The sequence below is a fragment of the Magnolia sinica genome, chromosome 4 (assembly GCF_029962835.1).
Source record: "Magnolia sinica isolate HGM2019 chromosome 4, MsV1, whole genome shotgun sequence".
NCBI classification, from domain to species: domain Eukaryota; kingdom Viridiplantae; phylum Streptophyta; class Magnoliopsida; order Magnoliales; family Magnoliaceae; genus Magnolia; species Magnolia sinica.
In genome coordinates, this window is record NC_080576.1 from 93,800,850 (window position 1) to 93,945,028 (window position 144,179).

The 144,179-nt window shown below is 40.7% G+C and overlaps 1 protein-coding gene across 2 annotated transcripts; it reads left to right on the forward strand.

Annotated features, from left to right (window-relative positions):
• The first annotated feature begins 32,570 nt into the window (after positions 1-32,570).
• On the forward strand, positions 32,571-108,135 carry LOC131243395 (uncharacterized). Of its 2 annotated transcripts, XM_058242731.1 has the most exons (15): positions 32,571-33,069; positions 34,604-34,685; positions 48,506-49,003; positions 62,777-62,945; positions 63,107-63,259; positions 77,458-77,555; positions 77,754-77,845; positions 90,679-90,749; positions 90,848-90,983; positions 91,669-91,728; positions 91,823-91,905; positions 91,991-92,067; positions 107,380-107,450; positions 107,531-107,588; positions 107,671-108,135. In XM_058242731.1, the coding sequence occupies exons 1-15, from the start codon at positions 32,846-32,848 to the stop codon at positions 107,791-107,793; spliced, it is 1,995 nt and encodes a 664-aa protein (XP_058098714.1). In that variant the 5' UTR covers positions 32,571-32,845; the 3' UTR covers positions 107,794-108,135. The 2 variants fall into 2 exon arrangements, with proteins under 2 accessions (XP_058098714.1, XP_058098716.1); XM_058242733.1 differs by lacking the exon at positions 34,604-34,685 and having other exon boundaries at positions 32,887-33,069.
• Positions 108,136-144,179: the final 36,044 nt, after the last annotated feature.

The window sequence follows — 144,179 nt, forward strand, 5'->3', positions numbered from 1 at the left end:
TGGGCCCCAAATTAGTGATTTATTGGTTGATCTGTCCGTTGGACCACTTTCAGAATGATCTAAGGGCTGAATTTCGACATGTACGGTTAATTTAAGGTCCTTAGGCTAGATATTAAGTTTCGATCCAAACGAATGGTGGGAACCGTGTGATCTTGCATTCAGGACGATTTTCAGGCTCATTTAACTTCAATCACTAAGTTTTGGCATGTGAATTCTTCGATCTCGGTTCCCTAAGATCCGTCCCTTGCCTTGGTGATTTGTGAGCATCAAATCCATCCTTTTAACACCTTTTTCAGTCCAAGCTCTTAAATTCACCTTGCAATAAAAACATGATTAAAATGGAACGTTATGCATTATCATGTATGTAAAACCAAGTAATACTAGGGTCTAATATGCAATATTTGACCCTCAGTAGTATGCTTCTCCATTGGTGTGACAATTTCTCAATCATGAAATGCTTACCAATTTGGTTAGTGATTAAGGTGGATTAGGCCATTTTTAAGATTACACATTCAAATTTAAGATGCCTAACATCTCCATAAGCATGGCACATAGGAAAAGCTCATGGTCTACTTCTAGAAGTAGACGAATCCGTTTGTATTATTGGAGGGGTAGAGGCAAATATATGACTATCAAGTTCAAATCCTCTATTGTTCCCAAAAGACTTACCTATATTAGATTTACCAATTCGTTCATTTTTTTGGGTAACCTTAGTTTTCCCCTTATAAGTAAACATTATTCCAAAGCTCCTTCAATCTCACTCTGGGCAGTTAAGCTTGTAAGGATAAACTCACTTTGATACCAATTGAAATCGCGTGAGGTGGTGCGCCCGCAAGCTATATGTGCGGAAGTTTGATGGAGCTAAGGAATGAATGACTATGTCCTAGAGATGGGAGAATATGACCACCTAAAAATTATGCTAATTAAAACACAATTAAACGAAGAAAATTTAACGGTAAGGCTTCCAAGCCAGTAGTGGGTCCAATCATATAGACTACAATACATATGTCAGTTCAAGCAATTAGTCTATAATTGATAATGTACTTGTGTGTACTTTATAAGTTAGGTGTCTAGCATATAATTTCATTCCAGCATTTATGTGATTTAACTAATCAAACATATAAGTACAAATTAAACATATACGCAATTCATAATCGCAAACACAAGCATATATAGTGGTTCAATTTTCCTACTCCACTCTTAGGGGACGCACTCTCTTTAAGTGTATCGGTATTCACTATTGGAGGTTTTTAACAAGTTCACTTCTAACTTCTATGGTTGTACATAAGGACTTAGGTCCTATAAAAGAACCTAACGTACATGTTCACTCCCCAAGTGCAAGGTTGTGATGTAGTAATAAACTCGGTAAGACTGAGGTCGAATCCCAAGGGACTGATGCCTGTACGTTATCTGAAACTAAGTAGAAGTAAAACTAGACTAAGATGAAGTCTAAATTAACTGTAAATTGAGGAATAATGATGAAATAATTATTTAAAATCTAAAGAATTCAGAGGTAGGAAACTAGGGATTCAGAGGATCCACTTGTAGAGATCAGGGAGATCTTATGCCTGCATCAAAAACTCAACTGGACTTAGAGGGAGATCTTATGCCTACATTAAGAATCATGGAAATTAAACTGAACTTCCTTTGATCTAGTTTTCAATAGATGAAAGGTATATGAATTAGAATGGATTCCATTACCAAACCATGCCTAGGAGACAAGGTAAACCACAGAATTAAACTAATTACCAACCAATCATTGATGTATGAAGGTTAGGAAGGGTACCGTCATCCAATATGCCCAGGAGACGATGGTGAACAATAGGGCTTCCTGACGTCATAAACATAAAAAGGAAAGGAACATGCTCAAAGCTATCGCAGACCTATTGTAATTTTAGTCACAACAGACCATTAAAAACTAAAAACATTCCCTTAATCAACTAAAATCAACATCAATTCAATCCAAATAAAAGGCAAAAGCAAAGCTAACAACCCAATCATGCTACAAGCTTCACCTCGTAGCCCTAGCTAAGAGGTTCAGCCCAACATAATTAGGCTACCCTTAAAAGAAAGAAAAAATAAAACAGAAAAATAAAAGACACTACTTGGTGCTATGATGCCTCCATGACTGCCCGTCCTCGTCCCCGTCCAGGATGATCCCCCACTGCGCCTCTCTCTCTCCCTCTTTATAGCAGCACAGATGGTGGCTGGGTCGGTGGAGTGTGTAACAAGCAACTCTCTTTATGCAGGAATTTTCTTACGCACTACCTTCTTGTGTGATGATTGGCAAACCCATAATCAATGCTCTGGAATAAAAATCCACTCCGTTCACTGGATTATACTCGAAAAACCAATTGAAAATGGCTAGGTTTTTTATTAGATTCGGTGTGGCCCACATCATTTTCTGCTCTGCCGTCCGTCCTATGTTTGGACAGATAGGAACCCATTTTTGCTGTCGCATCTTATTTCGTCACCTAGGCTTGGGAAAGATAAACCACGTGAGTCACATGGACGGTCTGGATAAGTGATCAGACTGATGGGCAGGGCCCACTGTAAAAACCCATTGCATAGCACGTCCGTCACTGGACGTTTCGCATGCCTGTATTTGGACGGTTTGCAAAAAATAGGTGGAGCCCACTTCTGATGGCATTTTCGAAGATCTACTCTGCTCATCATTTTCTTAATAAAGTATAAGTCTATGGGTCAAAGTATAAAGTAGATCCAAACTCTAGGTGGGTCACACCATCAACCTATGATGAGTCAATACCGAAGCAAACCTCTAGCTTACGTGCATGCATATAGAGTTTTGGTTATTTACAAATTTGCTACTCTCCCTTTTAAAAACGTCTATCGTTCGTTTCTCCCTACTGTACCATCCAAAAGAAGTAAAATTTGACAGATATCCACCGTTTTTCATGCTCTTTCCATTGGTTCAGTTTGGGTCCTGATCTCCCAAGGATGTCCAAGATGCTTTCTTAATGGTTATTGTCTGATCTTATCCATCGGGTCACTTACACACTGATCCAAGGGCTGAATTTTGACGTGTACGGTTAATTTGTGGTCCCTTGGCCATGTATGAAGTTTCGAGCCGAACGGATGGTGGGAACCCCATGATCTTGCATTCCGGCTGACTTTCAGGCCCGTTTAACGTGAATGGCTTGATTTTCTCGGATCCCTGGCACGTAAATTCTTCAGTCTATCCCCTGTAGTCTCGTCCATTGCCTTGGTAATTCCTGAGCGTTAAATTCATGCTTTTAACATCCTTTTCGGTCCAGGCTCGTAAATACACCTTGCACCAAAAACAAGATTAAAGCAGGGCGTTAAGCATTATCATGTACGTAAAATCAGGTAATAATTAAGGTCTAACATGCAATATTTGACCCTCAACACTAGGTTCTCTCTAGGTTACTCCTCCCGATCGAATTCCGGTGACCCGGATTCTGTTATCGGGTTTGCACACAACCTTGAGTCATATCCCGTTATTCAGAGTCAGCTTGACCCGAGACTTGTACCCGTGCGACTGCGCCGTCGCCGGTGTTCCGATGCTACGTCACGCGCGCCAAGGCGATACCCAGGCAAGAAGTTGTGGGCCCGCGTTCAGTTTGAGAAAAATACCGCACGTTGCAATTCCAAGAGAATCTATCAAATCCATCACATCAATCCATCAATCAATCAAAGTACAACCCATCACTCCATCCCATCCCCAAGTACAACTACCCTCCCCAAAAGTCACCAAGTACCTTACCTCTCATGTCACTCCACCATCCCCTCTCTCTCTCTCTCTCTCATTCTCCATGAAAAAAAAGGGTCCAAGCAAGAGAGCCTCTCATGGAGAGAAGTCATGTGTGGCCCACCTTCCAACCTCTCATCTCCACCATCAAAGCCTCATCTCAACCGTTGGATCACGTTCTTTGGAGCTATAGAACACGTTGATGGAAGAAATGACGAAGAGATCTTGAGGTGGGTGTTTATCCGTCAATTTTTTAAGTTTGATGGCCCACTTATGGTGGGACCCATCCTGATGTATGCATTATAATGAGGGGCCCATAGTGGTAGGGTCCCTCCACCATCCGATCTCTCTCTCTCTCTCTTGATGTGTGGCCCACCAATGATGCATGTGTTTCACCCATGTTGTGGGGCCAACCGTGATGTTTCTGTTGATCCACACCATCCATTGGTAGGGACGGTGGGTCCCGCGCCAGCAGCACCTGGCTGCAAAGACGCCAGCAAGTTCTATGCCCACCACGATGTATGTGGAATAACATCCACACTGTCCACCTAGTGGAGAGGCCTCCTAGAAGTAGGCCTGATGGGCCAGGTGCACTAGACCTGCTGTTTAGCAGCAGGCGCTAGTGGAAGGGAAGACACAGATACTAGCTTGCTCCTTAGCTGGCGGGCCACACTCACGTGGCACCTTGATTTTTGTGCTTTAAATCTACACCGTCCATCCAGTTTTTTTTAGGTCATTTTTGGGCTAGATAGCCCCAATGGCCAGCAACCCTCTATGCTGCATTGTTTAACCCACCCTGTCTAGCCGTTTTAGGTGGAAAGAAGGGATTGGCCCACCTCCTAGGTGGCCCATATCTATGGGCCCCACCAAACTGTCCAACGTCTGGACGTGGCACCCACCTAATGCATGTACTGCATTCAGACCGTCCAGCCATTTTGGGATGGCAGGTGGGACCCACGTGATGTACATGTGGAGCCCCTCCTGATGCAAGTGTTGCCTCCACCGTCCAGAGGCAGGGACGGTGGGACCTTAAATGTATATGGGTTTTATCCCCACCATCTAGCAGGTTGGGACGGTGAGACCCTCTTGCTGACGTCCTGCAGCCCAGCACATGGGAGCCACCATGATACACGTGTCTCATCCCTGCCATCCACGTGGACATGGGGCCCATGTAATGTATATCTAAACCGTCTATCTGTGGGCCCCACCACCTACTTAGTTGCTGTCTAACGTCAGCAGTTCTGTGGTTCCACATGGGGTAGGTGTTATACATACACCATACATCCGTGCTGGACGCACCTGTTATATGTGTGCCATCCACCACCATCCAGCAAGGGATGGTGGGGCCCTGATTAGATGAATGTGCTTTGTCCACACGTCCAGCATCTGGACGGTGGACTACCTTGATATTTGTGTTATCATCCACATTGTCAGTCCATCATAAAGGACCCCACCATGATGCAATATCCATGCCCTAGACGGCCTGGACGTTGCTGTGCTCTTAAATGGGTATACATATTATTATAATAATAATATAATATATGTGTATTATATATGTGGTGGGTCCCATGTGTGGGACCCACGTTGTTGTGTGTGTGTGTGTGTGTGTGTGTGTGTGTGTGTGTATATACATGTATAGTGTAAATATGTGGTGAGCCCCATGTGGGACCTACGTTGATGTATTTTTATCTGCATCGTCCGTCTAGACGGTGTTTGTGAAACCCAACATGATGTATGTAACATCCAGGCTGTCCGTCCATCCTCTTGGACTGGTGGGCCACACGTGTGGACCCACCTTTAATGTATGTGTATCATCTCTGCCGTCCATCTGAACGGCAGGTCCCACGCAGTCGTCCAGCTACTGTATCAGCGGCAATAAGTTCTGTAGGCCCTACCTTGATATATGTGTTTTGTAGCCACACCGTCCAGATCTCGACCATGCGGTGTGAGATGGCCGTAATGTTTGGCTCTAATCCACACTGTTCAGCACTTTGGACGGTAGGGCCCACCTCATGTATGTAACGTATATCCAGTCCATTGATTTCAGCTGGACATGGGACTCCCACCACATGGCGTATGTGTTTCCTGCCATGCCGTCCATCTGATTTCCGAATGGGTGGGGGCCCACCTAGATGTATTCACATCGTCCATTCACGTGGCCCCCACATGATGTACGTGTTTTATCTAAGTTGTCCATTGATGGGCCCATTTGAAATGAGCAGGGCCCAACCCATTAAGATGTATTTGGGGCCATTTGGAAGGGCCCGATGTGATACGAGGCCCTTGCATAAGGCGCAATATGATGTGTTTGAGGCCCATTCGTTAAGACCCAATTTGATGTATTTTGTGGCCCATTAGTGCGGCCCATTGATGAAGCCCATATGATGTGTATGAGGCCTATGTGTAGGGCCCACCTTTGATGTATATTAAGCCCATGTGTAGGGCCCACCTATTGAGTTTTTGAAGCCCATGGGTTGTGGCCCATTGTGATGTATTCGAGGCCCATGGGCAAGGCCATAGTAATGTGTTTATGGCCCATATAATGAGGCCCATCGAGATGTATTTCTAACCCATGTATTGCGGCCCAACTGACATATATGGGGCCCATGTGTTGTGGCCCAATGTGATGTATTTGAGGCCATGAGGCCACTATGTGTTTAAGCCTATGTGGGCTACTCCTTGGGAGCAATGTTAGTTGAATGTCCACATTGATGGGCAATGATTGTTGGATGTCCACATTGTGACCTTCCCTTAGGCATTTTTAGGCCTATTCTCACCGATTGTCGTGACCGATTGTCAATTTCGATTGTCGTGACCGATTGTCAATTTTGATTGTCATGATCGATTTTACCGATTCTGATTATCAATTGATTCCGATTGTCATGATCGATTGCCGATTCTGATTATCGATTGATTCCGATTGTCATGACCGATTGCCGATTCCGATCGACGTGACCGATTTACCGATTCTGATTATTGATTGATTCCGATTGTCATGATCGATTGCCGATTCTGATCGACGTGACTGATTTACCGATTCTGATTATCGATTGATTCTGATTGTCAATTTCGATTGTCGTGACCGATTTTGCCGATTCTGATTATCGATTCATTCCGATTGTCAATTTCGATTATCGTGACCGATTTTGCCGATTCTAATTATCGATTGATTCCGATTGTCATGACCGATTGTCGATTTCGATCGACGTGATCGATTTACCGATTCTGATTACGATTGATTCCGATTGTCGATTTCGATTGACGTGATCGATTTGTCAATTCTGATTCTGATTGATTCTGATTGTCATGACCAATTTATCGATTCTGATTATCGATTGATTCCGATTGTCATGACTGATTGCCGATTCCGATCGACATGACCGATTTACCGATTCTGATTATTGATTAATTCCGATTGTCGATTTCAATTGACATAACTGATTTGTCGATTCTAATTATCAATTGATTCTGATTGTCGTGACCGATTACGATTCCGATCGACGTGACCGATTTACCGATTCTGATTATTAATTGATTCCGATTGTCGTGACCGATTGACGATTTCGATTGACGTGACCGATTTGTCGATTCTGATTTGTCGAGGCCGATTGTATACGTCGATTCTGATTGGTCGAGGCCGATTGTATACGCCGATTCCAATTTATCGAGGCTGATTGTATACGCCGATTCCGATTTGTGTGATGAGGCCCATTGTGATGCATTTGAGGACCAGGCGATGGAGCCCATTGTGATGTATGTTGAGGCCCATTGTGATGCATTTGAGGGCCAAGCGATAGAGCCCATTGTGATGTATGTTAGGCCCATTGTGATGTGTATTAAGCTCTTAAGTGAGGCCCATGGTGTTATATATCAGGCCCTTTGTGAGGCCATGGGTCTACTATATGTTAGGCTCTATGTGGGCCACTCCTTGGGGGTAATGTTGGTTAAATGTCCACATTGTTGAGGACGATTATCGATGCCAATTGTTGATGTCAGTTATTGATACCGATTATGAGTGTGTGGCAGCATAGCATCACAATACATGCCCATACGCATCATCTGCATGTTTGTTATGAGATGTGGTTGACCATTGCATATGACATTAGACATGTTGTTATGAGACTACCTGATAGACGGAGATTGTTTCACATGAGTACACGGTATGCGCAGGATTGATGCATGACTGGATCGTATGACTCATGCATCTTGCATTGTGTGTTGTGATTACTATACACCCTAGCGATATCGGGGCCGTAGCCTCCACAGGCATATCATGGATGGCCAGATGGGACACTGAAAATCTTTGGTTATAGCATATGGGCGCCATAGATATCCCTGGGTGAAAGTTCCTAAACCCTCTTGGTTCCAGAGGTTGCTCCAACGTCTAGACCGAGTGGATGCATGAGCGCATGAGGGCCGTATACCGATAGGCCACGTCTCCCACTGTGTCGTGGTCGGTTGGAAGGGGGTACCGCCTTACCCACCCGAGAGGAGGGGGCAATGCTAGGCTGAGTCTGACCAGCTCGAGGAATGGGTTCGCTATCGACGAGTCGAGCCCGATATTGGCAGGGGGATAGTGAGGTCTCTTCCATTCACCTTATTGTATGCGATGGGGCGGCAACCTGGTTTGGAGTGTAATAGACCCCGGTGATTTCCCAGAGAGTAACCGTAATGATATGTAGACTTATTGAGCAAGAATTGTATATTCATTCATTCATTCATTCACTATCCACTCAGGCTAGTGGTGCGTAACTACTTGTTACATGTACCTTCGCATGGCGAGGATTTCGGTTGGGCGCGCGACTAACCTGAGATCAGGAGTCTACTACATTGAGTCTGGCCATCCAAATTTAGGTATGGGACTGATTTGGATAGAAGTCCCTGGTGGTGGACCCCATAGCCTGCGATACTACGTACTATCATCCCGACTTCACACTCCAGCATGGTCATTTCATTCGCACCGCATACCACATTGCATACGCAGTACTTAGCATTTTAAGTTGCTATGTTTCTGCATTATACGGCCTAGATACGACTGATGGTATTCGTGGACTCATCAGGATTTGTATATTGCATTGCATCGGCGGCATCTGATATTTGACTTGTTGTCTCAGCATTGCATAGTTGATCTACATTCCTTCATCAGTAAATGATATTGTTTTTATTATATTTCTGCGTCGCATAGCCTGGATAAGACTGATGGTATTTATGGGCCTATCAGTATGTTTTCGTATTACTCTTATTTCGTATGATTTATGATCTTGCTAGTGTTTCTGATATTGTATGATTATGCGCTTATCAGTATTTTCGCTTACTCTGATTACTCTGATATTGCTTACTTGACACTTACCTTATGCACACACTTTCACCTCCTTCTAAGCTTTTCATAAACTTATGCACGATAGATGCGTGCAGGTGGTGTTAGGTTGCAACAGCATTGAGCCTGAAGTGTGCAGCGGTCTTCTTGAGCTTTGATTTATTTTATATATGTATTTCTCTTTCAGTATTGTACTCAAACGATTATATTAGTGAATATGTGATGATGATGTTGCCTTTGTGATTTGGGTAATCTTGTGGTTATGCTCATTACGAGATAAATGTACATTAGAAAATCCTCCTTGTAGGATCCCAGGATCGGAATCTAGCATATATACGCTGGGAGCCGAAAATGGGGTACTACGGAGGCTGTCAGCACCGGATTCGGTGATCGAAAATTTTGTGAGCCCGGTTTCCAAGTTTGGGGCGTGACAGAAGTTGGTATCAGAGCATAACGTACACTCCTGCCAGAGGCTCCTGCAAGAGACTTTAGTTAGTTTTCTATCGACTAACCAACAACCTTGTCTTAGTCCGAGGACCTACGTTTTCTTGCTTCAAATGCTCTCACAAAGACTAACACGTACTTATCTGTGTCCAGTGAATTCGGCCCTACATAATAGCATAAGTCATATATAAGAACCTATCGAGTTTGGATTACAAATTCTTACCCTAAATCATACACAAGGAAAGAGACTATGGACTCATATATGACACTTACTTGTCAGATTGAGCCCATTTGACACGTCGTGCTTGAGTTTCTTTTTCAACGCTCTCCTATGATTGAATCCATTCCTCAATTGCTCCCCCGATCGTTGATGCTGACACTTGCCAGTGCTTCAGCTCCAAGATCAAACACCTTTCATGAGATGCCTCATTGAGTTAACAAAGGTGATGGGAGGTTGGTAGAATCTCCTACAAGTAATGAGATTGTTGAAATCCTAGGGGATTCACCTAGAAGGTCTTCTAGAATATTTAAACAAAGGATATGCCAATAAAGTTGGGTCTAATCTCTAGAAAATAGTAGAGTTCAAGTTCATCTTCTTACTGGAGGTTGAAATCCTCATTAGATTGTTAAAGCTCATGAAGATGACTTGAAACTCTTGGGATAAGAGGTCTAGGATATGTGATATCAATGTGGAATCACCTAGTCTTTTATTGCACAAAAAACACTTTAAAATGTCCAAGGTTCATATGCCCTTTATAAAGGAACAAAGTTCCAACGGTGAAAAAGGGGCAGAAAACGGTCGGTTCGATCGATTGATCCGAGTCTTTCCATTGATCGAATGATGTATCGATCGATCACTATAATTCTAGCATTTTTCTAAAGCTTACTAGACAATTTGGGCCATGTTCGATTGATCAATCGGACGATTGCTTGAGGATCGCTCAATGGCACCTACGAGTATATTATTTTTAGGCAGTTTGATTTAATAACAGCGCGGGACCTCTATAGCCTATCTAAGAATGTTCAAATGGGGCTTCTAAGGTTAATGGATGATTTTTTTTAAAGGTTTACCTACTAAGTCATGATCATCTAAAGGTACAAGTTTGTTTTGGTCAAGTTCAGGGTCATCAAGGCACCTCATATTTGTTCTTCATTTCCTTGGTGCTCTAGTCTTCATGTGTCTTCAATCTTCAACTTCAAAGGGCTCAACCAACTCCCTGACATACAAACGCACATGATTAACAAACAAAGTGCACAAACAAGTGCACTAACAACTAATCTATACCAAATTCCATAATTCTTGGGATAAAAAAAATAAATAAATAAAATTTAAAAAAAAAACATTTATTTGAATGTTCTAATGGTCAAAGTTTGCCCCACAAAACCTTTAAAGTTGTGGTTGAATAATTTTGTCCATGGCTATGATTTACATCAATGTAACACTTATCAAATGGATCAAACCAAAAGAAAAATAGAAAAGCTTCCTCAATAAGCTCTAATACCACTTGATTACCCACTTGAATAAGCTATTAAAATTGACAACTCAATATCAACATATAAACATTGTAGAAAAAAAACAGAGAAAAGAAAAAAGTCATGGATGCATTCTTTAACTTGTTTATATCTATGATAACAAGTCATGAGTATGTGTGTATGTGTGATTATAAAAATAAATAATAAATAAAAATAAAACCTAAGACACGTATACCTAGACACGTATCACATCAACCATATCTTCCAATCCAACTTAAAGAATGACTCACTCTCATATGCATAAGATGCAAAACCAAAAACTAAGTGGACTATTTTTGTCTATGTAATGGACTTTGAAAAGTTCTACTTATTAATGAATTCTAACATAAAGGTCGGTCTCTCTTTTATAAAAATAGGTTAATTCTCTAGAGTATTTATGAAAATTAGGATTAAGTACATGGTTGTAATGTGCTAGTTTTTAAAAGAAGACATTCTATATATTTGTGTGTGTGACGTATCCATCTTATAATTAAGAATAATAAGTTGCAATATCATGATCACTAATATTAAAGGCTTATTATGTTTCACTAAGTAAAGGTTAAGGTCTTCTTAACAAGTTATTTATGCACAATATTCTCTTTAGTTGTATATTTTATTTTGAAATAAGTGTGAGATTCTTAGCATATTTTAAAATTAAATAGTCTTATTTTAAAAGAAACTTTATTTTTGATTTTGGTTTTTTCAAGTAAAAGTTTAGTTCCACATGGGTGAAAAATAAGGCCTATATAAGGTCCCTCTTTTCATAGCCTTAAGAGATATATGTTGCGAATGCAATAAGCCCTAACATGACTTGTCTGATGTGGAAGCAACCTCAAACGGAATCATACAACTTAATAGCGAAAGAAAAATTCAAGCAATCACAAAGAACACATGAGTTTTACGTGGAAAAACCCTTGCAGGAAAAAACCATGGCACCAAGTGACAAACAATCCATTATGAAAAAAATGTTATAAGAGATGGAACAACTTACAGATGATAAACCTTAGTTTCTCTCTAAAAAAACCTATAAAAGTATGCTAAGCTCCTTTCATTCTGCCTTAATTGAGAAATTAGAAGTCTATTTATACACTTTCATATGAAATTATAAACAAAAACCCACACTTACACATTCCACTTAGTCGCACCTTCGGTCGACCAAGACATCAATAGAGTCTCTCGATCAACCGAAGCCAATCTCAATCGACCAGGAACATCACAACATGCTTCAGTTGACCTAAGAATTCCTCGATTAACCGAACAACACTGCACCAAATTAAATGCACTCTATCAACAATTTCCACTATGGCTTTAGTCCTCCAACTCCATTGTTCCAAGTTACTATCACCATCCCTAAATTTCTTCGTAGTAGATCCATTTTCGTCTCTTCTCATGCATACTCCATCTTCATTCCTTCTTTACCAAGCCTAAAAAAGTCAAGCAAAACCTAAACTTCTCTGCAAGAACCACCTTCGTAAGCATATCCATCAAATTTTCATTGGTGTGAATCTTCTCAAGAGTAATATGTTGAGGGTCAAATATTGCATATCAGACCCTAGTTATTACCTAATTTTACGAACATGATACTGTTTAACGCCCTGCTTTAATCATGTTTGTGATGCAAGGTGTATTTAGGAGCTTGGACTGCAAAAGGGTACTAAAAGCATGAACTTAATGCTTTGAAGTCACCAAGGCAAGGGAAGGACCCTAGGGGACCAAGATCGAAGGATTTACATGCTATAGATCCAAGAAAATCACGTGATCAACGATGAAGAGGCATGGAAATTGTTTAGAATGCAAGATCACAAGGTTTTCACCATGTTTTTAGCTTGATACTTCGTACATGATCTGAGGACACTAAATTAACCGTACACATAAAATTTCAGTCATTGGATCACTGTGGTAGTGGCCTAACGGACAGATCAGCCACCAAAATCCTGATTTGGAGCCCACTTGATATTTATATATATTAAATTTTGGTCTCAACCCCTTAAATGAAGTTTCAAAGAGTATGTATGGAGCAGATTTCTCAATAACATCATGATGGACCCCACATGGGGATGTGTGTGTACATAACACACCTTCACGCGCGCCGCATTAGACCGAGAGTCCGGTCAACACAAGCTGACCCGACTCCACTCTCTCTCCTCTGCACAAGAATGGACAGCGTCCTTCACTCTCCGTCCATTTTTTCAGTTGTGAGGCCCACTCATCATCCAAATCAACGATCTGGACCGTCCACTCGTCCCTTGGAGCAGCCACAACCCACTACTAGGTGACGGAATTCTAGAGAACAACAGAGATGGATTTTTAACTGTTTAAACGAAGGACGGACGGCTGACTGGAAACTCTGTGGGCCACACCGAACTCGGACCAAGAACATACTTTATTGGGCCAAAATTTCGATGCCAATCCAATAGACGAAGTGGATTTCCTCTCCAACAACAAATGTGGACCCCTCCATCAGCCAGCGCAAGCTGCCCTGCATACGCAGGCTCTGGTTACGCAGTCGGAGAGATCCAACTTTTTCAGGGTGTTTGATGACCATAAACATGACTGGATGCACAATCCAGACTATTCAGAAGATCCAGCAGGGGGCCACGACTCCAACCATGAAGTCGGACTCCAAGGACAGACCGTCCACTGTCCTCAAACTTAGGCCGAACGCAAGTGATTTGCGGTTTTCACTGCGTAACGTGCGTACGTGTTACGCACAATTTCTTTCCAGCAGCAAGGTCAGTTCTCCACCGACAACTCTCCACCGTCTTCCAGACTTATAAAAGAAAGAGAAGAGAGAGAACAAAAGATCTTATCCAGAGGGGCTGTCGTGAAGGCTTAGACATGGAGTGGAGCACATCTTCCTTCTTCTTCTTCCTTTGGTTCCTGAAGCTTGTAGCGTGATTAGGATGGTTGCTTTGCTTTGATTCATGTTTATTAAACTCTCCTGATTCTAGTTTGATTATGAAGGAATGTTTTTAGTTTTAATGGTTTATTGTGACTCAAATCACAATAGATCTGTGTAGCTTGAGATATTCTCTTTTCATGTATTGAGATTATGAACTTGGGAACCCTGTTGTTCACCATCGTCTCATGAGCATGGTTAGGTGATGAAACCCTTCCTAACTCTCACAATTCTCTCATAATTGGCTGTAAGATTGGTAAATTGTTTTGTTTATCATAGCCTCCTGGGCATGGTTAGGTGACGGAATCACTTTCAAATCTTTACCACTCTTATCTATTGATTATTAGATTCATGAGAAGTTTAGAGATCTAACAAATCTCTTCTTACCAATTGGATAGGATAGGACTCTGATTCCAATTGTGTCCTTGAATTAATACAAGGTAACTTTCGAATTGTTACAAGTGGATCCCTGGCACCCTAGTTTCCTTCCTCTGAATTCTCTAAGTTTTAGATAAATATTTCATCATTATTCCCTCAATTATATTCGATTTAGATTTCATCTTAATCTAGTTCTAGTTGATCTACTTAGTTCAGACTATGTACAGGTTTCGGTCCCTGTGGATTCAACCTCGGTTTCACCGAGTCTATTACTACATCACAGCCCTATACTTAGGATGTGAACTTAACACTGCCTTCCTCTAGCATCTTTTGAATAAAATGATGACGGACATTAATGTGTTTAGTCATGGAATGGTACACCGAGTTCTTTACCAGATTGATCTTGCTTTCACTCTCAAATGCATAAGCACAACTTCCTGTTGAAGCTCCAACTCATTCATCATTCCTTTTAACTAAACAACTTCCTCGAATGTTTCCATCACTACCATATATTCCGCTTCAGTTGTAAAAAGAGCAACCACATATTGAAGCTTTGACATCCAACTGAGCGCTCCATCCACTAACACAAATGAATAACCAAAAGTTGAGCTTCTATTGTCCACATTCCCACCATAATCCACATCTACGTAGCCTACAAGTGTCTCTTCAGATTTTTCAAATATCAAGACGTAGTCCGTCATACCTTGTATGTGACGAAGTAGCCATTTCACTACCTCTCAATGTTACTTGCTGAGGTTTGACATATATCTACTCACAGCACCCACTATATATGAAATATCTAATCTAGTACAAACTATAACATATATAAGATCCTAACCGCATTAGAGTAGGGCACATGAGACATACCACTTTTCTTCATCTGACGTAGGACATTGTTCTGAAGAAAGGTGAAAGTGAGTAGTGTCAGGTGTGCTAACCAATTAAGCATTTTCAAGTCTAAACTTGACCAATACCTTCTCAAAATACTCTTCCTAAGATAACCATAGTCTCTTCATTTCTGTCTCTGTGTAAGTCAATGTCGAGAATCTTTTTCGTGACTCCCAGATCTTTTATCTCAAATGTTGTAGATAATTGAGCCTTCAATATATTGATTTCAGACATGTTATAGTTAGCAATAAGCATATAATCAATGTACAATACCAAAATAATGAATTCTCCATCACTCAGTGATCTAAAGTGGACATAATAATTGAACTCACTTCTGATAAACCGATAACTTAATACAAAATAATATTAAACCTTTTGTACCACTGCCTAGGTGACTATTTCAGACCGTACGACGACCTCTTCAATCTGCAAACCTTATTCTATGTTCCTTGCACCTCAAACCCTTCAAGTTGCTTCATGTAAATCTACTCTTCTAGTTCCCCATGTGAAAAAGCAGTATTTACATCCAACCATTCCAATTCTAAATTATATTGGGCAATTAACGTCAATATAAATCTGATAGATACTTACTTTATCATATGCACGAGTATCTCACCAAATTCGATGCCTTCTTTCTAAGCATAGCCTTGCACAACCAATCTTGCCTTATACCTATCCAGTTTCTTTTAAAAAATTCACTTACACTTGATCACTTTCCTCTAACGGGTAGATCCGCCAGCTCTCACATTTCATTCTTGTATAAAGAATTCATCTTATCATGCATTACTGCCATCCACTTCTCAGCATTCATGTCATTTAATGTTTCCCATAAAGAAGGACGAATACCCCTCATCCATAATGTAAGACCCATATCCTAACCCGTATCATTCCGTAGGCTTCCGCATCCCTCCTGGTCGAATTCCGGCGACCCGCGATCTATTATCGGCGTTTGCGTGCGATCCAGGTCGTATCTCGCATTCCATTTATCCATTCCAATATAAACAATTGATTTTTCTATTTTCTTGTGCTCATCCTTCTGGAACAAGGAACCCTTATCAAACTTAATGTTCTGGTTAAATATGATATTGTGCAAAATTCGGTTGTATAGTTTGTATCCTTTCACCCCCATCACCATATCATAGCCGACAAAAGTACACTTTTTCACCCTTTGGTCTAACTTATCTCTCTCAACTGATGGTACATGAGAGTAAGCATCATAACATAAAATCCGCAGCCCTAAGTAATCAACTTCCCGAACGCTCCTTGCTTCCTTTAGGATTTTACAATCAATTGGTGTATACGGAGATCGATTCATTAAATAATAAGTCGTGTTTACGACCTCAGCCCAAAGCTCTTTTCCCAACCAAGCATTACTCAATATACTTTAAGCTCTTTGTGAAAGAATCTGATTCATACGTTTAGCTACACAATTCTACTCTAGTTTATGCCTCACAATCCCCTCATCTTTGCAATACTGATTAAGCTATATCCTTAGAATTTTCACCTTTTGCCTTATCTGTTTTTTAACCATTGACTTCCACATCTTGAAATTGGCAAAATTATCGAATTTATGTTTCATAAAATAAACTCACGCCTTTCTGGAGAAATCGTCAATGAATGTGGCAAAGAATAATGACCCTCCTCTAAAAACAACGCCGGCGACTCCCTACACATGTAAATGTATATAATCAATCCGACATTTACCAACATGTTTCCCAGTTTAAAAACTCAACCTTGATTATTTTTTATATATGGAATCCTCATGTATATTTAAATAAAAATGTTAAAACTAACAATTAAACCACAATCAAGTATCATTCATACCACGCTCACTTATGTGACCTAGGGGCGCATGCCACAAACATGCTGACATGGATTCTGCTATAGACAGTGCAGCTCCACCCAATATAGTATTCCCGATTAACCTATAAAGGTTTCCACTCCACTGTGCCTTAATAAAAGTGAGTGCTCCTTTTGAAACTTTCAGGACACCTTTGTAGCTGGAATTTTTGCATATGAGTGCTTCAAGAGCTTATAGAGATATCAAATTCTTCTTTAGGTCTGAAATGTACCTCATATCAATTAGAGTATGCTCCACCCTATCATACATTATAATGCAAACTGAATTAATTCCGAACATCGTACATGTATGATCATTGCCCATAAAAATCATGCCACCATCATACTCATTGGATGTGGTGAACCAACTTCGATGAGGACATGTGGTATGATGCCCTCGTATCCAAAATCCACTTATTACACAAGTGTCTAACCTTAGACACGAATAATACGTCGTGAACACTCGTCCCCTCATCGGATTCCGTTGAATTGACCTCCTTTGGAGAATCATTTGATTTATCCTCCTTACAGGTTTTGGGATTTGTACAATTCTTTTTCATGTCTCATCTTATCATAATTCCAATACTTTGACTTCCCTTTACCCTTCAATTTAGACCTTGATTGCGACTTCCCATTCTCTCGCTCAGATGATCTTCTCTGAGCAACCAGCGCACCCGTAGAGGTACCTTCCCCTCTATTATTCGTTCTCAACTACTTTGATTGAAGGGTTGAGATAATGATATCAACGTCTAAGGTATCCTTACCATAGTAAAGAGTATCAACCAGATATTCGTAGGACTTCGGGAGATATGTCAGTAAAATTAGGATTTTGTCTTCTTCATCGATCCTCACCTCCACACTTGTCAACTTGCAAATTAGCTTGTTGAAAACATTAATGTGCTCAGAGAAATCCGACCTTTTCGTCATCTTCGAATTGCAAAGTTGTCTCTTTAAACATATATGATTGGAGAGAGACTTCATCATGTACATGTTCTTCAACTTCGCCCATAGGCCTGCGGTAGTCGTCTCATTGATGATATTGTAAATGACTTCTTCGACAAAGCACAATTGAATTGTGCTAATTGCCATCTACTCGAGTTCACACCAATTATTTTCTTTCATTGATTTATGACGTTTCATTTTTCCAAGGAGTGTATATTATAACTTTTGTTAAATTAGGAGGGCTTTCATTTTCAACATCTACAATTCAAAATTGTTTTTACCTATGAACTTCTATCTCAAATTTCACATTCGATCCCCTCAATGCTATGTCTCTGATTCAATCTAAAAACCCAACGTTAGCTTTCATGCCACTTTGTTGGGAACACAACAAGCCCTAACACGATTTTCCTGTCGTGGAAGCAACTTTAGATGGAATCATACAACGCAATACGGAAAGAAAAATTCAAGCAACCATAAAGAGCACACAAATTTTATATAGAAAAGCTCTTGCGGAAAAAAAATCATAGCACCAAGTGACAATAATCCACTATAAATAGAAAGTCACAAGAGATGGAACAATTTACATATGAAAAACCTTAGCTTCTCTTTCAAAAACCATTAAAAATATGCAAAAGCTCCTTTTTTTTTTTTTATTCTGCCCTAATTACGTAATTAGAAGCTTATTTATACACACTTTCATACGAAATTAGAAACAAAAACCCATACTTATGTATTCCGCTCGATCACCTTCAGTCGACCAAGACATCAATAGAGTTTCTCAGTCAACCGAAGTAGATCTCGGTTAACCGGGATCATCACAACATGCTTTGATCGACTCAAGAATTCTTCAATTAACTGAATAGCATTGCACATATTAAAAGCACTCTATTAACAACATATACACTGTTTGCTAGCCCATAAACACGTACAAGCTCAGCCTAAAGTCCGCTGACCTAAAAACCAATTAACAGATCATGTGCACAAGCCGGCTCGACAGGTTTGAGCCGGTCTTTAGGTTTAGTTTTGCATGAATTTTCATTGTTTTTTTTATATTTTTGTCAGTTGAACGTACCATTCCAAATATTGTCCACTTTTTTTGCTCTCTCTCTATTAGTTTTCGCCGTCCTGACCTTGACCAAATCGTTCTCTATTAGTTTTCGCCGTCCTGCCCTGCTTGGACAGACTCGGTCCAAAAAAGGCCTCCGTGGGGTTACTATGATGTATAGATTTTATCCATGCCGTTCATCCAATTTTTAGAGCATTTTAGGGCATCAGCATAGAAAATGAGACAGATCCAAGGATCAAGTGGACCACACAGTGGGGATTGAACGCTTGCCATTAAAAACTCCCAAGTGTGGATTGAACGCTTACCCTTAAAAACTTCATGGGAGTCAAAGAAGTATTGATCAAGCTGATATTTGTTTTTTCCTTCGCCAGGTCTATGTGACCTTATGAACAGGTTGGATCGAAAATAGACATAATGGTGCCCCATTCCTGGACCGAGTTGGCCCAGGTGGGACGCGGATGGGGTACTACCGCATGTTGTCCCAAACTCGGAACAGGCTGAAGCTCTGAGGATCCCACTGTCATTTATGGATTTATCCATATCGTCCATCCATTTTTCTATATAACTTTCCATTATTAACCTAAAAATGAGACAGATCCAAGACTCAAGTGGACCACACAGTAGGAATTAAACTCCTACCATTAAATACTTCTTCAGGGCTAAGGAAGTTTTGAATCAAGCCGATATTTGTGTCTTGTCTTCATCTAGGTCCACGTGACCTTATGAACAGGTTGGATGGCAAATAGACATCATACCAAGCCTTAAAAAGATTTCAATAGTAGACATGTGATATGGTTCACCTGAGCCTTGGATCTACCTCGTTTTGGGCTTGTAACCTAAAATGATATGGAAAAATAGGTGGACGGGGTAGATAAATACATACATCACAGTGGGCCACTTAGAGCTCCAGCCTTTTCTGGAAAAGGAGCGACCCAGCTAATGCACCAGCCCAGATGCTCTAATCTGTCTTCATCTTCCTCTCAGATTCGACGTGCGGATGTAAATACCTTATTTAAATAATATTGTACACATATCAACAATTCAAATTAAACGGATTAATGCATGGAAGTCACTTTCAGTAGGTCGCCGTCCCAAAATTAGAATGGTTGAGCAATCCTAACCTCTACTTTTTGGCCTTGACCATTATATAATTTTTATTTTTGGTTTATGATAGGTTGTTTAATTTGAATTAGACATATGCCAAGTAAACAATTTCTCGTTAATTTAATTGCCATGCATCGGATCAGATCCAGTCAGTCTAAGTGACACCAAGTTCATTCAGGCCGTGACTGTGGGGCCTACCTTAAGCTGCGTTGTATATTCACACCATTTATCCATTTTGCCAGTTCATCCTAGGGCATGGTCCTAAGAATGAAGCATATCTAAATCTCAGATGGACTATACCATATAAAACATTGATGATTAAATGCCCACTGTTTAAAACTTCTTCTAAGTCTGGAAAGATTAAATGACCACAAAAGTTTTGCATCAAGCTGATATTTGTGTTTTCCCTTCATCGAGGTTTGTGTGACTTTATTAACAAGTTGGATGGCTAATAAACATTATGTTGGGCATTATAAGTTTTTAACAGTGCGTGTTCTATCAGCATCATTTGGAGTGGTATTGTCCAATGGCGATTTAGATATGCTTCATTTTTGGACTCATCAATGAGCTAGCAAAACGGTTGAAAGAAGTGGTTATTCAACATCAGTGTGACTTGGAACCAGTGACGTGGGTGGGACCTAATAGTAGCGCCCACCTCAATATATTTGCCAGCTAAATCATATACAAATTTTAGGTAAATAGCACTATGAAAAACAATGGCTATGGACTATTAAAGACCTCTTATAGGCCACAAAAGTTTTGGGAACAAAAGCTATGGACCAAGTTGAAATTTGTGTTTTTTTTTTTTTTTTTTTTTTTTTGTACCTAGGTCCATGTGACCTTATAGAAAAATATTACAATGGAATCTGTGAAGTTTTTAATGATAAGCATTCAACTACCACTCCTTATGGTATGGTCCAACTGAAATTTGTATTTACTTTATTTTTAAAACCATGCCCTAAAATAAGTTGGCATAATAGATAAATAACATACATATATAATGCATATATTGAGGTGGACCCTACCGTCTAGGTTCCACCCACATAGCTGTTTCTCAAGTACCAGCCAAGTCGCCTCATACAACACACGCACACCAAGGTGGCCCTACATATGCAACAGGTTAATAAACAAGTGAATAACGTTTTACCCGAATGTGAATAACTTTAGAATTTGCATATTCTACAAGGACTTGTAGTGGAACCGGCCTCCGGAGACCCGGTTATAAAATGGACCAACTTTATTGACATTGCCCGGGATTCCGAGGCAATAAGCCTGATCCAGACAAAGGTGAAAAGCCTAAAGGAGAGACTTAACTCGGATTGCAGGAAATAAATTCCGACCGAAACTTACATAGTCATGAGCCATAAGCAAAACACATGAGACACATGAAGTTGACTCGGATAACGAGGCAGCAACGTCTAAAGAGATCAATGAAGGTCCACAACATACAAGCCACCTGACCGACCATAAAACCGATCCATATTAAGTCGGTTACAGAGTCGACTATCGGATTAAAAGAAGGTATCCGCATGAATCGGTTCCCTCTCATCCGACAGAAGGTATATTGTTCTCCCCTTACGACTAGCCGAGACTCACTCATTCTTAGAGTCAGTCAGGGCCGAGACAAGCAAGGAAGAATCGGTGTGAATAGAAATACCGTCTCGAAAATCTTGTGGAAGGATTCCCAACTCCGAGAATCTCGGGATCAGGCAGAATCCATAAACAGATTACAACTAAATCGTATCCCCGAGATATGCGGAAGAGAATCCTTGCATGCCGGGACCCTCCCATTCCTATAAAAACAGAAACCTCCAAGCTTAAAGGTACGCAGAAAACTCTTCTCAAAAACCCTTCTCATAGTCCTATCGCTGACTTAGCATTAGAGGGTTCCCGGCTCTAGCCAGGATCTCCTTTGCCTCTTCCTTGTGCAGGTGTTAGGACAGGGGAAGGCGCACCAGTTTTTTCCATCAACAAATTGGCATCGTCTATGGGAAATGATACAAAAAGTCATTTTCCAGTCTCTATCTAGTAGCGTCAAACAAGTGTTAATGGCGAGAACTAGAAGAATTGTTCAAGAGGAGCCGAATGAGGTCGCTGTCACTGGACCTCTTGCAACCGAAGGACCACCGGGTACGAACGGGGCTCGGGGAGCTTAGAATCGACCCGACAACCGACATAGTTTCGCAACTCGTCTGGCAACCTCTGCCATGACCAAGAATACCCAGCCGAACCGATGCAATGGACGGTTGGACAGGGAAGTCCAGGAACTTAGAACCGATATAAACCTCATGAAGCAAATGTTGGAACAAATCCATCGGCAACAAGTTTTGCCTCATCCTGATATCGGTTGGGCGAATGTCCGGCAACAGTTCGCCGACCCCCAGCCTGTCGCTCTGCAATCTACCCCTCAGCAAAGTCGGCACCATGGCCCGGCCGAGCCAGTACCCGCTCATTCCGTGACTGCCCAGCTGCTTGATAACGATCTTCGACATGAAATAGATCGAAGAAGACGTAACAGGCCTCAGGTTGAGGGGACTGCAGAAAGTGACGAGCCTTGAAAAGCTTGCCTCTAAGACTTTAGGAGGGAAGTACGAGAAGAGATTGCAGACATAAAACAAGGTCATGATGCACACCAGACAAGGCCCGAGGCAAAAGCATCTCCGTTCATAGAAAAAATAATGCAAGCTCAGTTGCCTGAACGATTCTGTCTCCTGCGGATTATACCCTTCATCGGTAAGACTGATCCGACCGAGCACATTGAATCCTTCATAACATATATGTAACTGCATGACGCCTTAGATGTCGTGATATGCCGAGCCTTCTTTCTTACTCTGGTCGACGTAGCTCGACTTTGGTTCAAACAGTTAAAATCGAAGTCCATCAGCTCATTCATGGAACTCGGTGACACCTTCCTCACTAATTTCATTGGTGGGAAAAAGAAACTGAATCCGCCTGCGCATCTAAACAACATAGTTCAGAAGGAGAGATAACTACTAAAAGATTTTATTAAGCGTTTCAACTTTGAGTCGCTTTAAGTTCGGAAGCATTCAGACGAAATAGCCCTTAACTCGATCATGCAAGGCGTTAGGGACAAGCCGTTCTTAGCGTCCCTGGACAAAAATCCGCTCCTGACTTTGGCTAAATTCATGGCCCGGTCGGATAAAGTATACAGATGCCAAGGAAACCCGAATCATGTGTGAAGCTGCCCAGAATGCAAAAATCTTGACCAAAGAGTCAGCAAAAAATGAAGTTGACTCGGCCGGTGGAAAGAAGCATAAGGAAGATCGGGCACGTGATGAGCGTAGGTCGGGTAAGCGACCCGATCACAAGTTTTCGACATACACTCCACTCAATAAACCACAAGAGCAGGTGTTGTTGGAAATTAAGTGTGAAGGATTCGTCAATTGACTGAATAAACTCCGAGGCAATCCGAACCGACGGAGTAAGGATAAATATTGTCATTACCATCGCGATCATGACTACAATACAAGTGATTGTTATCACTTAAAAGAAAAAATCGAGAGGCTCATCCGAAAAGGCTAACTCAGAGAGCACGTCGAGAGAACTGAGACAACAGACAAACGTTAGGGTAATAACCGACCCACTGAGAAAATTCAAACAATTATAGGTGGTCCCCAAGGTGGGGGTGACTCAAACAATGCTCGAAAAAATCATGTCAGGAACATCAGTCGACCCAAGTCCGAAATCCTGATCCTGTCTTGGCCCCCGAAGGATAAGAAAAGGGAGAGATATTGCATATCCTTCACCGATGAAACGCCCGAGGCATCTATCATCCGCACGATGATGCATTGGTCATCACGCTAACTATAGCAAACCGAAAGGTATTCCGCATTCTCGTCAATACAGGGTCGTCTGTAGATGTATTGTTCACTCAAGCATTTGAAAAAATGTGAATCAAACGATCAGCTTTGCGGCCGGTTCACACCCCATTGATCGGCTTGTCGGGAGGACGAACACTTCTTGAAGGAGTCATTCCGTTGCCTCTCACTGCCGGGAGCCCTCCCCATCAAGCAATAGTAATGGTCGACTTTCTAATAGTCGATCAAGCGTCAGTTTACAATATGATACTCGGCCGACCCTCTCTGTGTCTTTTCCAAGTTGTAGTGTCAACTTATCACCTTTCCATAAAATTCCTGACCGAGTCGGGAGTAGGAATCATTAAAGGCGACTAACAAGATGCAAGACGTTGCTATGCCCCAGCCGTAAAAGCTCTAGCCGAGGTATCCACGATTAAATCACTGGATCCTCGTACCGAGACCCACGAGCGAGGACAACCGGTAGAGGACCTTATCCTGGTGCCTTTGGTCGAGACAGACGAGTCCAAAACAGTGCAGATTGGCTCATCTATGTAGTCTCCTTTGAAAGACAAATTGATAGCTCTACTCCGACGATACGCTGATGTATTCGCATGTAGCCATGAAGACATGCCAGGAATTAATCCTTCAGTGATGACTCACTGACTCAACATTGATCTGACCTACAGGTCGATCCAATAGAAGAGATGTCTCTTCGGCCCTGAAAGGTACGCTATCATTAAAGAAGAGGTCAGTAAGCTCCTCAAAGTCAAATTTATAGAGGAGATATACTATCAAGAATGGGTAGCTAATGTCGTACCTGTGAAAAAAGCTAATGGAAAGTGGCGAGTCTGTATTGACTTTACCGACCTAAACAAAGCCTGCCCAAAGGATGGCTTCCCTCTTCTGAGAATCGATCAACTGGTAGATAGCACGACAGGGCATGAACTCCTTAGCTTTATGGATACTTATTATGTATACAATCAAATTGTAATGCATCAATCTGATAAATCTAAGACTACATTTGTCACTGACAAAAGACTTTATTGTTACCGTGTGATGCCATTTGGTTTAAAGAACGTTGGAGTAACCTATTAGCGATTAGTGAACAAAATGTTTGCTTGGCAGATCGGCCGAATCATGGAAGTATATATTGATGACATACTTGTTAAGAGTATACATGCGGCCGATCATATAGCCGATCTAGAATAGATGTTCTTAATTCTTCGCGAGTTCCAAATGAAGTTGAATCCAAGCAAGTGTGTCTTTGACGTAAGCTCGGGAAAGTTCCTCGGATTCCTTATCTGTCAACGAGGGATCGAGGTAAACCCAGAGAAAATCAAAGCACAGCTAGACATGGAGGCCCTGAGAACGATCAAAGATGTACAAAGGTTAATCGGACGGGTAGCCACACTCAACTATTTTCTCTTCCGAGCTATCGACAAATGCCTCCCATTCTTCAAACAGTTGAAAGGACGACAAACGTTAGATTGGACGGAAGAGTGCGAAGTAGCGTTTCAGCAATTGAAATCTTATCTTGGATCCCCACCTCTCTTGTCAAAACTCGAGCCAGGAGAAACTTTGCTACTATACCTGGCCGTATCCGTCACAGCTATTAGCTCGACTTTAATATGTGAACACGAAGGAAAGCAACTGCCGGTCTATTACGTCGGTAAAGCATTGTTACCAGTAGAGACAAGATACCCACCTTTGGAGAAGGTGGCCTTGGTCTTAGTCGTCTTCTCGCAACGACTTCGGCCGTACTTTCAAGCTCACACGATCACCGTTATGACTGACCTCCCATTACGCTAGATCCTTCAGAAATCAGAAGCGTCCGGCTGACTAACAAAGTGGGCGATCGAGCTCAGTGAATTTGACATTCAATACAAGTCGAGAATAGCTATAAAGGGACAGGCTGTAGCCGACTTCATAGCCGAAGTGACACCACCGGTCAATCTACCTACCGAGCTTAGAGATGAATCAATTAATGAATTGACGGCTACTTCTTCCGAGTCCTTACCTGACCCAAAGCCCTGGAAGCTGTATGTCGATGGCTCTTCCAACTCTAAGGCAAGCGGAGCAGGAGTCGTCTTAGAAACTCCTGATCAAGCCTATGTGCAGTATGCCTTAAGATTTGGATTTCAAGCATCGAACAATGTAGTAGAATATGAAGCCTTGTTGCTCGGCCTTCGACTCACAGCTAGTCTGGGCGTGAGTCATTTCAACGTCTTCAGTGATTCGCAATTAGTCGTCAATTAGGTTACCAGTGTGCATCAGACATGAAAAGAGCAGTTGAAAGTGTACATGAAAAAAGCCAAAGAGCTGATTGAAGGCTTTCAGCTATGTATTGTCACTTGGATATCTCGAATAGAAAATGCTAAAGCTGACCTTTTGACAAAACTTACCTCTGTCGACGAGGACGACATACCCAGGTCCGTCCTGATCGAGTACGTTGCTAAACCGAGTGTCGATGATCCGGTTAGCTCGACCGTACATATAATCGATCTGGAACCTACCTGGCTCGATTGGATCTTCACATATCTCGGCAGTGGAGAGTTGCCCGAGGATCATGCCGAGGCCCGACGACTGAAGATCCGAGCATCTCGTTATACCATACTCAATGAAATATTGTATAAAAAAGGATTTTTCGCTCCCTTTCTACGATGCCTAAATCCCAATGAGGCTGATTATGCATTGCGGGAGATCCACGAGGGTATTTGCGGAAACCACTCAGGAGGACGATCACTAGCACACAAGGTCCTACGTCAAGGATATTATTGGCTGACCATTCAGCACGACGGATGCAAACATGTTTAGAGCTGCGATAAATGCCAGCGATTCACGGCTATTCCAAGACAACCTCCTGAAGAACTGACTCCCATGGCCGGCCCTTGGCCATTCGCGCGGTGGGGAATCGACATCATCGGATCGTTCCCTTTAGGAAAAGGCCAAACTAAGTTTTTCGTTGTAGCGGTGGACTATTTCACAAAGTGGGCCGAGGCCGAGCCAATGGCAAAGATAACCGAATGAAAGATCACAGACTTTGTCTGGAAAAACATCATCTGCCAATTCGAAATACCTCGGATCATTATATCGGATAACGAAAAACAGTTCGATAACAGGCAGTATCGAGAAATGTGTGACAATCTCGGAATTAGGAATGTCTATTCATCCCCCCATCATCCTCAGACAAATGGACAGGTTGAGGCAGTCAATAAAATCATAAAACAACATCTCTGAACCAAGCTCGACCGAGCTAAAGGAGCATGGGCCGAGGAGCTTCCTAAAATATTATGGGCATACCGAACCACCGCTCGAACTGCCACGGGAGAGACTCCCTTCTCCCTCACGTATGGATCGGAGGCTGTCACCCCGGTCAAGATAGGACTGCCTTCAACCTGGGTCAACTCGTTCAATAAGCAAGATAATGAAGAACTCTTGGCGCTCGAACTCGATCTCGTAGAAGAACAGAGGGAAAGAGATTGGCTGCTAATGATGGCTCGGCAGCAGCAAATAACTAGGTTCTACAACGCCCGAGTCAAGGTCAGACGTTTTTTAGTTGGGGACATGGTCCTCTGAAAAACTTTCTTAAACACAAAAGAAGTTAGTGCAGGCACACTGGGACCCAATTGGAAAGGACCCTATGTCGTCTCAAGGACCATCCAACTTGGGATGTATTGATTGGAAGACCTAACGGGGTAATTACTACCTCATCTTTGGAATGCTGAGCATCTGAAAATCTACTATCCTTAAGTCGGCCGATTGTAGCGTTTGGGAAAAATAAAAAAAAAGTGAAGAATGAAAAACATATAAACTAAGTCAAGTGAATAAGAAAAAATCAAATATATTCATTCATCGGTGTAAGTGTTGCATCAGATTACATTTGACCATACTTTGGCATTACATAGAAGGAATAAACAGAAATAAAGGCAAAAACAGTTTGCCGCGACATGCAAAATCCTCTCTCGACTGCAGATGCTCTCGAGCTCGCCTTGAAGCCTGGTGTGCTTAAAGTGCTTGAAAGTTGGTGTGCTTGAAGTGCTTGACACCATACTAGCCCCAAGGTTCATCAGAGCTAACACAGGAGCTGGCTCGGATTCAGCTACTGTCGCTGCTCAGAGCAACCTCTGATGTCGCCTCAGGTGTAGTCTCGGGCTCGACCTCGATACTAGCCGCCGAGTCTGCAAACTTAGCAGCCTCAGCCTACAGATCCTCAGCTCCAGCGGCATCATCATCGAATCCCGAGAGATCAAGGTCGGGAAAGGATTGCTTCATCACTCGTATACTTCGGCGTACCCTTCCTGATACAAGCGATCCCTCTCGTCCGAAAACTCTCGGGACTTAAGAAAAGCCTTTATGACTTGATCCTTGGCCTAGTCTTTGGCCTGCTCAATGGCTGCCCCGGCCTTAGCTTTGACCCGAGTCAGCCTCTCATTGCAAGAGACATGAGCCTGACGGATTCGTTGACTCTCCTCCTGAGCCTCTTTCAATAGCGAGGCTACATGGGCACGCTCGGCCTTGGCATCATCGGTGGCCTTCCTGGCAAGCCCCAAGTTGCCCGATAGCAAGCCAACCCGTGCCATGGTAGCTTTGAGCTGTGCCTCCAATTCCACAACCCGCTTCTCAGCGTCGGCAAGATCCAAGCTACTCCTAAGCACACAAGGGGCGAACTGCAAAAGGAAAACTCAAGGTCAGAACTAAGTCGCCGAGATAAGGGCAGGGTTCAAGAAAAAGCACGAGATCAAAGACGTTACCTCAAGCAGCACCTTCGTCACATGAGCGAGAGTCCGCCTCGAGAGGGAGTTGCAGAGGCCAGGAAAGTCTTTCTTGCCCCCATAAGAGATGGCCCGAGGGACCATGTCCGTCGTGGCCCGCTGGAAGGGTGAAAACTCCTGTTGAGTCATCTCCCCTCCAAAGGTCTCTCCTCTCTACTCCAAGACCTGCTTTACGATGGGTCCTGGCTCAGGAGTCACCTGAGCCTTGGCAGCTGTCGCGTCTGTCTCCTCTGCCCTTTCTTCCGGGTCAGAGAGTACGACCACTGTCGGGATGACCACAGCGGCTGGCCCCTTGGCCTTTGGAGCCGCCTTTAGCTTCTTCGAAGGCCGAGTCTCCAACAGAAGTGCCAACCTCGGAGGGGCCTTCATTTTGGAAGCAGGTTTTAGTAGGGGATGAGCCTCAGCCATCTCTGCAGCAGTAGAGGCATAGAATTAGACAAAATTCAAGGAAATGAATTAAGATTACAGAAAGTACCTGTCACAGTTGAGTCCAAACCCGAGAGAAGAAGGCGCTCGAGCTAAAGAAGAACCTTCCAAGACCAAACTATCGGACTTAACGCCCTCAAATCCTTGATCCGAGCTAGAGTGTCGGCTTCTAGCTTCGGCCTTTTCTTGGGGATATCTGCAAAACGCATTCGGTCAAACTCAAAAGTATCATAGCAAAGAATGACAAAGAAAGGACACACCGAGTCACCTGCTTCGGAGAACGCCTGAGGAACGCGAGGCTCGAAGAGCCCTGACTCAGCAGTCTCCCAGTGACCACATGCCCAGAGCCATCTCTCTCTCCAATGCTTGTTGGAGTTAGGAGGGTCGATTATCAAAGGATCGCCCTTGTTCCGGCAAGTGCATAAAAAGCACCAACCGGGTTGTTGAGGGTTTGGCCGTACTTAATACAGGAAGAGAAACTCGTCAATGGTCAGTGGGGGTTGTTCTGTCTCAGCCCACAACACTGAGCACCTGAACAAGTTCCTCCACCCATTCAGAACTATCTGCCTGGGAGCGATTTGGAGTCGGGAAGAAAATCCTGAGCAATGGGTTGAAGGGGCAGACACAAGCCGCACTGCAGAGCGACTTGAAAAATCGTAACCATCCCAACAGGAGGATGGTCGGGCAACTCATTCGACAGAGGAAGATGAAAGATGACCGAGTCCGAGACATAATACCTGACTCTAATCTTATCCAAGTCCGCCTCAGTTAAGACCGAAGGGACCGGACTCCTTTGCTCGTCTCTAGCCTCCCCTTCCTCGGTGACCTCCCCTTCCTCGGCAGCCGATTTAACAACTTATGCCGACCTCCTAGTGGGAACCGACCCAGTGGTTCCCTCAATCTCCTCATCCTCCTCCCCCATGTCGTCTCCAGGAGGATTAGGTCTCCTAGAGGCTGTCACCAGTGACATACCTCCATAAGGACCTACCGAAGCAGGACGCTCCGCTGAAGTCTTAGATACTCTCTTAGAGTACTGGAAAGCTTCATTGGCACCGATCGCCATCTCTGTCAGTAGTGAGAGCGATTCTAAGACATTTCAAAAATGTCCCGCTTCGCCCTCATCACCGGAGGCTCCTTCCCGGGGGATCTGAGAACCTCGCATTACTGTGAAATTTAAAAATAAAGGGGAGGGAGAGAGTTAAAACTCACCGGAGAGGCGAAAAGTATGCGAACGTCGATGCAAAAATGAAAACAAAGATGGAAATGGTGGAGAAAATAGGAACATGGAAAACAGGATTGGGAGAGGAGAGAGCAAACGCACGAAAAAAGGGAAAGGGCGTCCCGCTCCTCCTTTTATAGTTGTGCCACGTGGCAGTGACATTTAATGAGGAGTCAAATCGAAGACTGTTTCGAATCCCCCTCCTGACACGTGGCGCACGCCGACTGACGAAAGAACCGTACTTGCCACGCATCCAGCGCTTACAAGCCGGAAAGGCGCTCCGACGGTTGCTCACACGTGCGGCCTCGGGTAACGAATTGATGCCTGTTGAGGATGACGTAAGGAGCATTAAATGTCCGATCATAACATCGGTCTCCGGTTCAAGCCGATCCAAAACTCTACTCCTTAGCGTTTATGCAGTCAACGCAAGGAGTAAGGGGGCTCACTGTTGGGGAAAAATATGACAAGTCTGGAGACCTGGTTATGGAATGGACCAACTCTATTGACACTGCCCGGGATTCCGAGGCAATAAGCCTGACCGAGGCAAGAGAATCAAATGCCTCCTGGAGAGACTTAGCTCGGAAGGTGAGGAACGAACTCCAACCGAGGTCTACAAAGTCATGAGTCTTAGGCAAAATACATAAGACACATAAAGTTGACTCGGATAACGAGACAATAATGTCTAAAGGGACCGATTAAGGCCCAAACGCTAGAAGTACTCTCCTAACTGACCATAAAACCGCCTCATATTAAGTCGGTTACAACGTCAGCTATCAGATTAAGAAAGGATATCGGTTATAGACCGACTCTATTTCATCCGACAGAAGGCGAAAAGCCCCATCCTTACAGCCAGCCGAGACTCGTTTATTACCAAAGTCGGTTAAGGCCGAGCCGAGCAACGAAAAAACGGTGTAAACACAAATACCGTCTCGAAAATGTGTGAAAGGATTCTCGGCTCTGAAGATCTCAGGATCGGGCAAAATCCATAAACAGATTACAACTAAATCAAATATCCGAGATGCTCAGAAGAGAATCCCTACACAACGGGACCCTCCCATTCCTATAAGAATAGGAAATCTCTACGGTAAAAGGTACGCAGAAAACTCTCTCAAAAACCCTTCTCTTGCACAGTCTTATCGCTGACTTTAGCATTAGAGGTTCCCCAGCTTGAGCTAGGGTCTCTCTTGTCTCCTTTTTGTGCAGGTGGTAGGACGTGGGAAGAGGACACAACAGTTTTTTGCATCAACAAATTGGCGTCGTCTGATCCTAAAAGTAAACCCAAAATGAGGCATATCCAAGGCTCAAGTACACCTCAGAATGGGTATTAAACTCCCTCCAGTAAAACTTCTTAGCAGCTTTAGGAGTTTTGAATCAAGTTGATATTTATATTTTTCCTTCATCCAATTTATGTTAACTTATGAATCAGTTGGATGGCAACTAAACATCATAATGAGCCCTAAAAAAGTTGGCTTATGGATAAATTGAATGGTAAATAAATATCATGGTGAGCCCTAGAAAGGTTTTAATACCGGACATGGTTATTGCTACTGCTCCCTACAGTGTACCACACTTAAGCATTGGATCTACCTGATTTTTGAGTTTATACCCTAACATAATAGCCAAATGGATGGAAAGTTGGGATAAACCAATACATCACGGTGGTCCCCTCAGAGACCCAACCTGTTTGGAGCTGAGAGAAGCAGGGGTAGCAGCCAATCCGCGCCCCTTGACCGAATCAGCTCCCTGCGTATCATCCATCACAATCCGGGGGCGGATTAGGTGAGACCCCGGATCCACCAAGGTGGGTGAGGCCCCTGACTGTGGGCTACAAAAGCTTCCGATCAAGATGATATTGTGTGCTCTCTTCATCCAGATGTTTGTGACCTTATTAAGAGGTTGGATGGAAAATAAACATCCCGATGGAATCCATGAGGTTTTTAACGGTGAGGATTCAATCAAGACTGTTTCCTTATGGTATGGTCCACGCAATAATTGAATCATCTTCATTTTTGGGATAATATATTAAAATGAGCTTTCAAAATGGTTGGACGGTGTGGATTTAACGCACATACATCACTGTTAGCCCCACAGTCAAGTGTCTCACCCCAATGTAGATCCGGGGTCTCACGTAATCCGCTCCCCACACTCCGCCACCGTACCGAACTTTCTCTTGAAAATCTGGGGCCTGGTACACGGCGGGGCCCACCCAATGGCTGTTATAACAAGTCAGGAACCGTCAGCCCTCCTCCCATCCTCTCTCATTCATCAACTCAAATCCCAATTCCAAAGTCTTTCACATTAAAAAAAATAATAAAAGAAGAAGAAATTTCAATCTCGACTGCTTTCCAGATTTCTAGCAAGGGAAGACGTTTTCTCCAATCCAGCTTGTGAAGAACAAACACAAATTCTCGCCATCTTCAGAGCAGATAGAACGTCCGTAGGCGCTTCTTCTCCTCACCTACTGCTGCTTCTTCTTTAGTGGCAGCGTGGAATGAAAATTGGCACACTGTCGCCCACACACAGATATGCAGCGGGAGCACTTTTCGCTCTCGCCCTTCGCCAAGCCCAAATCCACCAGTTCCGACCGTTCGGTTCCTCATCTCTCCTATCTCACGGAGACAGCGGCAATGAAGCCTTCAGCAAAGAGGATTCCGTACCTGAAGAATCCCAGCTATGGACTCATCCAAGCCACTGCCTTCTTCGTCCTGTTTTCCGGTCTCCTTCTAATCCTTCGTCATCTTCTCCAAAAGTTCAATTTTTTTATTTTTTTATTTTTCTATAATGGCGCTTGAATAATTCGGTTCTTGAAATTAGGGCACGTGGTTTTAGTGCGTAGTTTGGTTAACGTGGAGTTATATGATACTCAGGTAGCGTATGATGCTTGATACACTGGCACTCAGAAATTGTAGCGTTCACGCTAGGTAGCTAATAAAAATAGCTTATAGCCTACGCTACGTGATAATTTGCAGATGCTACACGCTCCATAAACTATGCTACACACTAAATAGCTCCCATTACAAGTTATTTTTAATCGCAATATTAAAATCAATTAATATTTTCATTGATTTGTTACATTTTTCTAATTTTTTAATCTTTTCAATGCTTTTAGTGAAATCATATACTAGCAGTATTAAATCAATTTCGTTGCTCGTTCTTTACCTTTATACTTAATCATTGCCCTCTCCTATTACTTTGGGTTGCGTTTGGTTGCACAAAATATCATGAAATTTTGTTAAATTTCATTATTAATCGGTCTAATTTGGTGCAGAAATCATGAAATTGGTGCAGCCAAGTGCAACCTTAATTAAAAATCTAGAATTTATGCTACCTGCTATGTAGCTTTCGCCTCACGCTTCAGAGGGGTGAATGTTACGCTACACTATTTGCTATTTAAAACACTGGTTGAAATAAGATCATTGGATAGTTTTCAGTTTTAACCGTCTAATAGCTGTCCACAAATCTGACGGAGATAATCAAATTAGTGCAATTTATGGTTCATGATACATCCAAAATGGAGCTCTAAAAGGGCAAGAGGAAGGCCCATACGGACGTGGGTGGAGGCAGTAAGAAAAGACTTAATGACCTATGGTGTAACCGAAGTTATGGCCCTTGATCGCGTGTAATGGTGGAAAAGGATTCATGTATCCGACCCCAATTAGTTGGGAAAAGGCTCAGATGATGACGATGATGATACATCTAAAATGGGAACCATAATTTGAGCAATTCAATTTGACTTGCTTGCATGCCAGGCATGCAATTTCTCAGTAATTTCAAGTGCCTGTGTTTTGAAGTTTTTCTCTTGGTAAGCTGATCCTGGGTAAGATGTTAATGCACGCTCGTTCATCGAGTGGGCATTTGAGAACGTTCATTGGGTGGATTTTATGGGACCTATGGCTCACATGCGTCAACATGTTGCGTCTGAAATAAAATCTGCTCATCAGGTGGGCCCTGCTGTGTCTGGCCAGAAAATTTGATCGGTCCATTCATCATGTGGGCCATGTGGTGGATAAATGCAATGCAGGATTGAATCTGATTGGTCTGAGGTCCACAATGAATGCACATGTGACCTTCCAAATGAGTGGATGTACATGGTGGGACCCCCATGACAAGCGGCTTGGATCTCTCACATGTGAGCCACATCGGGATGTGATGAGTCACGGTTCCCTCAGCATCCAAATCAATTGGTTAAGACATTTTTTTGTCACATTTTTCTTCTATGATGTACCAAATACCAATCATCAACTTGCAGGTTCCTAGAGATAGATCCTAAAGCATGGTCCGGACTCGAGGAAACTGCAATATCATCACCGGCTAAGCATCACATTGGAGCTGTATGCCTTCTTTTTTCTACATATTTAGTTTCATGTCTTTGAGTCACCCTACTATCAAAGAAAAAACATTGTTGATATGATTCACTTTTGTTAATACTTAATATGATTTACTTCTTATTGAATCCTTCAATCTATGCTGAGGAGCAGTTTTGAGTTTTGGTTGGTAAGCAACTTTTGAAATACGGGATAGAGAAAACAAGATGTAATCTCTTTCAATGGATTCCACAATTGCCAAAAATAATTCCATACACAAAAGCAGAGAATAATGCATTATAGGGGCTGCCCTTTCATCTCTGACACAACTTTTCCTAAACGTATATTTATAACTATGTATACTACTCTAAGACCCAACTTTTTAATTGTAAAAAACTGCTCCCAACTAGCAAACTAAGATTTCATAAAATTCTTAAATAAATGTAAAACTTCTCTATGGCCAAAGGTCTTCTAGATCTTCTCCAGCAACCAATCTAATTTATAAGCAAACTAAAACAATCACCATCACCGTGTCTTCATCCCAACTTTTTATGGCCAGCTTTATGAATCCTGATTGCTTTACCACTAGACATCAACCCTAATCCTTTAATTGGGCTTGGGAGCGGTTGGCACATTGTTATTGGAGATGTCTCATAAACCAACAAAAAACATTCCTTGGTTGAGAAACATAGCTAGTTGAGATAACTAAGGTAAATTGCTAACCAGCTAATTTGGAAACTTGCTTTAACTTGACTTCAAATATAGAAGCTAACTTAAACCATTCGAAACATCTAAAATTCCAAGGTAGAGCCCAACGTGTAAACCTTTGCTAAACCATGGAAATCATTCATACACCATATTACTACTGCTATTTGGGTTATACCCAAAACCATTTATAAACCATACTATTGGTTCAATTTGGGCTCTACTGGTGCAACCTAGTCATCGAGTCAATGAGATCATGACATCCGAATTGCAAAGAAATGGACAAGAGTGCACCCACAAGAATATTTGAGTAGAGAGGGAGAAATAACTTTATTGATATCAAACTTCTTCTCATAAAATAGTTAGGAAAACATATACCTTGGAAAAATTGGAATGGCTACCTCCTATACCACTCCCCTTTCTATAGACCCTAAAGACAATCTCTATGTATCTTTAATGAAAATAATCCAACTATTATATTTATTTCAAATCAATTTAATCTACTTAAGATAGCAACAGGCCTAATAATAATAAAAACAAATCTAAGAAATAACTCTCCAAATCTTCATTCACATCTTTAAATTAGCTTCCATATCTTTCACAAAGTAGTTCTTGATATTTAGGCCCTAAATCTATCAACAAACCATCTAAAATTAGTACATTCCCCAGTGGAGAGAACTTCACTTCGATGAGTTGGATGCCTCATACACGTAGTAGATGTTCGGTTCTAATTTTTTCAATTCGTTGCTCATGATCTATGTGCATTTAGGATAAGACTTGTTCTTCCATTCCAAAGTATTGCTTGTATTGGATCCATCAAGTGTTAGTAGTCTTCATGCGCAACCAAGGTACCGCTGTTACCGTTAGTGTTTGAAATATCAGTATTGCATTACGTATCGCACCCTTGGGATACGGATACGTGTCGGTTATAGCATGGGATATATCGATTGTATCGCGTAATCTATCGATGTTGTTGGAAACATAGGGAAATATTGGGAAATTGGTTAAATTTTTTAACAGAACTTCAATGATTGTTAAAAAGACATCAATACACACTTATAAATTAAAACATTACAAAAAACAAGTGCACATAATAGGTTTTCTTTGTATGGGGTCCTAATCTATGCGTTGTCTAATTGAATTAATACAAGTATATTTGAAGTCTATTCATATAATTTATAAATTTAAGAAGACGTGCGGAAACATAAGCAATACATTCAAAAGCATAAGAAGAATTACTAGATCAGGACATACATGTTTGATTTTATATTTGGACACAAAAATTGCAACCGATTTATGAGAAATTGAAAATTTTTGATTTTTTTCTTCAATTTTCCGCAACTCGGCCCATGATGCAGGGACATGTGATGACCTAATCCTAGATGCATGTATAATTAGGTTGAAGATATTCAAATAAATAAATTAATCAACTAACCATTTTTAATCAAAGGGATTAGGCAAATCTCAACACAAAGATGAGATTATTTAGTCAAGATCATGCCCATCAGCATAAAATTACGTAAATAGTAAAAATGGAGGACCTAGGGATATGAGGATATCTTAGATCTAGCATAAGTTAGTCCACGGTCAAGTTTGGATCTAATTCTCCGGACTAGCCATTCTTCTTTTCCGTTCAAACTAAAAGGGGATATCTAGAGAGGAACGAAATGGATGAAGAAGGGAAGGTTTGAGATGAAGAAAGTATGGATCCTTTATTATCCAAAAAAAAAGAAGACGGATGATTCTTTTCCTGCACCTCGAAGATTTAAAAAGAAGGAAACCTGAAACCGGGATGGAATCCTCAACACCCAAGGGCCAATCCTAAAACCCTAATCTCTTGATAAAAGAGGGAACAAACAAAACATACGAACTCTTATTCATGCAATGATATAAAATAAGGTTTCTCATAGTGTATATATAAGTCATGAAAAAGTAAAAGTGCACTAAAGCCTCTAAAAACAAGGAAATAACAAAAAGACGAAAAATAAAAAAATACGATAAAGCCCCTGAAACAAGGAAAAAGAACAAAAAAATGCTTAAAACTAAAACACCCATGCAACAGGGTGTGAAATCCGACCCATGGTGTGAAATTTGACCCATGGTGTGAAATTCGACTCATGGGCCTGCGGTCAGGGTGCGTTCATGCTGCTCCTGCACTCATCGCGTGTCAGAAAATGGGTTCGATGGACCCAATATCCATCCACATCAACTCCTCTCTGGTACTCTGTTGGCGATGCCTCCTCCTTTGGTACACTCTAAAGGGTGCACCACTGATGTCCGCATCAGCCCATCTCCTCTAAATCTCGAAATCGAAGTTCCCAATTTGTAACAATTTGACACTGATTTAACATGATTTATAGAAAAAGAAAAGGATTGAAAATCGAAAATACTCACCGGATTGAACATGTGAGATATATCCCACTACTTGTGCGTTTTGTATTGCACAGGTGGGATACAAGATATATCGTGGGATATATTGGTTGATATCGTTGATACTTAAAACACCGGCTACCGTTACGATATGGGCTATAACAATCATAATGTTTTTTTTTTTATTTTTAATTTTTTAATTTTTAATTTTTATTTAAACTCCCATTTTCATCCATTAAATAGTATTTAAGTACTTGGAAAGTCTGTTTTAAATTGTCAAATAGCAAATATTTATTTAACAAAATCTAATTATGAGTTATTAAATAGTAAGATGAATACAAATTTGCAATTTTAGGTATAGTCCCTAGGGACCCTTTAATGAACCGTTACGAGCCTGTTATGGGTCTTCTTTTTTTTTTCCTTTCCCGTAACGGCCATTACGACCCAGTAATGTGTAATGGTAATTGTTACGTAATGACCATTGCAACTATTACGTAACTGTTTTGGGATACCTTATGCACAACACTTGTTCAACTTTCTTCTTCATTTCTTCGGGAGTTGATTATCCATATCGATAATGACTTTATCTTGCACTTCAAATACCTCGCCATGGTACTTGAACAAATCTGACACTAGAAGTTAGTGAGGCATTTTCATTTAACTTCCTCTTGACTCACAACATTGACCAATCTTCTTAGACTTGAGCTCGTTGTAAGTTCCACTCCGAAACCTTTCTTTGTGGAGATAAGCCATAACTAAGTCACGTTCTTTATATATCTTCTCCCATTGATGTTCATTCGTAGCTTCTCAATACCTAGGGTTGCTCTCTTCTGTCTTCTTTTCATCTAAGCTTTTAAGTCTTGAATATGCTTGGTGAAAGCATCCACATCTCCACTCACTTGATCTTGTACTATTAATGGTATTAAGTCAAGTATATGATGTGGACTTCTTTCATTTATGATCTCAAAAGGAGATTTTCTAGTGGTACGATTTAGTGAGCTGTTGTAGGTTAAGTCATCTTAGGATAGAGCTAAGTCCCATTGAGATAAATTATCGCCTATGATACTTAAGAGGTTATCAAGGCTCCTGTTGACTACCTCGGTTTAGCCATCTGTTTGACGATGATATGTACTGGAGAATTGAAGTTTTGTCTCTAACTGCTTCCATAAAGTGTCATAGAAGTGCCCCACAAACTTTGGATCATAGTTCGAAGTTACTGTTTTTTGTATCCTATGAAGTTGCACAATTTCCATGAAGAATATGTTGGTGATATGCGTATCTTTTATCATCCTTTTACATGACATGAAGTGAGCCATCTTTGAAAGATGGTTTATCACAACGAAAATTGTATCTGCTCCCCTTTGAGTCTTATGAACACCCAAGGTGCGACTAGAATGGGAAGTAGCATATATAGGCTAGCGTTTTCACATGACCTTTGGAGACTTAACGTTGACGGCATTGTGTTACAAACCGTTTAAAGTCATGGCACATATGGGGCAAATTGTATTTTTCTTCTACCATGGCCAATGTTTTATCTCTTTCAAAGCGTTCATCGACCTCCTCCGTGTATTTCATAGAGGATCTTCTCCTGAAATGATTCTTCGGGAATGCATAAGTGAGACCCTTGAATAAATATCCATTGTGTGAGTTGAATTCACACTTCTAATCTTGGTCATCCACATATCTATCGAGCACTTTGCTAAAATGGAGTCCTTGTATGGTTCTTTTAATGCCTCGTAACCATTGTTTTGAACATCGGTATCGGTGGGCGTATCAGCCGGGCTAAAAAATGATATGATATGACGTCGCATATCGGTATCAAACCCGTATCGACCCATATCAGACATAATTTTTTCTAGTAAAAAAAAAAAAACAGAAAAATATTTTTTAAAAAAGGGAAAAATGAGATATGCAAGAATTTATCATTTTTTTTGTTTGTGTTGTATTCAATGGTGTATTGGACCATTCTTTGGTGAGAATGTTGTATGTCGGGTTGGAAAAAGAAAAGAATAAATAAATATGAAAATTTAGAAAATTCGAGCATAAGTAGGGAAAAATAAAAATAAAAATAAAAAATCACCAAAATGAGAAGAAATCTATAGATCTATAGTATTAGGAGGGTATACATGCATCATTACACCATTTGATTGAAAAATTAATAAATAAATCTGGAAATTTCAAAACATTCGAGCATAAATCGGAAAAAATTTAAAAAAATCTCCAAATCTAGAAGAAATATGTAAATATATAGTATTAGAAGGGTATTCATGCATCACTATACCATTTGATTGAAAAAAAAAAAGTAAATCTGAAAATTTCAGAAAATTCAATAGAAAGATTAAAAAAAAAATCTCCAAATTGAGAAGAAATCAATAGATCTATAGTATTAGAAGGGTATTCATGCATCATTACACTATTTGATTGAAAAAAGAAAAAATATAAATATATTTGAAACTTTCAGAAAATTTTAGCATAAGTAGGAAAAAATAAAAAAATAAAAAATCCACAAATCAAGAAGAGATTAATAGAGATCTATAGTATTAGAAGAGTATTCATTCATCATTACACCATTTGATTGAAAAAAGAAATAGATCTGAAATTTTCTGAAAGTTACAATAAATAGGAAAAAAAATCCCCAAATCGAGAAGAAATCAAGCCTGATTCCTTCGATTTGTGTTTATACTATAATTTTGACTCGATTTCACAAATAATAGATGAAAAAAATGGGTATTTTACCTTTTTTTTGGATTTTCTCCAAACCGGGTACTACTGCTTCAATCTGTAGATTCAATCTAAAAAACCAAGTTTTGATCTTCAAAACTTACCGTCTACTACTGCTTCAATCATAGATTCGATCTAAAAAAATCGAGTTTTGATGTTCAAAACTTACGTAGATCCGGTTGAAAATGGGTTTCAAACAATCCTTGAGATGACCGAAACCACAAAAATGGATTGGGTGATGCTCCTTTCATAGAGGAGCCATGGTTTGATAGAAGTAGAGAGGAAAGGGTAAAATTGAAAATAGTGGGCCGGTTGGTGCATTTTAAGCCCGTATTGGTCCGATCGATACAGTACACCATATCAGATCTGATATGGCCCTATACAGGCCAATACGGGTCTTTTTTTTTTTTTTTTTTTTTTTTGGTATTGGGCCAATATGGCCCCATATTGCATATCGTCTCATACCGATACGGATATGATACAATTGCTTTGGTTAATACGATACTGTCCTGATATTCAGATCTATGCTCATAATCCATGATCTTCTCGAGAAGTGTTTCTCATAGAACCACCCTCATATGCAAAGCATCTGCCGCTTTGTTTTGACTTCTAGCTTTGTGATGCAGTCACGTAAAAGGAAAATATATTCTTGTAGAAAAGCCATCCATTTTGCATGATGAGCACTCAAACTTCTTTTGGAAGTTGAGATATTTTAACGACTCATGGTCCAAGTAGAGAACGAATTTTTGATGAATAATGTGATGCCTCCAATGTCATAGTGCCTGGACCACCACATAGAACTCGAGATCATACGTGGAATAGTTTTTTGGTGCATTATTAAGCTTCTCGTTAAAGAAAGTGATTGGCTTTTCTTCCTGACTCAACACCACGCCAAGGTTAACGCTTGAAATTGGCTTTCCGCTTCAAAGACTTTATTGAAGTTCGGAAGTGCAAGGATCGAAGCCTCTGTCATCTCTTTTTTATGGTATTGAAGCTTCGATTCACCGATTCAGTCGAACTTGCCTCCGTGCATGTAGTGGGTAACAAATATGTAATTGTACAGAAATTTCATATAAATCTTTGGTAAAATATTGCAAAGCCGTGGAAAGAACTGACCTCTTAAAGGCTTTATGGTGTGGGGCCACTTCTCAATGGCCTTAATTTTATCTTGGTCAACTTTGATCCCTTTTGTAGACACAATATACCCTAAAAAACACAATAATAACAACAAGGAATGGGCATTTTTTCAAGTTAACAAAAAGTGACTCCCTTCATAGTATATCAAATATTCGTTGTTAATGATCAAGGTGAACAGATGAATCAAGACAAAAAATATGGATATTATAAAACTAAATAACTAAGAAGTTCCCGATGAAGGGGCATAGTAACTCTCTCATTAGCCTCCTGAAAGTGCATGATACATTTGAAAGGTTGAATTGCATGACGAGCCACTCGTGCAACCATCTCGAGTCTTAAATGTGATCTTCCACTCGTTCTTAGGCCAGATACATATTTGAGGATATTTGCTCTATTGGTTGATGTGAGAGAAACCCTTGCTTCATGCAACATGTCCAACATATCGTCTAAGTGAGGAATAGGAAACCAATACTCAATAATAATCATGTTAATTGCACGACTGTCCACACACATCCTCCAAGATCCATCCTTCTTAGGAGTTAATAATGCAGGAACAACACATGATGCCATATTTTCCCAAATTAAACTCTTATGTAGCAACTTAGTACCCTGTCGGTGGAGCTCGGTATGTTCGGATGGACTCATTCGGTATTGTGTAAAATTCAGTAGAATAAAATTCGGCACTAAATCAATTTGGCAATGAATGTTCCTCATAAAAGGAAGTCTAGTCGGGAGTTCTTCAGGCACCAAGTCCTCATATTCATGAATGAGTTCTTTTATGAGAGGTGGAACATTTGATTGTTTTGTGTCTTATTTAGCAATCAAGACATAAATTATGACAATCTCCTTGATTTCATCTTCTTTTTTTTTTCTTTTTTTTTTTTTTTAAAATTACACTGAGCAATTTCTGACCCTTGTCTTTATTGGATTTGGGTGTTGGAAGATGTTTCATTGGTGCAATGTGATAATAACACCATCATTGATGAAGGAATAGGTGTTAGCCTAGGTTAAATGCACCATATCTCAGTCCCACCTACAGTCTCCGTAATAAAATGTTGCATGCATCCATGGAGACCACATCATACCACACCTCATCCTTGCGCTTAGATCTAATAGAGAAGGAAACTAAGCACTTGGACAATTTTGTTTTTTTTTTTTTTTGGTTTTTTTGGTTTTTTTTTTTTTTTTTTTTCCTTTTTTAACCAACGAATCTAGTATGGGCGTGGATACTTATGTTCTTTGAGGTTTAATTTATCCACAATTTTTTGTGAGACAATGTTCTTACCAAGATACCTATCGTCGAAACCATTACCTTTATGGGCCGTTATGGCCCTTGCAACGACTTTATAACGTTGAAAATTTTAAAAAAAAAATTCCAAAAAATCCCAATTACCAAATATGTAAATTTTATTTATATATATATTTTTTTTCTAGTTTTGAACATGTTTGTGATAGTGTGATGGTCCATTCTTTGGTAAGAGTGTTGTTTCGGATTATTTGATGATTTTATTAACCGGATAGGTTTAGATTGACTACAAAATTTCAATATTTAACTTTTTAAATATCTACATTAATGATTCAATGTAAATAATATCATAATGAGCATGAATGCAATGATGCAACAATCATATATTCATATTTATATATGCATGTTATCGCAAAGGCACAAAGATTCAAATAATCGTTAGACGTTAAAGGCTTACAACCTAAAAGACAAACATAAATAAATAAAAAATACCATTTGGCAATTGTGGTACCACCAGAAAGAAAATCATGCTGGCTGCGGTTGCTCAACCTCCACGTCGTTGTCATCAAACTGTAGTTGTGGAATGGATGTCACTTATCCATGATAACTAGAGCCAGAGGGAAAGATCATGTCAATGAAATCTAAGGATGACTGATCACAATCGTCATTGCGATTGGGCATGTGCTATGTCAAACCCAAGCAAGAATATCCACTAGTGCTTGATGTAAACCCATAGTTATAGCCATTACCATAGTCATACTTGTACTGCCCCTAGTATTGTTCATACTGCTAAGAGTGAGACTGCAATGACGAATTACTTGAATTTGGACGTCTATATCTCTCATATTGACCTGCTCCATAGGGATCATATTCAGGACTTGTACAACGAGGAAGTACCTTAGCAGGCTCCCCTTGTTACCCATTGTCATATCCAATATCCATATCTATATCCATAGGCTGTCAGATGTTTTGTGATCCATCTCCTCCAGTGCCACTGGTGCGAGCGTCCCCATGATGCTCCTCCCTTGGTTGGTCGTATCATGAATTGCTACACTCATAAGTCTAGCCTTGTATACTTCGTTGATGCTCATTGGCTTTGAACTTTGTAGGTGGTTGTACCACTGTGCTAAGCAACACTAGAAGTAGGACTAACAGGTGCATCATCATCATCATGATCGCTGTCATCATCATTTGTCTCAGTTTCGCTACTACTACTCTTTCATTGGGTAAAATCTTCCATAACCCTCTCTGGCTCCAAGACAACTGCACGACTCGCTTACTAGCATGCACGTAACATTGCATTGTGCACCTCGACTTCGTCATTGTTCTCTTTTACCCTTTTCTTCCTTTGTTCCAACCAAGGTTGAAGTGGGTCCTCTTCATCGTAAATATTGTCTAAGTTTATTGAACAAAAGCTGCCTTCTTCAATCAGGTTTGCCACATGCTTTGCATTCCGTAATTTCAACTTCTTGTAATGCATGTTGATGAGCTGATCCAATGTCTAAGCTTGCAAACTATTCCTTTGCTTCAAATGAATAGGTGCAGAACAACTCTATTTCCTCTCACAGCCAGAGGAAGTTGTCTGCCGCAAAACTATTGTTTTGAGAGTTTTGCACTTTCTACAAAATGAAGCCACCTATCAACTATATTAAAAAAGCTTATTTTATATACATAATGGTAATCTGTCAAATGCACAACTTTACATCACTAACAAAAGAATTTCTTTAATTACGTAATTGTAAAAAAGTATCCATATCTTACCTAGAGATGTCTGAAAGATTGCCCTCTGTGTAAATGCATCGGAGGGAAGCTACCCATGTGAAGTCTATATATTTTCAACTGTGGACAATGCAACAAAACATTTATAGTGTTTTAAGCATTGAAATGACAAAATTAAATATCAATAATTAATTATCTTTAAAAAAAGACCAATAATTAAAGACTTGTACTTTGTTTGATGCCTCTGTTTGCAAACCTAAGTCAGGCTCTAATCTCTTTAGCACATTGTTCAGCTTGACATGAACCTCTTCATCCTCATCAAATGATGTAGCATATTGGTATCTTTGAATTTAAATTATTCTATATTGTAATAATGAAAATAAAGACTTTAATGATTACATCATAAAAACAACTTGTTAATAACCAATAACAACAAATGCAATAATGAACGTGCATGTGACATTACTACAATGAGTGGTTCCATCACCTTGAAATTTTTTTCGGACTTTCTTCTAGTAATTGTTGTCTCTTAAGGTTTGTACAACCCAACCGATGTCTTCTGCAGATGTTTTGTGTTGAGCCACTCCTAAGAAGCAAACATCTTGCTCAACTCTTTCCAATCAAGGTATTCCATAACAGTAATGATGGCTGTAATCGCCACCTCAATTACCTTTACAATATGAGCCGTAATGGTTGTTACGACCTTTTTTATTTTTATTTTTTGAAAAAAAAAAAATCTATTTTGGCCCCATTACGGCCTGTTACAGGCTATTTTGAGACCGATACGGTAACATTGGCCATTTTGGCCTCATAAAAAATTGATATTTATCTGTTTACTGTGACATTTCTAACTGGTTGAAAGTTGGTAAGAAAATGGTTAAAATGTGAAAAATTGGGGAAATCAACCAAATAGACCCTAATTGAACACAAATAAGACCATTTGTTGGATAGGGCCCCTTCACGTAGAAAATTGAAATACATCAAACAAATGAAAAATGAAAAAGTGACGGTCAACCCTTTTCTGGATTTTTCCAAAATGGTCCACTCCTCTTCAATTCATTGGATCTTGTGGAAATCTTGTTTCTGATCTCCAAAATAGACATATATTTACTCAAAAATAGTTTTCTAAGCTCCCTCTATCCTTTAAATGAAGAAAATAAGGAGAAAGGAGGATAAAATGGGAGAAAATATCCTTTTTATTTGAATTGGCCTGTGACCGATACACTTGGGCGTATCGGTGTGATACGGGGTGAATCGTACCAGTAAGGCCATCAATATCTGAGAAGCCATATCACCTCGAGTATCGACTTCGGTCCATAGTCTCCAAGACGTCCGCATTGGCCAATCTGAAAGCAAATTTTCTCAACTTTGTTTAGGTCATTACCTTAAGTATCAGAATCAACAAATGATCCCAATTGTTCCATTTGTGGTCATCACTGGTCAACTAAAAGGAAAATTGTCAACTCAATTGCAACAACAAATATCCACTAATCACAGGTTATTATTGTCCAATCACTATGATTGCTTGTTAGGCCCCATCTACAATGATTCCATGATTTGGATGTCTTGGATTAATGCATGTTCGTGTAACATGTACAATGGTTATATGCATGAGGTGGATGGTCATAATCTTCTAGAGGATCAATGTTTCTCTCTATGGACAAGAGGCACTCCATGTGGTGTCAGCGGTCAACAATTGACATATTTAAGCTTGCGAAAGAGAGAAAAATGTTGTTACTCTGGCAGAATATGACCAACCATATGTATGCGCACAAACTTCATAGACGTCTCACCCATATACATCGATCCAAACTGTCCATATTATGTGACTCACTGCAGATAAGATTCCCCAAAATCTGATTGCTTAACAATCCTATCCTCTATTAATCTTGTGTGTTGAATTTGAACCTTTGGCACTTTCTCTTTTGAAATATCCATTAGTGACTCCTTTGGTCGCAGGCTCTTTTTGTTTCGGCCTGTTAGTTTTCTAATCCTGTTTCTCTTTAATATATTTTTCTTTTTGTTGTCCATAAAAGCATCCATTAGTGAGCCCCAAATGGACAATAAGGATCATCCATTCACTTCTAGTTTTGGAATATTCCTTGAAGTGGATTTAAAGAAGAAAGTAACAAGACAACATAGACAAAGAACCAAGTATCCATCTGGGGAAACTTCAACAGCGTATGCCTGAAGCAATTCCCAAACGGACACACCATATGCAGCCACATGGCAGGAGCTGCAAAAGGAATAGTGTGCATTCCCTGCTTATGTCTGGCCTTATGCATAGTTATGCGTGCATGGCTGATTTTTAAGTTAAGGTGTCCAAATAGCATGGGCTTTGGACATCTTTCATGCAGGGATTAGGTTACGGTTTAAAGAGTGCTTTGTTTCTTCACTAGATGTTTTTAGTCAGTGTTTAAAGTGCTGCAATTTACTTATCTGTGGCCAAAGTTTGAAAGCAGTTTTAGATTCTTTTTAAGATTAGCAGGGAGTTCATGTAGGGTTGTTTCTTTTCATCTGTATGGGTTAGCTCAGAAGAAACATTGCTGTGTTTTGTTTCGAGGGGTGAAGGCCTGAAATGATTTGGGTATTTGGAGGGTGGAAACCCTATTTCAATGGATAGACTTCCATACTTCTGTTTACATTTCTGCACAGATCTGGCATGTTTGTAAAGTTGCTTGATTGTTGAATCTCAGAATTAACTGTTGGATCTTGTGTAAATGCTGCATTTTGCTTGGAATGTTAGAGATTGAAGATCAAGGTTTGGTATTGCTTATCAAAGCTAATGGAGAGATTTTGTGTGCTGGAATCTTAATTTTAACTGCAGAATTTTCCTTCATTTGTGGCTTTATTATTGAAAGGGGCCCTACCTTACAACCATTTAGATTTATGTTGCATGTGAATCGTGATCAGGTTCATCAAAGCTCTCATTGTCTCCCATCACCTTCCACAATGAAACGTGCTCTTTAGATAGTTTGATTGAAGTACTTGCGTGCCATATTGAGTGTCTTTTTGCATGCATATGGGCAGTCACACTCCGTGAGCCTACCAAATGTGTCTTTTCCTTTTGTTTCTAAAAATCCACCAAGACTTGGTTGAGTCTTGATGATGACCAGTTGCCATTTTTTATGCAGATATTTGACAATATCAACTTCTAAAGCTGTATGCCCTGTACCTAATGTCTCTGTACAAGTCAATCTTTTATTTGTTTATTATTACACACACACACACACACACACACACACACATATAAGAATAAAAATGTAAATGAGGGAGGGAGGGAAATGAAAAACAGAACAGAAATTAAAGAAAAAAGGTGGTAGTCCGACCGAGTTCAGCTCTATGGGTGGGTTGAGCCCAACTCTGCACTGCCTCATTATCCTTCCACAGTTGAGAGCAGGATGTTGTTGTTGCTCTGTGAAGCCAGCCTGACCAGTGCTCTCCACTGTAGGAACCAAAATACAAAAGAAATTATCAAATTCTTTCTCTATTTTCTGATTTGTGCCAATATTTTATCTGATTGTAATCACATGGAGGTGGTGGTAGCTGTGGCGATAAAGAGCTGGTCCTAGATAATTAGGAGTTTACACCACATTAGGCAAAAACTGGTTTGAATTGTTTACAGCAGATCATGTTCCACTACCAGTTACTTCTAGCAAAAGCCCACATTTTACCTTAGTTTACTATATTTATGTCATCAGCTAATCATTATTGCTATCTTCATGCTTAATTTGTCTCTGGGTTCTCCATTTTCTCCAATGATTAGTAAAATATAGTTCTTAGAATTGTAGTCTGCGAATTGCCTTGCCAAAGATGGAAACTTTCATATTTATGAAAGTTACCATTGATTTCCTGTAACTCATAAGTGTGCTACATGTACATTAATTCCCTTTTCATTCAATGGGTATCTCCATTTTCTGTATCAATTAATTTATTCATGATATCTCAGTTTTTGAGTATACTCTCGGAAGACAACAATGGCACCACTTCAGAAAGAGATGAACAGGAGCTTGCGGTGATGAAAGCCGTCGATTCTATGACAATGAGCTTGCAAGATAGTGCTGTTTCACCTGCGACAGTGAGGGAGAAACACTATGAGTATGAACGTGAATGCCGCGAGAAAACATCTACCAGCAAGATGCAGTTTCCTGAAGTGGCAGATGCCCCGCCTGAAACGTTGAACCCGACAAATTCTAAGACGATGTCTGACACAAATGAGGCACTGAATGAGCCTGTCAGAAGTTCTGATGATGAATCCATGGTAGAGGGAATATTGGTCAAATATCAGCGGAAAGTGATGATTTTGTTTGAGCTTCTTTCTGCCTGTGTAGCGGACACACCTGCAGATGAGAAGAAACATTCTAAAGTGAGAAAGGGCTATGATGCTCGACATCGTGTCGCTCTACGGTTGTTGGCAACATGGTTTGATGTCAAGTGGATACAAATGGTATGTCTACTCAAACTAGTCAGTTAAGTGAGATATGGCCTATCATATACAATTTCAGTGCTCATGTATTACTTTATGGAATCCTACACATTCTTTTCTGACAGTAGTCTACTGGCATTAGACCATTTTTTGTGATACAAAAAGAAAAGCAATTTATTCTGTAAGAGAAGTGCTGGGGCAATTGGAACAAGGAGATACTGAAAGATGCGATTTGTGGAGCATGTGCCAATATGGACCTCGACCATTCATTTTTTTTTTCTCCCATTATTATCATTTTTTCAGCATGCGTAGGCCTGTTACTCAGGCTGCATTCATCGGGTGGTCACACATGCAGAATAAAACTTGACAGTTGGAAGAAAGATGACCAGCAGTCTATATTCAACCCCCACATGTGGCCCTCCTGATGTGCAGATCCTCTTGATTTTCGGGCTAGAGCATGTTCATGGTGGCCACCACCTCACAAGTCGTGCAGATCCATACACGTGAGCCTCAGTGGAACTTGTACAGAGAATTACCTCTTCAATCTTTCCTTGCATTTATAGTATTGGCAATTCTCATTTTGTTGTATCTTATTACACCTACCTTTTATAAGACTTGTAACTGTTTGCCACTGAAAACATTCGTGTAAATCCTTGCATCCAGTTTTCCGATCGGTTCCTCTTGTTCAGATTTGATTCCAGCCTCGTTGGGTTTAGCTTGTTACTATGACAATGTGCATTAGTTTTCCTTCTCATTTTATATACCCGACAGTGCTTTAGGGCATGTCACTTGTGTTTATCTTATTCAAATTGGTTTGTTCTCGAACATACATGAAACTTATACCATGTGACCTTTCAAAAAATAAAAAATAAGACCAATAGCGACTGACCATCTTGTCAATCCTTCTTAATCGAGCTACTGGTCATCTCATTGGCATCCTCAAGACAATGGAACTATAGTTGCACGAAGCAGGAAGTGAAGCGGACAACAAATTTGAGTGTGGGAGTGGGGAAGCTTTTCTTTCAAAATGGAAACAGGTTCAAATAGGTAGGAAGCGGGGGTGAGAGCTAATGTCCAAAGAGGGGATTCAAAGCAGGAGCTACACCTAGTTAGAAGGATCCTGCAACTAAGAATGGAACACAAAGCTCCCAAGTTAGCAACTAACAGTATAATTAATTTAATCTCAAGAATACACAACCCACGCCTCCAAGGCCCTTGAAATTTTTTCATAGCCCACTCTAAAGGATCAATTGCAAGTGACATGCTTGTCAATCCCTATACAGCGAGGTCATTGTCCACGTCATTGGCATCCCTCAAGACAATGGAACACAAAGCTAAAAAATTAGTAGTTAGTAAGTCTTAAGAATAACATTTCTAGCCTCTTAGGCCTTGACAATTTTTCTATGGCTCACTAAGTGTTGTTGTGAGCATCTTGTTCAATAATTAACTTTCTAGAATAAGAGTAGCAAATGTTTAACCCCTCTCTTTGGGTTTCCATTGCGTTTGACCCAACCTCTCCGCAAGGCTTGGAGAAAGCCACCAATACCTCCCCAATTTCATTTCTCAAAGTGTTTCCCGCCCCATAGGGACTTGGGTTTCCCAGGGAGCACCCACTAAACTTGAGCTTTATGACACTAGACATGGGTGCTACACTTGGCCTAATCACTCTTTTCTAACCCTCCACAGATCCTAACCTTCCAAGCGGTGACCATGGAATTGATCCTTCTTTTGATCATATCGATTGACACTACTTCATTATTGAACATCCTTCCATTCCTTATAAAATGCCCGCTTATTTGCGTAAGGCAACCATCATCGAGATAATCTTGGTTGAAATGAGCTAGGTGACTTTTTGGTTGTTCCATGATATGGACCGTTCAAAAAAGGATCATATATTTTAGGCAAGAATTCTTGTTCATTCTCATTATTGTATAATATGGTCCTTTTGAGCACATCTGGAGTAAGAGTTCTCTTGGCTAGGTCTTTTATTTGATTTATGAACTCATTGCTCAAGTTGTGCCTTTTTTGTTCATTGGTATAAACCCAATGATTATACAGTTCCTCCGGGGATAATAGTTTTTATGTCGTACACAAAGACATCATTCTTTGTATCATTTCCCAGAAAGTCAAAAACACCCATTAGTCAACCCAAAAAGGTAAAGATAAAAAAAAAACCTCGATATGGCTCTGGCCACACTAGTGGAGAAACATGTATGTAGTCACCTCATGAAAAGACATAAAAAGCACATGCTAGGGAGCTCCAGTTGACACTTCCTAACCCTAAGATTCTCGAGGGTAAGAATTTACTAGTCGTGGCAACCCAGGCACTGACAAAGGCTTGAACTCTAGTTGGTATAGGAGCTTCTCATATTTGTGTGTGGTGTTCAAAGTTACGGTATTACACTATCCATCACTCCCTTGCGAAATGGAAATATCGTGGGAAACTTCAAGAAATATCCCATATACCATGTACTACATTGTAGTTCGTGGGAACATTTGGGGAAATTTTAGGCAATAGTGGATTTTTTTAACAGAAACTTCAAGTGACATTAAAAGATTTACGAGGTATTTGTAACGATTTTCGCTTTCTCCCATCTAGATTCCTCATAACCCCTTCCAAACTCTTCCAACCTTTCTCTTTCATCGTCCCCACATCAAACCCAACTTTGGAACCCAAAACAATACCCCTACCAAACCCACACATGCGACCGTATGGCCACACGTGTGAGCCCGTAGGGCTAGCTGTACGGTCCCCCTTCATCCTTTTTATTTCCTTCTCTTTTCCCATAAAAATCCTCTCCATTCCCCCATCCAAACCCAAACCCTAATTCCTGATTCCGAAAATCCCCAATTTCAAAAAAATTTCCAAACCTAATTTCAAGTTTTCCCCAATTTCCCTAAACCCTAGCCTTACCCACACCCAAATCTAGATAGCCCTAGGTAGTTTTAGATTTTCCCTTTTAAGTCACTATAATCCCTATGCTATTTGGATGTTCCTACATCCATTAGATCCTAATTTCATGTATTTAATGTCATGCAGGATTAATGCTTGTTAATTTAGGTTTGAACTTTTCATAACTTTTTCTTGGAATCATGGAATGTGAGATGGTATTTAGCATGCTTGTGTTTATATATATATAAATTATTTAAATTAATTTGCTGATTGATCTCTCACATTATTTGAGTTCATGCATTGGTCCTACATCAAATTTGGTATTAGAGCCAATAGGTTTAGCATGGGATTTTTGTGTTGCACTTAGGTTAGAGTCACATCTAGGGTAGAGCTTACATCTAGGGTTATTAGAGCATACATTGCATATAGAATTTAGGGTCATATTACTGATTTTTGTTCCTAGTGTGGAGTGTCCCATTGCTGAATTTTCGGCTAGCGTTTTCCACTAATACCATTGCTGAATTTTCAGTGTAGTAATCTCATGTTGTTACCTTGCTGAATTTTCAGATTACACTCTTGCTAAATTTTCAGTTTGGTACTCTTAGATTACTGTCTTGCTGAATTTTCAACGTAGTATTTGATGTTGACAGCTTGCTGAATTTTTATGTTAGTGTTTCTAGTGTGTCCAGTTTGGTCTCTAGGTTGTTTTCTCTTTGTCATTACATTGCGCTAGGATCTAAGTTTACCTTTTTGAGTTCCCTTGTGTATGCCCACTTGTTCTGGGCGTGGTTTTGGTCTACATCCCACTATGAATCTAGTGCAGATTGCAAAGGCCCTTAACGCTATCAACCACCGTTTGACGGCCATTGAAGCACACAATAGAACCATCGCTACTCAATTGACCGCGATCAATGCATGCGTCAATCAGCTTGAGGCCTCCCTTCAGGTGAACCCCGACACTAGGGAAGATGTTCAATCTCAAGCTAGAGATCAAGTTGATAGGCGAGGGCGTGGTCGTGGCCAAGGCGCTGGCTGTAGCCGAGCACAAGTGCAACCACAATGTGAGGAACATCATGACCATCATGACCCTGACGCGCAAGCCATGAAGGGTGTGAAAGTTGAGACTCCTAGTTTTGATGGTTGTTTGGACCCCAAAGCATTCCTTGATTGGGTGACAGACATGGACCGCTATTTTGAGTGGTATGATATGTCTAATGCCCGTCGAGTGAGATTTGCTAAGATGAAGCTGGTGGGCCAGGCTATACTTTTTTGGACTAACATGGAGCATAAAATTGAGAGGAGTGGAGAACTCCCAGTTGTGCACTCGGCTGAGATGAAATAGGTCCTTGAAGAAAAGTATCTCCCTCTCTCTTACTGCCAGAGGCTCTTAGACCAGTGGCATGCCTTGCATTAAGGATCCATGACTGTGTCAGATTATATCACCAAGTTTGAGGAATACATGATGTGATGTGACTTTGAGGAGGACCCGATCATTCGACTGTTCAGATTTAGGATTGGCCTCCGATTCGAGATCCAACGAGAACTATTCTTGTGATGTTGGCACTTTGGAGCACATGTACCAAGTGGTGCGAGACATTGAATACTATCTCAAATCACCAGTTGGGAGGGGTTTTGACTCTCGAGATTCAAGTGTTAAGAATTATCCTCAAGGGACTAAGTTTGACGTGGAAAGTCAATCCAAGCCTCAAGTGTCAAACAACCATTTACTCTAAAAGCTTAAGCTTGCAGAGTGTGGTGTATCAATGTATACAAAGGGACTTTATCACTCCCCCCCACGTGCGGGGTGGGAACTCCGCACGGGAACATACTGACAAGGGTGGAGGGACACTCACACCATAAATAGGCCGGGCTTGATTTCCTGGTCCTTGGGCCGGACTTGATTTTCCTGACCCCACGTGGGATAATAATATATTAGCGAGGTATATTTGTTGCTCTCGAAATTTGAACATAGGACCTTCCGCTCTGATAACATGTCAAACAACGATTTACTCTAAAAGCTTAAGGTTTTAGAGTACATGGTTGTTTGACACCAAGTTGGTTCCCAATCCAACCCTAGAGATGTTAAAGGAATAGGGATAGCAAGTGCTAACTCTAGGGGAGGTGAACCAACGCGATGCTTCAATTGCCATGGATTTGGTCACTTTGCGCATCAGTGTCCCTTGAAAGAGAGGAACAAGGCCCTAATGATTGGCGAAGGTGAGGAAGAGGGAGATGAACATGGCGATTATGAAGAAGTCTATCGGCCCAATATCACTGGTGCTAGTGATGAGGAAGTAGAGGAAGAAGAGACCACACCACTTGCAGTAGTCAGGTGCGCCTTCACCAATGCTAAGGAGACTGATGACTGGCATCGGACTACGTTTTTTTACACCTATGCAAAATGTGGAGAGAAGAATTGCAAGGTGATGGTCGATCGTGGTAGTTGTACAAATGTGGTCTCCACTAGCACTTTATCCCGTTTGGGTTTTGAAACCCGAACTGCACCCTCAGCCCTTTAGAGTTTCATGGGTTGACGCATCTTCCATGCCTGTTACCTAGCGATGTCTTGTGCCTATTCATTTTGGATCATATTCTGATTCGTTGTGGTGTGACGTTTTGCCTATGGATGTTGGACACATCGTTTTAGGGCAACCTTGGTTATTTGACTGTGATGTAACAATATATGACCGCTCAAATGTTTGTTCATATATGCATCAGGGCAAGAAGATCACTCTAGTTCCTCTTCCACTAAAAAGCAATGTAGAGAAGATAGCCGAGGGGAAGTCGAATACGAGGAGATCCTAACCCAAGTCGCTCCATGTTATCAACGCCAAGGAGTTCAAGAGAGAGGCTAAGGTGGATTCGATGGTGTATGCCTTAGTGGCTAGAGAAGTTACACCCGAGGTTAGTGTAGAGGGACCTCCTGAGGTGATTCCGATTCTGGATGAGTTTCACGATATATTCCCAGAGGACTTACCAGATGAGCTTCCACCCATGGGGGATATCTAGCATGCCATTGATCTTGTCCCTGAGGCGACTACCAAACCTTCCTCATTATCGAATGAACCCTACGGAGCATGCAGAGTTGAAGAAGCAGGTTGATGAGCTCCTTAGGAAGGATTTCATTTAAGAGAGTTTGAGTCTGTGTGTTGTGCTAGCGCTTCTCATGCCTAAGAAATACGGCACGTGGCGCACGTGTTTGGACAATAGAGCCACCAATAAGATCACGGTTAAGTACCTGTTTCCTATATTGCGTCTTGATGATATGTTAGACATGATGGCGGGTGCCACCATCTTTTTGAAGATTGACCTCTAGAGTGGATATCACCAAATACGTGTACGCCTAAAAGATGAATGGAAGACAACCTTCAAGACGAAGGATGGGCTATACGAGTGGCTAGTCATGCCCTTTGACTTGACTAATGCCCTGAGCACATTTATGAGGGTGATGGCCCAGGTATTGAGACCCTTTATGGGTAAGTTCCTTATGGTGTATTTCGATGACATTCTTATCTATATCACATCAAAGGAACGGCATCTCCACCATTTGAAGCATGTTTGCGAGGTCCTTAGAACTGAAAAGCTTTATGCCAACCTTAAGAAGTGCACATTCGTATCAAAGAGCATTATCTTCTTAGGGTTCATAATATCATCTGAGGTCATGAGAGCGGACCTCGAGAAGATTAGGCCCATAGCCCTCTAATGAACCGCTTATAGAAAGTTGCTAAGTCATCACTGATTGCATAAAGAAAGGGGAGTTTGTATGGACTAAAGCTGCCTCTAGAGCATTTAAGGAGATTAAGGGCAAGATGACCGAAGCTTTCGTCATGTGCCTTACAAACTTTTCTAAAGTCTTTGAAGTTGCGTGTGATCAGTGTTCAAGTTGTCGGTATCACTACAAGTTTCGCTGGCCAGAGATAAAGATATAATATCGTTATCGCCGATAATATCGCCGATAACTAGAAATGCAGGGAAAAAGGGGGAAACATGGAGAAAATGGTGGAATTTTTTAGTGAAACTTCATGACATGTCTAACTACACATATTTACATATTTAGAAATGAAAAAATTACAAAAAGAATGCATTAAATGAGAAGTTTCCATTTAATGGGGGCCAAAAGGCACGCGTTGTCGTAAGAAATCACTCAAATAATAACCAAAATGAGTTTATGTAATACAAATGTAAGCTTATAATAATTAAGACATGCAAAAGTAAATGCATTTAAAAAAAATACACATTTATGGCCACATTTCATCCCTACATAGAATGACAAGGTGACTCGTAATCATTGTTCAGATCTTATGGCCGTTGAGAGTAGTACTGTGGCCCACTATGAATGTGCGCGGGTTATCCACGCTGGCCATCCATTTTTTCAGCTCATTTTAATAGTTGTTTCGAAATTTGAAGCATGTCCAAAGCTCAAGTGGACCACACCACATGAAACATTGGTAATAATGATTTTCAGAGTTGAAACCTTGGTAGGGCCTACAGTGATGTTTATTTGTCATCTAACCTGTCCATAAGGTCACAAAGACATGGATGAAGGAAAAACACAAATAATATATTGATCCAGATTTTCTTAGGCCTCATAGAATTTTAGACGTTATAATTTCAATTCACACTGTTTCCATGGTGAGGTCCACTTGAGATTTGGATATAATTAGTTTTTGGGCTAAAGCCCTCAAATTATTTGTTAAAATGGATGGACGGAGTGGTAAAATATGTAAATCATGGTGGACCCCACATAATTTACTCAGTACGCAAACACATGTACTCGAGTTGGTAGGGACGCGGCTCAGGTACGACAGGTTGAGCGGCAAGACTTACCACCGTAGTGACGTGTAGCTGTTATCTGGCCCACCATGGTTTATGTTTCGTATCCACACCGTCCAACCATTGGAAGATATCATTTTAACGTAATAGATAAAGAATGAGTCAGATCCAAATCTCTAATGAACCATACCACATGAAAACAATAATGATTGGATATCCACCGTTAAAATCCTCCTATGGCCCACTGTACTATTTATTTGATATTCAATCTGTATGATTACGTCATACAGACCTAGATGAGGGCAAAAATCAAATATTAGCTTGATCCAATACTTTTATAGGTCCCAAAAGGTTTTTAATGGTCTACATTATTCCTGTAATGTGGTCCACTTGGGATTGGGATATGCCTCATTTTTTATCTCATACTCTAAAATTGTCTCGAAAAATAGATGGACGGTAAGGATACAATACATACATCATGGTGGGGCCTACAGAACGTTATGGTGGCCCAACGAATTGTTTAATGGTGAAAATCATTATCTCCGCTGCTATTTGTGGTGTGGTCCACATGATCTTTGGATATGATTCATTTTCTGGATAATGCCCTAAAATAATCTCTAAAAATAGATGAATGGTGTAGATATAATAAATACATCACTGTGGGGCCCACGTAACTTTAATCTCCTTTGAACCGTTCGTACAACTCGGAGCTCGAGGAGCGTTAGTGCTCGTCTGCGCACGCCACGTACCTATAGCAGCTATACAGCTACTGTGTGTACACCACCCATTCCACTTCCCTTTTTTTGATAAACCGACCCCCGACCATGGCGATTTTAAAGCTCCCAAAAATCTCTCCCCAAATTTCGATTTTTTTTTTCAAATCCCAAATCAAATCCCCGTAAGCCTAGGTAGAATCCAGTTTCCTTTCAAAGCTATTCCATTCGAAGGAAAAAGGGGATTTTAGGTTTTTCGTTCTTCTGAAAGATCCGGCGCTGTTGACCACGTGAGTAAAAAGGTAAGAGAGCTTCTTCTTCTTCTTCTTCTTCTTCTTCTTTTTCTATATTTTTTTCCGAATAAGAGGGTCGTCGCCTAATGTCGCCGAAAACACGGCATTTGTTTTGCCTATTTTATCGAAATCTATAGGGGAGTTGGCTGATTTGGCCAGTGATCCGAAAATATCGCCGATAATATCGAAAATATCGGCGACATCTAGAAGAGAAACGAAATATTGGGGTTTCAGTATCGCAGGTCTGGTGACACCGATAATATCGGCGATATTATCGATTTCTCGCCGATAACTCAAAACACTGCGTGTGATACATCATGCATCTGGGGTAGGTATAGGTGGAGTGCTTGGTCAGGAAAGGCACCTCTTTTCTTATTTTGGTGAGAAGCTGAATAAGGAAAAGCAACGATATTTTACTTATTACAGAGAGTTCTATGCGGTCGTTCAATCCTTGCATCATTGGCTTCATTATCTATTACTGCAAGAATTTGTCTTGTTTACTGACCATGAGGCCTCATGTTACCTCAATTCCCAAAAGAAACTAAACCCTTGGCATGCTAAATGGGTCCATTTTCTTCAGGAATATTCTTTCGTTCTTAAATATAAGGTCGGGGTCGAGAGCAAACCTGTTGATGCCCTTAGTCGTCGTGTGACACTACTCTAGAGTATGAGTGTGGAAGTGACTGGGTTTGAGCGGCTGAGAGAAGAGTATCCTACATGCCCAAACTTTGGTGAGCTGTACCTGCTATTATGAGATGGTCAATTGAGCGACAATCGCGAGTTTGTCATCATCAATGAGTTACTATTTAAAGGCGACAGACTCTGTATTCCTTGTACTTCCCTCCGTGATTTCATAGTTTGGGAACCTAATGCAGGAGGGGTGGCTGGTCATTTGGGGAGGGACAAGACCATTGTCCTTGTGGAGGATAGGTTCTATTGGTCAAGTCTCAAACGAGATGTAACCAAGATAGTTGGGTAGTGTAGGACTTGTCAACTCGCGAAGCAGATAAAGCAAAATACAAGATTGTATACGCCTTTGCCAGTGCCCCATACTCCATGGCAGGAAATCAGTATGGATTTCATGTTGGGTTTACCAAAGACTATCAAGAAACATGATTACATATTTGTGGTTGTGGACCGTTTTTTCAAAATGGCTCATTTCATTCTGTGCTCAAAAATGTTGGATGCCTCCAATTTTTTTAAACTTTTCTTTGGGGAGGTAGTGTGTTTACATGGTCTACCAAAGACCATAGTGTCTTATCGTGATGTACGTTTTATGAGCTATTTTTGGAAGATACTATGGCACATGATGGGGGCAAGGCTTCAATTTTCATCTGCTTATCATCCTCAAATAGACGGTCAGATTGAGATCGTCAATAGGAGTCTTGGAAATCTGCTTAGATGCCTTGTGGGAGATCATGTCAGAACTTGGGGTACTGTTTTGCCTATAGTCGAGTTAGCGTATAATAGTTCCATTAATAGGTCCATGGGCATGATTTCATTTGAGGTTGTGTATGGCTACAAACCTAGGAAACCCGTAGATCTCATACTTACGTTTGTGTCCCATCGGCCATCTGAGCCAGAACATGAGTTTGCACGTCACATTCATGAGTTGCATAGTGAGATCAACGAGTGGATTAACTTAAGTAATGAAAAATATAAAGCAGTTGTTGATTCTCATGGCAGATTTCAGGAATTACAGGTAAGAGAACATGGGGTTGTTAAGAAATTGCAAGCGCGTAGTGCAGGATCATACAAAAGACTGCATAAATTGGGTCCCAATGTGTATGTAGTAGACGTTCCACCTACCATGGGAATTAGCTCTACTTTTAATGTGGAAGATCTAGTACGATACAAGGGTCCTACTGCTTCACCTTCTGATCCATTTTCAGACCCTCCCACAGACCATAATCCAATCCCTAACCTATGACCTATACCTAATCCATTATCCCAGCCTTTGCCACCCTTACCCTCCTTGCCTGCTCGAAGTGAACAAGTTGAAGATATACTAGATGCGCAAGCGATTTCCACTCGCCATGGGGGATTTAAGAAATTCCTTGTCAAGTGGAAGAACAAGCTGGTTTCAGATAGCACATGGATTACAGAGGCAGAGTTGCAGACTCTGGATCTGGACATCCTCGAGCGTTATAGGAGTTTTAGTCCACCAAAGGTGAACTCTTCTCAGTCGAGGAGAGTTGATGAGGACATCACATCACGTACGCCTTTGCGCACGTATTAGAGGAGGCAGCCCTAGTTTTTCTGTGGCTAAGAGAGTATCCGTGTCGAAGACCCCATAGTGTATGTACGAGCGAGCATCTGTAAGACCCCACACTTGGAAGATGCATATGGGTTGCTTTAAGGAGTGATTTGGACTATTGGATTTGAGGGACGAGACGATCGGACCGTTGGATCGCATGGATTACATGATCGGGCCCTTGATCGTGGACCATTCTTGTCACCAAAGGACATATATGTTTTAGGATCTAGTTTTATGTTTGATTTATGCTTTGGATACCTTATGAGTGGTTTTATATGTTTTTTTCTTAGACTAGGGTTATTTTAGTTAAAAGACATAAAACAGGGACTAGTTTGTAATTTTATAAAGTTCTTGAGACTATATAGGGGGAGGGTGTAACCTCTCTAATGATGTTTTTTCTCATTAAAAAAAGAAGAAAAATCTTTCTTTTCTCTAATCTTCATGAGATGTGAAGAAGTCTTCCATGTGATTTGGAAGAAAGATTGGTGCGAGGCCGATCTTCCATTAACGAGAGCATGATGTTCTCATCTACCCATTTTGAGTTTCTTCTTTACAAGGTACTTGTAACAATTTTTTCTTTCTCCCATCCAGATTCCTCATAACCCCTTCCAAACTCTTCTAGTCTTTCTCCTTCATCGTCCCCGCATTAAACCCAACTTTGGGACCCAACACCCTCCCCTAACAAACCCACACGTGCGACTGTACGACCACACATGTGAGCCCGTAGGGCTGGCCGTATGGTCCCCCTTCATCCGTTTTGTTTCCTTCTCTTTTCCCATCAAAACCCTCTCCATTCCCCCATCCAAACCCAAACCCTAATTCCCGATTCCAAAAATCCCCAGTTTCAACAAATTTTCCAAACCCTAATTCCCAAATTCCTTTCATTCATCTCAAATCCCTAGCCACCAGTCATCCAAAACACTAATTCCCCTCTATTTAAAATCTAAATAACCAATCCCTTTATCCAATTTACCCAATTTAATCTTAATTTCAAGTTTTCCTGAATTTCCCTAAACCCTAGCCTTACCCACACCCAAATCTTGATCGCCTTGGGTAGTTTTAGATTTTTCCTTTTGAGTTAGGATAATCCCTATGCTATTTGGATGTTCCTACATCCATTAGGGCGTGTTTGGTCGGGCACTGGATATGGGATATCCGTCGATTTTATGCGGTTATCCAGACTCATCTATCCCACCAGCTATTTGGCCAGTATCTGTATGGGCGATGGCGCCGCCCTCGTAAACGCTGCGTGGGATTTTGATCGGATTCGGTGAATCCGTCCCACCATTTTCTCCATTCCCTCCATCGGTTTAAGAAATAAATAGGAAAAAAAAAAACAAAAAGAAAAAAGAAAAAAAGATATACACTGCTATACCCCACACCTCATCTGAGTTCCTGTGACCGTTCACCACCATTGAAAAAATGGCAATGCCGCTTCCACCGTACACTATCATAGTTGTACACTCCATCAACAATGTGCCCCACAACCTTGACGGTCTGGATGTCCATACAAGAATTAACTTGGACGAGTCAGTGTCACTCTTAGATGGTGATAAACTATCATGGGAATCTAACCAGATTCAAAGATGGTAAAAATCTACAACGACCAGACACCCCAAAAACAAAGGAAGATCACAACGGCTCATCCAGCAAGTAGATGGACGGCATGGATGAGACATAAACATCATGGTGGGGCCCACATAGCGGATGAAATGCACGAGCGTTGGATACGGCAGAGGTCTACTCCAAACACGCCCGGCTGCAAATCCACGGTCTACACCGAATCCTACCGCCATCCCAAACACGCACTCCGTCATCCTGGAATTTGATCCATCCCATGGGTTTAGACGACATCCACCGATACCACCATCATTACCTTAAATTCCATTCCATCCCTCCAAATCCCATGGGATCGGTCTGGCCAAACACGCCCCAAGATCCTAGTTTCATGTATTTAATGTCATGCAGGATGTATGCTTGTTAATTTAGGTATGAACTTTTCATAACTTTTTCTTGGTATCATGGAATGTGAGATGGTGTTTATCATGCTTGTGATTTTTTTAATTATTTAAATTAATTTTCTAATTGATCTCTCACATTATTTGAGTTCATGCATTGGTCCTGCATGAGTGTTTCTTTTGGATGTCTCTTGAACTAGTCTTTTTAATTTGTTTGTTTGTTTGTTTTTTCCCCACTGCCTTTTCTTGTGTTCTTTTCCTATTATTGGATACCATAATTCACTGTCTTTTCTTCTTGTGGTTATGTAATGTTGTAAGGGATCATTATCTGTTTGTAGTGATTTGGTATGTTATCCACATCAATAAGATTTTACTGCTCATTGTTGATGCACATTCAATGCAGTATGGGATTTATTACTGGAGTTTCCCAACTAAAATTGCCAAAACTTAACAGTTGTATATCCTTTTCTATCATTGGATGCAATATGCAGTGGACACCTTGATCCGATTATGTGATATTGTAAGGAATCAGTATCATCTAACTGCTTATTGTTGGAAGTGGGAATGCATCAGATGCAGTCGCGGATTTATTACAGAAAATTCCCAAACTAAAATTACAGATCTGTAAGTGGGGAAATTAGCTTAAGTTGGAGAATACCCTCATCTCTTTCCATTTAATTTTGTGAACTTCTGGTGGTTTCCAGTAATTCCTATGCACTAGGGCGGTGTCTCTCAAAAAGTAACACTGAAGTCTATGTCACCAGAATTTTAATCTGGTCAACATTTACCATCAGACACAAGATGTTTGTGTCATGGGATTTCAAGAGCTTGACATTCAAATTCAAAAACCCATTCTTTTGGAATTCATAGTCGTGGCCAATGGAATGCTAATTGAAAACTCCTGCAGGAAGCTATGGAGGTAATGGTTGCTTGCTCTGCAATGGCTGCACTAAAGGAGGCAGAGGCACATGCAGAACAAAACGAATCACCAAAAAGCAAATGGTCCAAATGGAAACGTGGTGGTATCATTGGTGCTGCTGCATTGACCGGAGGAACTTTGATGGCCATTACTGGCGGTACTCTATCCTTGATATGTGTGTGTGTGTGTGCGCGCACGCGCGCGTGTGTGCAAACAGTGTGTGCAAACACTTAGGAATCAGGTTTTGCATCTCTGAAGCAAACTTCTGTTGACATGAGAATTCTAAATCTTTTATTTTACATTTTTCTTTCTTTGTAGGGCTAGCTGCTCCAGCAATTGCTGCAGGATTTAGTGCTTTAGCACCTACCTTAGGAACCCTTATTCCTGTGATTGGAGCAAGTGGGTTTGCTGCAGCAGCAACTGCTGCTGGATCTGTTGCTGGTTCTGTGGCTGTTGCTGCATCCTTTGGAGGTGAAGAAATTCTTTAGATTCGTTTATTTCCTTTTTGTGCTGACTTGACAGTTTCAACAAACTTATTGAACCCAATTTATGCACCATCTAGTGACAACATTAACGTCCGATGCTAAGGGCTGTGAAGTGACACTTCATCCACAAATTTTTGAACTCTTGCTTCATTGCCTGGATCCTGCTTTTGCTGCTGCCATCAAAATTTGATTTTATATTTTGGATACTCATTTCCTTTATCTTGATTTATGTTTTTACCTTTCTTTTTCTTTTTTTTCTTTTTTCTTTTTTTCTTTTTTTTTTTTTTTTTAAATGAAAACCATTGTTTTTTTTTTTAATAAAAAAAATATTATTTTTCTTGTTATGACATCACCTTTTTTGCCCCTTAGCTTGTGGAGACTAAGGGTTCTCCTTGTGAATGATTTCTCTCGTAGCCCTCTCCATTGATCATGGTGTCTTAAATTTTATTAGAACATTATATATTTTCTAATTTATCAAAAATTGCACCGACTAGGAAACACCAAAGCTCTAGATAAGTTTACTCGTATGAGTCAATGCAGAATCTAGCCAAGTCAAATAAGACGACGAAAAGTGTTACAAAATTGGATCTAGTATTAGATGTGTGTGTGTGTGTGCGTGCGCGCTTGCGTTTGGGGGGGTGAACTATTCATTCATTCATACAACTAGGAGCATGCCATGGTGCAAGAATTATGCTGATCCGATGATCCTAACTCCTTGAATAGAGCCAATTTGTTACAACCATCCATTGTTTACGAGCCATAAATCACATGGTTAGAATAATCAAATTGGAGTGTTACTTTAGAACCATAAGAAATACAAAGTGGGATCTATCTACTAGATGTTTCAAGATGATGATTGGATCTATTTTGTTTCTCCGGACAATCTTGACTTTGCATTTTCATGATGTTGATTGGAAGCTTAGGATCACTTGATGGCATGACTTTTGCACCATGTCTTGCTCCTAGTTGTATGAATGGATGAATGGTTCAAATCGATGATAGGTCATGCCATTTGCCCTTTAAAAGGTTAGGGGACATTGCTAACGTCCGCATGAAGGTGGGGATGTTAGCAAAACCCATGTATATATTTTATTAATGCCATTTTGATCACATGTGTGGACCCCACGGGTCATGCATGTTGTCAAGTGGACCATATTTTGTGTCACATTCGAGTGAGTTTTTTTTCTAGGTCTGAATATGTGTTTTGGGCCCATGGAATATGGTATTTGTAAATAACTTTTAGTGTGAAGGGTATACTTGTAATTTCTCCTTAAGTGAAGCCCTATCTTAACAAAATAAAGGGTGAGAGGGGGTGGGAGCAGCTGGCTGCCTTATTCTCATTCTGTTTCGGTTTTCTCTTTTCTCCTTTTTACTCCTTTTTCACACGATTCACAACTTGGTATCAGAGCATCTTTGATCTGGCTACGCCCTTTTTTTCTTTTTCCTTCTCCTCGTGGTGAAACCCTAACGTACTTGGGGCTACCCTTTGGTGTGGCGTGTAATCATGTTCTATGAAGGTGTGTAAGGTCCACCTTTATATTTGACCATTGAGATCGGCCAAAGTGGATCGTCGATCATATACTATGTGGTTTACGGTCAGATTCGAAGGCAAAGGTTAGATTTGAAGGCTAAAGTTATGTGTGACGATTGTTGATGGCCACAAGGCCCACAACTGAAAGACGAGTAGTGAAGTGAGTCGTGTCCAGATTGATTGTGCTCGTGGGTATGTTTATTCTCAAGGTTGTGTGTGGTAAGATTGAGCTAAGAGTTCTCCCTTTGTGTGTTCAAGTTCCTTTTTTGTTGAATATGGATACCAAAAGTGAGATGAAAATAATATTTTGTTTCCATCTGAATGGATGACTTCACAAATCACATTGAAAAAACTTAACGGAGCAAATTAACTACGGTGGGCCACATCCATAGAAGTTTTCCTTACAGGGAAGAGAGTTAAAATATTTGACCTCTCCCATACCTGCAGAAACCTTACCAGAGTATGAAGATTATGTAGTAAAAGATGCCCAAATTAGAGCATTGTTATGGAATAGCATGGAACCATATATCAGTGTGAATGTAATCCTTTTCAAGACAACTAAAGAAGCATGGGAAAACTTCAGGGACATGTATTCGGGTGAAAAGAACTTAACCCGTATTTATGAATTGCTTCAGAATATTTTCTCCTTCCAACAAGGAGAAAAAGAGTGTAGGAGAATATTAGTTTACCTTGTGAGGCATGTGGGGGGAATTAAATGTGTATCAACCTTTGTTGATGCATTATGAAAGCATGAGACGACAAAGGGAGGAGTTTTGTGTTGCTAAATTCCTCTTTGGCCTTCGTCATGAATTTGAGCCTGTATGAGCTCAGATCCTTGGAGTTAGTGTGATTCCATCCATCACGGAGGCATTTGCCAGAGTTCAGCACACCACCAATATAAATGTACATGGTTCATCCTCATCCAATTAGTCTGCATTCATCTCTATATTTGGTAAAGGTGTGTGTGTGTGTTGGGGGGGGGGGGGGGGGGTGTGATGGGTTGTTCAATTTGGTGGTAGAGATTCAAGGGGAGGTCGTGTTGGAGGTAGGTAGTACATTGGGTGGTCATGGAGCTGATTTTGATGTGGCTTTAGTTGTGGAAATCAACATTGGACACATTGTGGTCCCAACGATCACATAGTCGATGCATATTGGGATCCTGTTGGAAAACTAACTTGGGGGAATCAGGTCCACCCATTTGATGATGGTTGCAAGGGATACATCTCCAAATCTATCACCACCTATACTTAGCTGAATACCTTATGTGACACAGTTATCCTATCCAAGGAAGAGTATGCCAAGCTAGATCTCTCTACCCATGCCTCATCCCCCATAACAACACTAACTTAGTTGGGTATAGCTTATCTTACCTCTTCTAATAGTGCTTCTTGGGTCATTGATTCTTGTGCATCCGATCACATGACTAGTAAGCATAATGTGGTCTCAGTTCATTCAATCTTCACCTGTTTCTTGCATATTTTAGATGATGGAACCTCCACTCGTGTATCTGGGGTGGGTACTGTTCGTCCTACCCATCCCTCTCATCATTATCAATATTGTATATACCTAAGTTTCCTTGAAGTTTATTGTCGGTATGTAAATTAACCAGATTTCTTAATTATTTTGTCAAATTATGTCCTTCCTATTCTAAATTTCAAGATCTAAGGTTGGGGAGGATGATTGGTGGAGGACATGAAGTGAATGGGCTCTATTACCTCTATTGATCTCGGAGAAGAAGAAAGAAAGAATGGAAAAAAGGAGAAGAGAGGAAGAAAGAGGAAAACATGCTCAAAATAGCCACACACGCCCCACCTTTTGTTTTATTCTACTAGGGCTTTCAATTAAGAGGTGAAATTACAAGATACCCTCATTACAATAAGCACACTACCAAAGAGAAAAAGACAACCCCAATGCATAAAGACTAAACCCAATTAAGATGACTACACGTGTGATCATGTCACACGTGTGACCATTTTAACACTTCCCCTCAAGCTGGAGCATATATATGATAAATGCCCAACTTGATAAAGAATATCTAAATGAGCTCGACTTAAAGCCTTTGTGAACACGTCAGCAATTTGGTCTTCAAATTTAATAAATGGGGTTGATATTTCCTTGTTCGTGACTTCCTCTCTGATTAAGTGACAGTCCACTTCAATATGCTTGGTCTGCTCATGATAAACTGGATTATTAGCGATATGTGATGTAGCTTGGTTATCACAATATAGATTCATGGGAGTATTAACTACAAAACCTAACTCACACATCAACATCTTCAACGATACAAGTTCACACATGGTATGAGCCATAACCCTATACTTTGCTTCTACATTAGAACGAGCAATGACTTGTCGCTTCTGGCTTCTCCAGGTAACAAGATTACCTCCTAAGGTGTCCATTTCGCTTGTAGAGAATTCCACGGCCTAGGGCACTCTTCAAATATTTAAGTATGCGGAACATAGCTTCCATATGAGATACATGAGGGGCTTGCGTAAGCCAACTAACTACACTGACTGGATTAGTAATATCCGGTTGTGTAATGGTTAAATAAATCAATTTACCAACCAACTGATGATATTTGCATAGATAATCAAACATGTCTCCTTCATTTGTATTTAACTTAGAGTTTGTGTCCATGGGAGTTGTAATCGGCTTAGTCCCCAGTAAATCTGTCTCTTCTAACAAGTCCATAACATATTTCCTTCATGATAAATTAATCCCCAATTGTGAACGAGCTACTTCAATACCCAAAAAGTATCGAAGGTAGCCTAAATCCTTTGTACAGAAGTGTTACTGCAAGAATGCCTTCAACTCAGATATACCTTTACCATCATTTCCAGTAATGATGATGTTGTCCGCGTAAACAACAAGAACCAAAGTCCTGGTCTCACTTTGCCTAACAAAGGCTAATTGATCAGCCCGACTGCGTTTCATCCCAAACTGCATTATCACGTTATTGAACTTGTCAAACCACGTGCGTGGAGACTGCTTTAACCCATAAATTGATTTTCTTAGCCGACAGACTTTATCAGACTCCCCTTTAGCAACAAAGCCCAGCTGTTGGTTCATGTACACTTCTTCAAGTAAATTACCATGAAGAAACATGTTCTTTACATCCAAATGATATAGGAGCCAATCCAAATTTGCAGCAATAGAAATCACCACACGAATTGAATGAAGCTTGGCCACTTGGGAGAAGGTTTCAGAGTAGTCAACTCCAAATGTCTAAGTATACCCTTTTGTTACCAACCAAGCCTTTAAACAATCCACAGTGCCATCAGACTTGTACTTCACTATATACACCCTACCGCACATTTCCCTGTAGGTAACTTAGCTAAAGTCCAAGTTCGATTTTGATGAATCACATCCATTTCTTCTTCCATGGCTCTTTTCCACCCATCAGTATGAAGAGCCTCCTGAAACGATTGAGGGATAGACATAGATGACAAGGACAAAGCAAACTGTCGAAATCAATGTGATAGACCATTCAAGGAAACAAAATTGGAAATGGGATATAGAGTACAAGATCGTATACCCTTTCGAATAGCAGTAGGTTGATCTGCTTCATTAAGCAAGTCTAGTGGAGACTGCATACAAGGATCTTCAGACGTATTGATAGAACTGGCAGATGACACATTACTAGCCACTTTAGTACTTCTCTTGGAATGTCTTCGTTACCATCGGAAAGGTGATAGAGTTTTTGGAGAATTGCAATGCCTTCCCATTATATGAGAAGTATGGAGTATTTTCAAAGAATGTGGCATCCATGGACACATATTGTCTACGAGTGATTGAATTATAGCATTTGTAGCCACGCTGAATATTTAAGCACCCCAGAAACACACACTTTACAACTTTGGGTTCAAACTTACCTGAGACATGATTAAATTGATGTACAAAACATGCACACCCAAAAATTTTAAGATGTTGAGAAAAAAAGGATGCTGGAGATATAAGACAGAAAAAGGAGTTTTAGCTCCTAATACTGACGAGGGCATTCGATTTATAAGATAACATGCAGCTAAAAGAGCATCATGCCGAAAACTTTTTGGAACCTTCATGTCTAATAATAATGTCCTGGCCACTTCGAGCAAATGACGGTTTTTACCCTCAGTAACTCCATTTTACTGTGGTGTGTGTGCATAGGTCGCTTGATGAATGGTGCCATGAGATAAGAGATACGGGTGAAAAGGGTTTGATCTGTACTCCTTGGCATTATCTAATCTTAGAACAAATACTTTAGCATCAAATTGAGTTTGGATTTGAGCTTGAAATTCTTTAAAACACATTAACACCTTAGAACGATCTTTCATCAAATAGAACCATGTTATTCTAGAGCAATCATCTGCAAAGATGACAAAATATTTGAAGTCAGATAAACTAGAAATATGAATGGGTCCCCAAACATCTTAGTGTATCAAATAAAATGGTTTATCACTAACTTTATCTTCACGGAAAAGAAAAGACACTCTGCGATGCTTGTTGAACTCATAAGCTTCACATTCGAACTTAGACACATAGGACAGACAGGACAAGACTCTTCAAATTAGGTAAGGATGGGTGCCTGATCCTGCAATGCAATTGATGAGGAGAGATGTTAGTTTACAATGCAGCTCCAGCTACAGTTGTTCCACTCTTGAGATAGTATGGTCCATTAGATTCATGCCCTTCACCCATTATCCTCCCCGTCTTTAGATCCTGAAAATTACAATAAGAAGGATAAAATTTGACAGAGTAATTTAAGGATTTGGTTAGTTTACTTGCACATAAGAAACTCAACGAAAGCTTCAGAATATACCAGACCAAAGACAAGGAGAGATCTGATGTAGGACACACAATGCCTTCACCAAATACACTGGTTGAAGTGCCATCAGCCAGGGTGACAGACAAAATAGATGAAGACTAGACTAACTTGGACAACAAATTGCGCTTACTGGTCATATAATCGGAAGCACCATAATCAATAATCCATGGAGTATACTCAGAAGATGTAAGACAAGATGTACCGGACTAAGCAAGGGTAATGGTGGAGGAAAAGGCACGAGTAGAATGATTTTTCAAAAGCTTGGCATTATCTTCCTTGGACATAGTGACCATGTCACCTGAAGTATTCGGCTCAGCAGGAGTGGCAAGATTGGATGCATAGCCTTCTGAACCACCCTCCAGTGAGTTGACTTAATTAGCCCAGACAGATTCCCATGTAAATTCCAACATGAATCAACATTATGACTGTTGAGGCTACAATGAGCTTAGTGATGATTACCACGACCACGACCACCTCCAAATCTATCGTCTCGACCATGGCCACCTCGAATTCCCCCATCACTTCTGCCCGCTGCAGAGATAAAAGCTGAACGATAATGATGAAGTGGAATTTTGGGTAGACATGTCGATTGTCCTCTGAACTCTGACGAACGCTTCTGTCGGTGAGGGAATTTCACTTCCTCCAAGAATCTAGGACCTCATAGGCTCAAACTCAGGTCAAAAGCCAAAGATAAATTTGGCAACACGAAATTCCTCCCTTTGCCTATGCATAACCTTAAGATTTGTGGACAATGGTTGGTATACATTCAACTCTTCCCACATGCTGCGTAGTACAAAATAATATTCTATCACACTTCTATCTCCCCGCTGAAATGTGAATATATTATGTAGGAGTTCATAAATACAAATTAAGTTTTTCTCATTAGAATAGATCTCCTTCAAGGTGTCCTAGACATCTTTAACAGTCCTTGGGAAGATTACATTGGCACTAACACGTGCTTCCATGCTATTCTACAACAATGCCATAATTTGGGCATCCTTTGCCACCCAATCATCATAATTTGTCGGCGCAAAATTTTTTTTTTGCCAAAAAAATGAAAAATATGGATTAAATCCGGAATATTCTAAGCATTCCAAATATGCATTTATTTATAAATTGGAACATGTTTATGGTGGTGTAACGGTCCACTCTTTAGTGAGAAGTTGTATCTCCTGATGAATTTATGAACTAGATAACCTGAATTTGACTACAAAATTCATATATTTAATTTTCTAACTATCTACTATCAATGATAGATATATTAGAATGAATGTAATATGAAAATATCTTACATTTAGGTGTTTGCAATTATTTTTGAGGGCCAAAATTCATGCGTAAATAGAAAAAAATATAAAATGGCACCCCAAATATGTAAAATGCATATTAACATGTTCTACTATGATTAATACATCGTATGGCATCATTAAAACAGCAAAAGAATCATTAAAAAATGATTTTTCGAATTTTCAAAAAAAAGGGCCGAAATAAATGCGTAAATAGAAAAAAATATTAAAAAAATATAAAATGGCACCCCAAATATGTAAAATGCACATTAACATGTTCTACTATGATTAACACATCATATGGCATCATTAAAACAGCAAAAGAATCATTAAAAAATGATTTTTCGAATTTTCAAAAAAAGGGCCGAAATAAATGCGTAAATAGAAAAAAATATAAAAAAAAATAAAATGGCACCCCAAATCTGTAAAATGCATATTAACATGTTCTACTATGATTAACACATCATATGGCATCATTAAAACAGCAAAAGAATCATTAAAAATGATTTTTCGAATTTTCAAAAAAGGGCCAAAATAAATGCGTAAATAGAAAAAAATATATAAAATATATAAAATGGAACCCCAAATCTGTAAAATGCACATTAACATGTTCTACTATGATTAACACATCATATGACATCATTAAAACAGCAAAAGAATCATTTAAAAATGGTTTTTCGAATTTTCAAAAAAGGGCCAAAATAAATGCGTAAATAGAAAAAAATATTAAAAAATTATAAAATGGCACCCCAAATCTGTAAAATGCACATTAACATGTTCTACTATGATTAATACATCAAATGGCATGATTAAAACAGCAAAACAACCATTAAAAACTGATTTTTCGAATTTTAAAAAAAGGGGCCAAAATTCATGCGTAAATAGAAAAAAATATTAAAAAATTATTAAATGGCACCCCAAATCTGTAAAATGCACATTAACATGTTCTACTATGATTAACACATCATATGACATGATTAAAACAGCAAAATATATTAAAAAAAGTATAAATACCTATTTTTGACGAATTTCTGAAAAATGACCCACCGAGCTTTGATTCAAAAAAATCTATAATATTATGTGTTTTTTTATCAAATACCTAGATAAGGTTGGTCGAAATTAGTAGTAGAAGGAGTTAGAAACAGTTTGGAAGCAAGAAGTTTCAAAAAAACAGCAAAAACAAGGCTTAAAAAAAAAAAAGTTACCGTTTCGGGCCCGTTACGGGCCCGTTACGCCTCATAACGGCCCGTTACGCCCGTATCAGTCCCGTAACGGCCCGTTAGGAGTTCATAAATACAAATTAAGTTTTTCTCATTAGAACAGATCTCCTTCAAGGTGTCCTAGACATCTTTAACAGTCCTTGGGAAGATTACATTGGCACTAACACGTGCTTCCATGCTATTCTACAACAATGCCATAATTTGGGCATCCTTTGCCACCCAATCATCATAATTTGTCGCAGTGATATTAGGTTTAGGCGATGTCAAATATTTAATTTTTCTCATTCCAGTTAGAAAAACTTCTACAGATCTGGTCCATTGAAGATAATTCGTGCCATTTAGTTTCGTTGATGTTATTTGGAGAGGCAACAAATCCGATGATGATAAAATACTACTCTTAGAATCATTCTTGGAATCCATCTAAATAACAACAAATAATCTTTCTTGAACACAAATCCTCCAACAAATTGACCTACTAAATAAATACCTACTCCCGAGCTTCAACTTGTCTCGATCAACACAATAAAGGAGGACTTCATCGAACTTCTGAATATTTAGTCTTCAAATCTGATTTCATGCTTCAAAACTGACCTTAGATTGCATGCTAGATGAAATATGGCCCACTTTGTCCCATCACGCGGGTAGAATGCAAAAGCAGGCCTTACACCTCTTCGTTAAAATATGTTTTCACCACCCATCACGTGGGGGTACAACAACCGGAAGAAATTAGGTTAGATCAGCCCCAAACACATTAGGGTTTCTCACCAGAGAGAATGAAAAATAAATAAAAAAGAAGTGAGATAAAGAAGAGAGAGATCATGAAGAAAAATGGATCAATGTTGCTCTGATATCAAGTTGATCTTGAAGAAGAAAGAAAGAATGGAAAAAGGAGAAGAGATGAAGAAAGAGGAAAACGTGAGAGAGAATGAGGAGCTCAAAACAGCCCCGCACACCCCACCTCTTGTTTTATTCTACTAGGGCTTTCACTTAAGAGGTGAAATTATGAGAATACCCTCGTTACAAGAAGCCCACTACCAAAGAGCAAAAGGCCCATGTACACACAACCCCAATGCATAAAGACTAAACCCAATCAAGTTGACTACACGTGTGATAATGTCACATGTATCCACACGTGTGATCATGTCACGTGTGACCATTCTAACAACCTCGATAGTGGAATAGCTAGAGCTGGAGTTGCATTCCGGGCTGATGTCTCTCCTCATTAGTGGATTACAGACTTTCAATCTTTCTTGAATAGTTCAAAGAGTCTTGTCCCTTCATTTTCTCATGTGTCTAGGATAGAGTGTGCGGTTTGTGAATTAAGCAAGCATCAAAGAGTGTCCTTCTTCCCTCGTGAGGATAAAGTGAGTGATAAACCGTTCTGCTTGATACATTCTAATATTTGTGGTCTAGTTCATTTATCTAGTTTATCAGATTTTAAATATTTTGTTATCTTTGTAGATGATCTCTTTAGAATGACATGGTTATATTTGATGAAAGATCATATTGAGGTGCTTAATTGTTTTAAGGAATTTCAAATGCTAATACAAACTCAATTTTATGCTAAAGCGTGTATTCAAGGTAAGATAATGCTAGAGAATATGTATCACATGATTTTGACTCTTATTATTCCATGTCATTATTTATCAAACTTCATTTACTCAGACACCTCAACAAAATGGAGTCATGGAACAAGAAATTGCCATTCTTGAAGTTGCTAGAGCATTATTGGTAAATATGAAGGATCCAAAATTTTTTAGGAGTGATGCAATTCTAACTGCATGTTATTTAATAAATCAGATACCTTCATCAATTTTAAGTGAAAAATCTCATTTCTCCATCCTATATCCTCAACACCAAACTTTGTCAATTCCTCCCAAAGTATTTGGGTGTGCGCGCTTTGTACATCAATTTGATCATTGTCTAACAAATTTGAACCAAAAGTTGTGAAGTGTATTTTTCTTGAGTATCCTTGTATTAAGATGGGTTACAGATGTTATAATCTAGTTACCTGTAGACGTTATGTCAGTCGATGTTACTTTATTTGAGCATACTCAATATTTCTTTGCGTGGGGAGGATATTGAAGTTTGAAGAGTCTACCACTCTTCCCATTGTGACAAATATAACCTCATTCATGGAGAAGGCTTTTGTACAACGTGTGGATCTACCTCTGCAGGTGTACTCTAAACATTCCAAGAGAGGAGATTAAGTGCATACAAATGTGTCCTCTGTCAATCCTCTTACTTCGTCCGAAGATCATTCCCTTAAGTCGTAACCAATTTAAAAAACTGAAGATAATTTGCCCACTGCTCTTCTTAAAGGTATTTGTTCTTGCACACAACATCCAATATCTAATTTTATTTCCGTTGATGGCTTATTACCTTTATTTTTGAAGCTTGCTTTGCCCTTGTCGTCCATGTCTGTTCCTCATTCTCCCTAGGAGGCTCTCAACATTGATGAGTGGAAATGAGCTATGGAGGAAGAGATGGCTGCACTTCATCAAATTCACACATACACATTAGTTTAGCTACCTACAGGGAAATGTGCAATTGGATGCAGATGTGTATATATAGTTAAGTATAATCCAGATAGCTAGCTAGATCATTTAAAGGCTTGGCTAGTTGCAAAAAGGTATATTCAGACCTTAGGAGTTGATTACTTAGACACCATCTCTCCTGTGGCCAAACTTCATTCTCTGCATGTTATAATCTTGATTGTTGTGAATCTAGATTGGCCATTGTTTCAACTCGATATCATGAATGCTTCCTTCATGGAGACCTTGTTGAAAAAGTTTATATGGAGAAACTGCCTGGCTTTGTTGATCAGGGGGAGTTTGACAAAGCATGCACTTGGAGAAATCAATTTATGGTCTAAAACATCTCCTCGAGCTTGGTTCGATTAGTTTAATAAAACTGTGCTTGAGTTTGGGATGAAACATAGCCATGCTGACCATTTTGTCTTAATTTGACAAAGTCAAGCAAATGTTGTTGTGTTGGTTGCGCACGTGGATGATAACATTTTTAATGGTAGTGACAGTACATGTGTCATTGAGAGAAGATTGATTGGCAATCGCATAGAAGACAGTCGAGTTGTGGCTTCAAGACAAGGTTTGCTAGATAGTTCAAGGAGATCGAGAGGGAGGTTCATTAGCTTCCAGCAGGCCCGTTCCTGGAAGAGGGTGGTTCAAGAGAAGATTTATATTCAAGATTGGGGTAGGGGCTTAGAGCAAGGAGATCAAGTGTATCCTTCAAGGAGGTGGTAGCCTCCAAGGCTACTAGGGCTCAACAAAAGGGGGGATCAAAAGGCGACAAGGTAATCTTGGCACAGTCAGGTGGTGATGGCTAGTTACGGGAGGACAATAGTGGTGGATCGGTGATTAGGATCCAACCTGAGGTGATAATTAACTCATGGAAGGCTTTGCAGTGGAGTGTGATGGTAGTTGTGATGTTTGCAATCTCGACGGAAGGGGTAGTGAAGTGGATAAGAGATTCCGGTGGTCTTAGTGATGTTCTGAATAGTGTTAAGCTGTTGTTGGGTTGGAGGTTGGCTCTCTCTTAGCTCGCAAGTGAAGGTGGAGAAAGTATTGGGGGCGAGGTGGGAGCTCTTAGATGGTTCGGTGGCAGGGCTCTTCATATGGTCGAGGTGGTCTCATTAGGGTGGGAGGAGTTGTGGTATGAGGTGAGGAGCTTGTAGATCAAGCTGTGATACTTAAAGAGTCATTCCTCATGGTGAGGGGTTATATCGGCAACGTGCTGGCAGTTGATCCGGCCACTTCTAGCAGGGTGGAGGTGAGATTGGCCTGATTCGAGCAAGGAATAGGCTGGCTAATCAGGTAGTGAGGATCTTGATCACTATTGGGTACTAGAAACTCGTTCTCTCTGTTAGAAAGGAAGGTATCAAGCCAACTATAGATGGAGATAGATCTAGAAGGGTGGCGGCCATGGAGGATGCTAGCAGAGACGGGCAGAGAGGCGAGGGGTAAGCCTAGGTGCTCACACAGAGTAGTGGTAGGGGAGGAGTTGACATGGCACTCATCCGACACTCAAGGGAGGACAAATGGCATGTTGGGAGGGGCTGAGTGGTTGATGGTGGCTTACGTAGTGGAGGCAATTGACGGACGAGAGAGAGAGGGGGGTGTTCTTTTAGCCAGTGTTCTCATGTGTAGTCGCATAATCGATTATCCAATCGCGAACTCTGTTCAATTTTGTCATTTTCGAAAAAACCCAATTTTTCCTATAAAAAGATGCTTGATGGATGATGGTTCGTATTACTTCCAATTCCAAAATAGTACATAGTTTTCTGAACAATCAAAATTGTTCTAGTTAACAGAATTAACAGATGTGTTTACGTGGGTTAAAAAATCTGTCTTTTGTTTAACCTGTTACAAAACTTTTCCTGCATCCAAACGGCCCATACCTTTCTCTTTTGTGGTGTAAGCTAGAATATAAAACACCATCCAAGTCAGCTATGGGCTCAACCCTAATAGTTGCGTTCGTGTTCCAACAGTCTTGATTATATTCTTGATGTCGTACATGCGTAATGCAATATGACGTGTAGAGAATGAACATATTAAAAAAAAGATATGTTTTGGCTGTCTTCAGCCCTGTCTCTTAGGCTTCCTCCACTAGCAGGTGCTTCAAGAAAACTCCATATTCTAGTGTGGATGGCAGGCAAGCCTATATTTCTAGGTTTCAGTAGGAATACTTACAAGTGTTGTTTTTATCTACTATTATCTAACTATAATCACGTTATTAATGACTGGACATGAAGCTTATAAATGAAGCAACAAAAGCTACAAAAGTTTCTTCTAATTGGGTTCGTCAAAATTTGAAACTTTTGTGTTCTTATCTAGTGTGTGAGAGCTCTTGGACAACTCACCTAATTGCATTCTTTCTTAATCAAATCTATGGGATCTTATTAAAAAAATAGTTTTTTTGAAAAAAATTCAAAACTTTTGGGGCCTGTTTGGTTGTTGGGGAATTCATTCCTTTGTTTTTATATTTCTTGGGGAATGTTGTAGTTGGCCTAAAATTTCCTGGGGAATGATTAATTATTTTTGGTTGATAACACCAGGTGTCCTGGGGAAACCTGGTAAGAGTCTTAACATTCTTTGTGAATTCTGTAGGTTTTCCATTCCCGATTTTTAGCTGGTGCAAGTTTTTTGAGGAAAAAGTTGGGGAATGGAATTTCTGGGGAATGTAATAACCAGCAAAAGCGTGAACCAAACTTTTTTTTTTTTGGGTAAAAAACAGGGAATTACTAAGCTGAGAAATATAAAACCAGCAACCAAACACCCCCTTGGGATCCATGTTTCAATTGGGTACTCATGTTTTGCATGTTGACAGCTGCTGGAGCGGGACTTACAGGAACTAAAGTGGCTAGGAGAATTGGTGATGTTGATGAATTTGAATTCATTCCTGTTGGAGAAAATCATAACCAAGGCGTGAGTTGTCTTCTCTTTGCCATTCTGTGTGGCATTCCAAAGGAGCCTCTTTGTTTTTATGCAGTGAGCAGTATGGTTACGTATCAAGAAGGCGCCAATTCCATGGGCCAAGATATCTGTACACAGTGCAGCAGCTTCTGTTAAGTTTTCTGAATTGTTACCTCTATTGTCAAAAACTCTCTTGATTTTGCTTTTCAGCGCCTAGCCGTTGGCATCGTGGTCTCTGGATTGGTGTTCGAGGTAGAAGATTTTTTTAGGCCTTGGGAAGAACAAAACAATAACCTAGAGAGGTACACCTCACCATAATTTCACTTCTATTAATGTTGCAAGTTTGGAAAGCCAGTGTTTGTTTCTCCTTCACCCACCTTATATGAGTTGTTCGTATTTACTCATTGGCAGCATTTAGCAGAGATAAGGCGTTGAATATTTATATATGTGTTGGGGTTTTTTTTTTTTCCCTTTTCTATTGTTTTCTTTCTTCTTTATGACATGCTTGTCTTTTTCTATGTTTCTATCCTCTTTTCTCCTTTTACCCCCCTGTTTCAAGCCTCTTCAGAACCAGTCAGCTAGTGAGACTCAGTTTTTTCTCTGGTTTGAGTCTATGGGTTATCATAACTGGTAAACAGAGTACTTTTAGCTGGGATAACTTTCTATACTAAGCACAATTTGTCATGTCTGAATTTCCACTCGAAGTGTTAAAAAGCTACAATTCTTGAAAATTTGTCTTTCTGAAACAGATCACAAGCTTGTAGGACCCAAGCATATGATGGGCATAGGACAAAGCCAGGTGGCATCGGCAAGCTGAGCAATCTTCTCACCATTATTCAGTTATTTGATGTGTGCAAGATCGAATTCAGAACCTAGATCAGGCTCAGAAATAGAATCTCAGTTTCTACTCCAAAAGAAAATATGAAATCAGGCAAAACAATTGCATGGAAATGCTCCAGTTGCATCGGTTTACTTGGACAGTCTGATCGATTAATCTAAACACACACACACACACACACACACACACACACACACACACACACACACTAATAATGCACTAATTTACTTCGTGGGGGATGTTAGAATGTCCCCAACCTGTTAAATGGCATACAGGGTGACCTATCGTTGATCTAATCCATTTATTTTCATAAAACTAGGAGCAAGCCATGGCGCAAGAATCACTCCGATCGGATGATTCTAACCTTTGAATGGGGCCAATTTATTACAACCTTCCATTGTTTACAAGCCATAAATCAGAAGATCAAATCAGAGGGTTACTTTAGAATCATAAGAAATACGAAGTGGGATCTATGTATTAGATGTGTCAAGCAATGTTTTAAATATCGATGATATCAGCTGATATATCCCACGATATATCTTGTATCCCACCTGTGCGATACGAAACGCACCGGTAGTGATCTTTTTTTTTTTTTTTAAATTTTTTTTTTTTATTGAAATTATGTTAAATCAGTGTCAAATGGTTATAAATTCATTGGTTCTTCATGTTTACCATTTTTATTTTTTTTTTGAAAATTTCCTTCAATAAGCTATCAATTGAGACTAATTTCTAAGTATTTAGGAGTATTTGATGAAATGATCATCACATACACTCTAATTTCGAAATTTGAGTGTAGGCAGTCCAATTTGGGAAAATTTTGGGAAATTTTGACTATTTCCCAATTTCTCTCAAATTGCTTGCAATGTTGCACTCCGAACATGAAATCAAGCATGTGTGAGGGCTGATCTATTGATTTGTTAAGTTATTGTCATTTTTTGGAAAATAAAAATTAATAAAATATTATTATTTTTTCAATATTTCCCTTCAACTAGCTGTCAATTGAGACTAATTTCGAAGTATTTAGGAGTATGATGAAACGACCATCATATACACTCTAAATGTTATGCATTCAATTTGAATATAGTTGTATCAGTTCAGCCAGACAACACATAGCTTAGAACCCTATACAAAGAAACCTATTACATGCACTTCTTTTTTGAGATGCTATGATTTAAAAGTGTGTATTAAGGTCTTTTTTAGCAATCCCTGAAGTTTCATTGAAAAATTCAACCATTTCCCCAATGTTTCCCCATGTTTCCAAAAAGTGTGATAAATTACCCGATACAAACGATATATCCCGTGCGATAACCAATATGTATCTGTATCTAGAGTTGGGCATCGGACCAAGTCGGATCGGATTGGGTCCAAGTCGATTCGGTTTGAAATCTGCATGGGTTGACCCAAACTCGATCCGATCTGAGATCGAGTCCGGGACATTTGACTCGAACCGATCCGATGCACGGTTGGCCTGACCTGAACCGAGTTCGACTCGGTCGGGGAAACCAAGTCGGATCGGGTTGGGTACGGTTCAAATCGGGTTGGGTCTGTGGGTCAAACTATGAGGTATGTGTTATATCCAAACCGTCCATCCATTTGGAGAGTTCATCTTAAGGCTTGAGTCGAAAAATAGGACAGATCTAAAGATTAGTTTGACCACACTGCAAAAAACAGTGGGGGATTGAACGTTTACCATTGAAACCCTTTTGGAGATCACAGAAGTTTCGGATTAATATGAAATTTGTTACAGAAGTTTCGGATTAATATGAAATTTGTTTTCCTCTTCATCCATGTATTTTTGACCTTATTAACAGATTAGATGGAAAATAAAAGTTATGGTGGGCCCTACGAATTTTTGAACGGTGAAAATCATTATCCTCGTTGCTATTTTCGGTGTGGTCCATTTGAGCTTTAGATATGATTCATTTTTTTTCTCAAATGCTCTAAAATGATCACGAAAAATGGATAAACGGTATGGATATAATAAATATATCATTGTGGGGCTCATGTAATTTTGATCTCATTTGAGCCGTTCGTACAACTCAGAGCTCAAGGCACGTCTCCACTCATCTTTGCACGACACGTATCTACACCAGCTGTAAGCTGCTGTGTTGACGTGCACAGCACGAAATCGCTCAGCGTGGTACCGAGTAACTCAGTATGCTCTTATTGTACTGAGTAAACTCTGTTGGGGCCCACCGTGAATGCATGTGGTTTATCCATGCCGTCCATTCGTTTTTCCAGATCATTTTAGTGGTTGAACCCAAAATTGATGCATATCCAAAGCTCAAGTGGACCATACCACAGGAAAAAGTAGAAGTATTGATTTCCATTGTTGAAAATTTTATTAGGCCCAATGATGTTTATTTGTCATCCAACCTGTTCATAAGACTAGAAAGACAGGGTTGAAGGGAAAAAAACAAATATCAGCTTGATCTAAAACTTCTTTGGCCCCCAATAATTTTTCAACAGTAGATGTTCAATTCACATTGTTTCCGGTGGTGTGCTCCACTTGAGGATTGGATACACTCCATTTTTGGGATAAAGCCCTAAACTTATTTGTTAAAAGAGATGGACGGATTGGATAAATTGCATGAATGACAATTGGGCCCACTGAGTTCACTCAGTACGTGTAATCCGCTTCGGTGTTACACCAGCCAATCTGCTTCTGAGTTTCAATGACCGGTACACCTGCCCAACGCAACCTCATCAATGCGCCACCCACTGTTGGTTCGTATATTCATGGTACTGGGCTTGCGTGACTTGCACTCACTTGTTGCGACCTATGCTATCATAGGTTTGCACGGATAGGGCGTGACTTGCACTAACTTGGTGACTATATGTGATAAAAATATTCATAAGAATCACTTCGGATCGGATTGGATCGGATCCATTCGGTTCGGATCGATTCAGATTGACCTCGATCTGATGAACGGTCAAATCTGACTGATCCAACTCGAACCACATCGATCCAGGCCTTCGGTTTGGTTCGGATCAGGTCAGATCCGCTGGATCGGGTCGGTTTGTGCCCAGCTCTATCTGTATCCCAAAGATGCGAAACGTAACACGATACTGATATTTCGAACATTGGTGTCAAGATGATGATTGGACTTATTTTGTTTCTCCGGTCCAACTTGATTGTCCATTTTCATGTTATTGCTTGGAAGCTTAGGACCACCTGATTGGCATGACTTTTGCCCCATGGCATGGTCCTAGTTTTATGATTGAATGAACGGTTCAGATTTGCAATAGGTCACCTTATGTGCCATTTATAAGGTTTGGGTATGTTGCTATGTCCTCATGAAGGTGGGGACAAGCAAAATCCTATTTTTAAAATGAATCTTTTTAATAAGTTTTAAATTAAAAATAATGTTATCAAAAGAACAAGGGGAGAACCAACCACACTCAAATTGTAATTTTAAAGGGTGAAAACGAAAGAAATTCAGATTTCCCCAATTTCTTCTGTTTTCTACCTTCAAAATCTATATTTCTTGCTTGAAATCCATGTTGGTCCATAAAATGGATGCATAGATATTGATTTGCACTTGTTTTCCTCAGCTGTTTAAAAAATATAAATTTAGACGACTAAAATAAAAAGTTCTTACCTATTGGCTCCAGCTAGATTTCACCCTTTAAACGATAGAGATGGATGGTAGATGTTCAATTCACACTGTTTCCGGTGGTGTGCTCCACTTGAGGATTGGATACACTCCATTTTTGGGATAAAGCCCTAAACTTATCTGTTAAAAGAGATGGACGGACTAGATAAATTGCATGAATGACAATTGGGCCCACTGAGTTTACTCAGTACGTGTAATCCGCTTCGAAGTTTCAATGATCGGTACACCTGCCCAATGCAACCTCATCAATGCGCCACCCATTGCCGGTTCGTATATTCATGGTACTGGGCTTGCGTGACTTGCACTCACCCGTTGTGACCTATGCTATCATAGGTTTGCACGGATAGGGCGTGACTTGCACTAACTTAGTGACTATATGTGATAAAAATATTCATAAGAATCACTCTGGATCAGATCGGATCCATTCAGTTCGGATTGACCACGATCCGAACTCGATCCGATGAACGGTCGGATCTGACTGATCCAACTCGAACCGCACCGATCCAGGCCTTCGGTTTGGTTTGAATCAGGTCAGATCCGCCGGATTGGGTCGGTTTGTCCCCAGCTCTATCTGTATCCCAAAGATGCGAAACGTAACACGATACTGATATTTCGAACATTGGTGTCAAGATGATGATTGGACTTATTTTGTTTCTCCGGTCCAACTTGACTGTCCATTTTCATGTTATTGATTGGAAGCTTAGGACCACCCGATTGGCATGACTTTTGCACCATGGCATGGTCCTAGTTTTATGATTGAATGAACGGTTCAGATTGGCAATAGGTCACCTTGTGTGCCATTTATAAGGTTTGGGTATGTTCCGATGTCCTCATGAAGGTGGGGACAAGCAAAATCCTATTTTTAAAATGAATCTTTTTAATTAGTTTTAAATTAAAAATAATGTTATCAAAAGAACAAGGGGAGAACCAACCACACTCAAATTGTAATTTTAAAGGGTGAAAACGAAAGAAATTCAGATTTCCCCAATTTCTTCTGTTTTCCACCTTCAAAATCTATATTTCTTGCTTGAAATCCATGTTGGTCCATAAAATGGATGCATAGATATTGATTTGCACTTGTTTTCCTCCATAGCTGTTTAAAACATATAAATTTAGATGACTAAAATAAAAAGTTCTTACCTATTGGCTCCAGCCAGATTTCACCCTTTAAACGGTAGAGATGGACGGTAGATGTTCAATTCACACTGTTTCCGGTGGTGTGCTCCACTTGAGGATTGGATACACTCCATTTTTGGGATAAAGCCCTAAACTTATCTGTTAAAAGAGATGGACGGACTAGATAAATTGCATGAATGACAATTGTGCCCACTGAGTTTACTCAGTACGTGTAATCCGCTTCGGTGTTACACCAGCCAATCCGCTTTGGAGTTTCAATGACCGGTACACTTGCCCAACGCAACCTCATCAATGCGCCACCCACTGCCGGTTCGTATATTCATGGTACTGGGCTTGCGTGACTTGCAGTCTCCTGTTGCGACCTATGCTATCATAGGTTTGCACGGATAGGGCGTGACTTGCACTAACTTAGTGACTATATGTGATAAAAATATTCATAAGAATCACTCTGGATCAGATCGGATCCATTCAGTTCGGATTGACCACGATCCGAACTCGATCCGATGAACGGTCGGATCTGACTGATCCAACTCGAACCGCACCGATCCAGGCCTTCGGTTTGGTTCAGATCAGGTCAGATCCGCCGGATCGGGTCGGTTTGTCCCCAACACTATCTGTATCCCAAAGATGCGAAACGTAACACGATACCGATATTTCTAACATTGGTGTTAAGATGATGATTGGACTTATTTTGTTTCTCCGGTCCAACTTGACTGTCCATTTTCATGTTATTGATTGGAAGCTTAGGACCACCCGATTGGCATGACTTTTGCACCATGGCATGGTCCTAGTTTTATGATTGAATGAACGGTTCAGATTGGCAATAGGTCACCTTGTGTCCCATTTATAAGGTTTGGGTATGTTGCTATGTGCTCATGAAGGTGGGGACAAGCAAAATCCTATTTTTAAAATGAATCTTTTTAATTAGTTTTAAATTAAAAATAATGTTATCAAAAGAACAAGGGGAGAACTAACCACACTCAAATTGTAATTTTAAAGGGTGAAAACGAAAGAAATTCAGATTTCCCCAATTTCTTCTGTTTTCCACCTTCAAAATCTATATTTCTTGCTTGAAATCCATGTTGGTCCATAAAATGGATGCATAGATATTGATTTGCACTTGTTTTCCTCCATAGCTGTTTAAAACATATAAATTTAGATGACTAAAATAAAAAGTTCTTACCTATTGGCTCCAGCCAGATTTCACCCTTTAAACGGTAGAGATGGACGGTAGATGTTCAATTCACACTGTTTCCGGTGGTGTGCTCCACTTGAGGATTGGATACACTCCATTTTTGGGATAAAGCCCTAAACTTATCTGTTAAAAGAGATGGACGGACTAGATAAATTGCATGAATGACAATTGTGCCCACTGAGTTTACTCAGTACGTGTAATCCGCTTCGGTGTTACACCAGCCAATCCGCTTTGGAGTTTCAATGACCGGTACACCTGCCCAACGCAACCTCATCAATGCGCCACCCACTGCCGGTTCGTATATTCATGGTACTGGGCTTGCGTGACTTGCAGTCTCCTGTTGCGACCTATGCTATCATAGGTTTGCACGGATAGGGCGTGACTTGCACTAACTTAGTGACTATATGTGATAAAAATATTCATAAGAATCACTCTGGATCAGATCGGATCCATTCAGTTCGGATTGACCACGATCCAAACTCGATCCGATGAACGGTCGGATCTGACTGATCCAACTCGAACCGCACCGATCCAGGCCTTCGGTTTGGTTCAGATCAGGTCAGATCCGCCGGATCGGGTCGGTTTGTCCCCAACACTATCTGTATCCCAAAGATGCGAAACGTAACACGATACCGATATTTCTAACATTGGTGTTAAGATGATGATTGGACTTATTTTGTTTCTCCGGTCCAACTTGACTGTCCATTTTCATGTTATTGATTGGAAGCTTAGGACCACCCGATTGGCATGACTTTTGCACCATGGCATGGTCCTAGTTTTATGATTGAATGAACGGTTCAGATTGGCAATAGGTCACCTTGTGTCCCATTTATAAGGTTTGGGTATGTTGCTATGTGCTCATGAAGGTGGGGACAAGCAAAATCCTATTTTTAAAATGAATCTTTTTAATTAGTTTTAAATTAAAAATAATGTTATCAAAAGAACAAGGGGAGAACCAACCACACTCAAATTGTAATTTTAAAGGGTGAAAACGAAAGAAATTCAGATTTCCCCAATTTCTTCTGTTTTCCACCTTCAAAATCTATATTTCTTGCTTGAAATCCATGTTGGTCCATAAAATGGATGCATAGATATTGATTTGCACTTGTTTTCCTCCTTAGCTGTTTAAAACATATAAATTTAGACGACTAAAATAAAAAGTTCTTACCTATTGGTTCCAGCCAGATTTCACCCTTACTGAGATTTTCTCAACCAAAATTTTGTTTTGATGCTAAACAACACGAGTAGATATGCCAAAACACACCTAGGAATAATTTCCACCAAAAAAAGTAGAATGATTTATTTGCGAGTACAATGATTTTTTTTTGCAAATTTCTAGAGATATATATATATATATATATATATAGTAGACACACACATACACAGATTGATACTTGTGATATCACATACCACCCCCCCCCCTCACACACACACACACACACATATTGAAGTATCAATTGATAAACTGGACTTTTATAGAGGGAAGAAGAACGATATATCGCAATATTTAAAATATCACTATATATTGTGTGACTGTGATGCATGTGATATTTTGACGGCTTGAGGGAATTTTGCTAGTACACCTTAGTTTCATATTGTGCTAGTCAACATCAATAACATTGGTAGATATATCATTTGATATTGACAATACAAGGGCACTAAATATAGTGTGGTCACGATAGAGAACTGCTAAAAAATAACTAGAGGAAATCAGATGTGATGACATTGTTATTGTCCTGAAATCTGAATGGTGTAATGGTAGCCATTGAAGCGGTAGAGCAGACTTCAGGGTCTATGCAAGACAAGAGGCAAGGATAGATGAAGCAGTGGAGCATATCTCAAGCCTATGTTAGAAATAGGTAGTAATTAGAGACAATTTATGTTGTGAGGTGTGGACTACACGGACATCCACTCTCAATGTTGGAAGCAACACCTTTTATTGATGGAAGGAAAGATAAATGGACACCAAAGACAAAACAATACTACCAGTTGTTGGAGATCTTGCCTGGGAGAAGTGCCACCTCAAGAGATCAAGAATGTTCAAGGGACTCTTGCTGCCACCAGTATCGATGAACAATCCAAGGTATTCAATAATGGTAACGGTGACCGTAATGGCAACTGTAATTACCGTTACAATACAGGTCGTAATAAGATGCGGATTGCCAGCAAAAGCCTTTCACAGGAACTTCTTGCGACGGGAAGCTAGGTGGGGCCCACTGTGATGTTTTTTAGAAATCACCTAATTCATCCGTCTTGCCAAATCATGTTAGGGCCCAAAATGAGGTAGATCCAAAACTCAAGTGGGCCGTACGACTGAAAGAAGTGGGTAGGGAAATGCCTAACGTTGAAACCTCCCTATGGTCCATTGTAAATTTGTAATGTTTATTTGCCATCCATACCATTTATGATGTCATTCCTGTCAAGATGAACTATAAACACAAAAATATTAGCCTTACCCAAAACTTTTGTGGCCCTAAGAATGTTTCAATGGTGGACGTTCAATCCTCACTGCTTCCTTTTGTGCAGCCCACTTGAGTTTTGGATCTGCCTCATTTTTTGGCCCATGTCCTAACATGATCTAGAAAAATGGATGGATGGGGTGAATTTCTCACAAACATCATGGTGAGCCCCACCTAGCTTCCCGTCACAGAATGTTCCTGCGAAAGGCTTTCGTAGGAAATCTGTGTCCACCATAACAACGATTATGGCTTCTCTTTTAAAACTCTATCGGCCCATAATGGACCATTACGGGCCATTTTTCCATAATGGTTGTTGTGGCCTTATAACACAATGGTTCCTGCTGTTATCGATATGTAACGGCCATTACATAACCATTTTTTAATACCTCGAAGAAAATGAATTGTGAGGAGCTAGCTGCATGTTTGGAGATCGACAATCTTGGATGTAAAGGGTGGATAGGATTATATTGGCCATAGTATGGAGGGGATTAGACTGGTAGACGATACAAATAAACAAGAGAGAGTGTCAAATGAGAGGACCCACTTTGCTACCATTTTAAAGCCTTGAAGAGTTGAATTGTTCCTTCATTGAGTGGATCAATGTTCGAAATATCGGTATCACATTACGTATCGCATCCTTGGGATACAAATACATATCGGTTATCGCACGGGATATATCGTTTGTATCGGGTAATGTATCACACTTTTTGGGAAACATGAGGAAACATTGGAAAGATGGATGAATTTTTCAATGAAACTTTAGGGATTGTTAAAAACGACCTTAATACACACTTCTAAATCATAACATCTGAAAAAAAGTGCACATAATAGGTTTCCTTTGCATAGGGTCATAAGCTATGTGTTGTCTGACTGAACTAATGCAACTATATTCAAATTGAATGCATAACATTTAGACTGTATGTGATGATCATTTCATTAAACACTTCTAAATACTTCGAAATTAGTTTCAAGTGACAATTGGTTGAAGGAAATTTTTGAAAAAAAATTAATATTTTAATAAATTTTAATTAAAAAATTATTTTTGTTTTCCAAAAATTAACAAGGACTTAACAAATCAATAGGTCAACCCTCATACATACTTGATTTCATGTTTAGAGTGCAGCATTGCAAGCAATTTGGGAGTAATTGGGAAAAGTTTGAATTTTCCACAATTTCCCCCAAATTGGACTAGCTACACTCAAATTTCGAAATTAGAGTGAGTGTATGTGATGATCGTTTCATCAAATACTTCCAAGTACTTCAAAATTTGTCTCAATTGACAACTGGATGAAGGAAACTTTCGGAAAAAAAAAAAAACATGGAGTTTTCATGCAAAACATGAAGAACCAATGGATTTGTAACCATTTGACACTAATTTAACATAGTTTTAACAAACAAACAAAAAAAAAGGGATCGGAAATAAAAAATGCTCACTGGATCGAACGTGTGGGATATATCGGCACTACCTATGCGTTTCGTATCTCACAGGTGGGATACAAGATGTATCGTGGGATATATCGACTGATATCGTCGATATTTAGAACATTGGAATGAATAGAATGAATGAAAAGTACCGTATTTATAGAATTCTCGTGTATTTGTAGGAAGACTCTAAAGCTTATCTAGACAGATCCCAGAAATCTTCTTACTTGTGCCTATTTAAAAGATTTAATGCCTAGGAGGAATTTTCTAGAATTGCAAATTGCTAGATTACACTCATATTACACAAAAATTCAAGAATAGCCTTAGTACATGTTCTCTCTTAACACTCCTTACACTGCCACGACCTATTGTTTCGAGAGAGATTTTCGGACTCCGATACCTGAACAATGAAGTCCTGTCTATTCAAAGCAAGGAGCAATTCAAGATCTTGAGTCTTCCATTGTTGAGTTTGAGAGGGTGTTGAGAGTACAGTTTCAATATTTACTTAAAAGTTTTATTGAAATCTGTGATAGCTATTGTTATTATTATGTAATTCTTGTTTGGACTCTGCCACTCGGAGTGGCCTATGACTCCTATCGATGTAAAGAGGCTTCAATCTTCTAGTTTAGCATCAATACCAATCAAGATGCATTGTGATTTATTGTTTGTTGTTTTTCACAAAATATCATTGTAATAGGATATGTTGAAGGATATTATGTGCGATTTGCATTCTTTTTATTTAATCATTATCTTTTAAGAAATGGATATGTAATCAAATGAAGGATGCTTTATGTGCAATTCAGTTTTACCCTCAATCGCACTCAGGCTGTAAATTGGTTGAGTTTGGGTCAGTTGGCATCAACCTGGATCTAACACAATTATTAAATGGATCCGGATCTGATGTGTCACATTCAAACCCGCACGTAGTTGAAACAGGTCCATGGGTTTTCTAGTTGATCTGACTTGTTGGATACTCTAGAGGTGTTGACGGGTCAGATTCAGTCATATCAGAATTAAAGAAAATCCGAATGAATGGCTACTGGATTCTAGAACCTGGATCCAGATTCAACTTGATGGATCCCAAATGAAGGTCTAGTCCTAGATCTATGCCGGTCTTGAACCACCAGGAGGTTGACCTCACCTGACCCACTGACAACCCTAAATGGTCCTATGACTATAATATGTTGTATTTCCTCTTAGCACGAATCTATCTATGAAGAACAGACTTTAGTTTTCCACTAATTACCGCTCTTTTTCCTTTTTCATGCTATCAAAGTTTTGAGGAAACACTTATTCTAAGCTTTTCAAATCTCCTTACTTTAAATGAGATATATCCTTCTTGAAGCATGACTTGATCAATGAAATGAGGGTTGAGGAACTCCACTCTCTTGTTTGACCCTTAAATTATATTTGCGTAATGCACAGAATCAATCACATTGAGGAACGTGTAGTCCACTAAGCTTGTGTGACGCAGGACAACCAACCACTTGCCCCCAAAAGCTTGAACTGATAGAGCATGGTGAATCAATCCCTTTATCTCATAGCCTAGTCCCCACATCCCATGGGTTAGGTCCTCGGCCTAACACTGCCTCGTGGGCCCCACATCACATGGGTTCCGCCTCACATAAGCTGCCTAGCCCGAGTATGCCACCACATTCCACAGGCCACCACTCAAGCCCAGTGTGAAAATGTTCTTGCATTATTGTGCCTTTAGCATTTTATTTTATTTTATTTTATTTATTTATTTTTGTAGAGTTATGAAGAAAACCATTTAAATACTTAAGAAATTGCTACGAGGGCTGTTAACGGGCCGGGCCTGAGGTACGTCTCGGCCTGGATTTTGAACTGTTTCAGGCCGGGCCAGTCCTATTCAAAATTCTGATTTTGTCAGGCCTGAGCCTGGCTCATTGACACCCCTAATTGCTACGCAACAATGGACATCCAACAAATCATTTGGTGTAAAGAATTCATTTACTAAAAAATGAATTCTACTGTTGTTGATTTTTGAAACATCATTTGAGGTATACAGAATTAAACTCTTCTGGTTATATATCTATAAAAGATATGTGGCCTTTTTTTATTCTTTTTGAGACCCTTGCTTCATTTCTGGTTCTGCTTACTTTTTAAATAATACTCCTTTCAAATAAGATAAATACTACAAAACTGGAATTGTGTTTTTTTCCTTTATTAACACAATCAGCTATTCCATTTTGTGGCTATGCGGAGCATATCAAGAATACAAATCTCAAAGCGGAATTTAAATACTGGTCCATATAATCTCATGGCAAATTTTATATACTGTTCTATGTCAAATTATGTGTCCTAAATCATGTTTCACATGATTAGCACCTTACATATTCGAGCTTTATAGATCTCTGAGTCACCTCCACATATCTAAATTTGAAGAAGTGTATGAATGTATGTGCTTTATCCAGTCACTGTGTTTGTCTGATAGCTCTGCCTTTAGGTATGCGCTGCAGTGGGAGTCTAAGAATTTGATTGCAGTGAGCACCGCAATCCAGGACTGGATTTCTTCAAGTAATTTTTTCCAACTTTATAATTGCTAATATTCTTTTGTTATTACTACATTTACAATTTCTTGTGGTGTTTGATACAAGTAGGGTTCTTTACTTCAGGACTTACTATGGAGTTGATGAAGCAAGGTGCCATGGTGACTGTATTAAGCTCGCTTTTGACTGCGTTGGCCTGGCCAGCTACATTACTTGCGGCCACTGATTTTATAGACAGCAAATGGACAATTGCAGTAGACAGGTCCCTATTGTCCCTTGGCCAAGGAAAAACAAGAAAAAAAAAAAAAAACATTCAAATTTTATGATTTACTATTTGGAGGTTTGCTAGCCCAATGCAACCTCTTTGCACCCAGCTGTGCATGGAGAACACTTGCCAACATGGTAATTAGGGATGTCAATGGGCCAGGCTTGGACCAAGCAAACTCAAAATTTTGAACAGGCCCTGCCCTACAGAATAGCCCCACCCCAGGCCACAGATAACCTCACACTTGGCCTGTCCTGTTAAAAGAATCCAGGGTTATCACAGGCCTGTGATAACCCCAGACCTGGTCCATTGACAGCCATGCTGGCAAATCTCTGGGACATCTGAGCTGTAAGTCCAATCAGCCACGTGGATGGCCTGGAACATAAAATCAGGTGGACCACTCATTGTGCAGGCCACAAGTTTTTCTTGAATGTGGACTGTCAGCAAGTTTTTGTATAGGGGTAGCTCACCATATGAATGGACAGGAATGATTCTCATACCAGATCATCTGCATGGCGGGTCCCACCTTATGCATGGATCTGATATCCCCACACATGCTAGGCTGGCACATGTGCTGAGTGTAAGGTGCATGTGGAGAGGGTGTGTATGCAGCAAGCAAACCACCACTATTTGATAGCCATCTTATTGTCTTCTGTTGTTCTCTGTGTTTGGCACTATACAGATCAGACAAAGCAGGAAGGCTCCTTGCTGAAGTTCTATTGAATGGATTGCAGGGGAGCAGGCATATCAATCTTAACTGATTTCGTTGCCTTGCTGATGATTCTAGTTGAATGAATTAATTGAATCGTAACAATGGTTTCTTGTGAATCTTTCAGGCCCGTGACCCTTTTGGGTTTCTCACTGGGAGCGCGAGTAATATTCAAGTGTCTGCAGCATTTGGCTGAAAGTGGAGATAATGGTAGTCTATGTTGAATTTATGACAATCTTTTACTAGGTAGGTGGGATATCAGAAACTCTAATGCAATTACACTGAACTGTCGCAGAGGGGCTCATAGAAAGGGTCGTTCTCCTTGGAGCACCAATTTCATTCAAAGATGAAAACTGGGAAACTGCTAGAAAGGTATTTATGAGTTATGACTCAAGATATATACTAATGTCCAGATGGCACTCAGCTAGAAAGGAATGTGTAGTTATCCTTTTTCCATCCTGTACTCATCATATGACATTTATTAGATTTAAATGCTGATGCATCCAGGCCCTATGTTAGACCCCATGCGTGAAGTTACAGTCCTACAAGTATAACCCACTTCATACAGTTAAGATATATTTTAATTGATTTTGGGATCCCTATTGGCATTAAATGGTATAAATGTCTCAAATCTATTTTTGTATTTTTATAGGAAACTTACTGTGAAAATAAGCCCTATCAATGTTTTAAATATTGATGATATCGGCCAATATATCCTATGATATATCTTGTATCACACCGATGCAATACAAAATGCACATATAGTGCCGATATATCCCACATGTTCAATCCGGTGAGCATTTGCAATTTTCGATCCCCCCCCCCTTTTGTTGAAATTGTGTTAAATCAATGTCAAATGGTTACAAATCCATTGGTTCTTCATGTTTTGCATGAAAAATCATGGAGTTGGAGCTTTGATTTCGATCAAGGTGTACCGTTGCGATAACGGTGGGCATAATGGTCCCTACCGTTACCGATACGGATACTGCCCATATCAGCCGATACGGGGCCGTGACGGTCGATTTTTTTTTTTTTTGTCAGAAAAATCTAGAAAAATATCCAAAAAATCTGGAATATTCTAAATATTCCAAATATGCATTCATTTATAATTTTGAACATGTTTATGGTGGTGTAACGGTCCACTCTTTGGTGAGAAGTTGTATCGGGCTGTTTGATGAATTTATGGACCTAACAACCTGGAATTGACTACAAAACTCATATATTTAATTTTCTAACTATCTAATATCAATGATAGATATATTAAAATGAATTTAATATCAAAATATCTTATGTGTAGGTGTTAGCAATTTTCATAATTTATTCTATATTAAGTTATTAACATACCTAAGGAGTGAGGTCTCCAGAGTCCAGACTTGCGTAAATTATAATGTTTATTCTATTTGAAACTCTTCAATATGTCAGAGACTTCTCTTCCTATCCTGTGATTCCCGACTCCTGTCCTGTCATCCTCAAGTCAAGAATATACAATAAAAAAAATAGTAGTGTCTGATATACTCCCCTGCAACTTGATTAAAGATTACTTGATTGGTTGTTAGGGGAGTTATTTTAAGTACAAGTTCGGCAGTGTCAAGTGTGTGCTTGCTTGGTAAATGTGTGGGTAATGGACATATGGGTATATAGAAATACTTAGGTTAATAAAAATATATATTACTTACAGTCACCATAATAAAAATCACAAGTCACCACTCAGTCACTCGCACCGTGACTCACCACCAAAAGGAAAATTTGCTTTGTTGTGATTGCTCGACCTCCACCTTAACGTCATCGTCATCATCAGGCTGCGGCTGTGGAATAGGTGCTGCATATCCATAATATCCAGTGCCAGAGGGAAAGACTAGGTCAACGAAACCAGATGATGACTGATCCTGACTAGGCAATAACTTTGACCCCGAGTAAGGATATCCACCAGTGCCCATCAAATGGCTGTACTGGTGCCCGTGCTCAGGTTGTTGGGAATCCTAAGATTGAGAATGTCTATGATGAGTAACTTGGATTTGGATCCAGACCTAGCCTCCTCCTCCTGGTTGTATTGTAACTCAGTATACTCAAGTTTAATCTCTTGTACCTTCCTGTCGATGTTCATTGGCCTTGCGATGTATAGACAGTTGTATGGTGTGCTGAGCAACACCAAAAGTGCCAACATCAGGGGCGTCATCACCATCACCAGCATGATCATCCGACTTGGTCTCGCTGCTACTACTGCTTGTACTCTTCCGTTGAACTTGAGCCAGACTTTGCATGAAAGTTGCCCCTCTTTCTGGGTTCAACACAGCTACACGACTCTTATATTGCGTCGTGCGTATTATTGGGTCATCAACTTTCAATTCTTCACTATCCTCTTCAATCTATTTTTCCCTTTATTCCAACCAAGGTAGAAACGGGTCGTCCTCGCTCATCGTAAATATTGTCCAAGTTTATTGGACGATAGTCCATGTCACCGGCGCTCGTAATGCTCCTATGATATTGTCGCATTCTCAGCCTTATGTTGTAGTGCATGAAGACAAGTCTATCCAACGTCCTAGTCTATATTATTCTTGTTCTTTGAATGAATAAGTGCAAAATAACTCCAATTCCTTTCGCAGCTAGAAGATGTCTGGCTCAAAACTTTACTGCAATTTTTTTTGGAGAGCCTTCATATTCTCTCCGAAATTCATCCACCATTAAGCCGGTTGCAACCTAGATATTGCATGTTGTGCAAGAGCATCTCCAAAGCTAGCCTGATGATTTTCAAATGTATCTAATTTATTCAACGCCTTTATTTGCATATCTAAGTCAGGCTCTAATCTCTTTATCACATTCTTTAGCCCGACGAACTTCATTATCCACAATAAATGATTGGGCATATCTATACCTAGGATTTAGGTAGTAACCTGTTGCATGAAGATCATGATGGAGTTATGTCATCCATCTTTTGTCGATCTTCTTCCGATAAGACTCTTAGCTTATACAATCACGTTGAATTGCCAACTTCGCCTTATCCATGTCATTGTAGAGGAAGCCCATGGTAGGTGCTTCGTCGGTTTCAACAAGACGAAGTACCCTCATTAGTGGCTCCAACACCGTTAGGATCTTCTTGACCTTCTTCTAATATTTGTTGTCTCGTATGATGTTCACAACTTCAACCGGTGTCCTTGATGTCTTCTTCTCATGTTTTGTGTTGAGCCAATCTCAGAAAGCGAACATCTCACTCAGCTCTCCTCTATACTGGTATAAACTCTCCAAGGCTATAAAGTTTGCTTTTAATCTAGTCACCGCAAGCCTCAGCAGGTCGTCCCTCCGTAAACTTTCTCATTATTGCGACTACTTGATTATAGTTGTAAATAAATATCGTCACTTGTCTTGCCCTTTCTACCATTTCCCTAACACTCTTCTTCTTCCCAATATCTTCCAATATAAGATCAATATAATGGGCAGCATATGTTGACCAAAATATATGTGGTCTCTTTATCATCAACTTATGTCCTGCAACATTATATGTTGCTTCGTTATCTGTCACAACCTGCAACATTATATGTTGCTTCGTTATCTGTCACAACCTGCAACACATTCCTCTCTCCAATCTCATCCACCACTTTATCCATTAAGGAAAAAATATAATTACAATTTTTTGTTTCGGCTGAGGCATCAATTGACTTATGGTATACAGTTCTCAAGTGGTAGTACACCATGAAGCTGATCATGCTACATCTGGTTGGGCCAGTCCAACCATTGCACATGATCTTGCATCCTCTGGCCTGCCAAATGGGTTTAAAGGTAGCCACGTATGCTTTCACATCCACATACTCTGCATCTGTCCATTTCCCCCTAATCTCTCTAGCCGTGGGAGGTTTAATTCATTCGCCTGCTTCTGCTGTTGCATCAATTACCACCTGCCAATATGGAGAATTGGTCGCGTTAGGAGGTATGTTGGCATGTATAAATAACTTTGTCGCTGCCCTACTAACTTCTCAATGGAAGTTCTACTCCACATTTGTTTTATCTTTTCTTTTTAAAATTTATTTAGTTGATTCTTTCCTAATCAGGATTAGATCAATAGAGGGGCTCTTGGGCTCATTTACTTCTTCGTCCAAATGTACAGGGGTATCACGTGAAGATGTCTCTCGTCAACTCCCGAACATATGTCGTAATCCACCCAACCCACCCCCACCCCCACTTGCAGATGCAGTCACACTCCCAGCTGCACTCCCACTCCCACTGCTCCCCCGTATCACATATAGACCCCCTCGCACCAAACACGTGCCAACGTTCTTCTTCTTCACGAACAAAACGCGAGTTCTCTCTTCTAACTATAATTACTTCCCGATCTGAATCTTCGTCAGAATCAATAATATCTTTTTCACGAACACTCATATATTCAAGACCAAACACCTCATATCTGGCCGCCTCCAAAATCTCATCATTATTCTTCTACCCAGCAACACGTTTACCTTTCGACTCATCTAAACTGGCTTGCATTAAGGTCATTATCTCTTTTGGTACTCTAGTACATCCCGCAACTTGACCCTTTCGATGTGCCAAATGTTGTTTGAGACATGTAATTCCACCAGTTATTAGTCTGTCACAATAGTTGCACTTCATTTGGTGCCTAGTACCACCTACCCTCTGACAATGTTGCCATCCAATATCTTCACTTCCTTGTTGGCCAGACCCAGACATTTTCTTAGGTAAATATGACCTATGTGAGAGTCTACTCGAATCTCTAAGTTTATATACGGTTTTTATAGGAGAATGAATTAATTAATTTAAATCTTAAAAATTAATGTGAATACATTAATAAAACAAAGTTTGTACTTCTGAATCTAATCAATAAAGAATACATTATGTTTTAAACTCTAAGAAGCTCCAAAACCTATCGAAAATAAGAAAATATAAACATAAAGTCACCAATCCGAAATATATATATATATATATATATATATATATATATAATCAGTAGCATAATCTGTTAAATGCACATTCATATGTTCTACTATGATTAACACATCATATTCAAGCATTAAAACAGAAATACATTGAAAAAAAAAAAGATATTTCGTTATTTTTAAAAATGGGTCAAAAATAGCCTAAAATTGATATATATATATATATATATATATATATATATATATATATATATATATATATATATATATATATATAGAATAATATGTTAAATGCACATTAATATGTTCTACTAGGATTAACACATCATATTCAACCATTAAAACAAAAATATAATGAAAAAAAAATTATCTTTCGTAATTTTAAAAAAATTGGTCGAAAATAGTTCGAAACTTAAAAAAATAAAGAAAAATATAAAATCACTAGCATAATCTGTTAAATGCATATTAATATGTTCTACTATGATTAACGTATCATATTCAACCATTAAAATAGAAATACGTTGAAAAAAATGATTTTTCGTAATTTTTTAAAAATCGGCTGAAAATACTCTCTCTCTCTCTCTCTCTCTCTCTCTCTCTATATATATATATATATATATATATATGTATATATAATCACTAACATAATCTGTTAAATGCACATTAATATGTTCTACTATGATTAACACATCATATTCAACCATTAAAACAGAAATACATTGCAAAAAAAAAAGAAGTATAAATACTTATTTTTAAAGATTTTTCGGAAAATGGCCCACTTAGTTTCGAATCAACAAAATCCTTAAAATAACTTGTTTTGATCCTCAATTTCTAGCTAAGAGTGGTTGGAATTTGCAATAGAATGGTTTAAGAAGATTTTGGAAGAGAAAAGTATCAAAAAATATGAAAAATTAGAACTTAAAAAGCCAAAAAACATGTAGCCGTTTTCTGACCATTACACCCTGACCGTTACGGGGCATTACGAGTCGAAAATTGGGGGGGTCACCATTACGACCTTGTAATGTGTAACAGTATCGACCGTTACCGTTACGTATCAACCGTTATGACCGATACGTAACCAATTTTGCATACCTTGATTTCAATTTCCATTAGTTCTTCATGTTCTCCATTTTTTTTTTCGAAATTTTACTTCAACAGCCGTAAATTGAGACTAATTTCAAAATATTTAGGAGTCTTTGATGAAATGATCATCACAAACACTCTAATTTCGAAATTTGAGTGTAGATGGTCCAATTTGGGAAATTTTTGAATTTTTCCCAATATCTCCCAAATTGCTTGCAATGTTGCACTCCAAACATGAAATCAAGTATGTATGAGGGTTGATCTACTGATTTGTTAAGTCCTTGTCAATTTTTGGAAAATAAAAATCAATTTTTAATTAAAAATTATTAAAATATTATTATTATTTTTAGAAATTTCCCCTCAACCAGCTATTAATTGAGACTAATTTCAAAGTATTTAGGAGTGTTTGATGAAATGATCATCACATACACTCTAAATGTTATGCATTCAATTTGAATATAACTTTATTAGTTCAATCAAACAACGCATAGCTTAGGACCTGATACAAAGGAAACCTATTAGGTGCACTTCTTTTTTGAGATGTTATTATTTAAAAGTGTGTACTAAGATCTTTTTTAGCAATCTTGGAAGTTTCATTGAAAAATTGAACCATTTTCATATTGTTTCCCCATGTTTCCCAAAAAGTGCAATAAATTACCCAATACAAATGACATATCTCGTGCGATAATTGATACGTATTTGTATCCCAAGTATGCGATATATAATGCGATACCGATATTTCGAACATTGAGCCCTATGTGTGTATTACAAGCCAATACAGCCAATATATATAGAAATTAATGGGATTTTGGAATCTTTATACAAACAGTATACTAGTTTGCATGCTTTTACAAACCTTTGGTTATATGGATGGGGAAATTGCATGATATTGTAATAGAAGAACTAGTTTGGTCTCTTTTAGTTGTTCTTTTATAGATATTTTAGGAAAGCACTCTAATGTTAACCAATGGGATTTTTTTGTTCTTCGTTTAACATGTATCCGACATTTTATAATTTAGGTTTTTAACATTGAATTACAGCCTGTGTACTCAATGGCTATAGGAACCACACATAAGAAACTTTAGACATGGCTATTCGAATAAAAACTTTATTTTTCATGGATTTTAAAGCATTTATTGCTTCCCTCTGTCCATGTGTTGCCTTGTGCAGTTATTGCTCTTCATCGCATTAAGTGTGGGAGTTTATTTTCTTGTGTTGCATTATCCATCTATCATGGGCTTAGTTATTCATTCTTGACTTGCGGTAAGATCATCAGTAGGAAGTTTATAGTTGTTCAAATTCCTTTTGATTTAGTGGCGTCAAATTTGGTATTGTTTCCAGTTAGGTTCATAGGATTTTCTTCTTTTTTTATTCTTTCACCCAATTTTCCCCAATTAGAAACCCAAAAAAAATTATCTTTTTCAAAATCCCCAATTTCTTAACCCCTAGAGTTTTAAAATTCTCCCAATTTCCTAATCCATTAACCTAATTTTCCAAAAACCCCCCGAGTTTCCTCATCTCCAAACCTTATTTCTCCAAATGCCCCAAGTTGTAACCCTAAAATTCAAATTCCCCAACCCAAATTCCTCAATTTTTCCAATCCCTAGAACTCTATTTTTATAAAATCTGTTTTTTTTTTTAATTAACCCAGAATCCCAATATTCCAAGTTCAAACTAGAAATTGTTTGAAACATTCTCAGTCTAGAACATCACGCAAATCCCTTTTTCCCCTTTTTCTCTCTACAAGTTGAAACATTGTTTGAAACATTCCTAGAACATTCTATAGAATCTCTTTTTACTTTCCTAGAACATTCTATAAAATCCCATTTTTTCTCTACTAGTTGAAACTCTAAATTGTTTGGGGTCTGGTTTATGCAAATCCCTTCCATATATTGGATTTTTGTATTTGTTCCTCATGAATGTGAGCGAGGCCCACTTAACCCCAAAATCAATCGTGATGGTTCAAAGCAGGCCATTGTGCATCTGTGTCCAGATTTGAAGATCAAATGTTTGTATAGAGATCATGAATGTATGCAAAGAATCCAACATCAATTGGTGGATAACATGTACATGTGTGGTGACTGTCAACGATCTACATCTCTTTGAAGCAACTGTCTTATATTGTATTCTCATTTATTGCCCTGTGCTTCCAAGTTCTTCCTGTCTTTTAAATGGATGCTAAAAGTAGTCTTTTGACTCCCATCTGACACAATGCACTTCCAAATCACAATGGCCAAGCCTGACAGTTCAAAATATTTACAATGGGCCATTTGGTAGAAGTTTTTCTCACAAGAAGATGAAAGTTATATTATTTAAAATCACCAAAACCTGATGAAATGTTTGTTGATTATGAAGATTGAATTTCAGTGGATGCTGCAATTAGATCCCTGTTATGGAATAGTATCGAACTGAGTATTAGCACAAATGTTATGTTCTTCATAACAGCAAAAGAGGGTTGGGAAACCTTATAGGAGATGTACTCTGGTTAGAAAACTTTTAACTCATTGATATGAGTTATATCAAAAGATCTTTGCACTTTAACAAGGAGATAAGAGTGTAGGAGGGTACTATTCTGCTTTGTGACATATGTGGGAGAAACTGAATATATATCAACCCTTAGCGACTAATTATGAGGTTATGAAATAGCAGCAAGAGGAATTTCATGTAGCTAAACTCCTCTCAAGTCTTCGCTCTGAGCTCAAGCTTGAGCCAGCCTAGATTCTTGGAGGTAGTGAGGTTCCATTTGTTACGGAAGCATTCACACCCATTCAATGTGCATCTTGTGTGAACATCACGAGCTTAATTACCTCTGATCAGTTGGCACTTTCTTCTTATGGTAAAGGAGATGAAGTCATGATAGATATCGTTGTGGCGGTCGATTTGGTGACTGATTCAGGGGGAGGTCGTTTTGGGGGTAGAAATGCTTGGGGAGATCATGGTACAGATTTTAATGGAGGTCGTGGTAGAGGTCATGGCAATCGGTAGTGTACTCATTTCGGGCTTCTAGGTCAGACGATTGATGCATGATGGGATCTCACTGGCAAACCAGTGTGGGTTAATCAATCTCGGAGCTTTGATGACAGTTCCCAGGGTAATGTAGCTTGACATATCTCTCCTTGTTCTGAGACAAGTTCAATAGGTGACACAGTTACATTATCCAAAGATGAGTACGCCAAGTTGTTAGATGACTATTCCAATCACGCATCCTCCACTACTGCTCTTGCTCAATCGAGTATAATGTCATGCTTCCTCCAAACCTGTCCCTTGGATTATTGATTTAGTGGCCTCTGATCATATGACCGATGAGTCTAGTATCTTATTGTAATTAGATACATCTGCTTACATTTCCTCTGTGACATTGGTTGATGGTTTATCAACCCGTGTATTTGGCACTGGGTACTTCTCATTCTTCTTCCCTTTCATTGTCATTTGTGTCGTATATTCCTAAATTGAGTCTACTAACTGACTAGATCCTTGAACTATTTTGTTAAATTTTATCCTTCCTATTATAAACATTAGGATCTAGAGACGGGGAAGATAGCGGAGGACATGAAGCTAGTGGGCTGTATTATCTTGACAGTGGAGTGGATGGAGTTGCATTGCAAACATATGTTTCCCCTCGTCAATGGCATTGCAGGCTTGGTCACCCATCATTGAGTAGTTTAAATAATCTTATTCCATCATTGTCTTCTGTGTCTAAGTTAGAGTGTGGTACTTGCAAGCTAGCAAGCATCATAGAGTCACGTTTGCACCCCATGTGGATAAATGTAGTGCCAGTCCATTTTCTTTAGTATATTCTGATGTGTGAGGTTTAGTATGTGTTCCTAATTTATCTGATTTTAAGTGCCATATTATTTTTTGAATGATTATTCTTCATATGACTAGGTTATATTTGATGAAAGACGGTTCTTAAGTATTCCGTTGCTTTAAAGAATTTCATATGGAAGTAAAAATTAATTCAATGTTAAGATTTGTGTTCTATGCTCAAATGATGTTTGGGAATATATGTCGCATGACTTTGATTCATGTCTCTCTGCCAATTGCATCCTTCATTGAACATCATGTGCATACACACCACAACAAAATAGTGTAGCCAAACTTAAGAATTACCATTTGAGGTTGCTCAAGCTTTGTTATTCAATATGAAGGTTCCCAAGGTGTTTTGGAGTGCTGCGGTTTTGACTACTCATCACTTAATAAATCGAATGCCTTCTTCTGTCTTGGATGGAAAATCACCTTTTTCCATTTTGTATCTTGGTATTCCATCCCTTCGAAGGTATCTGATTGTGTATGCTTCATACATCAGATAGATCACTCACTTGACAATTTTAAACCAAGAACTGTCAAGTGTATCTTTCTTGGTTACTCGTATCCAAAGAGGATATAGTGCTATGTATCTACTGATATTACTCTCATTGAGGGTACTCACTTTTTTAAGGATGCAAGTCATTGCGGTTTGACGAGATGCCTACTACACTTCCAATAGTGCTTGAAAAAAAATAAAAAATAATAGTAAAAATACATCCAGGGGATGCAAATGTACAAAACCCAACTCCTTCATTAAAAGTTCATCCTAGGGCCTAGGCGATCCAAGCGTGATAATGAAGCTCCTTCAACTGTGTTCTCTGTTATCCTCCTTTTCCATCAGAAGATCGAAGTCCTGTCCATTCTCTTTCTTTAGCACCTAATGAAGCTGACTTACCTATCGCTCTTCGAAGGGGTGAGCCTACCTTCCATACTAGGTCTATAGAAGGGGCTGATAATGACCAGATATATATATTTTTAAAATCCAATTAAATGAACCAGAAGAAGACGGCAGATACACCCAGCTTTCTGTTGTAGTTGAATATCGAAACAGGTCAAAAAACAGAAACTCCCACATAATAGATCTGGAACTCAAGGAGGATCAAAAAAAAAAAAAACATGTTCAAATATATGCTAGATATCATCCCTCTACGTAATGTCGTAATCCACTGATTTTCTTAAAAAGAGGGCAAAAAATGGTGGAATTGCTCATCAAATCTTCCAAAAAAATGTTGAAACTCCAATCATCATGCAAAAAACACCTATGGATGATCAGCAACAAATAATCTGACCAACCCTTTGCTGGATTTTCTCAGAAAAAAAAAAAAAAAAAAATCCCCTTCGATTGGGGGAAATTTTAGAAAATCTCAAAATCGGGTTTTTTGAAAAATACATTGTGGGGCTCAAAACTCAACTTAAACTAGCCCAAACAAATCCACAAAAATCACCATAAATCTTACTAAAATTGAGATCTTTCAAACCATATCCTTCATAGGCTACATGTTTGTACGGATAGTACAGATGCTGACATCAGTAGTGTACAACAACCACGAACAAAACCATAATCAAAATCCTTACTCTGATACGAAGTAGAAGAAGATTGGAGAAGAAACAAGGTGGAAAATAGAAGAGGAAGGATAAAGAAAGAAAGGGGAAGAAATGGCTAGTGCAACTGGTGGTGTTTCAACTAGACACGCCTCATATATTATTAATATATGCATTATATGGTGAGAAATATACTTGTACATGTATATACTCAATAGAAGACTCCCTAGATGGGATACTTGAAGTTGAACTTTGACGGTTGCTCCCTTGCAAACCCAGACCAAGAGGGGTCAGTGGAATTGTCCGAAATTGTGAGTTTGTAGGGGATTCTGGTTTGGAGATTCATTATTCATTTAGTATCGATGATATCGGCCGACATATCCCAAGATATATCTTGTATCCCACCTATGCGGTACGAAACATACATGTAGTGCTGATATATCCCACCTGTTCAATCCAATGAGAATTTGTGATTTTGATTTTGATTTTTTTTGCTATAAATCATATTAAATCAGTGCCAAATGATTATAAATCCATGATTCTTCATGTTTTGTATGAAAAATCAAGGATTTGGAGCTTTGATTTCAAAATTTTGGGGTGATGGGCTAGGTTGCGGAAATTGAGAAAAATCGAAAAATTTCAATTTCTCGCATATTGGTTGCAATCATTGTTGGCATATGAGATGGGTAGAGTTGTGGAAATTGGGAAAATTTGAAAATTTCCAATTTCTCGCATATCGATTGCAATCATTATTGTCAAATGTGATCGCATATGCACATACTGTGGATTAGATCACATATACTATCATGGCCTATGTGATCCTAGCAAGTATGTGATGGCATACTTTGATATGCAACGAATATGCGATCACATACTGCATATGCAATCACATATTTTCCAATGGTAAAAAATATGACCGTTGAGATCAATTTGTTTTTTTTTTTCCCCTCAATTTGGGCCACTTTTGCCTATAAATAAGCACTCATATCCCCTCCATTTTCACTATTCTTTACTCTCTCTCTCTCTCTCTCTCTCTCTCTCTCTCTCTCTCTCTCCAACCTCTTTACAACTATTTCAAGTGTATTTATTTTTTATATTTTGTAAATTAAGTTGTAAGTTGTAACTTATAAGTTGTTTCAAGTTATCTATTTATTAATAAAATTTCTATGTTCGAAGTTTTAAATAATTTATTCTCTTTTAATGTAGCTTGTTGATTGTTTTGTTAAAATTTATGTAAATATAATATAAGTAATTAAATATATAACATAATGAAACACTCAAACTAGAATGAAATAATTAAAATAACCCAATCCAATCATTTGTACTAATTAGGCGAGTTTTCCCTAATTTTTTAGAATACTTTTTTCAATCTTCCCTTTTTTCAAAATAAAAAAATAAATTTTTTTTTTTTTTTAAAATGCGATGGCACATGCGATTATGCGATGGCATATACGAACAACATATACTGATTGCATGCGATCACATACGCAATTTGACAAGATTGGTTGCAATTTGTGTCCAAACACAAAATCAAACATATATGTAACATGATCTAGTGAATCTTGGTCATTTGGAGGTTTTTTTCTAGGAAAATTGTCTTTTTAATTAAAATGTTACACACACACACACACACATTTCATGGGCCTAAAATTTGAACGGACCACGTGATGCATCACCCCCTAAAACCTTTAGGACCTAACTTTCACCCTGATCCAAAGCTCTGGTGGGCCATATCAAAGAGAGGCAAATCAAGGGAGGAAATTGTTTCCGTTAGCCATGGCCCACCATAGTTTTGGATGATTGGGGTAAAAGTTGGGCCATGGGGGTTTCATGGGGTGCTGCATTACTGGTGCGTAGGTGAGCATTCCATTATATATATATATATATATATTAAATTTCACTTTAATTTTGGGATTTGGGGGAAGATAGGCCGATTTGCATAAAATTGGGGAAATTCAAAATTTTTCCTAAATTTTCTCAAATTGGAGAGGATAAGTACCAGTGTTATGTTAGAGAGTATATTCACTAGTTTCATTTTACTATGACTCGGGCATAGTATTGTCAATTTGTGGAGCAACAGTACGATGCCTAGCCCCATCGAGATGGAGATGGTTATTTTGAGCCACCGCGCTGCACATGTGGGTCTAAGCCACAACCACACATTATTCACAGGTATATTTCTAGTCTTCTACTTTTTCTTTTGCTTTTGAATGTATTGCTTGTGTTTCCATGCATATCTTACATTTCTAAATTATATGAATAGACTTTGAATATACTTGCATCAGTTCAGTCAAACAACACAGATTAGGACCCCAAAGGAAGCCTATTATGTGCACTTGTTTTTTGTGATGTTTTGATTTGTAAGTGTATATTGATGCCTTTTTTTTAAAATAAAAAAAAAAAAAAAAAAAAAACAATTCATCAAGTTTCATTGAAAAATTCGACCACTTTCCCAATTTTTCCCAACAATAGCGATACATTATGCGACACAACCGATATATCCCATGCAATAACTGATATGTATCCGTATCTCAAGGTTGTGATCTATTACATGATAACAATGTGGAAAACATTGTTCTGCACAGTTTGAGAATCATGGAAAGATAACTTCAAATTGATTGTCACTAAAGGAGACTCCACAAATGTCATTGGTGGGCTCGAGGCTGGCGTCCTCGGATGCTAGTAAACATGATGGAAGAAATCCAAGAGGTTAGCATTAGATTGGGGGTTACCTTTTAGCATGTAATGGTAAAGCAGAGAGCCTGGTGAAGAGAGTAACGTCAAGTGGATCCTTCTGGATCAAACGGAGGGTGGCAGCGGGTATATGTCCATGGTGGTATATATTGTACTCTTAGTTTCTGATGACCCTTGGAAGTGCCTTAATAGTTGTCAATTCTTCTTTGTATTTTGCTCATTGTAAATATTTTAATTTCAATAAATGATCCAATTATCACACACTCATGTGTATGCACACACACGTAGAGGTGGGCATCGAGTTGAGTTGGACCGGATTGGGTCCAACTCGACTCGGTCCAAAATTTGCAATGCACTGACCCAAACTCGATCCGATCCGGGACCGAGTCTGGGTCAACTCAATCCGGTGCACATTTGGCCTGATCCGAACCGAGACCGACTTGGTCAGGGAAACCGAGTTGGATCGGATTGGGTACGGATCTCTGTTGGGATGACGAATCTCTTCATTTCTTCCCCAACACAGACAACAAGGAATCCTTTCGGGATGGCTCTATCACCAGTGCTGCTGGACAGAGATGAAACAGAGCTGTCTGAGAAGGACAAAGTCCTTTTGAGGAATTTCATACTCTTGTTGCTGCTGGTTGTGGTTGGTTTTGGAGCATTTGCGAGCTTCTTCCATTTCTTGAGGATCTGTTGAAGCTTAACAATCTCCCTGATCTTGTTCGGCTTCTTTTAATCCATGGTTTTCTTGAATGGAGATTACTCTCTCTCTCTCTCTCTCTCTCTCTCTCTCTCTCTCTCTCTCTCTATTGATTTTGCTGATTGAAATGCTTCAATAAGCAAAACTCAAAAAGGATATCTGTTGGTATTCTTTAAAAGTCTTAGATGGGTGATTGATTTTGATTGTTGAAATGCTTCAAGAAGAGAAACCCACCAAGGATTCTCTGTTTTGGTTTCTGTTGAAATCTTAGATGGGTGGGTGTGGCGCTGCTCGATTGGGTAGAGAAGAGGGGTTAGGGATTTAGGGCTTTCGTTCGGGTAGAGGGTAGTAAAAAAGTAAAAACAAAAAAAAAAGTTAAAATAGGTTATATAAGACCCGACCGGATCGGATCAGATTGGATTGGTCCGGATTGGCCACTGATCCGAACTCGACTCGATTAACGTTCAGATCTGAGGGGGCCTACTCGAATCAACCCGATCCTGGCCTTCGGTTCGAATCGGGTCGGATTCTGTCCAGCTCTCCACATGCATATTTGTGAAGTCTGCAGAGTTTCCAGATTAAAAAGTCAAATCCCAAGTGACATTTTGGTCTTTGTAAGTGCATGCATAAATTCTCTGAGTGTATGCATAAAATCTCCAAGAATCACTGATACCGTCTTGTTGAAGCTTTGAAAGACTTGTAATTCCCTAACTTTGATTTTGATTTATCTTGTTTAGTACTAAATTGTTTTAGAAAATCAGTTTAGAGAATTTAACTGTGCTGTTATGCATCAAATTTTTATCATCATTGTTGTTCTTCATCTACGTAACATGGGCACCTTCTTTCAATGGTCTTGGCTAATAGAAATTTTGACTCTTCAGAAACTGTACTTTTTGTCTTATTCACCAGTTTATAGTGTCTAGGTTCATCACTTCCAAGCATTCTCTCAAGACAGACCTGTTTGGTTGTTTGCAGATGGTGGCGGGAAGGTTTGTGAATGTCTATTCTACAAATGATTGGACACTTGGACTTGCCTTCCGTGCAAAGTACGTCTAATCAACAATATGAGATTTGGTCCATGCATGTTTTATTTATATGTACTGAAATTTCCCCCCATTTTGTGCAGCCTACTTACCAAAGGGTTGGCTGGAATTCAACCTGTTGATGTTCCTGGGATTGAGAATGTAAGTAAAAGATTGGCTTGTTATCTTCATACTACATCCTATGAGTAAAGTAAAACAGGTTTTCTTTTCTTTTCCTCTGCAGGTAGATGTAACAAACCTCATTGAAGGCCACTCATCTTATCTTTGGGTGACAGAACAAATCCTGCAACAACTTGAATTAGATACCTACTACCCAGTTTTCTTGGGCTTTCCAAACAAATCCTAATAAGGAATTGGCAATTTTCTCTTAATTCAGTCAGTGCATGGTCCTGCACCTCTGGAACTCGATGCTGGTGCTCCTTGTCGATTGAAGCATCTGGATGGTTAAGGTACAGTTCAACTTGTGGGCTACGTCAGGTATTAGATTTGGCACTGCAGATCTTTGCTTTGCTATTCGTTGCATTCTCATCGGCCTGTATTTGAAAACAAAGAGACTATTGCTGTAGAATATAAGAATAGTTTTATGCATGTGCAACCATCACATTTTTGGGCTACTTTCTTCTGATGAATCAGGCCATTCTGACAGCTTGTTTTATTGAGCAACTAAGAAGGTGGATTTTTAGGTTCCTGTTGCTATTGCAAAACATTCCAGCCACGGGTGCTTTGTGAGTTTGTGACTGCCAGCTGAGTAATGCTAAAGTAGGTATTATATAATTTCAGAATTTCATTAGCTAAGTTAATTTTACTTTATTATTTTTGTTCATTTAATGGTGTTGTGTTAGAATGTTTAGTCTCACAGGGATAGATAAGAATGAATTTAGTTCTCTCTCTCTCTCTCTCTCTCTCTCTCTCTCTCTTAGAAGATGGTGCATAAGCACTCGTGCTCATGCATCTCGACTACCTCCATTAAGATTAAGACAGTCAAGCAATAGCATTCTGGTGTACTTGTATCATTTTTGTGATCATTTAAGAGTATTGAGGGAGAAAATTTTGGATGTTTTATGAGTTTGAGAGGGCTTTGATGTGCTTGCGAAAGTTTCTAACCATAACTCAACATTGGCCACTACAAAACATGTTGAGAAATGGAAAACTTGGGCAAAATGATTAGTTCAAAAGATGACCTTTCGTTTTATTTTTTGTGCTACAAAACATGTTGAGAATTTGAAAAGTTAGGCAAAATGAAAAGTTAAAAAGATAAGATTTCTACTCTTTGAGGGAAAATGTGTACATGTACCAAGGGTGCCTGTCCACGCGCCACCACATGTGCAAGTAGTAGAAAGGAGATGAGAGAGAGAGAGAGAGAGATATGAGGACATCACATCGCAAACACAGAGAGAGAGAGAGAGATGAGGACATCACATCGCATACACCCTTATGTACGAATCAGAGGAGGAGGCGTGTAACGTCTCGAAAAAATTCGTACAAAGACCCGAGTACTACCTCAGGCAGAAATCACTCAGGACCAAATTCTTTAGAAACTAGACGAAATTAATTAAGTGCTAAATTAGATTATCTGTGAAATTAGCACTAATCACTTTAAATACGATTTGTATGACCCAAAATCTGTAGGATCACTAACGCTACATTGCCTAAAAACTTAGGATCCATCTCAAAACCCAGTTGCTTTTGGGAGCGCATCGAAACTCTGTATCAGACCTAGACCGCGCGTCGAAAGTCCGATTTCCCCAAATCTGTACGGTTGCTGGACTTGGCAACCATCTCGGAAATCAAGTCCTAAAGGTATCCAAAAACGCATAACATGAGCTCGGAGCGAAGTGTGTAAGAAACGCGAATATTTTTAGGAAATGAACTAAAACTTAAGTGAATTGAGTCGTTCGTTTGTAGGCCGAATCTAAGAATTCAGACCGTCAGATTTTAACCCAATTATACTCTCGGATCAGGGAAAATTTTCAACATATGTCGGTGTACTTGTAACTCTGATCGAGTACCGATGACCGTTAAACTGAAACTGGTTACTCGCGGCCGATCCACTAATCTGATCGGACCGAGATCTTAACCTGACCTAGATCCAATGTCAGGGAGCTTAAGTCCAACCGCATGTAGAAAATGGGCCTCCAGAACAACTCTGTTGGACCGAAATGGCCACTATTTGGCTATAACCCAAGTATACCATGGCCTTGGGGCCATTCCCATCAGTTTTAGGCCTATATAAACCCCTTAAACTCTCTCTCTCTCATTCCATACGAATTTGGAAAATCCTAAGAGAGAGAAGAGAGAAAAGAGAAGGAAAGAGAGGGAAAGTGGGAGAGAGAGTTGGCGTTTGTTCTTGGGATTCAATCTCGCCAATCCACGTGCTTAGCTACCACTTCTATATCGCTATTCCGGCGATTCTGATTTCGTTCTTGGGTAAAAAAAACCTAACCCTAATCTGTTTTAGGGTTTCAAATAATGTAAGTGATGAAATAGCTAACCTATTTTATGCTATAGGTGGCCGTCGTACTGTAGACAAAGACTTGACATACAAACTGAGTTCGATACTCGTTTATCAGCGAAAGGTGCGGACTATACATGTTTAGGTTATGGTTTTTAAGGCTTTCAATGTCAGTAATGATTTATGACTGACTTGATTGCTATCACATGTGCTTAGATACGAGATTTTTCGTACATATGCTTGTATATAGACTATGTTGATTTATAACGTATTCCATGTGTTTGTTAAAAGGTTTGAATGAGTATGGAATTTGGACTCATGCTTGCCATGATTATCCATCGTGGATATATGATTGTTGCATGGTGACAACTCCTTGGTGAAAGGGTTTGCCCTAATACATGTTATAACCAACATATGTCATGCATGTTGTAGTGTATAGTGTAAGTGTTTGTAAAAATGTCCGAATGAGTAAATATTTAGTAAATTGTGTTTTATATGGGTATTGAGATAAGATTCTTAGCTACCTTAGCTAGGTGTATAAATCCATTCATGTAGCTTAGATTATTTGATGTGATTTACATATGAAATGTATAGGTGTGGAAGCATGTTTATTTATACTTCATAAAAATGCTCAAGTAGTTCCCTTGTTTGAATTAATTGTTTATTGCTGATATGTCTATCACATATGCTTTCCTGTTATGTTTAAGCATGTTTGGGACTACTACATAGTCCAGACGATCGGTAAAGATTCCCGAGTTAGTAGTCGAGGTCATTCCGCCACATCAGATGTATTCAAGGAATCCGTGTTGTACGCAGATTTGCCGACAGTGGTTAGGCCACACGGAGTGCTTACGCACTCTATGTCGACCAAGTCAACATGTGCTCGTACTAACTAAGCTTGTCAAGTAACCCGATTGACTCATTATATGTTCACCATGTATGGACGCTACTGCTTGAATCTAAGGTACCAACTTACCAGTGAAAATTCTGTTTAACCTTAGTACATCTATTCGTTAAGACTCATGAGTCGGACATGATGGTGTATGGGACACCATGGTCGAGCTATCGGCCTACGCTGGGGCAACGAGCCTCCCCGTAGTGACCAGTGAGTAATCCAAACTCACGAGCCGAATGTAGTGGTGTATGGGACATTGTATTCGAGCTGTCGGCCTACGATCAAGTGACGTGCCTGTAGTGACCTCGAGTATACACTAGGACTACGTTAAGACGACGAGCCTTTCCGTAGTAACCTTGAGTATAAACTAGGCCTGCGCTGATGGTGACGAGCCTCTCTGTAGCGATCTAGAACTGCTATCGTATGCGATTAACTAGGATTGACGACCCTAGATGGATCATTATTTGGGTAAATGATATAAAGGGAGGTGCCTTAGCTTCCCAATCTTGCTATATGAATATGCCTAATTAAGAACTTGGCTAATCACGCACATGCACCGCATTGCATGTGCCTTTGGCATTAGAGTTGAGCACAGCGGGAGTGTTGCATGCCGCGATCGTGAGATGTTGTCGCAAGAGGGAGTGCAGGCGAGAGCATGCATCATTAACACATCATCCTTGCATTAACCAGAGTACTTAAGAATGCTTGTTGTATTGCTTTAACATTACTGCTTGACTGAATTGATAACATGTTAACCTTTGCTTCATAGCTCCACTGAGTTGATCACTCACTCCCACGTTTTGGGACGGTGTTTTAAACACCAACCAGGCCCTGTTGTAGATGCAGACGATGGCAATGCTTTCGAGGCAGAGTCGGACTTTTATGACGATGAGTTCTCTTATATGCAGCTATCAGGCGGGTCTATGTAGACCGTGTTCTGATCGACAGGGTTGCAGGGATGCTATCTAAATGCCATTACACTTGTCATTTTACATTTTTGGAGCATCCATGTATATTCATTTTGTCTATTTTGGGAGTGTATATGTATATATTTAACCTGGTAATGTGTTCACACTTTGGAGGCTTACAACAGTTTATACATTTTATATAATTATCACAGTCTTCCGCTTGTGAAATTTAATTCTCTGAAGAATGATATGTTGTTTGGTATAATCTCACTCATGTTTAAGGCACTAATACAGACAACATTTAATCATCATTTTCTATGTTGCATAAGTGATGTGTTGGAACTCGGGATTTAGGCTCCTGCTCGACCGTCGATTTTTAGCGCGTTACAAGTTGGTATCAGAGCATGATTTGGATTAAAGTGGACCTGGGTTATGGTCACACGACGCCCACTGACGTACTTTGACTTAGGAGGATGTGATAAAATGTAGAAATGGTTATAAAATTTTCAGTTTCGTCGATCGTTGGATTCGACCGAAACTGACCATCGTAGTTCACTCCATAGGTACCTTTGGCCGTATAAAATGATCCAAATCTTCCTCTAGTCCGTCAATTGACGAGTATGGGCATCAATTCAGTCAATCCCATGCACAGAATACGCCAAAAGCGTGAATACATGCAATATAAGGCTCGAACGTGTCTCAAACAAGTGCGGGGGGCCATGCACCAACTTCCGATGGGACCCAAGGTGGGTCCCACACTTTTTTGGCACCCCCGGGGGGGGGGGGTGGACACCACCCCCATGTAGAGCCTCTGCCAGATCGGCGGGGCCCCGCCCGGACACAGCGCCTGGGCAGAGCCTTCGCCCGCCCGGCAGGGCCCCGCCAACCGACCGATTGTGAGGCCCTTTCCGCACATGTGGGCCCCCTCTCCTCCCTTTTAAAACCCATTTTAGGGTATTTTTGCAAAATCTCAACCCCCCTCCACTCCATATTCTCTCTCAAACCCCTCAAATCTTTCTTCCTCTCTAACCCATTGCACTAAACCCATCTTCAAGCTTCTTCTTTCATCATCACTACCTCATTATTTCTCTTTCCAAGTGATTCAAACCCCACTAACTTTTTCAATCCCTCTCAAATCTTCTTTCATATCTTCTAAACGCCACCTTTTCCTTCATTTTCACACCATCTTCCTCTTTTCTTCCCATTTGAGTACACAAACCCACTTGTGTGTCTCAAAACTCCAAGACCCACCAACCCATCTCATCCTTCAAGCATTTCCACTTCTAATGGCTCTTTTCGAGGTTGTCACCGCCATCTCCCGAGTTCCAACGCATCACTTATGCAACATAGATAATGATGATTAAATGTTATCCGTATTAGTGCATTAAACATGAATGAGATTATACCAAAACAACATATCATACTCCGTATATAATTAAGCAAGCAAAAGACTGTGATATATATATAAAGTACAAAAGTAATAGCAAGCCTTCAGAGTATGAATGTCATTAGGTTAAATAATTACAAGTTTAAATCAAAAATGTACAAAATCAGAAAGTGTAATGTTCTCTATCCAAAACCTTGTAGCCCCATCGCAACTCCAAGTCTACATGAACCCGCCCGAGAGTTGCATATAAGAGAACTCCTCGTCATCGAAATAATCCGGCTCTGCCTCATAAGCATCGCCATCACCTGCAGCTAAGACAGAGTCCGGTTGGTGTTTAAAACATCGTCCCGAATGTGGGAGTGAGTGATCAACTCGGTGGAGCTATAAGGCAAAGGTTAACATGTTATCAATTCAATCAAGCAGAATGATAAAACAATACAATCAAGCATCCCTAAGTACTCGGTTAATGCAAAAATGATATATATTAATGATGCATGCCCTCACCTTAACTCCCACTGCGATATTCCTCTTATAGTCGCGGCATGCACCCCTTCCTCGTGCACTTCCTCGCCAAAGCACCTGCAATGCAATGCATGGTCGTGTTAGCCAAGATACGAGATTTTTCGTACATATGCTTGTATATAGACTATGTTGATTTATAACGTATTCCATGTGTTTGTTAAAAGGTCTGAATGAGTATGGAATTTGGACTCATGCTTGCCATGATTATCCATCGTGGATATATGATTGTTGCATGGTGACAACTCCTTGGTCAACTAGACGAAATTAATTAAGTGCTAAATTAGATTATCTGTGAAATTAGCACTAATCACTTTAAATACGATTTGTATGACCCAAAATCTGTAGGATCGCCAACGCTATATTGCCTAAAAACTTAGGATCCATCTCAAAACCCAGTTGCTCTTGGGAGCGCATCGAAACTCCGTATCGGATCTGGACCGCATGTCGAAAGTCCGATTTTTTCAAATCTATACAGTTATGACCGCCTTGCTGGACTTGGCAACCATCTCGGAAATCAAGTCCTAAAGGTATCCAAAAACGCATAACATGAGCTCGGAGCGAAGTGTGTAAGAAACGCGAATATTTTTAGGAAATGAACTAAAACTTAAGTGAATTGAGTCGTTCGTTTGTAGGCCGAATCTAAGAATTCAGACCGTCAGATTTTAACCCAATTATACTCTCGGATCAGGGAAAATTTTCAACATATGTCGGTGTACTCGTGACCCTGATCGAGTACCGATGACCGTTAAACTGAAACTGGTTACTCGCGGCCGATCCACTAATCTGATCGGACCGAGATCTTAACCTGACCTAGATCCAATGTCAGGGAGCTTAAGTCCAACCGCATGTAGAAAATGGGCCTCCAGAACAACTCTGTTGGACCGAAATGGCCACTATTTGGCTATAACCCAAGTATACCATGGCCTTGGGGCCATTCCCATCAGTTTTAGGCCTATATAAACCCCTTAAACTCTCTCTCTCTCATTCCATACGAATTTGGAAAATCCTAAGAGAGAGAAGAGAGAAAAGAGAAGGAAAGAGAGGGAAAGTGGGAGAGAGAGTTGGCGTTTGTTCTTGGGATTCAATCTCGCCAATCCACGTGCTTAGCTACCACTTCTATATCGCTATTCCGGCGATTCTGATTTCGTTCTTGGGTAAAAAAAACCTAACCCTAATCTGTTTTAGGGTTTCAAATAATGTAAGTGATGAAATAGCTAACCTATTTTATGCTATAGGTGGTCGTCGTACTGTAGACAAAGACTTGACATACAAACTGAGTTCGATACTCGTTTATCAGCGAAAGGTGCGGACTATACATGTTTAGGTTATGGTTTTTAAGGCTTTCAATGTCAGTAATGATTTATGACTGACTTGATTGCTATCACATGTGCTTAGATACGAGATTTTTCGTACATATGCTTGTATATAGACTATGTTGATTTATAACGTATTCCATGTGTTTGTTAAAAGGTCTGAATGAGTATGGAATTTGGACTCATGCTTGCCATGATTATCCATCGTGGATATATGATTGTTGCATGGTGACAACTCCTTGGTGAAAGGGTTTGCCCTAATACATGTTATAACCAACATACGTCATGCATGTTGTAGTGTATAGTGTAAGTGTTTGTAAAAATGTCCGAATGAGTAAATATTTAGTAAATTGTGTTTTATATGGGTATTGAGATAAGATTCTTAGCTACCTTAGCTAGGTGTATAAATCCATTCATGTAGCTTAGATTATTTGATGTGATTTACATATGAAATGTATAGGTGTGGAAGCATGTTTATTTATACTTCATAAAAATGCTCAAGTAGTTCCCTTGTTTGAATTAATTGTTTATTGCTGATATGTCTATCACATATGCTTTCCTATTATGTTTAAGCATGTTTGGGACTACTACATAGTCCAGACGATCGGTAAAGATTCCCGAGTTAGTAGTCGAGGTCATTCCGCCACATCAGATGTATTCAAGGAATCCGTGTTGTACGCAGATTTGCCGACAGTGGTTAGGCCACACGGAGTGCTTACGCACTCTATGTCGACCAAGTCAACATGTGCTCGTACTAACTAAGCTTGTCAAGTAACCCGATTGACTCATTATATGTTCACCATGTATGGACGCTACTGCTTGAATCTAAGGTACCAACTTACCAGTGAAGATCTCGTTTAACCTTGGTACCTCGATCCGATAAGACTCATGAACCGGACATGGTGGTGTATGGGACACCATGGTCGAGTTGTCGGCCTACGCTGGGGTGACGAGCCTCCCCATAATGACCAATGAGCAACCCAAACTCGTGAGCCGAATATGGTGGTGTATGAGATACTGTATTCGAGCTGTCGGCCCACGATCAGGTGACGAGCTCGTAGTGACCTCGAGTATACATTAGGACTACGTCAAGGTGACGAGCCTTTCCGTAGTTACCTCGAGTATAAACCAGGCCTGCGCTGAGGTGACGAGCCGCTCCGTAGCGACCTGGAAACTGTCTATCCTATGTGACTACTAGGATTGACGACCCTAGAAGGATCAATGTTTGGGTATATGACATAAAGGGAGGTGTCTTAGCTTCCCAATCCTGCTGTATGAATGTGCCTAGTTAAGAACTTGACTAACCACGCACATGCATCGCATTGCATGTGCCTTTGGCGTTGGAGTTGAGCACAGCGGGAGTGTTGCATGCCGCAATCGTGAGATGTTATCCCAAGAGGGAGTGCAGGTGAGAGGATACATCATTAACACATATCATCCTTGCATTAACCAGAGTATTTAGGAATGCTTGTTGTATTGCTTTATCATTACTGCTTGACTGAATTGATAACATGTTAACCTTTGCTTTATAGTTCCACTGAGTTGATCACTCACTCCCACGTTCTGGGACTGTGTTTGAACACCAACCGGACCCTATTGTAGATGCAGATGATGGCGATGCTTTCGAGGTAGAGCCGGACTTTTATGATGATGAGTTCTCCTATATGCAGCTATCAGGCGGGTCTATGTGGACCGTGTTCTGATTGCCGGGGTAGCAGGGATGCTGTCTAAATGCCATTACACTTGTCATTTTACATTTTGGAGCACCCATGTATATTCATTTTGTCCATTTTGGGAGTATATATGTATGTATTTAACCTGATAACATATTCATACTTTGGATACTTACAACAGTTTATACATTTTGAAATGCTCAGATAAGATTTATATTCAGATTTGGTTGTCACATGTTGGCCATTGAGTTCAGATTTGGGCCCCTTTTCTACATGCGGTTGGACTTAAGCTCCCTAATATTGGATCTAGGTCAGGCTAAGTTTTCAGTCCGATTGGATTTGTAAATCGACAGTTGCGGACCAGTTTCAATTTAACGGTCACCGGTACTCAATCAGGGTCACAAGTGCACTGACATGTGTTGAAAATTTTCCTTGATCCGAGGGTGTATTTGGGTCAGATTCCTTAGATTCGGCCTGTACGCAAACGGCTCAATTCACTTAAGTTTCAGTTCATTTCCTATAGATATTCGCGTTTCTCACATACTTCGCTCTGGGCTTAAGATGTGCATTTCGGAATACTATTTGGACTTGATTTCCAAGATGGTTGCGAAGTCCAGCAAGGCGGTTATAACCGTATAGATTTGGAGAAATCGAACTTTCGGCGCGCGGTCCAGGTCCGATATGAAGTTTCATGATGCTCCCGAGAGCAACTGGATTTTGAGATGGGTCCTAAGTTTTAGGGTAATATAGCGTAAATGACTCTACAAGTTTTGGGTCTTGCAAGTCGTATTTAAAGTGATCTAAGCTAATTTCATAGATAATCTCGTTTAACACTTAGTTAATTCTCGTCTAATTTCTAAAGGATTTGGTCCTGAGTGATTTTTGCCTGAGGTGCTACTCGGGTCTTAGTACGGATTTTTCTGAGACGATACAATCTACCCCCCTTAAAAAAAATTCGTCCTCAAAATTAGTACCTTTTCATACTCAAAAATTTGAGGGTAGTTCTTGCGGACCTCGGTTTCTGTTTCCCAAGTAGCCTCCTCCTCAGTGTGGTGTGTCTACAGAACCTTCATAAGTGGAATCACCTTACTGCGCAACACCTGCTCCTTCCTATCTAGAACACGCGTCGGTCGCAGTATATAAGTAGCATCCTTACTCAACTGCACCTGCTCCCACTTGATAATGTGGGAAGGATCGGGAACGTATTTCTTCAGCATAGATACATGAAATACGTTGTGCACGCCTACAAGTGGTGTGGGCAAAGCAAGGCGGTACGCCACCACACTCACTCGGTTTAGGATCTGGAATAGGCCAATGAATCTAGGCGTGAGCTTCCCCTTCTTGTCAAACTGAAGAACTCCCTTCATTGGGAAAATTTTCATGAATACATGGTCCCCGACCTCGAACTCTAGCGGTCGTCGCCTCGTATCGGCGTAACTTTTCTGTCTACTCTGTGCTGTCAGAAGCTGACTCCTGATAATGTCGATCTTCTCTGAAGTCGCCTAAACTAACTCTGGGCCAATCAGGCTCTTCTCGCCAACCTCTGCCCAGCAATGCAGTGCCCGACAGGGATGCCCATACAAGGCCTTATAGGGAGTCATACCAATACTCACCTGAAAACTGTTGTTATATCCGAATTTTGCATAAGGAAGATAGTCGTCCCAACTGTCCTTGAAATCCAGCATACAAGCTTGCAGCATATCTTCCAACACCTGATTCACGCACTCCGTCTGCTTGTCAGTCTGTGGGTGGAACACGGTACTGAACTTCAGTTTAACACCCATTACTTCCTGAATACGAATCCAGAAGATAGATGTGAATCACGTGTCTCGGTCCAACACGATCTCCATAGGAACTCCATGCAGACGTGCGATCTCCTTGATGTACAGCCTGACCAAATCGTCTGCAGAGTTCGAACCTCTGATAGGGAGAAAATGAGCCGATTTCGTCAATCGGTCCACGATCACCCAAATGGAATCGTGACCCTTCCTCGTCTTTGGTAGCCCAGAGATGAAATCCATAGAGATGAAGTCTCATTTCCATTCTGTTATGGGCATGGGCTGAAGTAATCCAAGAGGTCGGCGATGCTCTACCTTGACCTACTGGCATGTGATACAATGGGACACATAATCTGTCATGTGGACCTTCATGTTGTCCCACCAGTACGACCTCTTCATATCTTGATATATCTTCGTACTGCCAGGATACATCGCCATCCTCGAATTGTGAACGGCTTCGAGGACTTCCTTTCTCAAGTCATGAAGATTTGGCACGCATAGGCGGCCACGATAACGTAAACCTCCATCCGTACCAACTCTCCACTTAGAGTCTTCTTCGTCACTAGCTCGGCTCCTCATCTTCACTAACCATTTATCCTCCCCCTGAGCCACTATGATTCGGTCATCGATAAGTGGTTGCGCACAAACATGAGCGACTCTCTCGAACGGCTCATCAACAGTAAGCTTCAGCTCGAAGTCTCGCACAAATTCCACCATGTTCCACTTACCTATCATCAGCGGAGCCGCAAATGCTATAGCCTTCTTGCAGCTCAACGCGTTTGCCACAAGGTTAGCCTTGCCAAGATGGTAGAAGACCTCGAACTTGAAGTCCTTCAAGGTTTCCATCCATCGCCGCTGCCTCATATTCAAGTCCCTCTGCGTGAATATGCACTTGAGGCTCTTGTGGTCGCAAAAGATCTCGAACTCCTCTCCATAGAGGTAATGTCTCCAGAGCTTCAATGTAAAGATGACGACCGCTAACTCTAGGTCATGCGTAGGGTAGTTTTCCTTGTGTTTCCTCGACTGTCGCGACATATAGGCAATAACTTTGTCCTTCTGCATCAGAACGCAACCCAAACCAACACGAGAAATGTCAATGTATATCGTATACTTGATCCTTTACTCTGGTAATACTAGCACAGGGGCGGACGTCAACTTGTCCTTCAGCTCCTGAAAAGCTGCTTCTGCTTACTCATTCTAGGCGAACTTAAGATCTTTACGAGTCAGCTGAGACAACGATCTGGCTATCTTGGAAAAATCTCGAATGAATCGTCGATAATAACCTGATAGGCCCAGAAAACTCCTCACCTCAGTAACTGAACTGGGCTGCTCCCAGTCCCGAACTGCGGTTACCTTAGCAAGGTTCACAGTTATCCCTTCCTTAGACACCACATGTCCCAGGAACTTGACTTCTTCTTTCCAGAAGTCGCACTTCTTGTACTGTGTAAACAACTGCTTCTTCCTGAGAGTATCGAAGACTGCTCGCAGGTGTTTCTCGTGCTCCTCCTGACTCTTGGAGTATATCAGGATGTCATCTATAAATACGATGACAAATCGGTATAAATATGGCCAAAACACCCTGTTCATCAGATCGATGAACATGGCCGGTGCATTCGTGAGTCCAGTCGACATCTTCAGGAACTTGCAGTGCCCAAAACTGGTCCTAAAAGCTGTTTTCTGCACGTCCTCTTACCTGACTCGTAACTGGTGGTACCCTGACTGCAGATCAACCTTCGAAAAATACTGTGCTCCCCTCAACTGATTGAACAGATCATCAATCCTAGGCAAAGGGTACTTATTCTTCACCGTCACTTGGTTCAACCTACGATAATCAATACACAATCGCAGAGAACCATCCTTCTTCTTTACAAACAACACAGGTGCTCCCCAAGGAGACACACTCGGTAGTATGAAGCCTGCATCCAACAGATCATTGATTTGTTTCCTTAGCTCCTCCATCTCAAATGGAGGTATGCGATAAGTCGGAAGAGATATAGGTGTCGCACTAGGCACTAGATCGATGGTAAAATCAATCTCGCGCTGAGGGGGTAATCTAGGTATCTTTATGAATGTCTGAGAACTTTTGGACTATAGGGATGTTCTCAAGTGCTGAACCATTAATGTCCTCTAGTAATGAAGCGTAACAACTACTACGATAGGGCCAACTAGCCTGCACTGGGAATGTAAAGGTCGTGCCCTCTGGTCCATGGGCTGTCACCACTCTAGTATCGCAATCGATCTCTGCCTTCACCTCCGTGAGCCAATCCATACCAAGAATGGTGTCATAATGGTGCAACGGAGAGACAATTAGGTCAATGCGCACTGTTCTGCTCCCTAAGTCTATTGAACAACCCTTATACATCTTGGTAGCGTCTGAGAAAGTCCATATGTCGGTAAGAATTCTCACCCCAACCATAGGACTAGTTTCTAACCCCAATTGCTTGACTACTACACATGATATTATAGAGATAGCGGACCCGATGTCTACTAATAAGAAGACTGGTGTACCTTGAATATGCTCAGTGACTTCAAAAGCTAGTGGTACTGCGGTTGCTGTCTCGGATGCCTCAGTTGCAAGTGAGTACACACAAGCCTACTGAGAACGGTTTGGCTGTGGTACCATGGGCCGTTAAGGCCGCCTAAATCAGGGTACAGGCAACCGGAAAGATGGATGTGGTGGTGCTGACTGTAGAGGTGGAGCTGCAATCGTCTGAGGAAGCAGACGGTTGATCCTCTGATGCGGCGAGAAGTCGTTGTCCCTCATCTTGGTGAAACAGTATGTACACCACAAGTCTGGTCGCCTCATAGGTGCTGGTGGAGCTGCGATCCTGGGAGGCGAGTCTGTACGGGACCTCTTGCCGAAGAATGGCTGACTCGGTAGATCTGGTCGAGGCCTCTGACCCATGGGTGCACGCGTGCAAGATAAACGATCCCCATCCTGCTCCGCTCGTAAAGACATGTTCACTAGCTCAGCATAAGTGGGTATACTAGCACAACACATCTTAGAGCGAATCTTAGGTCGCAAACCCTCAGAGAAGTGCCGCATCCTCATCAGCTGATCGGCAAGAATACAAGGAGCATACCTAGCCAGCTCTGTGAACTTATTCTCATACTCTGCCACTGTCATGCCACCCTGTCAGAGGTAAAGGAACTCACTCTCCTTCTCATGGCGGTACGTGAGGGGAAAATATTTCTCATGGAAGCGCGTCTCAAAGGCCTCCCACGTCCACAGGTATTTGACAGTAACAATGCGGAGAACGCTGTCCCACCATAAGCTGTCCTCCTTCTCAAACATGAAGGTGACTAGCTCAACCTGCTCTGCCTCAGTACAGTGCAGCGGCTTCAGCATCTTAGAATGCAGTCAAGCCAATACTCGACCTCCTCAGGTTGGTGAGTACCCACAAAAGTAGGAGGCTGCAAGCGCTAGAATCGATCGAAATGGCCGCTAGCACCCGCATTCCCAGCAAGGGGCAAAAATGGAGCAGGCGGAGCCACACCCATGCTCTGAGCAAAGATTCCCCCAAGGGTGGCCAAGAGCTGCTGGTGCTGCAGCTGCTGCTGTTGCATCAATAACATCATCTGCTCCAACCTTTCTGGAGGAGGGGCCGTCTGAGGTATGTGCTGCGTCGAAGAGGACGCACAGTTCTGCTCAGGAATCGGTTGTGCAATGGGTGGTGCCACAGGTGTCTGGCCATTAGTGGGGCCAGTGGCCGGCTGAGAGTCCGGCATAGTGTCAACTTGAGTCGGGCCTAAACTAGGGTCCGTTTGGCTATCGCTTAGGGGAGGTGCCCTGTCAATCGAATTGCCAAGTGTGAGATGTGTCGTGCTCCTTGTGGCATTAGGTGGCATTCCCTATATACAACATAGGGAGCAACCCGTGTCAGATTCAACACAAGATCATACACGCATCCACGCATCACTCGCATTCAAATTCAAGAAGCTTTATGTATTTCATTTACCAAAATTGTCACAATACATGAGATGCAGTATTACATGAATCATGACAGAAGATGCATGTGAGCTAAACACTAAAACACACCACTAACCCTACCATACAACTAAGCCTATCAAGGCTCTACATAGAAATAACAAAACAAATAACAAAACAAACTAGAAGACGACTATATGTACGACTAGTCATCTGAATCTGGCGATGGTGGAGGCGCACCCTTATCCTGTAGGCAACAGAGGATAGCCCTTAAGGTGCGAGACACCCTGCTAAACTTCCCCTTTACGAAAGCCCGAGTCTCACCGACCTCTTGTCGCAGGGCAGCCTGGCCCTCCTCAAGTCGAGCCAAGCGGGCTTCTATAGCAGCCCCATCACTGTCACGCTCGTGTGTAGCAGGAGGAGAGGCCACATTAGGGCCTTGGGCCTCCACTTCTTCCTCTTCTTGCCCTTCCTCCTCGCCATTGGTGTCATCTCCATCGCCATCCTCACCACTTCTTCTTCCTCGCCACTTTGTTCCTCACCCTCACTTTCCTCGATCTCATCACTTTCATCCTCGGTATCGTCACTCTGCTCCCTAAGACGGCCTCGGGGTTGCCTTTCGCCAATCCCCATATTGTCAAGCGTGCTTGCATTGATAATATGGATTGGAGCGACGTCATCCATATGGAGTCGGAAGCTGTAGTGGCGGGCGATCTTACAAATTAGTCGGCCGAATGGCAGCGTGGTGCTTTTCCTATTAGACCTTGCCGCTTTGATTATCTGCATCAGGATGAGAGTGGGCAAACATACTTTGTCTCCTTTTCCAACTCGAAACAAGAAGTCCACCATGAACCTCGTGCACTCGGTGCGGTTACTTGATCGGGGATACACGTTATACGTGCATATGTTGTGGAGCAGACGGAAGTCATTTGTCATCTTGGTTGAAGCGAGGCCAGTCCCCCGCCTCCAATGCTCGAGCTGACCACATAGGAATCACATGCAGAGTCTCTTCTCCCGCTTACTAGCGCAATCCTTCTCGCTAGTATGCACCAATCCGTTCTCAACACCCATGACACGAGCAATATCATCCACACCAATCGTTACCTCCCGCCTACCCAGAGGAATAGTAAACTGGAGGGGCTTATATATCAGATTCCGAATGAGGGCATAAAAAGTGCGCACAGTGTTTGTGCTTGCAGGCTCCTCTCCCTCAAATATGGGTCCCCACCCCTTTTCCAAAAGGAAGTCAATCACTGGATACGTTCCGAACATCTTCTCATCTACGTGCGCTTCAAACACAACCTTGCGTTCGCGGAACTTACCAAGTTCGATGTTCGGTAATAGGGATCTCTCCAACATAATCCGAGGATCGAGGTCCCGTTTGGACCTTCGTTCTTGCTCGGCACTGGTACTTGCTTCGACGTCCGCCCTCCTCGTAGGACGTTGTGGTCGGCTTGGCCCGACCTCATCCGAAGCTGCTCTTTTCTTCGCCATAAGAGACAAGAGCGTAGAGATGGAGAAGATGGCGGTGACCACTTCAAAGAAAGCCATGGAAAATAGGATTGGTTGGTGGGTTTTGGAGTTTTGAGACACACCAATGGGTTTGTGTACTCAATTGTAAAGGAAAAGGAAGATGGTGTGAAAATGGAGGAAAAGGGGTGTCTTGAAGGTATGAAAGAAGATTTGAGAGGAGATTGAAAGGGTTAGTGGGGTTTGAATCACTTGGAAAGAGAAATAGGGAGGTAGTGATGATGAAAGAAGAATATTTGAAGCTTGAAGATGGGTTTAGTGCAATGGGTTAAAGAGGAAGAAAGATTTGGGGGGTTTGGGAGAGAATATGGAGTGAAGGGGGTTGGGATTTTACAAAAAAACCTTAAAATGAGTTTTTAGAGGGAGGAGAGGGGTCCCACACGTGTGAAAAGGCCCCCACAGTCTGTCGGTTGGCGGGGCCCCGCCGGGCTAGCGGAGGCTCCGCCCGGGTGCTATATGTCTGGGGGAGGCCCCGCTGATTTGGCAAAGGCTCTGCCCAGGGTTTGTCTAGCAGGTAGTGGCTTTGCACGGGGGTAGTGTCCACCCCCCCCCCCCCCCCCGGATGCCGAAAATGCATGGAACCCACCTCGGATCCCAACGAAAGTCGGTGCATGGCCCCCTGCACTCGTTCGAGACACGTTCGAGCCTCATCTTGCGAGTATTCACGCCTTTGGCATGTTTTACATGTGGGATTGACTGAATTGACGTCCATACTCGTCAATTGACAGACTAGAGGGAGATTAGGATCATTTTACACGATCAAAGGTGCCTATGGGGTGAACTACGATGGTCAGTTTCGGTCGAATCCAACGACCGACGAAACTGGAAATCCTATAACCGTTTCTATGTTTTATCGCACCCTCCTAAGTCAAAGTACGTCAGTGGGTGTCATGTAACCATAACCCAGGTCTAGCTTAATCCAAATCATGCTGTGATACTAACTTCTAATGCCCTGAAAATCGGGGGTCAAGCATAAACTCAACTCCCGAGTTCCAACGCATCAATTATGCAACATAGATAATGATGATTAAATGTTGTCTGTATTAATGCCTTAAACATGAATGGGATTATACTAAAATAGCATATCATACACCAGAGGCAATTAAAGTACGCTAGCAGAAGACTGTGATATATATATAAACTGTACAAAAGTAATAGCAAGCCCTCAGAGTATGAATGTCATTAGGTTAAATAATTACAAGTTTAAATCAAAAATATACAAAATCAGAAAGTGTAATATTCTCTATCTAAAACCCTGTAGTCCCGTCAGCGCAACTCCAGGTCTACATACGCCCGCCAGAGAGTTGCATATAGGAGAACTCCTTATCATTGAAATAATCCGGCTCTGCCTCATAAGCATCGCCATCACCTACAGCTAAGACAGAGTCTGGTTGGTGTTTAAAACACCGTCCCAGAATGTGGGAGTGAGTGATCAACTTAGTAGAGCTATAAGGCAAATGTTAACATGTTATCAATTCAATCAAGCAGTAATGATAAAGTAATACAATCAAGCATCCCTAAGTACTCTGGTTAATGTAAAAATGATATGTATTAATGATGCATTCCCTCGCCTGCACTCCTTCTGTGATCTTCCTCTTATGGTCACGGCATGCACCCCTTCCTCTGTGCACTTCGTCGCCAACTCACCCTTCAAAGCGATGCATGGTCGTGTTAGCCAAGTTCTTAATTAGACATATTCATACAGCGGGATTGGGAAGCTAAGACACCTCCCTTTACATCGTAACCCAAATATTGATCCTTCTAGGGTCGTCAATCCTAGTAGTCACATACGATAGATGGTTTTCAGGTCACTACGGAGAGGCTCGTCATCATCAGCGTAGGCCTGGTTTATACTCTAGTTTACTACGAAAAGGCTCGTCACCTCAACGTATTTTCTAGTGTATGCTCGAGGTCACTATAGGCTCATCACCTGATCGTAGGCTGACAGCTCGAATACAGTGTCCCAACACCACCATATTCAGCTCATGAATTTGGGTTGCTCACTGGTCACTACAAGGAGGCTCGTCACCCTAGCATAGGCTGACAGCTCGACCACGGTGTCCTATACCACCATCCCGGCTCATAAATCTTAGTGGATCGAGGTACCAAGGTTAAATGGGGTTTCCACTGGTAAGTTGGTACCTTAGATTCAAACAGTAGCGTCTATACATGGTGAACATACATCGGGCCGATCGGGTTACTTGACAAGCTCGACTAGTACGAGCGTACGTCGACTTAATCGACATGAAATGCATAAGCATTCCGCATGGCCTAACCACTGCCGTCAAATGACGTATGACTCGGATTCGTCGAACGTATCCGTCGTGGCTAAATCAATTCAGCTACTGATCATAAACCGTTACCGATTGCCTGGGCTACATTATAGCCCTAATCACACTTCAAACATTAACATTCACGAGTAACAACCAAAGCCAGCATGTGACAACTAAATCTGAATATAAATCTTATCTAAGCATTTCAACATAACACATACTACACATGTTACAATATATAAGCAGTTCATCCATCAATCACATAGTAGTAAGGTAGGTTACAAAAAGAAACTGTAACCATAGATAAGGGGATTGAGAATCCTATCTCAACACCCTCATTACATACATTTAAACTAGCATTTTCTCAATCAGGAATTTTATCAACCACTTAGTTTACACATATTACATACATGTAATAAATCAGTTAAAACACATGTTATAGCAAATCCTCCTACATAGGAGTTTCCACACACACAACAATCATGTATTAGCAATCAACAATCATAGCAAGTACAAAACATAATTCTATATTCATTCAAACATTTTAACAAACACTTAGAGTGCATTCGAAATAGCCTAACTTACATATATATGTAATATGTTGAAACATCCTAACTACGCATATGTGATAGCACTCAAGTTAGTCATAAATCATTAACTGACATTTAAAGCCTTGAAAACTATAACCTAAACGTTTATAGTCTACACCTGTCGCCGATAGACTCCTAACGAACTCAGTTTAAACACTAAGTCCTTGCCTATGGCACAACGGCAACCTATATCATGGAATAGGTTAGCTACTTCAGCATTTCCTCTACTTGTATCCCTAAAACATATTAGGGTTAGGATTTTTTGCCTACGAACGGAGTCGGAATCGCTAGAATAGCGATACAGATGAGGTGGTAAAGCACGTGGAGTGGTAGGGGAAGATCCTAGGAACAAACGCCAATTCTCTCTCTCACTTTCTCTCTCTTTTCTCTCCTCTCTCTTAGGGTTTTCCAAATTCGTATGGCATGAGAGAGAGAGTTTAAGGGACTTATATAGGCCCAAAACTTAAATCAATGGCCCCAGGGCCATGGTATACTTAGGTTATAACCAAATAGTGGTCGTTTCAGTCCAACGGAGCTGTTCTAAAGGCCCATTTTCTACATACGGTCGAATTTAAGCTCCCTGACATTGGATCTAGGTCAGGCTAAGTTTTTAATCCAATCGAATTTGTGGATCGACAGTGGCTAACCAGTTTCAGTTTAATAGTCACCGATACTCGATCAGGGTCACAAGTGCGCTGACATGTGTTGGAAATTTTTTCTGATCCGAGGGTGTATTTGGGTTAGAATCTGATGGTCTGAATCCTTAGATTCGGCCTACAAGCGAACGGCTCAATTCACTTAAGTTTCAGTTCATTTCCTAGAGATACTTGCGTTTCTCACACACTTCGCTCTGGGCTCAAGATGTGTATTTCGGAATAGTATTTGGACTTGATTTCCAAGATGGTTGTCAAGTCTAGCAAGGCGGTCATAACCGTATAGATTTGGGAAAATCAAACTTTCGACGCGCGGTCCAGTTCTGATACGGAGTTTCATGATGCTCCCGAGAGCAACTGAGTTTTGAGATGGGTCCCCTAAGTTTTAGGGTAATATAGTGTAAATGACTCTACAAGTTTTGAGTCTTGCAGATCATATTTAAAGTGATCTAAGCTAATTTCATAGATAATCTCGTTTAACACTTAGTTAATTCTCGTCTAATTTTTAAAGGATTTGGTCCTGAGTGATTTCTGTCTGAGGTGGTACTCGGGTCTTAGTACGGATTTTTTCGAGACAATACATCTCTTATTCTCAAGGGTTCTTTGAAGTGGTCACCGCCATCTTCTCCATCTCTACACTCTTGTCTCTCATGGCAAGGAAAAGAGCGGCCCCGGATGAGGCCTGGCCAAGCCGACCACGTCATCCTATGAGGAGGGCGGACACCAAAGCAAGTACTAGTGCTGAGCAAGAACGGAGGTCTAAGCGGGACCTCGATCCTCGGATTCCATTGGAGAGATCCCTACTACCGAACATCTAACTCGGTAAGTTCCGCAGACGCAAGGTCGTGTTTGAGGCACACGTAGATGAGAAGATGTTCGGAACATATCCAGTGATTAAGTTCCTTCTGGAAAAGGGGTGGGGGACCATATTTGAGGGAAAGGAGCCTACAAGCGCAAACACTATACGTACTTTTTATACCCTCATTCGGAATCCGATATATAAGCCCCTCCAGTTTACTATTCTTCTGGGTAGGCGGGAGGTAAAAATTGGTGTGGATGATATTGCTCATGTCATGGTTGTTGAGAAGGGATTGGTGCATGCTAGTGAGAAGGATTGTGCTAGTAAGCGGGAGAAGAGACTCCACACGCGATTCCTCTGTGGCCAGCTCGAGCATTAGAGGCGGGGGACTGGCCTTGCTTCAACCAAGATGTCAAATGACTTCCGTCTGCTCCACAACATATGCACGTATAACGGTATCCCCGATCAAGTAACCACACCGAGTGCACGAGGTTCAAGGTGGACTTCTTGTTTCGAGTTGGAAAAGGAGGGAAAGTATGTCTACCCACTCTCATCCTGACGCAGATAATCAAAACGGCAAGGCCCAATAGGGAAAGCACTGCGCTGCCATTCGGCCGACTAATTTACAAGATCACCCACCACTATAGCTTCCGACTCCATATGGATGACGTCGCCCCAATCCATATTATCAATGCAAGCACACTTGACAATATAGGGATTGGTGAAAAGCAACCCCGAGGCTGCCTTGGGGAGCAGAGTGTCGATACCGAGGAGGAAAGTGATGAGATCGAGGAAAGCGAGGGTGAGGAACAAAGTGGCGAGGAAGAAGAAGGAAGTGGTGAGGATGGCGATGGAGATGACAACAGTGGCGAGGAGGAAGGGTAAGAAGAGGAAGAAGTGGAGGCCCAAGGCCCTGATGTGGCCTCTCCTCCTGCTACACACGAGCGTGGCAGTGATCGAGCTACTTTAGAAGCCCATTTAGCTCAGATCAGGGACGGTTAGGCCACCCTGCGACAGGAGGTCACACAGACCCAAGCCAAGGTTGAAGAGCATCAGGCCTTCGCAAAGCGAAAATTTAGCAAAGTGTCTCGTACCCTAAGAGTTATCCTGTGCTATCTGCAGGATAAGGGTGCACCTCTACCATTGCCAGATTCGGACGACTAGTCGTACATGTAGTCGTCATTGGTTTTACTTTGTTGCTTGTTTCCTATTTCTATGAATAGCCTTGATAGGCTTAGTAGTGTGGTAGACTAGTTAGTATGTTTCAGTGTTTGAAGCCTTGCTTAGGGTAGCTCACATGCATCTTCTGTCATGATTCATGTAATACTGCATCTCATGTACCGTGACAATTTTGTTAAATGAAATGCATGAAGTTTCTTTGAGCTATAATGTAAATGTTGTGTTGTTGAGTTTGTGAGTATGCTGAATCTGACCTAAGTCGCACCCTATGTTATATATAAGGAATGCCACCTAAGGCCACAAGGAGTACGGCACGTCTCACACTTGGCGATTCGATTGACGGGGCACCTCCCCTAAGCAATAGCCAGATGGACCTCAGTTTGTGCCCGACTCACGACATTATGCTGGATTCTCAACCGTCCACTGGCCCCACTAATGGGCCAACACCTGTTGCACCATATGTTCCTGAGCAGAACCGTGAGTCTACCTCGACACCTCACATACCACAGTTCGCTCTGCCTCTTGATAAGCTGGAGCAGATGATGTTGTTGATGCAACAGCAGTAACAGCAGAAGCAGCAGTTTCTGGCTACTATCGCAGGGGTCTTTGCCCAGAACATGGGTGTGGTTCCACTTGTACCTCTTATGTAGCCTCCTACCCATATGAGCGCTAGCGGTCTGTTTAAGCAATTCTAGCACTTTCGACCTCCTACCTTTGCGGTTACTTACAGACCCGAGGAGGCCGAGTATTGGCTAGACAACATCTCTAAGATGCTGAGGCTGCTGCACTGCACCGAAGCAGAGCAGGTGGAGTTGGTCACCTACATGTTTGAGAAGGAGGCCAGCTTATGGTGGGACAGCATCCTGCGGACGGTTCCCATGGGGTATGTATGGACATGGGAGGCCTTCAAGTGGCACTTCCACGAGAAGTATTTCCCTCTCACTTACCGTAATGAGAATGAGAGTGAGTTACTTCGTCAGGGAGAGATGTCAGTGGGAGAGTATGAGAACAGATTCACGGAGCTGGCCAGATATGCTCCCCTGATATTGGCTAATCAGCCGATGCAGATGCGGCAGTTTTCTGAGGGCCTGCGACCCGAGATCGCTCAAAGATGTGTTGCGTTAGCATATCCACCTATGCTGAGCTAGTGGGCATGTCTTTGCGAGCGGAGCGGGATGGGGACAGATTATCCTGTAGTCGCGTTCCTATGCTTCTTAGGCCGCAACCCGAGTTACCGAGCAGGCCGTTCCTTGGTAAGAGACCGCATGGGGATTCGCCTCCTAGACTTGCAGCTGCACCAGCCCCGACAAGATGACCTGATATATGGTGCACCTACTACTAGAGGTCGGGCCATGCTGACAATACTGTTTCACCAGAATGAGGGACAATGGCTTTACGCCCCCTCAGAGGATCAACCGTCAGATGTCACTACCTCTCTCGACTCCACCCCTACGGTCAGCATTACCACATCTATCTTTCCAGCTGCCTGCACCTCGATTTAGGCCGCCTAAATGGCCCATGGTACCGCAGTCGAACCGTTCTCAGCAGGCTCATGTGCACTCAGGCTCATGTGCACTCACTTATAGCTGAGGCATCCGAGACAGCAACCGCAGTTCCACTGGCTTTTAAAGTCACTGCGCATATTCGAGGTACACCAGTCTTCTTATTAGTGGACACCAAGTCCACTATCTCTATAATATCGTGTGCAATAGTCAAGCGACTGGGGTTGGAAACTAGTTCTATGGTTGGGGTGAGAATCCTTACCGCCACAGGGACTTTCTCAGACGCTACCAGGATGTGTAAGGGTTGTTCAATAAACTTAGGGAGCAGAACAGTGCGCATTAACCTGCTTGTCTCTCCGTTGCACCATTATGACATCATTCTTGGTATGGATTGGCTCACGGAGGTGAAGGCAGAGATCGACTGTAATACTAGAGTGGTGACAACCCATGGACCAGAGGGCATGACCTTTACATTCCCAATGCAGGTTAGCTGACCCTATCGCATTAGTTGTAACGCTTAATTACTAGAGGATGTTAATGGTCCAGCACTTGAGGACACCCCTGTAGTCCAAGAGTTCTCAGACGCATTCATAAAGATACCTGGATTATCCCCTAAGCACGAGATTGATTTTACCATCGATCTAGTGCCTAGTGCGACACCTATATCTCTTCCGACTTATCGCATGCCTCTATGTGAGATGGAGGAGCTGAGGAAACAGATCGATGATCTGTTGGATGCGGGCTTCATACGGCGGAGTGTCTCCTTGGGGAGCACATGTGTTATTTGTAAAGAAGAATGATGGATCTCTGCAATTGTGTATTGATTATCATAGGTTAAACCAAGTGACGGTGAAGAACAAGTACCCTTTTCCTAGGATTGATGATCTGTTCGATCAGTTGAGGGGAGCACAGTATTTTTTGAAGGTCGATCTACAGTCAGGTATCACCAGTTGTGCGTCAGGCATGAGGACATGCAAAAAATAGCTTTCAGGACCAGTTTTGGGCACTACGAGTTCCTGGTGATGTCGTTTGGACTCACGAATGCACCGGCCGTGTTCATGGATCTGATGAACAGGGTGTTTCGACCATACTTATACCAATTCATCATCGTATTTATAGATGACATCCTGATATACTCCAAGAGTCGGGAGGAGCATGAGAAACACCTGCAAGTAGTCTTCGAAACTCTCAGGAAGAACCAGTTGTTTGCACAGTACAAGAAGTGTGACTTCTGGAAAGAAGAAGTCAAGTTCCTGGGACATGTGGTGTCCAAAGAAGGGATAGCGGTGGACCTTGCTAAGGTAGCCGCAGGTCAGGACTGGGAGTAGCCCGGTTCAGTTACTGAGGTGAGAAGTTTTCTACGCCTAGCAAGTTACTACCAACGATTCATTCAGAATTTTTCTAAGATAGCCAGACCGTTGTCTCAGCTGACTCGGAAAGATCTCAAGTTCGCCTGGAATGAGAAAGCAGAAGCAGCTTTTCAAGAGCTGAAGGACAAGTTGATGTCCGCCCCTGTGCTAGTATTATCAGAGTAAGGGGTCAAGCATAATATACACACTGACGCCTCTCGAGTGGGTTTAAGTTGCGTTCTGATGCAGAAGGACAAAGTTATTGCCTATACGTCGCGACAGTTGAGGAAACACGAGGAAAACTACCCTACGCATGACCTAGAGTTAGCGGCCGTCATCTTTGCATTGAAGCTCTGGAGACATTACCCTATAGAGAGGAGTTCGAGCTCTTTTGCGACCACAAGAGCCTCAAGTACATATTCACGTAGAGGGACCTAAATATGAGGCAGCGGCGATGGATGGAAACCTTGAAGGACTTCAAGTTCGAGGTCTCCTCCCATCCTGGCAAGGCTAACCTTGTGGCAGACGCGTTAAGCTGTAAGAAGGCTATAATATTTGCGGCTCTACTGATGATAGGCAAGTGGAACATGGTGGAATTTATATGAGACTTCGAGCTAAAGCTTACTGTTGATGAGCCGTTCGAGAGTGTCGCTCATGTTCGTGCGCAGCCACTTATCGATGACCGAATCATAGTGGGTCAGGGGAGGATAAATGGTTAGTGAAGATGAGGAGGCGAGCTAGTGATGAAGAAGACTCTGAGTGGAGAGTTGGTACGGATGAAGGCTTACGTTATCGTGGCCACCTATGCGTGCCAAATTTCATGACTTGAGAAAGGAAGTTCTCGAAGCCGCTCACAATTTAAGGATGGCGATGCATCTTGGCAGTAAGAAGATGTATCAAGATATGAAGAGGTCATACTGGTGGGATAAAATGAAGGTCCACATAGCAAATTATGTGTCCCGTTGTCTCACATGCCAGCAGGTCAAGGCAGAGCACCGCCGACCTCCTGGATTACTTCAGCCGATGCCCATAGCAGAATGGAAATGGGACTTCATCTCTATGGATTTCATCTCTGGGCTACCAAAGACGAGGAAGGGTCATGATTCCATTTGGGTGATTGTGGACCGGTTGACAAAATTGACCCATTTCCTCCCTATTAGAGTTTTGAACTCGGCAGACGACTTGGCCGGATTGTACATCCGGGAGATAGTGCATCTTCATGGAGTTCCTATGGAGATCGTGTCGGACCAAGACACACAATTCACATTTATCTTCTAGACCCGTATCTAGGAAGTAATAGGTGTGAAGTTGAAGTTCAGTACCGCGTTCCACCCACAGACTGACGGGTAGATGGAACGGGTGAGCTTGTGTACTAGATTTCAAGGACAGTTGGGACGACTGTCTTCCTTATGTGAAGTTCGCGTATAACAATAGTTTTCATGCGAGTATTGGTATGACCCCCTATGAGGCATTGTATGGGCGTCCCTGTCGAGCACCGCACTGCTGGGCAGAGGTTGGCGAGAAGAGCTTGGTTGGCCCAGAGTTAGCTCAGACGAATTCAGAAAAGATCGACATTATTAGGCGTCGACTCCTGACAGCACAGAGTAGGCAGAAGAGCTACGCCAATACGAGGCTGTGACCGCTAGAGTTCGAGGTCGAGGACCATGTATTCCTGAAAGCTTCCCCAATGAAGGGAGTTCTTTGGTTTGGCAAGAAGGGGAAGCTCACGCCAAGATTCATTGGCCCATTCCAGATACTTAATCAAGTGGTGGTGGTAGCTTACCGCCTTGCTTTGCCCACACCACTTGTTGGCGTGCACAACGTATTTCATATATCTATGCTGAAGAAATATATTCTTGACCCTTCCCATATTATCAAATGGGAGCAGGTACAATTGAGTGAGGATGCTACTTATGTACTGCGACCGACGTGTATCTTGGACAAGAAGGAGTAGGTGTTGCGCAGTAAGGTGATTCCATTTGTGAAGGTACTGTGGACGCACCATACTAAGGAGGAGGCTACTTGGGAAACAGAAGCCGAGGTCCGAAAGAACTACCCTCAGATTCTCGAGGAGTACGAAAAGGTACTAATTTCGAGGATGAAATTTTTCTTTAAAGGGGGGTAGATTGTAACTTCTCGAAAAAATTCGTACAAAGACCTAAGTACCACCTCCGACAGAAATCACTCAAGACCAAATCCTTTAGAAATTAAACGAAATTAACTAAGTGCTAAACTAGATTATCTATGAAATTAGCACTAATCACTTTAAATATAATCTGTATGACCTAAAATCTATAGGATCGTTAACGCTACATTGCCTAAAAACTTAGGATCTATCTCAAAACCCAGTTGCTCTTGGAAGCGCATCAAAACTCCATATCATACCTGGACCGCGCGTCGAAAGTCCGATTTCCCCAAATCTATATGGTTATGACCGCCTTGCTGGACTTGGCAACCATCTCGGAAATCAAGTCTTAAAGGTATCCAAAAATGCATAACATGAGCCCGGAGCGAAGTGTGTAAGAAACGCGAATATCTTTAGGAAATGAATTGAGTCGTTCACTTGCAGGCTGAATCTAAGAATTCAGACCATCAGATTTAGACATAATTACACCATCGGATCAGGGAAAATTTTCAACACATGTCAGTGCACTTGTGACCCTGATCGAGTACCAATGATCGTTGAACTGAAACTGGTTCCCCGCGGCCAATCCACTGATCCGATCGAACTGAGATCTTAACTTGACCTAGATCCAATGTCAGGGAGCTTAAATCCGATCACATGTAGAAAAGGGGCCTCCAGAACAGCTCTATTGGACCGAAATGGCCACTATTTGGCTATAACCCAAGTATATCATGTCCTTAAGGCCATTCCCATCAGTTTTGGGCCTATATAAGCCCCTTAAACCCTCTCTCTCTCTCTCTCATTCCATACGAATTTGGAAAACCCTAAGAGAGAGAAGAGAGAAAAGAGAAGAAAAGAGAGAGAAAGTGAGAGAGAGTTGGCGTTTGTTCCTGGGATTCAATCCCACCACTCCACGTGCTTAGCTACCACTTCTATATCGCTATTCCAGCGATTCTGATTCCGTTCTTGGGTATAAAAAAAACCTAACCCTAATCTATTTTAGGGTTTTAAATAGTGTAAGTGATGAAATAGCTATTATAGGTGGTTATCGTGCCATAGACAAAGACTTGGCATACAAACTGAGTTCGATACTCGTTAAACGGCAAAAGGTGCGGACTATAAATGTTTAGGTTATGGTTTTCAAGGCTTTCAATGTCAGTAATGATTTATAACTGACTTGATTGCTATCACATGTGCTTAGATACGAGGTTTTCCGTACATATGCTTATATATAGACTATGTTGATTTATAACACATTCCATGTGTTTGTTAAAAGGTTTGAATGAGTATGGAATTTGGACTCGTGCTTGCCATGATTATCCGTCGTGGATATATGATTGTTGCATAGGTGATAACTCATTGGTGAAAGGGTTTGCCCTAATACATGTTATGACCAACATACGTCATGTATGTTGTAGTGTGTAGTCTGTGTTTGTAAAAATATCTGAATTAGTAAATATTTAGTAAATAATGTTTTATATGGGTATTGAGATAAGATTCTCAACTACCTTAACTATGTGTATAAATTCATTCATGTAACTTAGATTATTTGATGTGATTTACATATGAAATGTATAGGTGTGGAAGCATGTTTATTTGTACTTCATAAAAATGCTCAAGTGGTTCCCTTGTTTGAATTAATTGTTTATTGCTAATATGCCTATCACATATGCTTTCCTGTTATGTTTAAGTATGTTTGGGACTGCTACATACTCCAGGCGATTGGTAAAGATTCCTGAGTTAATGGCCGAGGTCGTTTCGCTACATCAGATGTGTTCGAGGAATCCGAGTCAAACGCAGATTTGCCGACAGTGGTTAGGCCACACAGATTGCTTACGCACTCTATGTCGACCAAGTCAACATGCGCTTGTACAAACTGAGCTTGTCAAGTGACCCGATTGACCCATTATATGTTCACCATGTATAGATGTTATTGCTTGAATCTAAGGTACCAACTTACCAGTGAAGATCTCGTTTAACCTTGGTACCTCGATCCGATAAGACTCATGAGCCGGACATGGTACTGTATGAGACACCGTGGTCTAGCTGTTAGCCTACACTGGGGTGATGAGCCTCCCCGTAGTGACCAATGAGCAACGTAAACTCGTGAGCCGAATATGGTGGTGTAGAGGACACTGTATTCAAGCTGTCGGCCTATGATCAGGTGACGAGCCCGTAATGACCTTGAGTATATACTAGGACTACGTTAAGGTGATGAGTCTTTCCGTAGTTACCTCGAATATAAACCAGGCCTGCACTGAGGTGACGAGTCGCTCCGTAGCGACCTGAAAACTGCCTATCATATGTGACTACTAAGATTGACGACCCTAGAAGGATCAATGTTTGGGTATATGATATAAAGGGAGGTGTCTTAGCTTCCCAATCTTGCTGTATGAATGTGCCTAATTAAGAACCTGGCTAATCACCCACATGCACCGCATTGCATGTGCCTTTGGCGTTGGAGTTGAGCACAGCAAGAGCGTTGTATGCCGCGATCGTGAGATGTTGTCGCAAGAGGGAGTGCAGGCGAGGGCATACATCATTAACACATATCATCTTTGCATTAGCCAGAGTACTTAGGAATGCTTGTTGTATTGCTTTATCATTATTGCTTGACTGAAGTGATAACATGTTAACCTTTGCTTTATAGTTCCACTGAGTTGATCACTCACTCCCACGTTCTGGGACGGTGTTTGAACACCAACCAGACCCTGTTGTAGATGCAGATGATGGCGATGCTTTCAAGGCAGAGCCAGACTTTTATGATGATGAGGAGGAGTTCTCCTATATGCAGCTATCAGGCGGGTCTATGTAGACCGTGTTCTGATCGCTGGGGTTATAGGGATGTTGTCTAGATGCCATTACACTTGTCATTTTACATTTTGGAGCACCCATGTATATTCATTTTATCCATTTTGAGAGTATACATGTATATATTTAACCTAGTAACATGTTCATACTTTGGAGATTTACAACAGTTTATACATTTTTTATAATTATCACAGTCTTCCGCTTGTGTAATTTTACTGTCTCTGAAGTATGATATGTTGTTTGGTATAATCTCACTCATGTTTGAGGCACTAATGCAAACAACATTTAATCATCATTTTCTATATTGCATAAGTGATGTGTTGGAACTCGAGAGTTGAGCTCCTACTCGACCACCGATTTTCAGGGCGTTACAAGGCGGACCACACCGATTTTTCTGTGGTTAGGCGAGTACCCGTGATCGTGCTGAAGACTTCATGTGCATGTGTGAGCAACTGGAAGACCTAATGCTGGGAAGATGCACATGGGCTGCTTCATGGAATAATCCAGACCGTTGGATTGAAGGGAGGCGACGATCGGGCTATTAGATCGCATAGATCACATGATCGAGCCATTGATCGTTAATCGTCCACATCAGTTTTAGAATTTATCATATTTTAGGATTTATTTTTTTATTATTTTATATTGTGACATATTATAATTATTTTAGTTGATTTTATTTATACTATCTATTTTCGTTAAAATTCACAAGACAGTGGGGTTACTGTAATTTTGGAACTTCTTGGATTTATAAAAAGAGGGGGGGTGACCTCTCTCCCATTGGATTTCATGATATTAAAATAAATTTAAAGAGAGAGAGAAAGAGAGAGAGAGAGAGAGAGAGAGAGAGAGAGAGAAGCTCTTGCTTTCTTCTCCCATATTTTTGCGATTTGAAGATACTTCCATGCGATTTGGAAGGGAGATTGGTACGAGGCTAATTTTCATCAACGGAGGTACCGAGGTCTCCATATATCCTCACATCATCTTCTCTCTTCTCCTCCATTAAAGTATTTTCCTCGAATTCTTCGATTCTCCCATCTGAATCCTTCATTCTTTTATAAATTCATCTTTCTTTTACCTATCCCCAATCCCAAAACCCTAACCCTAAACCAAAATCCCTAATTTTCCTACTTTCCTAAATTATCCGAATCCTAATTTTTACCTTAGGTTGTATTAGGTTTTCTACTTTGAAATAGACTATACCTTATGCTAATTGGATGTCCTTACATCCATTTGATCCTAGTTTCATTTTATTTAATGATATTGTGTGATGATGTTAGTAACTTAGGCTATGATCATCCATGATTTTTTTTTATCTTTATGTGACTCTTGATGATTATGGCAATGCTTATGTTTTTTGTTAATTATCTTAATTCCGTTACTTGATCTTACATGTTAATTGGTCCATGCATCAGTCCTGTGTCAAATTTGGTATTAGAGAACAGTTTTAGCGTAGGTCAGTCTATCATCAATCCTTTTTTTGTAGTAGAAATTTTCTACAGAATCCCTTTACCCAAATCGTAAAAATCGTAGAGGTTTCGGGGGACATGTAGGCTCTCTCCATTTCTTGTCTTATCAAGTATGCATATAGCCAAATGAGGAACCCCATTTTGTTATACCCTAACTCATCTTGTCAATCAAAACTATGTCATCTATAAACAACATGCGTTATAGGATCTATTCTTGTAAATGCCTCGTTAACTCATCATAACCAATGTGGAAAGGTATAGGCTCAATGTTGACGCCTAATGCAAGTCTACAATAACTCACTTGTCTCTCCCCTAGTACTCCTCACTACTCCCTCACACATATCCTTAATCTCATCAATATGTCCTCTTGAAGTTCTTTTCTTTCCAAACATTCACTAGATTAACTCTCTAAGGCCATATCATATGCTTTTTCTTAGTTAATAAAGACAATGAGGAGACCATTCCTCCTCTCTCTAAATTTCTCCATCATTTTTTTACACTCGTGTACCGACTCTGCGAATGGGACATATTTTGTTGAGTTTAGTTAGGTCCTTTTTCTAGGTTTTGTTGAGTCCACATATAGATCTAGGCCATATAGGATTTTTTGTGTTGCATTTACGTTAGGAGTCACATATAGGGTTTCCTTTTAGAGTTTCCTTGTGTATGCCCACTCATTTTAGATGTGATTTTGGCCTACATCCCACTATGAATCTAGAGCAAATTGCCCAAACCCTTGATGCTATCAATAACCGTCTAACGACTATTGAAGAGTACAACAGAACCACTACCACCCAATTAACCGCGACCAATGCACGCGCCAATCAACTTGAGGCATCCTTACAGGCAAACCCTGACACTAGGGAGGACATTCAATCTCAGGCTGAAGATCAAGTTGATAGGTGAGAGCGTTAGGAGTCACATATAGGGTTTCCTTTTAGAGTTTCCTTGTGTATGCCCACTCATTTTAGATGTGATTTTGGCCTACATCCCACTATGAATCTAGAGCAAATTGCCCAAACCCTTGATGCTATCAATAGCTGTCTAACGACTATTGAAGAGTACAACAGAACCACTACCACCCAATTAACCGCGACCAATGCACGCGCCAATTAACTTGAGGCATCCTTACAGGCAAACCCTGACACTAGGGAGGACATTCAATCTCAGGCTGAAGATCAAGTTGATAGGTGAGAGCGTTAGGAGTCACATATAGGGTTTCCTTTTAGAGTTTCCTTGTGTATGCCCACTCATTCTAGATGTGATTTTGGCCTACATCCCACTATGAATCTAGAGCAAATTGCCCAAACCCTTGATGCTATCAATAGCCGTCTAATGACTATTGAAGAGTACAACAGAACCACTACCACCCAATTAACCGCGACCAATGCACGCGCCAATCAACTTGAGGCATCCTTACAGGCAAACCCTGACACTAGGGAGGACATTCAATCTCAGGCTGAAGATCAAGTTGATAGGTGAGAGCGTTAGGAGTCACATATAGGGTTTCCTTTTAGAGTTTCCTTGTGTATGCCCACTCATTCTAGATGTGATTTTGGCCTACATCCCACTATGAATCTAGAGCAAATTGCCCAAACCCTTGATGCTATCAATAACCGTCTAACGACTATTGAAGAGTACAACAGAACCACTACCACCCAATTAACCGCGACCAATGCACGTGCCAATCAACTTGAGGCATCCTTACAGGCAAACCCTGACATTAGGGAGGACATTCAATCTCAGGCTGAAGATCAAGTTGATAGGTGAGAGCATGGTCGTGGCCAAAGCATTGGTCGTAGTCAAGCACACGTGCCACCACCACGTGAGGAGCGTTATGACCATTATGATCAAGATGCACAAGTCATGAAAGGCGTGAAATTTGACGCCCCCAGTTTTGATGGTCGCTTGGACCCTAAAGCATTCCTTGATTGGTTGGCAAACATGGACCACTATTTTGAGTGGTATGATATGTTTGATGCCCGTTGAGTGAGATTTGTCAAGATGAAGTTGGTGGGCTAGGCGAAACTTTTTTGGACCAATATGGAGCGTCAATTGAAAGGAAAAGAGAGCCCACAATTACACACTAGGCCGAGATGAAAGAGGTCCTTAAAGAAAGTATCTCCCTCTTTCTTATTGTCAGAGGCTCCTAGACTAGTGGCAACCTTTGCGCCAAGGATCCATGATCATGCCAGATTACATCGCCAAGTTTGAGAAGTACATGATGCGATGTGACATTAAAGAGGACCCGATGGTTACATTCAGGATGGGCCTCTGATTTGAGATCTAACGAGAACTTTATTCTCGTAATGTTGGTACATTAGATCACATGTACCAAGTGGTGTAAGACATTGAACACTACTCAAGGCACCAATTGGTAAGCATTATGATTCTCAGGATCCAAGTGTCAAGACTTACTCTCAAGAGGCTAAGCCTAACATGGAGAGTTAGTCTAGACCCCAAACTGGGTCCCAACCCATCCCTAGATATGTCAAAGGAAAAGGGATAACGAGTGTTAGCTCTAGGGAAGGTAAGCAAACCTGATGCTTCAATTGTCATGGGATTGGTCACTTTGCATATCAATGTCCATCGAAAGAGAGGAACAAAACCCTGGTAATTGACAATAGTGAGGAAGAATGGGATGAACAGGGCAATTTTGAAGAAGAATTTTATCAACCCAACATCAATGGTGCTAGTGATGAGAAAGTAGAAGAAGAAGAGACCACACCACTTGCAATAGTCAAGTGCGCCTTGACCAATGTTAAGGAGAATGATGATTGGCGTTGGACTATGATATTTTACACTTATGCAAAATGTTGAAAGAAGAATTGCAATGTGATCGTCGATAGTGGCAGTTGTACCAATGTGGTCTCCACAAGCACTTTGTCTCGTTTGGGATTGAAACCTGAACCCCACCCTCAACCTTATAAAGTGTCATGGGTGGATGTATCTTCCATACCTGTTACCCAGCAATGTCTCTTGCCAGTTAATTTTGGATCCTATTCAGATTTGTTGTGGTACGATGCCTTATCTATGGATGTTGGACACATCATTTTGGGATAACCTTGGCTATTTGACCACGATGTGACGACATACGGCCGCTCAAATGTATGTTCATTCATAAATCAAGGTAAAAAGATATCTCTAGTTCCTCTCCCACCAAAAAGCAGTGCGGAGAAGAAAACCGAAGGGAAGTCGAGCAACCCAAGGGATACGAACCTAAGTCTCTCCATGTAATCAATGTCAAGGAGTTTGAGAGAGAGAGACTATGGTGGATTCGATGGTGTATGCCTTAGTGGCGAGAGAAGTTACACCCGAGGTTAGTATAGGGGGACCCCCTTAGGTAAATTATGGATGAGTTTCACGATGTATTTCCAAAGGATTTTCCAAATGAGCTTCCACCTATGAGGGACATCCATCATGCTGTTGATATTATCCCTGGATCGACTCTACCAAACCTTCCCCATTGTCAAATGAACCCTACGGAGTATGCGGAGATGAAGAGGCAAGTAGATGAGCTCCTCAGAAAGGGTTTCATTAAGGAAAGTATGAGTCTGTGTATCGTGCTAGCACTTTTCACTCCCAAGAAAGATGGCACGTGGTGCATGTGTGTGGACAGTCGAGCCATCAATAAAATCATAGTCAAGTACCGGTTTCACATACCACGTCTTGATGATATGTTAGACATGATGGTGGGTGCCACGATTTTTTCAAAGATTGACCTTAAGAGTGGGTATCTCCAAATACGTATACACCTAGGAAATGAGTGGAAGACAACCTTCAAGATGAAGGATGGGCTATATGAATGACTAGTCATGCCCTTTAGCTTGACTAACGCCTCGAGCACATTTACGAGAGTGATGACCGAGGTGTTGAGACCCTTTATAGGTAAGTTCCTTTTGGTGTATTTTGATGACATTCTTATCTATAGCACATCAAATGAATACCATCTCCACCATTTGAGGCAAGTTTGCAGGGTCCTCAAAACTGAAAAGCTATATGTCAACCTTAAGAAGCGCATATTTATGTCAAAGAGTGTTAGTTTCTTAGGGTTCATCATATCATCTGAGGGCATGAGAGCGGACCCCAAGAAAGTCTGGGCCATAGTTGAATGGCTTAAACCACATAATATTCATGAGGTGCGAAGCTTTCGTTGCTTGACAACTTTTATATGCGGTTCATTAGAGGATTTAGCTCCATTATGGCTCCCATCACAGATTGCATCAAGAAAGGAGACTTTGTATGAACTAAAGTTGCCTCTAAAGCTTTTAAGGAGATTAAGGGAAAGATGAGTGAAGCCCTCGTCATGCACCTTCCAGACTTTTCTAAAGTCTTTGAGGTCCATGTAATGCATATGGGGTAGGTATAGGTGGCGTGCTTAGTCAAGAAGGTCACCCTATTGCTTATTTTAGTAAGAAGTTGAATGAGGCAAAGCAATGGTATTCCACTAATGACAAAGAGTTCTATGCAGTCATCCAATCCTTGCATCATTGGTGGCATTATCTATTACTGCAAGAATTTGTCTTATTCTCTTACCATGAAGCATTACGTTACCTCAGTTTCCAGAAGAAACTAAACCCTAGGCATGCTATGGGTCCAATTTCTTCAGGAATATTCTTTTGTTCTTAAACATAAGGCTAAGGTTGAGAACAAACTTGTCGATGCCCTTAGTCATCGTGTGGCGCTTTTCCAAAGTATGAGGGTGGAAGTGACTGGGTTTGATCAGCTAAGAGAGGAGTATCCTACATGCCCAAACTTTGGAGATTTGTATGCGTCACTACGAGATGGTTAGTTGACTGACAGTAGCTGGTTTGTCATCATTGATGAATTCTAATTTAAATGTGACAGAGTCTGCATTCCCCGTACCTCCCTTCGTGATTTCCTATTTTGGGAACTTCATGCTGGAGGGATAGCTGGTCATTTCGGGAGGGACAAGACTATTGCCCTTGTAGAAGATGGTTGACCAAGTTTGAAGAGAGATGTAGCCAAGATTGTTGGGCAGTGTAAGACTTTTCAACTAGCATAGTAAAGGAAGCAAAATACATGATTGTATACGCCTTTGTCAGTACCCCATGCTTCGTGGCAGGATATTAGTATAAATTTCGTGTTGGGCTTACCAAAAACTATCAAGAAACACGATTTCATATTTATGGCTGTGGACCATTTTTCTAAAATGGCTCATTTCATTTCGTGCTCGAAAACGTTAGATGCCTCCAATGTAATTAAGCTTTTTTTTTGGGGGGGGAGGTAGTGCATTTACATGGTTTACTTAAGACCATAGTGTCTGATCGTGATGTACGCTTTATGAGCTATTTTTGAAAGACACTATGGCACATGATTAGGACAAGGCTTCAATTTTCATCTGCCTATCACCCTCAAACAGATGGTCAAATTGAAGTTGTCAATATGAGTCTTGGAAATCTACTTAGATGTCTTGTGGGTGATCACATCCGAACTTGGGATACCATTTTGCCTATAACTAAGTTAGCATACAATAGTTCCATTAATAGGTCCATAGGCTTGAGTCCATTTGAGGTTGTGCATGGCTACAAACCTAGAAAACCTATAGATCTCATACCTATGTTTGTGTCCCATAAGCCAT

Bases quoted from the DNA above. Each gene is read 5' to 3' on its own strand.
- LOC131243395 (XM_058242731.1), top strand. From the start codon at position 32,846: ATGAAAATTGGCACACTGTCGCCCACACACAGATATGCAGCGGGAGCA. The intron at 34,686-48,505 runs GTATGCCTTCTT...ATGATATCTCAG, and splicing joins CTAAGCATCACATTGGAGCT to TTTTTGAGTATACTCTCGGA. The intron at 91,729-91,822 runs GCATATCAATCT...TGAATCTTTCAG, and splicing joins AATGGATTGCAGGGGAGCAG to GCCCGTGACCCTTTTGGGTT.